Source organism: Eleutherodactylus coqui, chromosome 4 (genome assembly GCF_035609145.1).
Source record: "Eleutherodactylus coqui strain aEleCoq1 chromosome 4, aEleCoq1.hap1, whole genome shotgun sequence".
NCBI classification, from domain to species: domain Eukaryota; kingdom Metazoa; phylum Chordata; class Amphibia; order Anura; family Eleutherodactylidae; genus Eleutherodactylus; species Eleutherodactylus coqui.
In genome coordinates, this window is record NC_089840.1 from 20672137 (window position 1) to 20808796 (window position 136660).

General features: G+C 46.7%; 3 protein-coding genes and 1 long non-coding RNA gene across 5 annotated transcripts; 2 read left to right on the forward strand and 2 right to left on the reverse strand.

The window, feature by feature from the left end:
• The first annotated feature begins 18458 nt into the window (after positions 1-18458).
• HSPA13 (heat shock protein family A (Hsp70) member 13) lies at positions 18459-28196 on the forward strand. The gene is made up of 5 exons (XM_066599122.1): positions 18459-18609; positions 21804-22144; positions 22474-22687; positions 24048-24215; positions 25666-28196. Exons 1-5 carry the CDS (start codon positions 18585-18587, stop codon positions 26304-26306), a joined length of 1389 nt encoding a protein of 462 aa, XP_066455219.1. The 5' UTR covers positions 18459-18584; the 3' UTR covers positions 26307-28196.
• On the reverse strand, positions 28184-82164 carry LOC136625134 (multidrug resistance-associated protein 1-like). 2 transcript variants are annotated; one of them, XM_066599120.1, is made up of 28 exons: positions 82010-82164; positions 80696-80757; positions 77785-77920; positions 76660-76787; positions 73794-73971; positions 71046-71300; positions 70602-70667; positions 68862-68999; positions 64114-64260; positions 63818-63902; positions 63660-63726; positions 61711-61837; positions 60999-61175; positions 58944-59111; positions 57455-57635; positions 55608-55683; positions 54627-54687; positions 52873-53092; positions 51491-51645; positions 48415-48570; positions 47174-47373; positions 43961-44087; positions 41595-41696; positions 41372-41515; positions 39512-39670; positions 36678-36844; positions 34315-34509; positions 28184-32682 (listed from the first exon to the last, which is right to left on the reverse strand). In XM_066599120.1, the coding sequence occupies exons 1-28, from the start codon at positions 82061-82063 to the stop codon at positions 32565-32567; spliced, it is 3849 nt and encodes a 1282-aa protein (XP_066455217.1). In that variant the 5' UTR covers positions 82064-82164; the 3' UTR covers positions 28184-32564. The 2 variants fall into 2 exon arrangements, with proteins under 2 accessions (XP_066455217.1, XP_066455218.1); XM_066599121.1 differs by lacking the exon at positions 80696-80757 and having other exon boundaries at positions 82010-82094.
• An 11548-nt stretch (positions 82165-93712) lies between these two features.
• On the reverse strand, positions 93713-103685 carry RBM11 (RNA binding motif protein 11). The gene is made up of 5 exons (XM_066599123.1): positions 103478-103685; positions 101841-102003; positions 97056-97134; positions 95838-95934; positions 93713-94337 (listed from the first exon to the last, which is right to left on the reverse strand). The coding sequence occupies exons 1-5, from the start codon at positions 103571-103573 to the stop codon at positions 94017-94019; spliced, it is 756 nt and encodes a 251-aa protein (XP_066455220.1). The 5' UTR covers positions 103574-103685; the 3' UTR covers positions 93713-94016.
• A 29591-nt stretch (positions 103686-133276) lies between these two features.
• On the forward strand, positions 133277-135394 carry LOC136625137 (uncharacterized). Its single transcript, XR_010792509.1, has 2 exons — positions 133277-133452; positions 135099-135394. It is a non-coding gene; the product is annotated as an uncharacterized lncRNA (long non-coding RNA).
• The last annotated feature ends 1266 nt before the right edge of the window (positions 135395-136660 follow it).

The following is a 136660-nucleotide window of genomic DNA, read 5'->3' on the forward strand; positions in this document are numbered from 1 at the left end:
TTATTTGTGTGTGCAAAGAAGGGGAATGGGAGCGAACGCACTGAAATCAATGGGTTGTATTCTCTATGTATTACACGCGCAAATCTTGCGCATGCAAATATGCCGTGTGAGGCCGCCCTTACACCAAGCCACCACTGCTCCGATAGTCACTGAAGTGTACGAGCAACAGTCGTTTGTTTGCCTTCCCGCAGCCCGCTTGCTGGTTATTAGCTGTTTGCCATGTATCGCCCACAGGGGGCGCTCTCCATGCTAATTCATTCCAAAGTTGTTCATATTCAATGCTTTATACCAGACAAGTTTTGATCAACCAGCGACTATTTTTAGGGGAGCTGAAGCAAAACAATTAGTGACTTTGAGTGAATTATCACGTGTCACGCAGTTGGTGGCCGCGGAGCGACCAGGATAGGGAATAACGTGACATTCTGGTACAACCCCTTTAAGTTTGTGGGATAATTCCTTTAATTGGCACTTGTCACCTCCCAGCAATACTGTGCTTCTTTACAATACATTTAAAGGCACAGTACTGTTTTATATATAACGGATCCCTCCCCAGTTGTCTACTCTGCTCGCCCCTCGTTCTGACCCAAGTATTAGACAATAGGTGGAGATATGCTGTAAATATTCGGTGCCTTTACTATCATGTATATATATATATGTCTGAATTGCGTATTCTTTTGTTCCTCTATAAGCATAGTATGTACAGTGTGGCGGCGCAGTCCTATACTGCGTGCGATAACTCCCTGTAGTAATAGACAGCGTGCGCCCTTGTAATGAGTTATCATCGAAATGGAAACTTTTTTGCATGTAAATCTAATCTTTGGACGGTTGGCGCCCGACAATCATCCCGTGTGAAAGTACCCTAACTGAGGATCAGCTGGTAATTGGCTGCGGTGGTCCATGATGGGACATCATTGCTGGAGCTGGAAGAAGAGCGCAGCAGCAGACCGGGCACCGCCAGGAGGTGAGCTGTGGGGATCGGGGAGGTGACTATGACTTGGCTAATGTGTTATACAGCGCTGAGATTATTTCCAGGTCATTTGTCTCCCCTGAACCCTCGTGAAGCTTAAATACCCCTGACTTAGGTGTGGCCCCTACTAGACAGAAGCCCGGATACGCTGCCCGTCATGCCCAAATGGTCCGTTAGCTGCTGCCCACAAATGCCCTCCATTCTCTGCACTTCTAGAACAAGAACGACTCTAAATCTAATTTATTGTTTCTACCTTAATAATAAGAATCTTTATTTATATGGCGCCAAAGTATTCAGCAGCATCTTATACCTACAGTAATGTATATATAACCTGCAGACCCTCTATATACCCAGCAACTCTGTACCCACAGTCCCTCTATATACCCAGCAACTCTATACCCACAGACCCTCTATATACCCAGCAACTCTATACCCACAGATCGTCTATATGCCCAGCAACTCTATACCCACAGATCGTCTATATACCCAGCAACTCTGTATCCATAGACCCTCTATATACCCAGCAACTCTGTACCCACAGACCCTCTATATACCCAGCAACTCTATACCAACAGATCGTCTATATACCCAGCAACTCTGTACCCACAGACCCTCTATATACCCAGCAACTCTATACCAACAGATCGTCTATATACCCAGCAACTCTGTACCCATAGACCCTCTATATACCCAGCAACTCTGTACCCATAGACCCTCTATATACCCAGCAACTCTGTACCCACAGACCCTCTATATAGCTAGCAACTCTATACCCACAGACCCTCTATATGCCCAGCAACGCTATACCCACAGACACTCTACATGCCCAGCAACACTATACCCACAGACCCTCTATATACCCAACAACTCTGTACCCACAGATCCTCCATATGCCCAGCAACTCTGTACCCCCAGACCCTCCATATGCCCAGCAACTCTATACCCACAGTCCCTCTATATACCCAGCAACATTGTACCCACAGTCCCTCTATAAACCCAGCAATTCTGTACCCACAGACCCTCTATATACCCGACACCTCTGTACCCACAGACCCTCTATATACCCGACACCTCTGTACCCACAGACCCTCTATATACCCGGCACCTCTGTACCCACAGACCCTCTATATACCCGGCACCTCTGTACCCACAGACCCTCTATTTATCCAGCAACTCTATACCCACAGACACTCAATATACCCCACCTCTCTGTACCCCTTTACATGCCACCACTGTACACCCCCAAATACTCTGCAGCGCTCCCCATATCTTCTATTTAATCTATATACTCTAACACTCTGTACTTTCAGCCTTTACATGATGTATCTTATGATGTTCATCTCCCTGTGACATTCGTGAAGTAGTGTAGATATATATATATATATATGCTGTCCGGTGACCTCCGGTCTCCACTCTATCAGAGCAATCACAGGTTCAGGCGACATTCCCAAATGCTTCTGGAAGTCTCTGTCCTGATCGATATACAATACATACAAATGTCCCCCAATTGCTGAAGGGTTTGTACCATTATCACTTCCACATCAGCGCCTCATATCGTTAAATGGCTTAAATGAAGGTGAATATAGGGTTAACTCACCTGGTGCCCAGGGGAACTCTGGATCCTGAGAGCCCGCTGGCACCTAATATCCACGAATGCTTGTTAAACCACCCTGGGTTCCTGATCCGGATTACCGGAGAGTCGTCTGTGGGATGCAGCCCTCACCTGGGCTGTAGTACAATGTAGCAGGCAGAAAAGGCAAAAATCCCCGCGCTCACGGACTCCGAGGGATGAAAACGGGACTCGATGGTCCGTATTACATTCACTTTATTACAATGCAACGCGTTTCGGCAACATTTACTAGTCGCCCCTTGAAAAGGGCGATCAGTTATGATCTGCATTATGCTGCAGAGCTGCATTCACAATTCTGCTGGTTTCCATTGGAAGCGCTGGACAACCTCCTTGCGTTACAGCTTCCACTTCCCACGTGAATCTGGGGCTCAGATACTGAAGGCATGCTGTGTGATGTGACAATCCCTTCTGATGACAGATGCCGGCGGATGAGACATTCCATAGGTCTTATGTGCGTATCATATACCCCGTAACGACTCCTCCAGGGGGGGGCGCTTCTGTGCAGTGCTAGGAATCTTCTGTGTTCTCTTAGATATGAGATGTGATTAGTTCTATGAACTATTTTTTTTACTTTGTCTGTTTTTACAATTTCGTACGTGTTACGTGTTTTCATATATCGAGTGGATTTTCTATGAATCGTATAGAAAAAATTTGGAAATAAAGGACATTTCGGGTAACTTGTCGATTCATGATTCTAAACAGCTCTTTAAGGTCAACTTTCATTCTTGACCTTATTCACACGGGTGAGTGATTTCACTGAGACTCCACGCATTTTCCATCAGGTTGTGCTGCATTTCTATGTTTTTAACGAGCGAGCGTCATCCGAGTGTAATCAGTTGGAAGGAGGCCAATTAATATAGTTTGAGGAGGTATTCTGGGCTTTTACTATTGATGGCCTATTCTCTGGATGGGTCATCAATACTTGATCAGCGGGCGTCTGCCGCTCGGGATTCCCGCCTATCAGCTGATTCTCCGGCTCGCTGTCAGTGCAGCGGTGCAGGACGCTGTTATCAGTGGTCAGGGCTGGAAGTGTAATAAAGGCTTCACTCTCATTCACTTCTATGGAAATGAAGCCGTCTATTACGCTTCCAGCTCTGACAACGTTTTGACGTGTTTTCTAAAATACACCAAGTTCTCCTTGTTTGCGGCTGTTTGCACCGTTTCCTGCTTGTACGTTTTGATTTTCTGGTGCTCGTCCACATTTTTCTGTTGCTCTGCTATTTGCAATCCACTTTTAGGCAGCGGGCATGTAGCAAGCCTAGCATTCTGCCAGTAGTTCACTGTCCTGTACTTCCTTGCCCAGTTCTAGTTAAACTCACCTGTGTAAATAGGGCCTTACACATGAGCATAAGCGTATTTGTGGAATGCACAATGCTTTATGCGTGTGTAGATTTTACTGTTTTTTTCCGTTCACAAGGCATGTGCATTTTCAAGTGTCAAGAAAAAACACGCTGATGCCCCCAGACATTGAAATGGCTTACTAGTCTAATGAGTTCCAATTATGCAGTGTTTTATGCATCTCCTAGTGTATTTCACACACATTTGCACATCCCCATTGACTTCTATGGGGACTTTTGGTACGCAGGAAAATGGAGCGTGCTGCGTTGTCTTCAAAATATGCGCATGTGAATGAGCCCATTGACATCAATGGGTTCTTTTCTCTGCATATCCAGATTTTGCGTGCGCAAATACACCCATGTGAAGCCGTCTTTAGGCTGTATCACATGGGCAAGATGGGCTTGGAAAAAGAACCCATTCATTCAGATGGATTTATTCACACTAGTGATTTCTCACTTGGCCATCAGACAGCACACGGATGGGGCGCCCACATGCACACGGACAGACAGCACACGGATGGGGCGCCCACATGCACACGGACAGACAGCACACGGATGGGGCGCCCACATGCACACGGACAGACAGCACACGGATGGGGCGCCCACATGCACACGGACAGACAGCACACGGATGGGGCGCCCACATGCTGTCTGATGCAAGTTGCACCCAAGAATCATTAGGGGTGTGAGCTGCGAGCCGGTGCGGCGGCACACGGAGTCCCTACAGCTACCTGACTACATTGATGTAGACTCTCTACCACAGACTATATCTCTGTAAGGCCCTACGGGGATATCAGGGCACATTTATTACTGCCCATATGCCAGAATTCTTGTGCAAGTTGCACCTTTTTTGCCTTTTTTGCCCCAAATCAACTTAAACAAATGAAAAATTAATTTACGCCAAAAGGAACAGATGTTACTCTTTTTTAAAAGTGTCTAAAGAAGAAGGTGGGATGAGAGCGGAGGGAGATTTGTAGGCAGATTTAGGAATTGCAACTCTTTCAAAAATGGTGCAGAAATTTGTTGCAATCTTACTAATTCTCCAGCCGCGGGACGTGAAGAATGTTCTTATTCACTGACAAGAAGCAGAGATCCAAACTATGTAAAATAAAAAAAAGTCTTCCACAAAGCTGTTCAAAGGCTCATACTGCAAGACGGATGTCGTATTATAGAAATAATGAAGATTTTCATAGAAGTTTAGCTGCAAAGGTGTCCTAATGATAGCAGAGGCAACAGGATGTGAGTGATAAACGGCGAGATAGAAAGGCAGAAACACTGAGAATCTGCAGATTAAATCAAGTTACCAAAAGTCATAATTAAAGCGGACGGATATGGTACCCGATATGAAGAGCGCGTTATATGCAATCTTTACCATCACTGATCTAGAGGGACATAAATAATCGGATGTAAATGCGACTGCTGAGGTGACAACAGTGCGAGAGATAGTTGTTCACTTGTGTTGGCTGCCATCTGCTGGTGCACAGAGGAAGTACATGTACTGAAAATAAAACTTCCCATATACAGCATACGTCTCCCGATACGGTTCTAACACGTCCTGTTCCACTCTTTCACATCCATATGCAATAACAGGGCTAATAAAATGTGGTCTGATTGATACTTAAGACAAAGTTCACATCCGTGTTAGCGTCAGCGTTGGAACCTGATTGGACCTCGTTATAGTCAATGCTGTCCGTTCGCTGCGTCCGGCATATGTTGGCACTTCCAGTTTTCTGTTGCTCTGCTCCAGAGCCACACAATGGGGGAAAAAAACGGTAGTGTGAACCCAACCTTAGTCACAATCACACACAGTTGTATCATTATGTCTTTTATTGTGCAGAGAAAAAAGTAAGTGAACCCTTTAATAACCTGCAGACCCCTCCGTTGTCAGCAGCAATCACCTCTGCCAAATGTTTTCTGTAGCTGCAAATAAAATTTGCACAACATTGAGGATTAGAGATGAGCGAACGTACTCGTCCGAGCTTGATACTCGTTCGAGTATTAGCGTGTTCGAGATGCTCGTTACTCGTAACGAGTACCACGTGATGTTCGGGTTACTTTCACTTTCATCTCTGAGACGTTAGCGCGCTTTTCTGGCCAATTGAAAGACAGGGAAGGCATTACAACTTCCCCCTGCGACGTTCAAGCCCTATACCACCCCCCTGCTGTGAGTGGCTGGGGAGATCAGGTGTCACCTGAGTATAAAAATCGGCCCCTCCCGCAGCTCGCCACAGATGCGTTTTGAGATAGCTGAGGGACAGTGGTATCGTGTTGGAGCTGCTGTAGGGAGAGCGTTAGGAGTGATTTTAGGCTTCAAGAACCCCAACAGTCCTTCTTAGGGCCACATCTAACCGTGTGCAGTACTGTTGAGGCTGCTTTTTGCAGTGTTGCACATTTTTTTTTGTATATCGGCCGTGCAGAGCATTGCGTCCTCAGTCTGCAGTAATTTTACATAGTATAGGGCCAGTACTGGTGAGGCAGGGACAGTGAAAGAGATATACTGTCTATATAGGCAGTAGGCTTTTCCAAAAAAATTTGGGAAAAAACATTCCATTTGGGCTGCCTGTGACCATCCTGAGTGTACTGCGTCTCTGCTGGGGGTAGTAGTCCTAATTAATACGCAGCCAGCTAAGTGTTACAGCAGGCTTGCGCAAAATTCTTTCCTGGCTCTGCTGTGCATTCCGTAAGCGAAGTCAGCCTCCAACCACAGGCCAATAAGAGGCACATTTAATTACAGCGTTCTGTTTCTGCACTACTGGTAATACACCATGCTGAGGGGTAGGGGTAGGCCTAGAGGACGTGGACGCGGGCGAGGACGCGGAGGCCCAAGTCAGGGTGTGGGCACAGGCCGAGCTCCTGATCCAGGTGTATCGCAGCCGACTGCTGCGGGATTAGGAGAGAGGCACGTTTCTGGCGTCCCCACATTCATCTCACAATTAATGGGTCCACGCGGTAGACCTTTATTAGAAACTGAGCAGTGTGAGCAGGTCCTGTTGTGGATGGCAGAAAGTGCATCCAGCAATCTATCCATCACCCAGAGTTCTACGCCGTCCACTGCTGCAACTCTGAATCCTCTGGCTGCTGCTCCTCCTTCCTCCCAGCCTCCTCACTCCATTACAATGACACATTCTGAGGAGCAGGCAGACTCCCAGGAACTGTTCTCGGGCCCCTGCCCAGAATGGGCAGCAATGGTTCCGAATCCTCTCCCACCGGAGGAGTTTGTCGTGACCGATGCCCAACCTTTGGAAAGTTCCCGGGGTCCGTGGGATGAGGCTGGGGACTTCCGGCAACTGTCTCAAGAGCTTTCAGTGGGTGAGGATGACGATGAGACACAGTTGTCTATCACTCAGGTAGTAGTAATTGGAGTAAGTCCGAGGGAGGAGCGCACAGAGGATTCGGAGGAAGAGCAGCAGGACGATGAGGTGACTGACCCCACCTGGTTTGCTACGCCTACTGAGGACAGGTCTTCAGAGGGGGAGGCAAGGGCAGCAGCAGGGCAGGTTGGAAGAGGCAGTGCGGTGGCCAGGGGTAGAGGCAGGGCCAGACCGAATAATCCACCAACTGTTTCCCAAAGCGCCCCCTCGCGCCATGCCACCCTGCAGAGGCCGAGGTGCTCAAAGGTCTGGCAGTTTTTCACTGAGAGTGCAGACGACCGACGAACAGTGGTGTGCAACCTTTGTCGCGCCAAGATCAGCCGGGGAGCCACCACCACCAGCATGCGCAGACATATGGTGGCCAAGCACCCCACAAGGTGGGACGAAGGCCGTTCACCGCCTCCGGTTTGCACCGCTGCCTCTCCCCCTGTGCCCTAACCTGCCACTGAGATCCAACCCCCCTCTCAGGACACAGGCACTACCGTCTCCTGGCCTGCACCCACACCCTCACCTCCGCTGTCCTCGGCCCCATCCAGCAATGTCTCTCAGCGCACCGTCCAGCCGTCGCTAGCGCAAGTGTTGGAGCGCAAGCGCAAGTACGCCGCCATGCACCCGCACGCTCAAGCGTTAAACGTGCACATAGCCAAATTGATCAGCCTGGAGATGCTGCCGTATAAGCTTGTGGAAACGGAGGCTTTCAAAGGCATGATGGCGGCGGCGGCCCCGCGCTACTCGGGTCCCAGTCGCCACTACTTTTCCCGATGTGCCGTCCCAGCCCTGCACGACCACGTCTCCCGCAACATTATACGCGCCCTCACCAACGCGGTTACTGCCAAGGTCCACTTAACAACAGACACGTGGACAAGCACAGGCGGGCAGGGCCACTATATCTCCCTGACGGCACATTGGGTGAATTTAGTGGAGGCTGGGACCGAGTCAGAGCCTGGGACCGCTCACGTCCTACCCACCCCCAGAATTGCGTGCCCCAGCTCGGTGCTGGTATCTGCGGCGGTGTATGCTTCCTCCACTAAACCACCCTCCTCCTCCTACGCAACCTCTGTCTCGCAATCAAGATGTGTCAGCAGCAGCACGTCGCCAGCAGTCGGTGTCGCGCGGCGTGGCAGCACAGCGGTGGGCAAGCGTCAGCAGGCCGTGCTGAAACTACTCAGCTTAGGAGAGAAGAGGCACACGGCCCACGAACTGCTGCAGGGTCTGACAGAGCAGACCGACCGCTGGCTTGCGCCGCTTAGCCTCCAACCGGGCATGGTCGTGTGTGACAACAGCCGTAACCTGGTGGCGGCTCTGCAGCTCGGCAGCCTCACGCACGTGCCATGCCTAGCCCACATCTTTAATTTGGTGGTTCAGCGCTTTCTGAAAAGCTACCCACGCTTGTCAGACCTGCTCGGAAAGGTGCGCCGACTCTGCGCACATTTCCGCAAGTCCCACACGGACGCTGCCACCCTGCACCCCCTGCAACATCGGTTTAATCTGCCGGTGCACCGACTGCTGTGCGACATGCCCACACGGTCGAACTCTACGCTCCACATGTTGGCCAGGCTCTATGAGCAGCGTAGAGCTATAGTGGAATACCAACTCCAACATGGGCGGCGCAGTGGGAGTCAGCCTCCTCAATTCTTTACAGAAGAGTGGGCCTGGTTGGCAGACATCTGCCAGGTCCTCGGAAACTTTGAGGAGTCTACCCAGATGGTGAGCGGGGATGCTGCAATCATTAGCGTCACCATTCCTCTGCTATGCCTCTTGAGAAGTTCCCTGCAAAGCATAAAGGCAGACGCTTTGAGCTCGGAAACGGAGGCGGGGGAAGACAGTATGTCGCTGGATAGTCAGAGCACCCTCATGTCTATATCTCAGCGCGTTGAGGAGGAGGAGGAGGAGGTGGAGGAGCATGAGGAGGAGGGGGAAGAGACAGCTTGGCCCACTGCTGAGGGTACCCATGCTGCTTGCCTGTCATCCTTTCAGCGTGTATGGCCTGAGGAGGAGGAGGATCCTGAAAGTGATCTTCCTAGTGAGGATAGCCATGTGTTGCGTACAGGTACCCTGGCACACATGGCTGACTTCATGTTAGGATGCCTTTCTCGTTACCCTCACGTTACACGCATTCTGGCCACTACGGATTACTGGGTGTACACACTGCTCGACCCACGGTATAAGGAGAACCTTTCCACTCTCATACCCGAAGAGGAAAGGGGTTCGAGAGTGATGCTATATCACAGGACCCTGGCGGACAAACTGATGGTAAAATTCCCATCCGACAGCGCTAGTGGCAGAAGGCGCAGTTCCGAGGGCCAGATAGCAGGGGAGGCGCGGAGATCAGGCAGCATGTACAGCACAGGCAGGGGAACACTCTCCAAGGCCTTTGACAGCTTTCTGGCTCCCCAGCAAGACTGTGTCACAGCTCCCCAGTCAAGGCTGAGTTGGCGGGAGCACTGTAAAAGGATGGTGAGGGAGTACGTAGCCGATCGCACGACCGTCCTCCGTGACGCCTCTGCCCCCTACAACTACTGGGTGTTGAAGCTGGACACGTGCCCTGAACTAGCGCTGTATGCCCTGGAGGTGCTTGCTTGTCCTGCGGCTAGCGTCTTGTCGGAGAGGGTGTTTAGTGCGGCTGGGGGAATCATCATGGATAAGCGTACCCACCTGTCAACCGACAGTGCCGACAGGCTAACACTCATCAAGATGAACAAAGCCTGGATTTCCCCAGACTTCTCTTCTCCACCAGCGGACAGCAGCGATACCTAAGCAATACGTAGGCTGCACCCGCGGATGGAAGCATCGTTCTCTATCACCATCCAAAACGGGGACCTTTTCGCTTCATCAATCTGTGTATAATATTCATCCTCCTCCTCCTGCTCCTCCTCCTAAAACATCACATAATCACGCCGAACGGGCAATTTTTCTTAGGCCCACAAGGCTCAGTCATATAATTTTTGTAAACAATTTTTATACGTTTCAATGCTCATTAAAGCGTTGAAACTTTCACCTGAACCAATTTTTATTTAAACTGGGCTGCCTCCAGGCCTAGTTACAAATTAAGCCACATTAACCAAAGCGATTAATGGGTTTCACCTGCCCTCTTGGTTGGGCATGGGCAATTTTTCTGAGGTACATTAGTACTGTTGGTACACCAATTTTTGGGGGCCCTCGCCTACAGTGTAATCAAATGAATTTTTTGCCCACCTGCATTAAAGCTGACGTTACCTCAGCTGTGCTGGGCACTGCAATGGGATATATTTATGTACCGCCGGTGGGTTCCAGGGAGCCACCCATGCTGTGGGTCCACAGGGAGTTGTAACTGCATGTGTCCACTTCTAAAGAACCCCAGTCTGACTGGGGAATGCAATGTGGGCCGAAGCCCACCTGCATTAAGCACGACATTACTACCTCAGCTGTGTTGGGCAATGCAATGGGATATATTTATGTACCGCCGGTGGGTTCCAGGGAGAGACCCATGCCGTGGGTCCACAGGGAGCTGTAACTGCATGTGTCCACTTCTAAAGAACCCCAGTCTGACTGGGGCATGCAGTGTGGGCCGAAGCCCACCTGCATTAAACATGACATTACCTCAGCTGTGCTGGGCACTGCAATGGGATATATTTATGTACCGCCGGTGGGTTCCAGGGAGCCACCCATGCTGTGGCTCCACAGGGACTTCACAATAGGGAGTTGTACCTGCCTGTGTCTATGAATTAAAAACCCCGGTCAGGTTGGGGCATACAGTGTGGGCCGAAGCCCACCTGCATTTAATCTGACGTTAGCTCTGCTGTCCAGGGCACTGCAATGGGATACATTTATGTACAGCCGGTGGGTTCCAGGGAGCCACCCATGCTGTGGGTGCACATGGAATTCCCATTGCGGAGTTGTACCTGCCTGTGACTATTTATAAAAAACCCCGGTCTGACTGGGGCATGCAGACACCTTGACAGAATGAATAGTGGGTGGCACATAGGTTCCCCATTGCTATGCCCACGTGTGCAGCTCCAGATGGAGGTGGCACTGGATTGGATTTCTCATTGCTTCTGTACAGCATTGTGGGCTATCGCCCCGCCCCTTTTAAAGAGGGTCGCTGCCTAGCCGTGCCAACCCTCTGCAGTGTGTGCCTGCGGTTCCTCCTCATGGCAGACGCACTTATAAATAGACATGAGGGTGGTGTGGCATGAGGGCAGCTGAAGGCTGCGCAGGGACACTTTGGTGTGCGCTGTGGACACTGGCTCGTGCGGGGGGGTTGGGCAGCATGTAACCCAGGAGAAGTGGCAGCGGAGTGTCATGCAGGCAGTGATTGTGCTTTGTTGGAGGTAGTGTGGTGCTTAGCTAAGGTATGCATTGCTAATGAGGGCTTTTCAGAAGTAAAAATTGTTGGGGGGGGGGCCCACTCTTGCCGCTTTTGTGGCTTAATAGTGGGACCTGTGAACTTGAGATGCAGCCCAACATGTAGCCCCTCGCCTGCCCTATCCGTTTCTGTGTCGTTCCCATCACTTTCTTGAATTGCCCAGATTTTCACAAATGGAAACCTTAGCGAGCATCGGCGAAATACAAAAATGCTCGGGTCGCCCATTGACTTCAATGGGGTTCGTTATTCGAAACAAACCCTCGAGCATCGCGATAATTTCGTCCCGAGTAACGAGCACCCGAGCATTTTGGTGCTCGCTCATCTCTATTGAGGATGAAGTCCATTCCTCTCTCCGAATATATTTCAGTTCATCAATATTTCTGGGATGCTTTGCATGACCCTCTTCCGGCCATGTCACAGGGTTAAGTTTAGGGCTCTGACTTGGCCATTCCAAAACACAATTTTTTTCCAACCATTCTTTAAGTAATTTTCTTGTGTTTTTTGGGTCATTGTCTCATTGCATCACCCAACATCTCTTCAGCTTGAGGTCATGGATGGCTGCTCTTCCAGCCATAGAATTCATTGTTCCATCAGTGATCACAAAGCATCCAGGTCCTGAGGAAGAAGATGAGCCCCAAACCATGATACACCCTCCACCAGGCTTCACAGATGGCATGAGGTTGTAGTGTGGGTGAGCAGTATTCTTCTTCCTCCAAATATAGCATTGTGCATTTGTGCTAAAAAGTTCCACTTTTGTCTCATCCATCGATAGAACATTTTCTTGAAGCATTGTGGAAAATCCAGGTGGTCTTGAGCATCCTTGGGTTCTTTCTCACCTCTTTCAGGATTGGCCATTGTGCTCCTGGAGTGACATAACAGGACGCTCCTAGAGAGAGTAGAACACTCAAGAATTTTCTCCATCTGTGGATAATTCTTCTAATTGTGGACTGATGTACCTCCAGGTCTTTAGCTTTTGTAGACTTTCTCAGCTTCATGTGTCTCTATAACAAGTTGTTTGCACCAAGGCATGGCGCACCCTGACCAGCCTTCATTGAGAGCAGATTTGTCAGTGACCAGGCTTTGTGTGCCTTTATTTAATGTGCAAGACACCTGTGAAACCCCAACTTCCAATCTCATCTCCTTAACCTCTTGGACACATCAGCCGGTGAGCACAGGGTTTGTATGGAGTGGGCTTGGTAACTGAGCCCACTCCAAGACAAGCAACACCTTGGCACAATGGCTGCAACAGGAGATAACTCTGATCACAGCTATTAACCCTTTAGTTACATTTAACTGCATTTCAATGGCCTGACAGGGGGAGGGGTGCCTTCTGTCTCCCGAACACCCCTGCTGCAATAAGATTGTGAGGTGCCGTTCAGATGTCAGGTCAGCCTGAGGCCTCGTGGAGGGCTGCCATGTATTATTGCTTATTACTATGTGCCTGTGGCTTGTGACAGGGCTTGATAGAAAGCCTACAGAAATACAATTTAGAGCAATACTGCAGAACTGCCTTATATTATATAAGATCAAACGATCGATGGTTCGAGTCTTCCAAGAAAAAATAATAATAAATGAAATTAAGCTTTTTTATTCGTTCCCAATTTCTTAAATAAAAAAAGCAAAACAAAAAACAATACTGGTATAACTGCATCCATAAAGGTCGGAACTATTGAAATAACACATTTTATAAACTGCATGGCGAACGTTGGAATTTCGCTTTTTTTGGTCACTCCCATCTCCAAGATAAAATCTAATAAAAACTGACCAGGAAGTCGTCCGTCCCCCAAGATGGTACCACTAGAAACTATAGGCTCTCCTGCAAAATATGAGCCTCTACACTCCACTGATGGAGAAAAAGAGTTATGGCGGGCAAAGAGAAGAGGCGTGATTGCTTTTTTTTCCGTTTCACCTCATAAAATCACAGAGGTGAGAAAAAATGCTCGAAGACATAACTCACAGAAAAAGAAGCCGGATACGGGATATATACTGCAGGGAAGGATATATACTACAGGGAAGGATATATACTGCAGGGAAGGATATATACTACAGGGAAGGATATATACCGCAGGGAAGGATATATACTACAAGGAAGGATATATACTGCAGGGAAGGATATATACTACAGGGAAGGATATATACTGCAAGGAAGGATATATACTGCAGGGAAGGATATATACTACAGGGAAGGATATATACTGCAAGGAAGGATATATACTGCAGGGAAGGATATATACTACAGGGAAGGATATATACTACAGGAAAGGATATATACTGCAGGGAAGGATATATACTACAGGGAAGGATATATACTGCAAGGAAGGATATATACCGCAGGGAAGGATATATACTACAGGGAAGGATATATACTGCAGGGAAGGATATATACTACAGGGAAGGATATATACTACAGGGAAGGATATATACCGCAGGGAAGGATATATACCACAGGGAAGGATATATACTACAGGGAAGGATATATACTGCAGGGAAGGATATATACTACAGGGAAGGATATATACTACAGGGAAGGATATATACCGCAGGGAAGGATATATACTACAGGGAAGGATATATACTACAGGGAAGGATATATACCGCAGGGAAGGATATATACTACAGGGAAGGATATATACCGCAGGGAAGGGTATATACTGCAGGGAAGGATATATACTACAGGGAAGGATATATACTGCAGGGAAGGATATATACCGCAGGGAAGGATATATACTGCAGGGAAGGATATATACTACAGGGAAGGATATATACTGCAGGGAAGGATATATACTACAGGGAAGAATATATACTGCAGGGAAGGATATATACTGCAGGGAAGAATATATACTACAGGGAAGGATATATACCGCAGGGAAGGATATATACCACAGGGAAGGATATATACCGCATGGAAGGATATATACTGCAGGGAAGGATATATACTACAGGGAAGGATATATACCGCAGGGAAGGATATATACTACAGGGAAGAATATATACTGCAGGGAAGGATATATACTACAGGGAAGGATACATACTGCAGGGAAGGATATATACTGCAGGGAAGGATATATACTGCAGGAAAGGATATATACTGCAGGGAAGGATATATACTGCAGGAAAGGATATATACTGCAGGAAAGGATATATACTACAGGGAAGGATATATACTGCAGGGAAGGATATATACTACAGGGAAGGATATATACTGCAGGGAAGGATATATACCACAGGGAAGGATATATACTCCAGGGAAGGATATATACTGCAGGGAAGGATATATACTGCAGGGAAGGATATATACTACAGGGAAGGATATATACCGCAGGGAAGGATATATACTGCAGGGAAGGATATATACTGCAGGGAAGGATATATACTACAGGGAAGGATATATACTGCAGGGAAGGCTCAAAGTTTTTCAATACATTAAAGAGCACCGCTGAAAAATGGAAATTGTGCTGCAAACAGACGGCTGCAGCAACGGACAACAGAGAAAACAAAACTGACAAAAACGTAAAGTGGCCGCGTCCTCAAGGGGTTAAAGAGATTTTGGGGCAACTTATCTGCTTTTCAAAAATAACTAAGAGGCTTCCTACACAGAAGCGAACGCGATACGGGCCGTGAAACCCGTCCGACATCGCGCTCTCCAGCTCGCTTTTTACACGGGGGATTCGAGGCGTTTTCCTGTCAGAAACGTTTCCCATCACTCCGATAAAGTTGCGATTCTCAGGCAATTGCTTTCAATGGGAACCCTGGCAGCGCACTTGCGGGCGCCTCCCACGTTGTGCAATGAGTTTTCTGGTCCTATTGAAAACAAGGGACGATGCGAGGGAGCGCCCAAAGATAGCAGATGCCACGATTGTGTTCCTGCACTGCGATGCAGGAGACACTCGCCGTGTATGACCCCACTCAGAAGAACGCAGTTCATGTTTGTGCGAGATTTCTGCGTCTCGCAGTGCACAAATCTCGTGCGATTTTCAGGGCCGTGTGAAAGCGGACAAGCAATAGGAAAAAAGAGAAAGAAAGAGAGAGAGTGAGAGAGGGAAATAGAGAGAGAAAAAGAGACAGAAAGAAAGAGAGAAAGACAGAGAAAAAAAGAGAATGAGTGAGAAAGAAAGACAGAAAGAATGTAAGTAAGAGAAAGAGAGTGAAAGAGAGAGAGAGAGCGGGGGGAACAGAGAAAAAAAGAGATAGTAATACAGAAAAAGAGAGAATGAGTGAGAAAGAAAGAGTGAAAGAGAGACAGAGAGGGGGGGGCAGAGAGAGAAAGAGAGACAGAGAAAGAAAGAGATAGTAAGAGAGAGTGAGAGAAAGAGACAGAGTGACAGAGAGAGGAAGAGAGAGAGAAATATAGAAGGACAGAGACAGAGAGAGCAAGAGAGAAAGATAGAGTCAGAGAGAGAGAGGGAGAAAGAAAGAGAGAGACAGAGAGTGAGGGAGGGACAAAGAAAGAGGGAGAAAGACAGAGAGAAAGAGAGACAGAGAGGGAGAAAGAAAGAGAGAATTAGGGCTCATGTCCACGGGGAAAATAAGAATTAAAATCCGCAGCGGATTTTAACTCTTCTCCCGCGCGCGGATCCGCACCCCATAGGGATGCATTGACCACCCGCGGGTAGATAAATACCCGCGGATCGTCAATAAAAGTGATTTTTAAAAAAATGGAGCATGAAAAAATCTGGACCATGCTCCATTTTCATGCGGGTCTCCCGCGGGGACGGCTCCCGCGGGCTTCTATTGAAGCCTATGGAAGCCGTCCGGATCCGCGGGAGACAAAAATCATATTTTACTCACACGCTCCGGTTCTTCTCTTCGCAGCGGCGCCATCTTCTTTCAGTCGCGGCCGGATCATTTTGCTTCGGCCCGGCGCATGCGCGGGGCACGTCACCGACGTCATCATGCACATCCGCCGAGCCGAAGAATGAAGATCCGGCCGCGACGAGAGAAGATGACGCCGCCGCGAAGAGAAGAAACGGAGCGGATGGGAGGTGAGTTTATTCTCATTTATTTGTATTTTCAGCGCTCATGTCCGCGGGGCAGGAGGGACCCGCTGCAGATTCTACATGGAGAATCCGTAGCGGGCCCGATTTTCCCCGTGGACATGAGGCCTTAGAGAGAAAGAGAGGGAAGAACAGAGAGAGAAAGAGAGACAGAGAAAGAAAGAGATAGTAAGAGAGAATGAAAGAGAGGAAGAGCGAGAGAAAGAAAATAGAGAAAGAAACAGAGAGAAAGAGAGACAGAGAGAAAGAAAGAGAGAGAAAGAGAGAGAGAGAAAGAGAGAATAAGAAAGAACGAGAGGGAAAGACAGAGAAAAAGAGAGAAAGACAGATAAAGTAAGAGAAAGAGAGTGAAAAAGAGACAGCGAGAGAGAAAGAGAAACAGAGAAAGGGAGAAATAAAGAGAGAGAGGGAGAATGAAAGAATGAGAGGGAGAAAGAGGGAGAGAAAGAAAGACAGAGAGGCAGAAAGAAAGAGAAAGACAGATAGAAAGAGAGAGAAACAAAGAGACAAAGAGGGAGAGCGTAAGAGAGAATAAGAGGAAAGAGAAAAAGAGAGAAAGAGTGAGAAAGAAAGACAGAGAGAGAGAAAGAGACAAAGTAAGAGAAAGAGAGCAAGAGAGAGAGAGAGTACGAGAGAAAGAGTGCAATAGACAGAGAGAAAGAAAGAGACAGAGAAAGTAAAAGAAAGAGAGAGCGAAAGAGAAAAAGAGAGGAAGGAAGAAAGAAAGAAAGAAAGAAAGAAAGAAAGAAAGAGAGAAAGGTAGAGAGAGACAGAAAAAGAGAGAGAAAGAGAGAGGGGAAGGGAGAGAGAGATAGAAAGAGAGCAAAGGAGAGAAAAAGAGAGAGAGAGAGGGAGAAAGAGACAATGAGAAAGAAAGAAAGAAAGAAAGAAAGAAAGAAAGAAAGAAAGAAAGAAAGAAAGAAAGAAAGAAAGAGAAAGAAAGAAAGAGAGACAGACATGAGCAGCATAGTTGGTCGTACGGAAATCGTTCATTTTCAATACTGATTGTTCCGCCGCTCTCGTTCCCCGATACACAAGTGTGACCGACTGAGCGATTCACCTTCCTGCATAACAACCTGCCCGAGCGGACGTACGGACTCTGTTCCTGCAGACGATGCCCCGCGCCGCCGGCCGCACACTGAGATGGGCTCTATGGTTTTTAATGGCCCTATTTACACATGTGAGGCTGTATTTCTCTGCGGGTCCGCAGTAATTTCTCCAATTGTTTTCTTTGAGTGACAAAAAAACGCCTTTTACACGTGAGGCTAATTTCACACGAACGTATTTGCGTCGAGTATGTTAAAAATTAATTTATGCGTAAAAACGTTCCGTATGGGCAAACATAATTACGCATACGTTCGTCTGAATTAGCCCTGAGTGTGATGCGATTTTTAATTTTTCCAATTAAACTATAGATGCAAAAATCACATGTTCAGCGATGGATTTTTTATAAATTACATAAATTACACACACTAATTTTACAGGTGCGATATGTTGGATCCGTGTGAATGCGCGCTACAACAAAATGGCTGACGCTACCTGCTGCAGACACCAACGGACTATATGTTTACGCAGTATTTTCCCCCTAGCAATAACTCGCCTTGCAGTTCCGTAAGTTTCCATAGTAACAGGACGCCGGCTCTGACGTGAGCGCGCAGGCAGTCTGTGCACGAGAGGGGCGGGGTTTCCCTTGTAACCACGCCCTTCTCTCTAACACGCCGCTCTGCTTATACTGCGCAGTTTGACGGCAGAAGAACTGCGCATGCGCCTGAGAGTGACGTGCACGCGCTTACTGCTAACCGTGGGCGCGCGGTGTGGAGGAGTTCCCGGCATGCAATGCGGCGGCCGGCAGCGGTGTGATTAGTACAGTCATCACTGAGCGGAGGAAGCGGCCGCTCTTGTAAGGAAGTGAGAGCCAGTCTGTCTGCGTACACGGGGCAATGGCCGGAGAAATGACCATTCTGGGTGAGTGAGGAGGTCAAGCGGGAGCCGTTATCAGCTGCCTTATGGAGGAACGTACCACTACATGACGGAGAACGGGGGAGAGCAGCAGCTGACCGCAGCAGCCAATCACATTTCTGCTTTAATTTCCAAAGCGTCTCTGAAGGCTAAGAGCTGGAATCTGATTGGTTGCTATGGGATAACCGCTTGCTGATTGGTGGGATTTTAGTCACATGACTATATTTAAGCCTCTTATGTTGGGAGTGGAGGAATTTTGTCATGTGGAAGCTAAGAGTGTCTCAGACATGGAAGTCCCCCTGTTGGGAGCCGTGGTCTGCAGCCTTCCTATAAGTGTGGAACTACAGCTCCCAGCATGCCATGTGTGTAGTCAGCGGGTTCAGCGCTGCCAGCTTTCCCGGAAAGTTGCCATATGGTAACCGGTGAGACCGGCGGCAGGAGTGCGTGAGGGTCCGCCGCTCCCCTCGTTCCCACGATCACTAGATCCCCCGCTGATCACTGTTTCATGAGACCCCCTTTACGGCTGCCGTCCGTCTCGTGGAAACCCCCCTGTAATGGTGCGTCCGCCGCGACGCTGTCGCATGCGCTTCATGTATGCGGGAAACCTACGTAGAAACGCGTTCATTTTCAGCATATGTTTTACCTTTAAAAAAAATGGCGCGCGGAATACGTTTTCATCGGTTTGTTTTTCGTTGTAAACTTTTTTTTTTTCCCTCAGTTTTTTTGTAGTTCGTCTTTTTTTTTTGTTTGTTTTTGACTAAAAATGTAAAAAAAGAAAAAAAAGTATATATTTCCGTACTTTTTTCAAATTTTTTTTTCTGTGGGCCAGAAAAGCCTCGCGGCTCCTGCAAACCCCCTAAATAAGACGTATGGATGTATGCGCGGCCACACGTGGTCACAGTTGTGCCTTATTTGACTACGTTTAACCCATTAGAGCCCGTGGATCAGGGAAATGCTGAGTTTTCAACAGTTTTTGTTTTTAAAAATATATACATTTCGTGGCTGCCCCCGTGTCGGCGCGGCGCCCGCTTACATGGCGTCCGTTTATATATCCCTTTTTGTGTATGTTTAACGTGTACGATAGAATCCTCGTGTGAATTACAGTCAAGCGTTCACCTGGTTTTACGCACAATCCGCTGACCCGGCGCTACATCGTTAGTGTAAACGAGCTCCCTGCAGGCGGCGCTCCCTAAATCTGAATCTCAATAGCATACATATTTTAAACTGGTGTCCATGTTGGTGTCAGCCTGAATCAGTGGAGCTGCAGTGTAAAGCATGGGGGACGGAGCAGCAAGAAGTGGATTTCTATCTAGCTTAAAGTGAGATATTACAGTAAATAGGGGATTATTCTCCAACTAATGGGATGCAGCTGCTTAGTAGGGGCCCTTTTACATAGGACAGCAGTCGGCACTTTAAGGGGTTGTCCGCTCATAAACTATTCATGGATAGGTCATCACTAGTAGATCGTTGGGGTTCCACCGCCCCGGACCCCTCTGATCACACTGTTGTGATCTGATGCACAGAGTTAATTTCTGCAGGAAGCGAACAACTCCGTTCCCGCTGCAGTGGCGAGGCTTGGTATTGCAGGCCATTCGCTTCAATGCGAACTTTGCCTGTAAGGCCAAGCCCGGCCACTGTGGTGTGAATGGAGCTGTCTGCTTCCTGTGGAAACTGGCTCGGCGCACGCTGGCCCAGCAAACAGCTGATCGGTGGGGGTCCTGGGCGGGCGGCAGACATCTATTGACCTATCCTTAGGACAGGCCATCACTAGTAGATCATCAGTAGTTTTACAACTGGACATCCCCTTTAAGTGCCCAACAGTCGCCCCAGCAGCTATTGCTTCTCTGCTTTCACACCAGAGTAATAATGATTCGGTGAGTGGAGGCGGGGAGCGCCGGAGATCTCTTCCGCCCGCCTCCACTACAGAGTAACCAGGTAGTTCACAGAGGAACGACTGCCTGTTCAACGGCCTGTTGGCTGTATAAACAGATCACAGTTGGTCGCCGGCCGTGTTCACGCTGCGCGATTATTGTTCGGTTTCGCATGATCCAGAGAGAAACTGAACGATAGTCATTCCGTGTAAAAAAAGGCCCAACTACACGTCACACGTACCGAGGAGGACGGGACATGTCAGGCTGTCTGCACAGCGACTCCTACAAGACCGGCTCTGCTGCATTCTGACGGCGTCGCTCTGCTGCACGGAGGCGTTCCTCCAGGACGACTATTCCTCATCAGTTACGTGTAACTGGGGCAGTGATGCCAGCGCCGCCCGATGCCCTCACCAACTGGAACTCCTTGCCGTCATGATGTCGGCATTTTACCTGAAAAAATAGCGCAGCACGATTCGCCGTTCTTGTTTTTCCCGGTAATCTACAAGCAGAACCTCCAACACAGACTGAACGGGGACTTTACTTCTTGGTTCGGTGTCTTCCTGGGACGGTTCTGCGGCGTCTCATATCTGAAGCTCTGGGAACGCCGAGTGGCCCGGGAGATGTTTGTTCTCACGGATTCCACCGCTAAAACCGCGGCAGAAGTCTACGGCTGTCGTTGAGGATTCGCAAACGGATTTCGCCCGGTCAGCAGGAAAAACCTGTGAGCAGAATGTCTGATTTCACTCCTTCATGCGGATCCGCGTCGGAAATTCCACGTGTAGATTTTGTCATCGTCGGGGCTAAGTCCGTGCGCAAATCCATGACAAAATGGTCCTGAATGTCCGCTGCGGTTTTATGCTGGGGCCACAAAGGGGCGGCGGGTCAACGAATCATATATAACTGCCTGCGTGAATACGCAGTCATGCGCAGTACAATTTCGCCGCCACATGCTGGGTCGCGACCGGGTTCACAGCTGTAAAACATTGCGGAAGCCCCGTGGTGCGTTCGGCCTACAACCGTACGAGCCCGGCCTAAAAGTGAGGCACGTTTACCGTTCAGGGTGATAGGAAAGCTGGGTGACAACTGATGTGGCGGCGGAGATGCCAGCCAGCTATACGTAAGACACAAATGAATAATGACTTGATCACCATGACAGAAGAGGGCGCAGTGAGGACTTCCGCGGCCGCTGTCATGTGACTCATCGCCGTGTAATGCGGCCCCCACTCATCGCCGTGCAATGCGGCCCCCATGTACGTTCTATACCGTACGGTAGAGATGCCTCTTCTCTGATGCACCAACGTTCACCTTTCGTCTCTTCCTTCCCAACAGGTTCTGCTATCCTGGCACTCCTCTTGGCGGGTTACCTGGCGCAGCAGTATTTACCTATGCCCACTCCCAAGGTGATTGGCGTAGATCTTGGAACGACGTATTGCTCGGTTGGCGTGTTTCATCCCGGCACGGGAGTTGTGAAGGTCATCGCAGATAGCAGCGGGCATCTGAGTATACCCAGCATCGTGTCCTTCACTGAGAGCGACGTGTACGTGGGGTACGAAGCCCTGGAGCTCGCCGACGCCAATCCAGAGAACACCGTATACGATGCCAAAAGATTTATTGGAAAGACCTTCACCCGCGAGGAGCTGCAGAGAGAAAGTGAGCGCTACCCCTTTAAGGTGAGACGTGTAATCCAGGCAAGAGTGCAGTAACGGCAGGAGATCCCACCTGTACTGCTCCTGAGTTACATCCTGTATTATACTGCAGAGCTGCACTCACTATTCTGCTGGTGGAGTCACTGTGTAGATACATTACCTATCCTGTATTATACTTCAGAGCTGCATGCACTATCTTGCTAGCTACTACCAGAAACATCTGGCAACCTTGTTTACTGAGGCAATGTCTGAGCAGCCATGAGCGGTGTCTGTAGGGTTGTCAGGTCCTGTATTCATACAATGTCCTCTCGGGTCTCCGAGGGATCTGCTGATTTTGGGATCTTCTCTTTCAGGTTCTCTACAAGGACGGCGACGCTTTGTATTCCATCAGAACCAACGAGACCTTCACGGTGACCCCGGAGTACATCAGCGCTCAGCTGCTGCTGCACCTGAAGAAGATGGCGGAGGCGTATCTCGGTCTTCCCGTCTCTAAGGCTGTTATCTCGGTGCCGGCAGAGTTTGATGAAAGGCAACGCAACTACACTGTGAAGGCGGCCAATCTTGCGGGTGTGTGATCAGGCGTGGCGCCGGGGTTAAGTGCTGCCTGTACAAGTGATCAGAGGTTCTCCATAACTTATGGACTGAAGTTTGATCAGAGGGCTTTGGGTGTTGAGACCCCCACTGATTACTGCAATGAAGGGGCTGCATGGCTCACCTGAGCATTGTGCCCCTTAGTTATGGGTCTTGCTGCTCGACTGTTCTTGTAGCTGGAGACGGCCGTATGGATGTCTACAGACCTCTTCTACAGACATCTATGAGCCTGTCGTCAGCTGCCAAGGAGTTATAAACAAAACTGTAGGGGTACAAGCCCTTCATTTCAGTGATCGGTGTGGTCTCGGCACCCTGGACCCCCACTGATCAGAACTTCTCAAATGTTTTACAAAAGTGCAGTAAGACCCCATTTACACTGACAGATGATCGCTCAAACGACAGTTTGAGTGACCGTTTTGAGCGATCATCTTTGCATAGTCTATAGTAGCTAATTAGCTACTAAAGAGCTATGCAGGCGGAGCGGGACACCGCCGCTATTGCTCGGCAAACAATATAGCTGTTTTGCATAAACAGCTGCATCGTTCTCCGCGCTTACAGCTCACGTCCCGCTGTGAACTACCAGCAGGACACGAGCTGAAAGAATCTTATCAGCGCTGCTGACTGTGTTAACAGCCTGCACCGCTGATAAGAGTTCATCTCTCAATTCTAGAAAACTAGAATTGAGCGAGGAACGAATCGTGCACGAAAACTGCGCAATGTCCATGCATTTAGACGCAACGCTTATCAGTACAAAAAGACGGCTTTGAGCGAGAATCGTTGTCTAAATGGGCCACTACGGTGAGTTATGGGCCACTTTGTCTTGTTGAAGCCACCTTCTGGTCCTGGACAAACCAAGTTGACCACCCCAATTCTCTGACTGGTAGTCTAAGACACTACAGACTGCTGTGATTGGCTCACAGATGACTCTGTATTGATGACTGATTGCGATTGACTCGCTCTTCTATACAAGAGCGAGTATACTGCCCCAACAGAGGTCAGAAGGACATTTTTGACCTCTGAGGGGCTTCCATTAGATGGACTGGGGTCTATGGATATCCTTGATGTATACAGCAGATACACCAAATGCTGCAGTGTGAATGCACCGTTAGTTTAGCTAATTAGTTAGATTGACAAACAGGAGGAGCCACGGAGAGGGTGGAGCAAAAAACAGGAAGCTGGGTCCTGATGTTGTGTCAATGCATGAGCTGATCATCTGACCCCCTCGGATACGTCGCACCAACACGTTTTCCCCACTACTGTGACTTTAGTCCATGTTCTTTAATGTAGATGTTTTTCCTGGGATGTGAAGGGCGTCTGATATGTCTCCATATTACAGGGCTGGATATTCTGAGGATCATCAATGAGCCCACAGCGGCAGCGATGGCTTATGGATTACACAAGGCCGACGTCTTCAATGTTCTGGTGGTGGACCTCGGAGGAGGAACGTTGGATGTCTCCCTGCTGAATAAGCAAGGAGGAATGTTCCTGACACGAGCCATGGCGGGTAATAACACGTTGGCGCCATTTAAGATTTATGATCAGTATGACAGATTGCTGCTGGCCACGCCCCCGTCTGTTGGGTCCACCCACGTAAGACAAAAAGTGCAGAAAGTTGGCATAATAAAGCTCCAAAACGTTGCAATAATAGATTCCCTCCGTAGTTCATAAAAATAGTCAAGCAACAAAAATGCAGCAATTCGTTAAAATGTAGCGGATTAATCAAGGCTCGCGCAAAACGGCCGTTGCCTGCTGGCGCCCCCTCACCCTCTGTGCGACTGCGTTCCCAACATGTATTACACATGCTGCTCTTACTGAGCTGCTGATTGCTGCATTTTGACTTTTCTAGACTTTCGGGATGCAGCAATTTTTTCCACAATTTTTTGTTTTCTTCTCTCAATTTTCAAAACATCAAAACTTTTTTTTTTTCTGGTCTTGTTTTTTGAGGGGCGAGTTGTAGTTTTCAGTAGTATTTAATTTTCCACATAATGTACTAAAAAACGTTTACAAATTTGTGGATTGAAATGAAAAAAAAATGCAACTCTGCCGTTTTGGATTGGTTTGTTTTTTGCAGCATTCATGCAGAAATGACAACTTTATTCTGTACTTCAGTATGATTTACCGCGGTATCGAATTTATATATATATTCTATCCCACTAGAGAAAAAAACTGTTTAAAGTATTCTGCCGCCATTTCCTGACATCATAACCCTATTTTTCCATTGCTGTAGCCTTGTGAAATGTATTTTTTTTTTCTGATGGCAGTCACTGTCCTATTTTAATCACCTTTTATGGATGTGGCAGTACCAAATACATTTAATTTTGGGGGGTTTTATGCATTTTTCTTAAATATGGGGAAAAATGGTTTTGTTAAACTTCAATTTTGGAATTCGTAAAAAAAGAAAAAACTTTTTAAATTTAAACTTTTTGTTTGTTTTAGTTCCTGCAGGGGACTTGGATGTGTGATATACAGTGTACTGCAATACTATAGTATTGCATTGTACTGTATTTTGATAGATTTATTTGATATGCCACAGGCACCTCTTAATAGGCAAACATTCACAAGGCCCCCTGGCTGCTATAACATCTAAATGGCATCCTGGGGGGCAGTTGGGGACCTCTAGAGACCAATTGGGTCACTTGAATGTCACAGCTAAGACTGGTGTGAACTCTGGTTGTGGCCAGGTGTCGGCTGTCCTTTATAGTCAACACTCGCCGTCTATGGGGGTGGGCTAAGCCCACTTTATAAAAAGTTCTGCGCACATCCAACATACATGTGCCTCGGCTGTTGCCAGAGGGTTGACCGCAGACCCTAGCATTTTTAGGCGAGAACAAAGGCGTGGCAAATGACATTTTTTTTCACAGTAATGTGGTGTATAACGACCTAATTAGGGCCTCTGGTATAAAGAGGCTAAAGACCGTTTTCCCATTGGTTTACTAATAATTTGCATTTTGCAGGTAACAATAAGCTGGGCGGCCAGGACTTCAACCAGCGGCTCTTACAGTATTTGTATGACAGTATTTATACCACTTACGGGTCACTGCCGCACCTCAAAGAAGAAATCCACCGGCTCAGGCAGTCGGTGGAAGCCGTCAAGCTGAACCTCACCATCTACAATTCTTCCTGGGTCCGAGCGCCGTTGACTTTGTCCAAACAACCACCGGGTAAAGCAGAAGAGCAAAGTCCAAAGGAGCGCCCTCTAGAGGGAGCCGCAATCCACGAGGAGGACCAGCCGGACTCCAGCCGTACGCAGCAGGTCCACTTTGAGGCAGATATTTCCCGGAAGCTCTTTGAGCACCTGAATGAGGACCACTTCCAGAAGATCTTGGTGCCCATTGAGCGGGTATTAAAGGAAGGTCACCTAGAGAAGGACGAAGTGGATGAAATCGTCCTCGTCGGTGGCTCCACCCGGATACCCCGCATCCGCCAAGTGATCAGGGACTATTTTAGCAAAGAACCTAACACGTCTGTAGACCCAGATTTGGCGGTAGTTACGGGGGTGGCGATACAAGCGGGCATTGTGGCCGGATCCTGGCCTCTTCAAGTCAGCGCTATAGAAATACCCAACAGACATTTAAGGAAAACTAACTTTAACTGAAACTGGTTTCTACTTCCAGTACATATTTAACGAGCGTCTTCAGAGTTGCCACTTTATCTTATTGTCAGTCCTGCCCTCAAAAATTATTTATTTTTTTAAAACATGCGTGAGAAAGACGTGGGCGGAGTCTGCCGTCACCTTAATACATGCGGGTGGGGGAATCTTGCTGCTCAAAAAAAAATGGAGGGAACGCTTAAATCCCAGATCTGATCTCCATCGTCTCCAGACTCTTTGCTCAATGTGAACCCGCTATCATCTGTTGATGGCAAGAAGCAATCGAGCTGCACGGTGGTGAGTCCTGAGAACGTGTCCACTACAGGATGTCAGGCCGTCATGCTACCCTCTTGGAGTCAGTGTATGGCAGTAGCCTGCGGAGGTCTTTTTGTAGAGCTCTGTCAGCGCTCCTCCGGTCTTGATGTTGGCATGATGCCCTTCTACGGCCCTCTTCATGTAACTGCCTATATCCTTGTATCTACTCCATGTTCTTCAGACTATGCTGGTTGCAAACCTTGTGACAGCATGAATGGATTTGCCATCCTGGAGGAGCAAGACAACCTGATTGGCTGCAGCTGGCGCCTCATTTACCAGTGGTAACAAGGACACCAGCAAAACGCAGAATCTATCATGAGGAAGAAGGAGAGAGGAACTGTATATGGTCCCTTTTGGGGGGAGGTCTTTCTATTGCCTCTCCAGCACCCCTGTTGTCACTTTCATTTGCACCAAAGCAAGGCTGCTCTTGCACAAGCTCCGTGTAATAGTGCTAATTGTCGCACTTGCAGGTTCAGCCTGGCAATTGTTAGGAAGACCTAAGCACTGGCTCTTGTGCGACAGCAGCCTAAGGATGCCATTACATGAGTGTTCTGCACTGCTTAATGCAGGTGGAGCTACGCTGATTGCAGCCGGTACCTGGTGTTTGATCTGACGAGTACAGATACCAGCTGCAATCAGCGGAGCTCCACCTGTGTTTTGCTGGAGAGTACTGTTAAAGCCCCCTACCTGGACAGATGAATATCCCTGAAGTGTAGGTGATTTAGGGTTATACTGTGAGGCTTAAGGGTTCCCGTCATTTTTTGAGCGGTGTATTACGGTACAGTTTCCGCCATCCGGCGAGCCTTACTTGAATGTAGCTGTAAAGTCTGTCTATAATGTACAGAAGACTTGGCATTCCTTCTTTGTTCTGTTTTGCGCAATATATATAATTATGTGCAGTAAGATTATTTAATGTTTACGTTGGGCGGGGAAGGTACGCGGTCGGACGGAACCTAAAGGGACCTTTTACCCTTTTTCTGTATTCAGTTTGTTCGGTTGTGACTGAAGGCCGTACCCCTCTGTTCACTCATGGCTTCTAGCTTTCCATAGCAGCCATGCCGCTGTATATAAGGAATGTGTGCTGTCTGGGACAGAAAACACTTATTACATACCCTATAACCAGACTGGCCGTAACCTACAATGGTGTTGGTTCGGTGATCGTACCCGTGGCCGGCCCTGGCATTACCCCGTGTGACAATGGGCTCCGGCCTTGTTCATGTGTGATTCTGTCCGATCCTCGTTGGATTTGACACTTATCTGCCGTAGCGATTTGGAGCTGAGCTTCGGCATGCTGCTGCAGAGTTTGCCCCAGTCCATGAGACAGATCCACTTGTGGCCACCGGGTGGAGCACCGCATCGAGAATTGACAGGTCAGTTCTTTTTCCAAACCTGCACTGCATGAACCACAGCAGAGATTTCCATCGCATTGAAAAGAGTTCCAGCGAGGTGCGGCGTCCGCAGTGAACCTCTGCTGTGAGCGGGGGCTTCTGCAGGAGACCCTCCATTATTTGTACATTGAGGGGGGGAAAAAAGTTTACTTTTTAGAAAGTTAATAAACTGAAAAAACATCTAAAAAGTAGATTTTATTGTAAATATTTCATTTTTGCATCTCTTTATTTTTTCAGCAAGTGCCAATAAACGATCCCTGAGACAAATCTGAGCAGGTTATAATGAATACAATCAGTATGTACAGTACTGGAGGAATAGCTTTCCTCTGCCCTCCATCAGGACACTTTAAAAGAGCCCTGCACACTGGCAAGAAAAAAAAAACCAATTTATGAGAGGGAGTGAAAAAGCAGGATGATGAGACCAATGCATTTCAATGGTTAATTCTCATTTGCGATGTTTTCCTGGATGGAAAAAAAACAACATCTCTTTTCGTTTTGCGATATGCCCACTGCCTCCAGTGTGGCCAGCGGCGGTTCCCATTGAAAACAATGAGAGAGAACATCTCGATCCCCTGCCGCTGCTGTGACAGGCTGATGCCAGTGGGCCGCCGCTTACACCCATTGCTTCAGGAATTTTGGAAAACTTACACTTCAAAGTTTGCAGCAGATCGCGTCTCATTAATATCCATATAATTGCTGTTCACCACCCCGTGCTGCTGATTGACAGGTTTCTAAAAATGAGAGATCTGTCAATCAGCGGTGGGGTGAGCAATGAATGAGTAATAGTAAGCTGCATCACACTCTGCTCCAGCTCTCACTACCAACTTTGAAATAGAAGTTTATAACTCCTGAAGCAATGGGTATAAGTGGTAGAGGGCTGGAATCAGCCTGTCCCTATGCTGGGCTGCCCACTGGCAGGGATCCCTCCTCCTGACTATATGCGTATTAGAGTCATTTTACGTGGCGCTCCAGTGCCAAGTCTGTGACCGCTGACATCTTACTTCGGCATCTGCATGCGCTGACCTGTACGCAGTGAAGACCCAGTAGCAGCTGCCAGCAGGCCAGACCAGCGGACTGAGTGAGTGGAACACCTGTAGGGACGCTGCCTGGCCGGAGGCCAATAGAAGGAGGGATCACTTATTACTACTGGAGCCACTAAGATAGGGGACACTTACTGTTGCGGACACTGGGAGACCTATTACTACCGGAGCTGCCATAGGGGACACTTACTGTTGAGGTCACTATTATTACTAGGGCCACCATGGGGGTTACTTACTACTGGGGCTACTATGGAAAATCCTATTACTATTAGGGTCACTATTACTATACAGTCTTACTCTTACAATCATCCCTTTGAAGGCAACCATAAGGCTGATGCGTCCCTCATGGAAAATAAGGGACACCCCTGATCTATGACATAAAATAAGTGCAAGTACCTCCATGTGAGGTGGTGACGTCTCCTTGATAATTTTATGAATCGCCCAGATCTTTAAAAAGCAATTAAAGGGGGTTTCTGGGACTCGCGTACGGATGATCTATTTTCAGGACCGGTAATCCGTATCAGAGCCGTGAGGATCTGCCATCTAGGCCTACTGCCAATGAGCCGTTTCAATAGACCACAAGGCTTAGACAAACACAGCAGCCTCTTCACTGAATGTTGGGCACAGCTCCGTACATTTCATAGTGGCTGGGCCTGGTAATGCAGCTCAGTCCTATTCACTTGAATGGGACTGAGTTGTTGGGCTGTGTGCTTAATGAATGTGATGTCACTGGCCAGAGACGCCACAGGAGGACCAAAGCCTCTTCAGCCACCTAATCAGACCCCACTGCTTGCCGATCCTGAGGAGAGACATTAATATTTTTGTCCCAAAAAACCCTTTACAGTAGAATTGGAAAAAAAACAAAGCATTCAGAATGTCTGTATTATAATAATTGTAATTTCCTGAGTAATAAAAGACACTCCCATATTTGTCCTGGTTTCTAGAAATCGACATGAGAAGGGACTGTCTATGGGAATCTGGGGCGACGAGGTAGCGCTTTGTGTCTCGGCCCAGTCTGATAATAGATGCAGCCTCGGTATTCATTAATGTGGATCAGAACATACGGATGGTGTTGGTCTTCACGATGGTAGCCTCCATTTTCCCACCCTGACAGTTGTAGCCCCATAGGACCCTCAGCGCACACTTGTACATGACTTTGCTTGAGAACAAGAATCTTAACACTGTATTCACATGTAGTGGAAACCATGCAGAGTGTCTGCAGCACTAACCGATGCCAGCCCGGTGGGCGCTCAACAAATCCCATCCATACGGGCCAACTGATGCTGCATGGATTTCAGCTCTTTAAGTGCGGGGATGACATCCATGTGTAATACTTGGATTTTGATGTCCACAAGAGATTCCCCGCTGCAGAACATCCACTACCCCGGTGGACGCAGCCTAAGGGAGTTATCTAACTCTAAAGTATTGATGCCCTGCCCTCAGCACTATTCATCAGCAGTTGACGGGCAGATATTCACAGTCCCCGCCAATCAACTTTTCCCCGTGCCTGTTGTACTGGTGCACAGAGGTGCGGTGTGATGCTCCGGGTAGAGTCATACAAAAGGAGTTAGCACTAACCCTTATCTCCATTTTTGGGGCGCTCTCCTAAATGTGGAGAAATGTTAGAACAGGACTCATCTGGTGCAGACGGCCCAGCAAAAGACAGACCACCACACCGCTAGTCCCTGTGGCAGTGGTCCACTTTACCAACAGGGATTAGGTGGTATCTGTAAGGATAAGGTGAGCGTCAGGGGAAAGGCCAACGCACACCAGGACCTCTGTGCAGGCTGGATCTTCTTTCTTCAGCAGGGCGGAAGGGCCGTGAACAATTTTTTAAAAAACCTCCTGCTTCCCACGGATCCGCAGCACCTCCACAGTGACAGCTGTGGCTGTGCTGCGGCTCCACACAGCTTCCATTAACTTTAATGGAAGCCGTTCGTGGGGGAGATCCCATGCTGCGATTTCTTCTTGCAGATTTCCGCAGCAGATCATCTTTTTTTTTTTTCCCTTGAGGGAGATAGCGTTTTTTTCCCCCTCCAGAAATTGCAGCATGCTCTATTTTTCTGCGGATCTCCTGCACAGACGGCTTCCGCAGACTTCCATTGAAGTCAATGGAAGCCGTCCAGATCCGCAGCACACCCGCAACTGTCACTGAAAAGTGTGCATGGCGCATGCATCAGCCGGCGAACACATGCGCTGAGCTGAAGAAAGAAGATCCGGCCTGCAGGGAGGAGAGCCGTGCTGGATCCGGAGAGGTAAGAAACTTCCCTCTCCATGTCCGCGGGCACGCACGGATTCCACTGCGGCATTCAGCAGCGGAATCTGTGTGTCCAAGTGGAGATGAGGCCTAATTGCTTTTAACCTTCAAATCTGCAGCGGCTCTGCAAATGTATTTAAATGTATTTGTGGATGCACTGAGATGAACGGAGCCCGATCCGTGTGTGATTCGCGGTAAAATGGAGCATGCTGCGGTTTATCATCAGCGTGTGGCTTCTGCCAATCATTTAAAATCAAATCCCCAAGACTTTAATGAAGTTCGGATGGCCAATGCTTCTCTATGGGCGGGTAGAGCTGCAGATCACCTGCGCCGATTCCATAAATAACATCCGCCTGTGGACGTTGGGCCTAAGTGTAGAAGTGGATGGTAATTACCTGAGGGAGGGAGGAGTGAGCAAGCACCGGCGATCCCCCGTATCATACGGATGTCCAGGGAGGTTTGAAGGGCAGGAAGAACTGTAGTTTATGCTAAAAGCCAATATATAGACAATACTGGAAAGTACAACACGTATGGAAGGACAGGAGCGGATTCTCCCCTGCATTCCCTTCCAGTAACTTATTATACTTATCTATACACTTTGGCAATATGTCTCATTCCATCATGTACCATTATTGAAAAAGGTGGCCAATCCCCTCAGGTCCTCCGATACGCGGCGCACTTTCCTGTATTGTTTACACTTTGCCTTTTGGAATAAACTGGAGTTGTTCCTGCCCTGCAAACCTACCTGGACAACTATGTGATACTTCCTGAGTGAACATGGATACCTGAGGGGGCGCGCCGGGGCCTGTGAAGCCCTCCCTCAAGTAATTACCATACACTTCTACACTTGTTTTCTATGTGTGTTCTTTCTGCAGTCCCGTATATGGAAGTGTGTTCCCAATACGGTACGGCTGATCGGCAGGGGCCCAGGCGCCAGACCTCTTACAAGTCACTTATTGCTGCCCTATCCTGAAGAGAAGGCTTCAATAGTTTAGAGCTTGAAAACCCTGTTAATAACTGATTAGCTGTATACTCTCGTTGGAGGACCGCAGACACCAGCTGTTGCATCGTGAGGGCATGGTGCGGTTGGATCATTACTTCCAAGACTTCTTTAAGACTGAATGTTCTATATGTAGATCTACAAGACGGTTGCTCATAAAGTCCTCATTCTGGATTTACGAGTCGACTGGACAGTCTTAGCATTGATTGCGATTCTGGCAAGTGAGCAGTTTGTCGCCCAGTGCCCTGCCGGAGGCCGCACGGGTTACTCTATATGCTGTATTCCGGCCTCTGCCACCATCTTGGAGAAGACTCCTTTCTTTTGTATCAATCTCTGCGGTTCATCAAACTCCACAACTCTGCCGGCATCTAGAACAAGCACCCTGCAGGCGAGAACACAGTCAGCCACATTCACACATTTCTTCGATTTTTGCTCATTAGGATAAAGTCTCTTAATATGATTCATTTTTCAACAGCGCCTCAGCCGGTCTGTGGCCACTATGTGTAAACTTGCCCTAATTACCAGATCTTTACAGCACATTATGACTGTCTATAGGTGAGCAGCATCTACAGTTGCAATCAAAACCGTTATATTAGTTGTGTCGCGCCTTTTAAAGGGGTTCTGTCATCAGGTACACGGGCAGCATGAACCCGGGACAGCTACGCCCATTACCCCAGAGCATGCTTTATTCGGAACTACTGTGGTGTTACAGAATGAACACACTTGGAAGTTTGACTAGAGTTGAGCTCCGAGTCACAGAGACTGCTGTGACAGCCTCTCCCAGCCCCCCCCAGCGTGTAGCGACAGCCTCTCCCCGCCCCCCCCCCAGCGTGTAGCGACAGCCCCTCTCCACCCACCCCCAGCGTGTAGCGACAGCCTCTCCCCCCCCACCCCCAGCGTGTAGCGACAGCCTCTCCCCACCCACCCCCCACCCCCAGCGTGTAGCGACAGCCTCTCCTCACCCCCAGCGTGTAGCGAGAGCCTCTCCCCCCCCCCCACCCCCAGCGTGTAGCGACAGCCTCTCCCCCCCCCCCCCCCAGCGTGTAGCGACAGCCTCTTCCCCCCCCCCCCCCCCAGCGTGTAGCGACAGCCTCCCCCCCCCCAGCGTGTAGCGACAGCCTCCCCCCCCCCAGCGTGTAGCGACAGCCTCCCCCCCCCCAGCGTGTAGCGACAGCCTCCCCCCCCCCCCCCCCAGCGTGTAGCGACAGCCTCTCCCCCCCCCCCCCAGCGTGTAGCGACAGCCTCTCCCCGCCCCCCCAGTGTGTAGCGACAGCCTCTCCCCACCCCCTCCAGCGTGTAGCGACAGCCTCTCCCCACCCCCCCAGCGTGTAGCGACAGCCTCTCCCCACCCCCCCAGCGTGTAGCGACAGCCTCTCCCCACCCCCCCAGCGTGTAGCGACAGCCTCTCCCCACCCCCTCCAGCGTGTAGCGACAGCCTCTCCCCACCCCCTCCAGCGTGTAGCGACAGCCTCTCCCCACCCCCCCAGCGTGTAGCGACAGCCTCTCCCCGCCCCACCCCCCCAGCGTGTAGCGACAGCCTCTCCCCGCCCCACCCCCCCAGCGTGTAGCGAGAGCCTCTCCCCCCCCCCCCACCCCCAGCGTGTAGCGACAGCCTCTCCCCCCCCCCCCCACCCCCAGCGTGTAGCGACAGCCTCTTCCCGCCCCCCAGCGTGTAGCGACAGCCTCTTCCCGCCCCCCAGCGTGTAGCGACAGCCTCTCCCCGCCCCCCCAGCGTGTAGCGACAGCCTCTCCCCGCCCCCAGCATGTAGTGAGGACTCGCTCTCCTTTTATAAATAGGAAGAAAGCTGTCAGTCTTCCTGCTGCGGGTGGTAAGAGACCAGACGCATTAAGGAATCCTGGTGACAGAACCCCTTTAAATTGGTCTTTTAATTTTTTTCTTTTTTTTTTGTAGACGACTCAAAGTTTGTACATTTGCAAATAAACCTAATATGCAATAAGGGGGGTTGAATACTTTTGATTGCAGCTGTAGCTAGCTATAAAGTCGTGTCTGTACCTCTCAGAATCCAGCACTGTATGCAGCCTGTGGGCGATGGTCAGCACGGTGCAGTCACTGAACACCTTGCGGATCGTACTCTGGATGAGGTTGTCCGTCTCCATGTCAATCGAGGCCGTTGCTTCATCCAGAACCAGGATTTTTGTTTTTCGGAGTAAGGCACGAGCAAGACAGAGGAGTTGTCTCTGCCCCACGCTGCGGGAAAGAAAGAAATACCGAGAATTTACATCCAATGGGGCAGGCTTACTAATCCTGTTTTAGTCTAACTTCACACGGGCGAGCGCGATATGGGGCCGAAAATCCTGCCCGCATATCACGCTTCCCACCATGTGCAATTCCAATAGATGCGAGGCGTTTTCATGGCACAACAGCCTTGCATCACTTCAGGGATAAAGCGATCCTCTGGCACGACTGTCACAGCCGAGGCAGGGCATCGCAGAGTTTCTCCCATTGGTTTCAACGCGGCTGGCGATGCTGCCGCAGGCCCCATTGAAGACAATGGGCGCTGTGATGCGAGAGCACACACAAGATAGAACATGCTGCCATTTGTTTCCCGCATAGCATCACGGTGCCATGCAGGAACACATCGCTCAGTGTATGACCCATTTAAAAGAATGGGGTTGTGTGAGATTTATACGTCTCGGAACACACAAATCTTGCGCGATTTTATCACCCTTGTGAGGCCAGCCTAAGAGTTAAGGCCTTTTGAGGTACCTTTAGGCTGCCTGTCCACGGGCGCTTTTGCATTGCGTTCCCTGCTGTGATAATCCGGCCGCGGGGGACACAGTGCACGCTTTCCATAGTGTTGAAATGGAAAGCACAGCCCCCTATCTACGAGCGTAGAATCACAGCGATTTTCCACTCGCGGCCAGCAAATCGCAGCACGCTGCGAATTGACGCGATTCTCTGCGGTGAGCCCATCTGTCAGATAGGCTCACCACGGAGATCCGTCTGCTGGCTCCTGCTCCCGAGCGGCGGCTCCCGCAACGTCCATGGACAGACAGCGTTACAGGGGACAACTGTCAGATGCATTAGCACTAGACAGTCGTCCCAACAGCTACTACTTTCACATAGCAGCGATAGTCGTTCAATGAATGGAGGTGGAGCGCGCTGGAGATCCCTTCCGACCGACCGCCTCTATTCACTGTGAACAGGCAGTCACTCATAGAGGAACGCCTCCTGTTCACACTGAGCGAGAAGTCGTTTACTAGTCGATTCGTTTCAATGAGCTGAAACAAACCAACTAATAGGTGATCTTTCGCTCAGTGCGCGGTTGGTGGCCGAGTACACAGGATTGCTGAAGATCGTTGTTCCAAGCGAGCATTCGGATGAGGATTGCCCTGCGAAGAAGGACCTTTACACGGAGCGATTCAAATTGTATCATCATATAGAGCAATCACGGCCAATGACTGAACGATAAGTGAACAGATTTCATGGCGGTATAAAAATCATCATTTGTCAGACTTCAGAAAAAGTTTTTGGAAGTATCAACACCACAACAGAAATGTGTCGCAAAGCAGTTTTCTGGCACATTTTCAATAGTAAATCTGCCCCATTAAGTATTTACATCCAGTGGGTGCTGGAATATTCTGGACCACACAATAGAACTATAAAGACAAGAACATGAATCACTAGTAGGAAAGGGGTTGTCCTTAAAGGGATTGATTGAGATTAGAAAAGACGAGATTTACTTTTCCCCAGACGCCCCTGCTGGTCGGTCTGGTTTTGCAGCTCGGCCTCATTGAAAGGGTTTTGCACCCTTTTTAATTAAAAAATAAAGTAACCATTACTCCCCCTTCCACTGTTCCTCCATTCCCCTCTTCTCCTGTCCCTACTGAAACTCACTCACATGACCACAGCAGCCAATCATTAGCCACAGCAGTCACATGCTATTCATGCACGCATGACCACCGAGGCCAGCAATTGGCTTCAGTGGTCATGTGAGTGATTTCATAGCTTCCTGTTGCAGTGCAGAGCAGCGCAGACAAACTGGGTCAGTGGAGCTTGACAAGTAATGGCTATTTTAATTTTTTCAACCCATTTCCAACCCCAGAGTAAGTTTTTATTTTCTTTAAAGTCAGAAAAATCCCTTTAAATTGAATGGAGGAGAGCTACAATACCAAGTACGGCCCAAGGACAAGTGGGGCAGTATTGTGGAGATAGACAGTCCACAAGCTGCAGGCTAGCAGAGGCCGCTGCGGCCCACCTCTATGACTCACAGCTCCGTTCCGAGTCAAACTCTAAAGTGCGTTTATTCTGAAATTCCACTGCGTTTCCGCACAGCACATAGACCGAGGCAGCGGGCAGAGCTGTCATGGGTACAATATGAACCCGGCGTCAGATTCCCTAGAAGCCTATGTTACCTCAGGTTCCCCCCTCCTTCTGACACCTCGTGGTTGAGTTTCTTGGGAAGAGACTGCACGAAGTTCTTCAGATGGCACATCTCCAGGGCCTCCCAGTGGTCGGCGTCAGAATGACGCTCTAATGGATCTAGATTCATCCGTATGGTCCCCGAAAATAAAACAGGATCCTAGAAAGAAAGCTCAAGTCACTAATGCTGAACGAAGGATGGAAACTACAGAATGGAAGTCATGTGACTACGCTAAAGCCGGTCGGGGAATTAATGATACCTGGGCAAAAGAAAATAAGTATACGTTTCTATGAAGAACAAGAGGAGGAGAATAAGGGGTTGTCCCGCGAAAGCAAGTGGGGTTATACACTTCTGTATGGCCATATTAATGCACTTTGTAATATACATCGTGCATTAATTATGAGCCATACAGAAGTTATAAAAAGTTTTTCACTTACCTGCTCCGTTGCTAGCGTCCTCGTTCCCATGGAGCCGACTAATTTTCGCCCTCCGATGGCCAAATTAGCCGCGCTTGCGCAGTCCTGGTCTTCTGCTCTCTTCAATGGAGCCGCTCGTGCAGAATGCCGGCTCCGTGTAGCTCCGCCCCGTCACGTGCCGATTGCAGCCAATCAGGAGGCTGGAATCGGCAATGGACCGCACAGAAGAGCTGCGGTCCACGGAGGAAGAGGATTCCGGCGGCCATCTTCACCGGTAAGTATAGAAGTCACCGGAGCGCGGGGATTAAGGTAAGCGCTCCGGTAAGCTTTCTTTAGGTCCCTGCATCGGGGTTGTCTCGCGCCGAACGGGGGGGGGTTGAAAAAAAAAAAACCCGTTTCGGCACAGTAAATTTACAGCACGTAGTCCTGGGCTTTAATCCCAGCCAACAGTAAAAATATAGCGTGGGATTAAAGCACCTGCAATCTAGAAAGAGCAGGTGGGGTCCTTAGCTGTTAGAAGCATTAAAAAACGCTTCTTCCTTCTCTATAGAAATAAGGAAGAGCTTGCATGGCCTTATAAATCTCCCCACTCGCCTTCTAGGTGTCCCCACACCCCTTTTGGGTTCTCACCTTGTGGAGGGAGTATACAATCCTACTCACCCCCTAGGTGTCTTCACACACTTTTTGGGAGCTCTCCTTAAGGAGACATGACACCCGTCCTGACTTCCTTCTCTCTTGCAGGCTACATAGCACTCAATGAGCACTATGCAGTGAAGAGAGAAAGCAGAAGTGTTACTTCTACTATTCGACCCGGCAATCCCGTAACCGCCGGGTGCCCTCTGTCACAGCAGAGCTGCAGGGTCTTAGCAGACCTAGATCAGCGCTGTTAGTGATTACTGGTTTCCCTGTAACTGCAACTCCTATTGATGCGACTCCAATGGATGCCCCAGCTACAGTGAAAGGAAAAGACAATGTAAATGACCCCAAGGAGATCTTATATGACATCATGGGGGACAGATATCTTTAAAAAAAAGTCACTACAATAAAAACAAAGTATAAAAAATAAAATGACCCTCCGCCGATGCCAACCAAAACCGCCACCATATGCGGCCTGTAATCCGATACTATAAAAATTATACACCCAAACATTCAAAACAAAATGAGGAACCCATAATGAACCATACGTCAGGCTATAGGAAAGTATAGTAAAAAACAAAAAACAGCTGATCTAGTAGGGGGACATTCTGGTGTCACACATAAGGTTCTGGTCTAGTATAAGGGCTGCGCTACACAGAGACTTCATGTAGCGTCAGTAACTCATTTTAGCTCTACGAGTACCACCGGGGGTCCACAGGATTGCAAGTAATAGCCCTTTTACATGGGTCCCGCATTCAGCAACAATCTGAATGATTATCGTTTAGAGTAAACGCACGCTACAACTGAACGGCCAATGTGAATTCATTTGCTTCTCGTTCGTTCAGTTTCTGCATACATACTGACCCGTGTAAACAGACAGGTGTTCATCTGTAAACGACTGCCTGTTTATTGTGAGTGGAGGCGGGCGGGCCGGAACAATCCCCAGCCCACCAGTCAGCCTGCATTCACTCTGCGATGATAGTTTCTGTGTAAAAGCGCATGAATGATTATTGCTGGGACGACCTGTGGGGCATCTGCGCCCGACAGTCGGCCCTTGTAAAAGGGCCCTTACTCAATTTAGTTCTCTGAACTTCAGCTTTACCTCAAGTCTCCGTCTTATATACCGTACCGACTATTCAAATGCTCTGTGTGCTCATATACCCTAACTGGACATGTGCAAAGGGTTGTCTTTGTGAGAAAACCCCCTTTATGATCAATCTTAAAGAAGAACTCTAAGGTCCTCTATTGATCAGAGGGCTGATCAGTGCTGTATACCTTGTTGCAGAAAGCTGTAGCAGTCAAGTTAAACTTTGTTACAGCTGTCAAACCACCCATTTATGTTTCTTTAATGGGACGCTGTCCTCACAGAAAAGCACCATAAACTAAGTTGTGTTGCTGTCCCGGGTGGTGACTGCGAACCCGGTGGGTGTACTCCCTCGCTGCCTGATTGCCAAGGAGTCCCTTCGTGAAGTCTGTGCACGGTCTGAAGATTTGACCCCTGTGCATACACTCGCCCATAGACTTGTATAACAGAGCACATGCAGAGTGGTCTGAAAAGAGTCTAATCTCTAGACAGTGCGAGGACTTCACAGAGGGACTCTGCAGGAACTGGGCAGAAGGGGAGAATAAAACACACTCCGGCTCCTTGTCACCTCCCTGAACGGCACCATAACTTAGTTTCCGATGGTACTCCATGGTGACAGTGTCCCTTTAAAAACCAGACACAGCGGGACGAGGCCGATCCGTGTCAGTATAACAGTTAGTGTGAACTCACCTGCGGGATTATATTCAGTTTGCTTCTTAAGTCGTGCAGCCCGATTGTAGAAATATCGATTCCATCAATCACTATCCTTCCTCCGGCTCTCTCCACAATACGGAACAAGCAATTTGTGAGGGTAGATTTACCGGCGCCGGTTCTTCCCACAATGCCGAGCTGAAAGCAGATTACCGGAAACATTAACTGTGATTGCTGGTCTACATGGTGACGTTGCAGTGCATCATCCTGGCACTCCGGTGTCATCGGTCTTATGTAACTGGCCCTGAGCGTGCGGCTGCCAAATAATCGCCACTATTGGAAAGGGTGCCTATATAGAGCATCATACAGAACAACCTGCAGCCCCCCATTCTGTGCGACCCCCAGTCATCAGGCCTAGAGAGAAGAGAGCTGACACAGAACGACAGCTCTGGCCAATTCTTCCTATACCTATCACAGATATCCCTGCAAGATATGAGCGATACATATGAGCGCCCTCTAGTGGCTGCCCATGTGTATCTTCAATGTCAGAGAGAAGAGCAGGGGCACTAAAGCAGAGACAGGCAAGTACTAACGGTGCACTGTGTGGCTAGCACTGTTGTGGGAGCACTGTATGGTTGGTACAATTATGGGGGAACTGTATGGCTGGCATTGCTATGGGGATGTTACGCTAGGACTGTGTGGCTGACTTGTGGCCGTTGTAAGTGGGGCATCTTGACAAAAAAATGTGAAACACTGAGGCCTCCTTCCCACGAACGGATATACGCTGCGTAATTCGCGGCGAAAATCCGCTGCGTTGCCCACTGCTATTAGGTTCTATTGAACCTAATAGCACAATGCTCACGATGCGGAATTCCACCGCGGAATTCCGCACCGTGAAATCTCCCGTCCTCACCCTCGGCATGCTCTATTTGCCGTGGGTGTACGCGCTGACGGCTTCCATTGCAGTCAATGGAAGCCGTCCGTTCACGCTATCTCCCGCTGTAACACAGCGGAAGATAGCGTGAAAACGCTTTCCCGCCTACCGCCGCCGTGTCATATGACGCGGCCGGCGCGTCACGTGACGCGGTGGGCGTGTCACATGACGCGGCTGTGGTGGGCGGGGAAGCGTCTTCACGCCATCTTCCGCTGGTAAGTATGGGGTCTCTGGGGGGCGCCGTGACGGGCTTCGCCGCGGGATATTCCGCGGCGGAGCCCGTCACGCTCGTGTGAAGCTGGCCTGAGGCTATGGAATGAAGCAGGGAGAATGAGGTGGGCAGCAGATGGTTGAGCATATATATCAAAACATAGGATCAACCAATCACAATAGGTTATGTCACAGCTCACCTCCTCCACCTTTACTGCATAGGTCACAGAGCATGCCCACAACATTCTCCCATAGAAGTAAATGGCTCCCCTTCTGTCTACTGTGTCTTTGGCCTGTGAGGCTGCTGTATAGCATATCTGTTATTGCAACTCAGCAAGATGGCCGACCCCGTAGTCGTGTACAGACAATAGAATTAAAAAAAAAAAAATCTACAAATCCAAAAATAAAAACAGTATTAGGGTGCCCACCCACTGGCGTTTTTTTTTCCCTGCGAAATTCGCAGCATTTTTTTTCTCCTGGGGGTCTATGGGACTTGTAATGTTAAAATCGCGATCGCGCAAAATCGCAATTTACCGCGATTCGCGGTAAATTGCGATTTTGCGCGATCGCAATTTTAACATTACAAGTCCCATAGACCCCTGCAGAAAAAAAATGCTGCGAATTTCGCAGGGAAAAAAAAACGCCAGTGGGTGGGCGCCCTTAAATATGAAAAATGTTTCACTGTGTGACTTTGTGTTGTATCCATCAACCATGACAAGGGTAAAGTGAATAAGGATCACTGCGCTATAATTCACCTTCTCTGTTTCATGGAGCTTAAAGGTGACATCCCGCAGAGCCAGGTCGTGGTCCTCCCGATACCGGGCCTGGTAGTTGGTGAACTCTATGACGCCCCTGTCTGGCCACTCAGCCACTGGTCGTCTGGGCAGGATCCAGGGTGCCTGTACGTGTGTAGGTATATAAAGTTACTAAGAGAAGAAACCAAAAACCAGAGTATCATTTGAGGAACAGATGCTATACCTCTTTTTCCATTTCTTCATATTCACAGACCCGTTCTATCGCCACTCCGTTAGTCTCTATCTCACACGCCTTCCGCACCCAAAAATTTAACGTCTGAGTGATCTGGAGAGGAAATGAATAACAATCAGGGTTTGGGTTTATTACAGGGGGCAAGGTTCAGACCCAAAAATAGTGTGCGCCCCTTCACAGTTTCCCTATCCCTTGGTAGGTGAGCTGTGCAAGACGAGAAACAGGTACGCCACTCACATCCTTATAATAATAATAATAATATTTATTTATTTATATTTATATATATATTTATATATATATATATATATATATATATATATATATATATATATATATAATGACATACACACACACAGACACACATATTTGGTGTGTGTGTATATATATATATATATATGTGTGTATGTCATTATATATAATGATATATACATACACACACACACCAAATATGTGTATATAATATCTATCTATCTTAAACTACTAACGACGACTTGTCAGTGAGTATGTGAGTGCTTCTCATGCTCTGCCCCTGGTGACGTCATCGAAGGTCCTACAACATATATAAAACACAGAGCCTGACCAACAGAAGAACAACACAGTTAGGAGTCTTGAAAAGGGAAGGACAAAAATACCAAAATGAGAATACAACTAAGCTGTTATTATCTCAGATACAACTCCTGATGGTCTTGATAGAAGACACCGACCTACTGTCACCTCAGAGATCCGGTGGGCTGAAGGACCTGCGGTGATGTCACTGTTGTGGAAGAAGCTGTTGTGCAGTTTGGCAGAAAGTACTGTATACTGGATAAACTGACAGCAGCTACTACCAGGGCCTGTGATGTCACTGTCATGTGATCACCTGTGTGGGTGGAGTCAGGAATCACATGACCAGGGGCTCATTATTATATCCAGAAGTGTGGTGATGTGTGGAACTCAGGATGAATGTGGATGTAATAGAGCTGTGTGTGTGATTTGTGTGAATCAGGATATAGCAGAGCTGAGCTGTGTGTGTAAAGTGTGGGAATCAGGATGGATGTACTAGAGCTGTGTGTGTGAATCAGGATGTAGCAAAGCTGAGCTGTGTGTGTAATGGGTGGGGTCAGGATGAATGTAGTAGAGCTGTGTCTGATGTGTGGGGATCATAATGGATGTACCATGCAGCATAGCTGCGTGTGAATCAGGATGTAGCAGAGCTGTGTGTGTGATGTGTGGGGTCAGGATAGATGTAGTAGAGCTGTGTGTGTGAATCAGGATGTAGCAGAGCTGTGTGTGTAATGTGTGGGATTCAAGATAGATGCAGTAAAACTGTGTGTGGCATGTAGTACAGCTGTGTGAGTAATAGGTGGGAATCAGGATGGATGTAGTAGAGCTGTGTGTGTCGTGTGGGAATCAGGATGGATGTAGTAGAGCTGTGTGTGTCGTGTGGAAATCAGGATGGATGTAGTAGAGCTGTGTGTGTCGTGTGGAAATCAGGATGGATGTAGTAGAGCTGTGTGTGATGTGTGGGGATCATAATGGATGTACCATGTAGCACAGCTGGATAAGCTGACAGCAGCTACCAGGATGTAATGTGCTGCGTGTATAATGGATGTACTATTTAACACAGCTGTGTGGTGCTTTGCGCCACCAGAAACACCAGTACTATAATTTCCTAATAATTACTAAATATAAATATATACATACACACACACACAAAGATAGACATATATGCTCAATAAGTGACAGCTCCCTTCTACTAGTGACTATTCCAAAGTATAAGGGAGCTGTCAATCACTCGACGAAGGCAGAGGATAAAGAAAACCAAGAACAGAAGCATAGGACCAGTTTGAGCCAAAAAATGAACACCCGTTGGACGGTGTAGGACTTATTTGCATATGGTGTGGGGCGAAAAAAAAATGAGTTTTCTTGGTGTAGCACTGGAAGCAGAAATAAAGGTGTGCCACCACGGTGTCACTGCCTGTCTTAGCACCGATCCGTTGGTGCTCATAGATAAAGGTCATCATCTTTGAGGGGAGTCGGGGAGAAATGTTTCATACGTTCTTACTCTATGTCCAAGCGACGTTGGTGCACAGAGTGAATTTTCTCAGACGGCTCTGTGCGCACGCTCTACCATTCATTTCTACAGGCGAGCATGCTCAGAGTCGTCTGCAGAGAGTCAAGCCGTGTGCGTGCGCCAACTTCACAGGGACATAGTGCAGGAATGGGGAGTCCAGTATGGAACAAAGCTCCCCGGACTCCACATTAACTCATCTTTTAGCCCCATGATTTAATCAATGGGCCTCAAAAATGAGGACGGGGTCCCTTTACTAGGACTACTTCTAACTGACAGACTTCCTTAAGGATGTTCATGTACTTACGTTTAATGCATACGTTATTGATAGTCCCACCGTGCCAGACGTCATCTTGTTACCTGCCTGAACGGCGAACAGTGCAGCAAAGAAAACCACCAAATTTCCCAAAAACTCCAGTCTGACGGCGAGCCACCTGTAGTAATATACAATAAAGAAGCGGTAACCCATGGGGGAAATGACATTACTTAACGTTGGCTGTAATCTGATCACTGTGCACCAACCCCGCTGTTGGGGTTGTCAGTGGCTCCAGCCCAGCCGCATGGTCTATTAGGGGTCTGCGGTGGTCTGAAATCCACCTCCATTCTCTGTCTCACCCCAGCTTCCTGCCTGGTGTGCCTGGCCGCTGAATATACAGATGTAACAGTCGTTAACATGACCGGCGCATCGTGATAACTTCATTTACAGCATTGTAGCCGAGTTATTATAAAGCGTTAAATGTCAAGCTGACATTTGCTACATCTGTAAGTAGAAGAGCAGCACAAGCTTTGTGTATGGAGAGCCAATCCCAATTACACTAAGGAGAAGCCGATTATAAACTACAAGCCACAAGTATCAGGTAACTTCTGCATGTAAAGTGAATGACCCTTTATTAGAGCCCCCCGTCCTTTCATGATTGGCGCTTCCCTGTAAGGAAATTCTCCCCGTGACCCCGGGGTGCAGCATAAAATCATGTGACAAGTTTTCCGTGGATCAGTTTCAGCGTGAATCCACATTAGATGGGAAAATCCCTAAAATAGTCTTTATTGATATACGTTAAAAGCGTTGGGCTTAGAAAAATCCACAATTAGTGAAGACAAGACGTACACAAACAGACAAGACACGGGGCTCTTCCTTAGCACAGCATTACGAAAAGGTGGTTCAAGTGATGATTGCAGATGTACGTTAGATCAGAAACAGATTTTTTTCTGTAAGAACCTCCCAGAAAGAATAAATAAAAATAGGAGATTGGAGGGTCTCCAGGATCTTAATTCGAACCTAGGAAATGTATGGGATATTGACTGTCGCGGGTCAGTACTGATATAATATATTACAGTCTAATACTTATTCCCCCTCTAGGGTAATTAACTGGATAGCCTGCCTCCACTCCTATGAAACGAATTAGCCTATGTAGGCAAACAGGCTATGCCCTAACATTTATTGATGTCCATGTAGGATTGATGTCCATGTAGTAGAATAGACAGCGGTCCCATAAATAGAGATCTACTGGTAAAGATAAATAGAGAGTATCATTTCCAAACGAGATCATTGTGGTTCAAGCATTCCAGTTGGACCTACAACTTTTCAAGAACCAGGTGGTCAGAGGTTTCAGAAATGACCAGGAGGGGGTCTGGTGTATTGACACCCACTCCTAGATATTAGGGTGGAGATCGGATATATGTCTCCCCACCTAAATAGAGCCGCAAGTGACTAAATGATAATGGACATAGGTTTTAGCATCCAAATAGTTGCTTTCCAAGTCTCATATCTTGAGACCGGGTAGATGTTTAAGAGTGCAGTGGAGGGTAATGCTCAATTCTGATATATATGTATTTAGAGCATATTCCGTAGCTTGCACACACTCACATCTATGGCTCTCTCCAAGTCAGTATGGAGACGGTTAATCTTAGACTAGACCTGCATGGCCTGTTACCAGACACCAGAACAGGGTCTAACCTGTTTGATATTAGGTCTAGCCAAGACCTAGGTCAATTAATATGACCAGATTAGAGCACAGTCTGAGCTAAGCAACTAAGTATAGCTAGAAAGTGATATAGCCTCCAGCCCTGATGGTGGGTGCCACAATCCTACATGGACATCAATAAATGTTAGGGCATAACCTGTTTGATATTACGTCTAGCTAAGACCTAGGTCAATTAATATGACCAGATTAGTGCACACTCTGAGCTAAGCAACCACGCTGAGAAGGGGACAATACCCCAATAGGCCAAGTATAGATAGAAAGTGATATAGCCTCCAGCCCTGATGGTGGGTGCCACAATCCTACATGGACATCAATAAATGTTAGGGCATAACCTGTTTGCCTACATAGGCTAATTCGTTTCATAGGAGTGGAGGCAGGCTATCCAGTTAATTACCCTAGAGGGGGAAGAAGTATTAGACTGTAATATATTATATCAGTACTGACCCGCGACAGTCAATATCCCATACATTTCCTAGGTTCGAATTTAGATACTGGAGACCCTCCAATCTCCTATTTTTATTTATTCTTTGTGGGAGGTTCTGATCTAACGTACATCCGCAATCATCATTTGAACCACCTTTTCGTAATGCTGTGCTAAGGAAGAGCCCCGTGTCTTGTCTTCACTAATTGCGGATTTTTCTAAGCCCAACGCTTTTAACGTCTATCAATAAAGATTATTTTAGGGTTCTTCTGTGACTAGGGCTTTATAAAGTAGTTCCCTCTGCCCCTGTGATTTTCACATTAGATGGGAAAATCCAGCGATCTGAGCAACTGCCAACGAGGCCCGGTCATCGGTGCTAGGCTAGCCGGCTGGGATGTCACTGCCAACCACGTGGGGTTTTCTCATGTAACGGTGTGGAGAGTATACAGAAAATGGTGCAATGGAGGACAAATATCCAGTTAAAAGGGATTCTGTGGACTTAAATAACTCGTAACTAAAAGGGGTCAGAAGAGGATGTCAGGAATCATTCCGATAACCAGGACTGCACAGTTAAGTAAACTACAGCCAAATACAACATTGGAGCTCCAACTAACGTGTCCAAATGCACAACTTGCCGTTCCTCATCACGGATGGACTATAACAGCACACGACCCGGTCCAGCACCATTGTGTCTAAGAGAAACAGAAAGTTGAGACTCCAAGGGGCAAAAAAATGCGCAAAAATTGGATCACTGAGCAGCGGAAAAACATCACCTGTTCAGATGAATCCAGATTACACTGCGCTGATGGGAGGTCAGAATTTGGCACAAGCAGCATGAATCGATGACCCCTTCCTGTCAGATGGTCAGAACATGTCAGCACCTCCAACTACAAGAAGCTTCCTGCCCACATGGGCTGCACTTCTGAATGTCAAGGGGGGTCCAACGCTCTACTAGATGGGGGTCTCTAATAAAGTGGGCATTCAGTGTATTCTGGGGCCCCAGTAACTGGTGAGACTAGAGACCTACTTTACATATACCGACAATGACGATCACAGTGCAGAAATCTACCCTAATAGTCACTAATTCCAGCCGCAGAGATCTCATGCCGCCCGTTACCTGTTAGAGATGACGTTATTATAGTAGCACACTAAGTTCTCGTTTATCACATCCTTGTTCTGGCCGATGAACCTCTCCTGATGTCGGAAGGCTCTGATAGTGGACGCTCCCTGCAGGGTCTCACTGAAGTGGGAGATGACCGGAGAACGCGAGGCCCCATCCAGTCTGCGGATCTGACGTGAGCTGGCAATGTAATATCTCTGTAGGAAGGGGACAATCGTGTCACATATCTACTGAACAATCCGGGGGGATGAAATATCTAACCGCTCAGGAAACGTCCACTGACTTGCATAACTAATTAATTTAATTTTCATTAAAAGGCAGAGTGTCATCAGAATAGGACCCCATGTATAATTAAAGTTTTCAAATTAATACAAAGTTTAAGAAATGTTGGCCGTTTTCTTTCTTTCAATTTTCAATGTCATGATCTAGATATAAAAAAAAAAATATCTTGAAATCCTGCAGTTCTCACTCTAACCACTAAGCCTAGTAATAGTCTGACATTTCCTGTTCTGTAGAGGAAACTTCTCAGTAGTCATCTTATCATTACATGTAAGATTACATGGAGAGGTGACACCTATATAAAAGATTTACAGAGGATCCAATAGATGATGTCACAGCTCACCTCCTCCCCCTCCCTGCACAGGTTATAGAGCATTCCCACAACACTCTCCCAAAGAAGTCAATGGTCTTTTTCTGTCCATTTTGTCTATGACCTCTACATTCTGCTGTAAAGCATATCTCTAAAAACTGTTAACTGTAGCTCAGGCAAGATGGCTGCCCCCGTAGTCCCCATAGCCACATGCAGATAATAGAATGAAAAAAAAATTACAATTAGAAGAATTCTCCTACAATGACAATAGTCACAGGCAGAGCTGAGTCTACTAAAACCCAGCAGCTTTGCCATGATGATGGCACCCAGTGATCAGATGATCAGCAGGTCCAATAAGAAAAACAGCACTGCCGCTTCCTCTACCTAGTGAATTCTATGTAGGCAAGCAAACATAAGGCAGAATTGGTTATAAGCCACTTCTGCCTTCTCCTCGGGGTCCCCGGCTGCCTCTAACTCAACCTGTTAGATTGTAGGAGCTTTAATCCTGTGCCATATTTTTACTTTTGGCTGGGATTAAAGCCCAGGACCAAGTGTCGTATATACACACAGCGCCTGGTCCTAAACAGGTTGAAGTCTCAGATGGGAATACCCCTATAGAGCACAAGTAGGACAGTATGCTACCACTTACCTGGATCACAAGGTATAAAAACCCGATGGGAACAATAGCTAGTGAGAACAGCGGTGTAGCAAACACAATAACCAGAACGGTCCCCAGCACGTCCAGCATGCAGTTTAACCAGGTGCGCAAATAGTAATGGAAGCGCTCGTCTATTACATAGATGTCCTGTAATAAACCGCAATACAGACGATTATAGATACTTATACAAAGAAGATTATGATATAGAAATTCTAAATGGAGTTACCAAACCATCTTTTGCGCGAGTCGGTCATTGGGGCATGAACATTTGTTTGCCGTATCATTGGCTTGTCTGAATAGGCAACCATTCAACCAGCAAGCGAATGTTCCTTGGCGGATACAGGCAAAAAAAAAAACTGTTGCGCATAAGTCCGCCTGCACACGAACGGGTCAAATTCCGCTAACTGATTTCCTGCGATTCATTGTGGAAACGTATCGCGATTGTGGATGCAATCGTTTTTCTGCGCCGTCTATGCACAGCGTATCGTTCGCGCGGAAGAAAGAGCGCAAGCAGGTGATTACATCAGAAAGTTGCCAGCCCCCTGGATAAACAGCTTCTATACAAAAGGTTAATGCCCCGACGACATTCTCTTGTGCTTTGTGGCGGTGAGAGCTTAGAACCGCCTGCAGAACGGCATACTGCTCCCTTGGCTTGGGAGACCAATGAAGCTGCCCACATCCAATCCTCCGGCTACTGCAATGGACAATGGTGTGTTCTTCTCCTAATCTGTCCTGGACTGTCTTTTCATTGCGAATGCACTGTGATTCGATCGATCCCATAGAGATCAACGGAGCCCGTCTGCGCACAAATAGGGCATGCTGTGTTTTCTTTCAAGCGGGGGAGGGGGGGGGGGGGGAAACGCAGCATGTCCTATTTTTGCACAGATTCTGCACGTCTGCTTGAGGGCTCGGTCACACGGGCGTTTTTTTCGATATTGTCATTCAATAGCTGAGAGCTGCCCCTGATTGGTCCCTGCACTCAGCCAATCAGAGGCAGCACTCACTCACCCAATTCATGAATTCATGAATGGGTGAGTGAGAGCTGCCTCTGATTGGTGAGGGCTGTGACCAATCAGAGGCAGCCCATTCAGCAGGCGGGGATTTAAAATCCCCGCCTGCTTAATACTACACAGAGCAGTTCAGGAGAACTGCCGGCCGGACGCGGCTGAACTCCAGCTGCAGGGAAAAGGCGAGTATATTTTTTTTTTATTTTTACACATTTTTGGATGGTTTTCAGGGAAGGGCTTATATTTTTAAGCCCTTCCCGAAAAATTCATCCCGCGCTCGCCGACAGCCCATTGCTTTCAATGGAGCGGCTGTATTGCTGGCTCCATTGAATTCAATGGGCGAACATCGTTCTTCTCTGCCACAGCTGTTACAGCTGTGGCAGAGGAGAATGATCTTTAAGTATATGTTCTCAATGGGGCTGCTGCCGCCGGCCCCATTGAGCGCATATATAGAACACAGCGTTGCGCAGAACGCAGATAGGCGCGTTCTGTGAATCGTTGTGTCCTATAATTTATCGGACATCCGCATAAAAAGTGGACATGTGACCGATCCCATTGGGGATGCATTTGGTCTATAGATCTGCAGATCGCAAGCGAGTCTGCAGATCGGACCAAAAAACGGTCGTGTGACCGAGGCCTGAATCTGCGGAACTTAATGACTTCCAATGGGCAAAATATTACAACAGATCGTCCGCGCGGTGCTGATCGCAGATTCCGCAATTCCAATCCGTTGAGAGTGTCAATTGACATACTAGCGGGGGCGCTGATAAGTCTTTGGCTTTGTAATCTTTATTTGTTTTCACATCAATGAAGATTCTATCATTTAAAAGCTCAACCTGTGTCATTCTTTGTGAGCAAATTTGGCCGGACCCCGAGTGCCATGCTAAATTTACACAGTTTTGAAGACAACATGGGAGTCTGCAAAGGAGGCAGAACAGTGATGAAGTTTCTGTTTCTGAAAGCAATGTCGGCCAAAGACCTTCCCGGTGACACGGTGCAGACATTAGGTGACAAGTGCCCTTCGTACTCCACAGTCAAAAATTGGGTTGCCACGATCATGAAGGTTGTTCATGGGAGATCTCCAGTGCTGAAAGTCCCAGAAACCATACCCAACATCCATGATGAGATTCTGGAAAACTGGAGAATTCCTGCGGCGACGATAGCCGAGGCTCTGGACATATTTAATATTCAGAGAGTTGGGTCCATAATTCATGATCATCTTGACATGAAGAAGCTGCCTGACAGGTGGGTCCCAAAAGGTTTGTCCACAGATCAAAAGTGTGCCCAAGTGCCAGCCACCCGGGGAATTCTGAAGCGTGTTCAGCAGGATGCTGATGCTTTCTTGTCTCAGCTGGTGATGATGAATGAGACGTGGAATCTTATCTACCATACTGAGTCAAAACGGTGGTCAAAAACTGGAGATACTATGGTGCTCTGCATCTAACGTAGTACAGAGTACAGAAGTCATCATGTAAGGTGATGGCATCTGTCTTTTGGGATATGGATGGGATACGGCTTGAGGACTACCTTCCAAAGGGGTCTGCACTCACGGATGTGTATTACACAACACGTCTGGATAAACTGAATGAAGTCAAAAAGGTGAGGAAAGTTGTCCCTAGGTTGCATAACAATGCCTCGTCGCACACAGCGGTCGTCACCCGGAGCATACTAGCTGACTTGGGCTTCGAGGTGCTGGGTCATTCCTCTTATTCTCCTGATCTGGCACCCTCGGACTATCATCTGTGTTCTAATTTCAAGAACCAAATTTGCCTCCATCTCTGATGCACCTGCAGCGGCTGACGCCTGTTTGTACCCAACCAAAGGAACTCTATCTGGATAGGTTGAAGGAGTTGCAACACCATAGTCCTGAATACACGGATATCCGAAGGGACTGTATAGAATCAGTGCCGAACTTCATTGTTCTAGGTCAATATTTTTGTAGTCAAAGACAAGGACTTATCAGCACCCCCTCGAATATGTTGATCGGCCCATCTAAAAGGGTCCTAATGATCCTGGCAAGTGACAGCAAGCGCAAATCTGATAATTATCCAACGCCTTACCTTAGTAAACCGATTCAGCACTTGGCCCATTGGAGTCGTTTCAAAAAACTGTAGAGGGAGGTGCAGTATATTATCCAGCATCTGATTGTGTAGCAAGCGGGAGGAACAGATGGTGCCTCGTGTGACCACATAGGCCCCATAGCAGACAAAAAGACCTAAAAGAGTAGAGGAGACACCGTATATGTATCATTCATACAGACTGAGCGTTACGTTACTGCTCCTTTCTATGGGCATTGTCATGAGCGAGGAAAGGTCCCGCTTCTTCTTGTGCCATGTGAGCGTAGGCTCTCTTATAGGCCGTGTGATGCTTCCTGGGAAAAAGATATGCAAACAGGAGATGGGAAAAGGTCTCCAATAGATGGCGCTGTGGAGGTATTTTTCCATCTGCCATTCACACATGGACATGTCCAAGACTGTATAGTTTACCTGTGCTTTATACAATATACTCAGCCTATTTGGGATGTGAATGACCAGCAGCTGTCCAGCCTCCTGCCCACTTTCTCCATCCCCTCCTCTGACCTCGCACCACCATTTTCCTTCCTCCCCCCATGTGACCTATCCTGATCTGTCCTTTCCATGATTCTTAGATTCTTTTTAGTAGCAGCTATTCTAATATTGCATTCCATGTTTTTAGGATGTATCTAGAGACGGTCCCAGAGATTCCCATGATGTCACAATGTTATTTTGTGTTCTACTTGCTTTAACATTGTGTTTTTATGTGATCTTGGCCCTAAAGGAAGTTCTACAAGAATACGATAGCCACTTTGTTAGCGACCCCCACCTAGTAGCGTGTTGGACCTCCTTTAGTCTTCAGAATGGCAGCAATTCATCATGGCGCCCATTCAAAGATATGAAAGAACCCAAGATGTGCCAAGAAAACCTCCCCCACACCATTACTCCACCTCCACCAGTCTAACAGGAAGGGGTCATCTAGTAGAGCGTTGGCCCTCTCTTGACATTCAGTAGTGCAGCCCATGTGGGCAGGAAGCTTCTTGAAGTTGGAGGTGCTGACAGGAAGGGGTCACCGATTCATGCTGCTTGTGCCAAATTCTGACCATCCATCAGCACGGGGCAACAGAAATCTGGATTTTCCCAGCTAATGTGGATTCACAGTAAAACTGATCTACGGAAAACTTGTCACGTGGTTTTATGCTGCACTCCGGGGTCACGGGGAGAATATCTATACAGGGAAGCGCCAATGGTAAAAGGGCAGAGATCTCTAATAAAGTGCTGTTCACTGTATATGGATATAGGTTGCTTTTGAGTCCATAAAGCTATTAAGTCACTAGAGTATTCTAAATACTAGTTACTTCCACATCTTATAATTATTAGTAGACATCTTGAGCTTTATAAAACTACAATATATCCCATAACTCCATTACCTTGCACAAGTCCCAGCACTCCGTACACTCCGAGTCTATTGTCCCTCAGTTGCGTCCACTCTGTCTGGTCTTTCACGTCTTTGGCCTCGGTTGCCCATTGACTAAGCCACACATTCTGCCCTATGGCCAGCGCATTCTGTCCAACATATGCTATGATGGTAAAGCAGACCGCAGACCATCCGAAAGCCTGCAGGTACTTCTTCACCACCGACATCCTCATCTAGAAACCAGAAAACACTCAGATGCTGGATATCTTAACCCGTTATTATTATGAAGAAACAAACGACGACTAGGATTGGAGTTTCTCCAGATTATCTCTCATTATAAGGATGGAACAATTAACCATGGGAAAAACTTAGAGAATGAATGGATGAGGGTTTGTCGATCACCGCCAGACACCTCTGTAACTACACTGCTATTCGGATCACTGGCGCTTGCTTAAAGAGGTTTTCTGGGCTTCTACTATTGATGAGCTGTCCTCAGGATAAATCATCAATCGTTGATTGGTGAGGTCCGATGTTACCGATCTGCTGATCTTTCGGCCCGTTGTCAGTGCAGTGAGGCCGGACGTAGTCATTGGTGGTCAGAGCCGGAAGTGTAATAGATAGATTCACTCCTACTGAAATCAATGAGAGGAATGCCTTTAATTACACTTCTGGCTCCGAGCACAATGAGGAGCTGAAAGTACCGATAAGGTTAAAAGAAGTTAAAAAAAAAAAAAAAAAAAAGTCATAGTATTAAAAAGGTTAAAAAAAAGTTTATCCATCTTAAAAAATCTAAACAGAAAAACATTAAACATATTGGGTACTGCCACGTCCGTAAAAAGCCGAACGGTTAAAATATCACATTATTTATACTGGACATTTAATGGTGTAAAAAATAAATAAATAAATAAAAAATTATTATATATTATATATTATATATATATATATATATATATATATATATATATATATATATATATATATATATATATATATATATATATATATATATATATATATATATATATAAAATAAATAATTTTTTGTTTATTTATTTATTTTTTACACCATTAAATGTCCAGTATAAATAATGTGATATTTTAATCGTTATATATATATATATATATATATATACACATACACACACACACACACCTGTATATATATATATATATATATATATATATAGCGCAATACAAGAGTTACCTTTTCTAGCCAATCCGCCTCTCCAAAAAAAAAAAAAAAAAAAAAAAATTCAACAAAAATTGAAGAAGTTGGTTGCACCTTCAATATCACCTATATAAACTGTAAGACGGTTTGCAGAAAACAAGCTCCATGTACAGAAAATTTTAAAAAGTTATGGTTCTCAGAATACGACAACAGGAAAAAATAAAAAGGTGGGTATTTTAAGTAGTAAAACATAAAAATTCTACATAAAGTCGTTAACATCATAATGCCGTAAAAACTAAAACCAAAGAACGGCACAATTGCATTTTTTTTTTTTAAATTTCACCTCACTGAAAACTTTTTGAAAGCTTTGCGGTACATTATAAGGCAACATTAAAAAATACAACTTGCGGGAAAAAAAAACCAAAAAAAAAAAAACATACAGCCATGTCAATGAAAAAATAAAGTTGTAGCTATTGGAAGGCTAAAAAATGAGAATGGAACAATGAAAAATGTCTCAGGAGTGAAGGAGTTAAACGATTTCAGTACAAGTTTCCTAATTTTGTTCAGCAGTGATTCTATAAATCTACACGCTGGACTTACGTTTCCGGTGGCGATTTTCTCTTTATTAATCCTCGGAGCGCTGAACACGTCAAACGGTTTCCTGGAAAAGATACAAACGAGGGAAACTGAGAGGCAACAACAACAACAACAACAACAACCACCGACAGCAGGATACAAGATCATTCATCTGCACTACATATGTCCAGATTTTTAGATTTAGAATGATAAAAGAATCATTAGGTAAGGTAATCAGGAAATAAGCTCCTCCCTGTGGGGGGGGGGGTGTTAACATTATTTTCCTACTATTGTAAAAAATCAGTATGGAGGGGGGGGGGGGGATCTTGCCACAGCCAGTTGTCTAAAGGTGCATTTAGACACAAAGATGATCGCTCAGAGGATGGCTTTTGAGCGATCATTTTGCATAAACTATGGTACTACTTGGTACTAGTGCCTATTAGTACCAATTAGTAGCCTGTGAGCAGCTGGGAGCTGTATTCAGGGAACAGAACACCCGCTGTTCTCTGAATAAATTCCCTTTGTTCTGCCATGGGGCTGAGACAATGTAATCAGCTGTTAGCAGCGCTCCCCGGGCAGAACAGAGCGTGCGGTCCGTCTTACAAGCTGTTCTGCTGAACGATTGATTTCATGCCGAACTGAAGTCCATCGTTTGTCAGAACAGTGAAAGATGGGCACATTTACATGCAACGATTATCACTCAAAAGACGGCTTTTGGGCGACAATCTTTGTGTCTCAATGGGCCTTTACAGTCAGCACAGGACAATGAGGAGGAGATGTGACTGATCCGGGGAACTGCTTTTTATGTATTTTTCAGTTTTCATTGAAATTTGAGCTGAAATATGATCAAACTAAATAAGATTTAGAAAGGACGGACTGCGATACACATCAGCGTGTAAATGGACACTTGGGTATATTCTACATTATTATCTCATTCTTCCTCCTGTAGGAACTTCTGCTTATAGGTAGAATTGAGAGAGAATCCCCGTGTACAGGCCGCTATACCTTTCCTTTTGAACCCCGGCATCTTCAGGACGTTTCTTCAGGCTTCTTACATTTCCTGCATCTTTCAATGTATTTGCTAAAAAATAAAGTGTAGATTAACAACACAGCGGGTCCGGATAGTCTGCAGACGCTTTCACTTCTCTTACATTTTTCTATGTTGTGGCTTTGATCAAAAAGTACCCCATAATGACAAAGTTACAACAGAATGTTAGAATCTTTGTAAGTTTAAAAAAAATTAAAACTAACATTTTGCATCGACGTAAGTATTCACACCCTGAGCGATTAGAGGTGGCTGTCAGCCCAGGTAAACATGGCTGCCGGGAGGGTAGTCGCTACCTGTTCCGTTTCAGAACGGAACGACTAGTGAGCGACTTCTCGCTCAGTATAAACAGGCAGTCGTTCATCTGTGAAGAGATCCCGCCGCTCGCTCCGCCTCCATTCACGGATCGCTGTGAAAGCGCAGGAGCGATAGTTGTTGGGACGGTTTGTTCTGTCTATAACCACCCAAAGCTGTCAGTTCAGCCTCACTGATGGATCTCCTACTGAGACTGAACTGCAGTCTCTATATACAGTGATATGTAGAAGCTGCAGAAGACAAATAGTGCAACACTTATAATTAAACACTATTGCAAAAATGATTGTCAGCCCAAAATGTATACACTTCTTAAAAGAAAAAAAAAAAATGCTCCCCAAAAAGGTGTGTGCGGCCTTCAAAATAGGCCATCAATATCAGATTGGTAATGGTGGGGGTGGGGGGCTCTCGACACCCCCGTGATCAGCTAACTGAAGGGGCCACATTAATCCAGCAAGTGTAGAAGAGTGATATTCCTGGTTCCCTTTCTGTATTTAATTGCTGTTTTATTATTATATGGGTGTATATTTCTTTAATAGGTCATGTGACTACAGATGATTCGGTGAGAGCGGATGTAGCGAGAGGTCAGCACCATCTTCGAGAGAAGTTAATAAAGTAGACAGACCTGTTTCAGACAACTCGAGACTCCAGTGTAGAAGGCAGCAAGAAAAGGTTAATCATCACTGCCATTGGCTAGAAGTTCTAACCAGAGTCAAAAAAGGGGATAGAGAAAGGAGTCACCCTGCATCGTCCGAACCTCCATGAGCCAACTGCACGGTTTGCAGCCCGCCGGGAGTGAACAACTGTGTTTTAGACAAACTTGAACTGTCATATGATTGCAGTTTCCTTATTAAACTACCGTGGAAGTGAACATTATTCAGCCTTAGGGAGGCCTAGCCCTGTGCCGACAAGATAACCAGGACTGGGGCTCTCCTTGCAGTCCTCCTAAAGCAGCGACGTGGCTCCTAGAGCCATTTATTCAGAGTTCCACACAACCCAGCGAGATGGTGGCGACAGGTAACACTTCAACTGAGGTTCCACTTGGCTGAGTCCTCCTCTTAACAGGGGCTTCCCTTCCATCCTAGGTCCTGTTAAACCAGCAAACCATAGATCCCCCCCATAACCGTGCCAGCTACAGAAGCCATTCACACCAGCATCTGCCACAGATGCCCCACAGATTTGGTTTTGCGGGCTGCTCTATAGTAAACTCTAACCTCGGCTGTGGGAAACCCATCAATGTGATCAATTATTTGGCCTCTCGAGGTATAAAATACTGTTCTACATTATCTGGCAGTACAATCTGTGAGCCTCCCCTGGGTTGTGTCTAAACCGACTGTGATACCATTGTAGTACTAATCCAGAGTCCTCCGTGATATGAGGGTTTGGACTCGGAGGACATAACGAAACAGGAAGTTGACCTGATGAGGGATTCTGCAGGCGGAAAGTCAAAAAAATTGGAAAAAAAAAATAAAAAAAATCAGACATAAAAACGTACAGCTCTTTCCCTCAAAACGTTCTGTCTTTGCTCCAGACGCCAGGATCATCTCAGCAAAGTCTTGTCGCTCAGAGACCAGCTCCCTGTAAGTCCCAGTCTGACCTATTCGCCCATCTTCCATTATGACAATGAGGTCCACCAGCGGCAGGACGGCGAGGCTGTGCGTCACCAGGATTCTGGTCTGCAGAGAAAAAGCCAAAAGGCAATCAACTCATAGAAACACATGAAAATCTCCAAATTAATCATTTCATCATTTCAAGACCTCTTTAGTAGTCAGTGAATGAACATTCATATCCAATGGCTGCGATCTGCACAAGCCTAGTCTTGATCAAATCTGAGCGGCGATGACCAATGCAGCCAGTTTAGAAATACCTCGAAGAATCCTTTATGCAAGCATATGCAATTTTAAAATGCAATGTTTTCAATGCGTGTGTGCGTGCGGTTTGGTGCAAACTTTATGTGTATGCGCATTTTTTCCGTTCGTGTTACATCTCTGTCCAGTGCGTTCTTCAAGCACATATGAAAAAAGAAGAAAAAAACAAAAAACACAAAAACGTTCAAGTGATGCAAGCGATAAAAAACAGGCTGCACAAAAAAACAGCAGTGAATGAGCGTGCGAATGTAGATTTGCTGTGTTTTTTTTTTTTTTTTTTACACAACCATAGATTTTAATGAGCGATTTTGGTCGGTGAATATGAACCAAAATAGGATATTCTGCATTTTTTATGTGCGACATTCATCCGTGTGAAAACAGATTCTACATTACAGCGTCACTTATACTTAAAGGGGTTGTCCCGCGAAAGCAAGTGGGTCTATACACTTCTGTATGGCCATATTAATGTACATTGTGCATTAATTATGAGCCATACAGAAGTTATTCACTTACCTGCTCCGTTGCTGGCGTCCTCGTCTCCATGGTGCCGTCTAATTTCAGCGTCTAATCGCCTGATTAGACGCGCTTGCGCAGTCCGGTCTTCTCCCTGGTGAATGGGGCCGCTCGTGCCGGAGAGCTGCTCCTTGTAGCTCCGCCCCGTCACATGTGCCGATTCCAGCCAATCAGGAGGCTGGAATCAGCAATGGAGCGCACAGAGCCCACGGTGCACCATGGGAGAAGACCTGCGGTCCACCGTGGGTGAAGATCCCGGCGGCCATCTTACTAAAGTAAGTAAGAAGTCGCGGGAGCGCGGGGATTCGGGTAAGTACTGGACGGTTTGTTTTTTTTACCCCTGCATCGGGTTTGTCTCGCGCCGAACGGGGGGGGCTATTGAAAAAAAAAAAAAACCGTTTCGGCGCGGGACAACCCCTTTAAGGCCAAATCACTCTGAAAGTGGGGGACCGTGTATACCTGTATATGATATCCACTCTAGTGTTCAGTATACTCATATGTGATAATGTACTGTAGTCCGCAGTATACAGCCAGGGACCGTATACCTGCACCTCCTATATGTACAAGATACAATGGCGCCTCCATGAATCACATAAAGCATACCTTATTTTTCAGCAGCCCGCTATGTCCAATGACTTTCTCAAATAAATGCTTCCCCACATGTACATCGACAGCAGATAAGGGGTCGTCCAGCAGGTAGAGGTCGGCGTCACTGTATACGGCCCGCGCCAGGCTGACCCGCTGCTTCTGACCTCCGCTGAGGTTTACTCCCTGCGTAGGAAGAGATGGACACACGGTATCATGGCCGGCACAGGGACTGCGGGCGTTCTTTAAATCCCTGTGTCCTGCACAGCGCCCCCTCAGGTCTGATTCAGCTATTTATATGAAACTGACAGGCTCTCTATCCCAGCGGCTAGGAAGAGGGGATCACGCTGCTGCAAAATGTGGTAGATTCACCAATCTGCGTAAGCCAGTTTCCTGGGCTGCTGCCTTATTTACGAGGCCCTCATGTTCAGGGGTGCAACTAGATTCCAATGGGCTGCAGGGTGAATTTTGGATCAGTCACCCCCATTGTGCCACCATACATTAAAGGGGCTGTCAGAGTTGGAGGACCTCGGAGAAACCACTCCCCCATGTAGTAACATACAGTGATATATGCCCCTCTTCCAGTGTGTCCCACGCCAGTGCTCGGTCCTCCGCTGCTCTGTTTATTTACAGGCTGCGGTTCTGCACGGTTTACGGGACGTCACAGGCATGGCGCCAATAACAGAGATCAGCAATGGAGCACTGAGCTCTGCTATTGGCGGAGTATATGCTGGCTAGTTATTTTTACTGCATGTGGAAAGGTTTTAGTTAAAACCTAGAACTTAGACAACCCCTTTATTAGAACACCCATTGTGCCACAAAGGTAATAGTGCCCCCAATGTGCCCCATAAACTAATAGTACCTCCAGTGTTCATTCACACATCAATAGTGCCTCTATTGTGCCCCCATACAGTATTAGTGCCCCATATAGTAATATTACCTGCACACAATAATATTGCACCCATATACACACAGTGTCCGCATATACACAGTGCCCCTTTATACCCCTTCAAACAGACAGTGTCCCTCACATACAGATAGTGCCTTTTTGTGCCCCCGTATACAGATAGTGTCTCCTTTATGCCCTCACAAGCGTCTCTAACAGCTGTTACCATAACGAGCAATCAGTAAGTCCGTCTCCTCTTCAGCGCAGGTGGCACGATGCCGTGATGTCATTGTGCCTCCCAAGTCGGCCAGAAGCTTGACAGCACCAGAGTTCATGCCAATGCAAGTTTCGGAGCAGGGAGCCAACGGCTCTGGGCACCCCTTTAGTTTTCAATGAGATCCGCAACCTGAGGATGCGGACCCAGCTGAAAAGTGACGCTCATCCAGGAAACCAGGTGGGCCCCTTTCTCCTCTGGACTTGGACGCACCCCCAGAAAAGTTTCTGGACTCCCCAGTAGGGGTTGGAGGTTGTTTAAGTCAGTTTAGAGGCCACATTGCTGTGATCTGTGGATCAGTTTATCCTAGTGTTGCATGCTGATAATAAATTCGTCACCCCTTTAAATACAGATGTAGCAGCACCAGGCTTGAATGGCGCAGAGCGCTACCTAGTCATTGTAAAGCCACTGCTGCACAAATAGCGTGCCGAATACTTGGCAATTGTTATATCTGTACGTCTACAGATATGCAGTCACCAAATACTGAGATTGAGAGAAAATTGGTCTGAAAACTCACAAATCACAAAGCACGCCTTCTTTTGTCTGCACTTTGAAAAAGTGGAGAGAGAAGCAAAATACAGAAAAAAATGTGAAAAGATTTGCAATTTATTGACAACAAAAGGGGAAGGGATTTACTTGTATAGCGCCAGCTTATTCTCCAATGATGGGAGACTGAGTCCACTTTGAGCCGGCTACCTGAACCAATTGGGGTATTGAACCCACAACCTTCATGTCATGAGTGAGAGCCTAGGACTGCATATTACTGCCTAACACTCTGCGCCACACGAGGCCCCAGAAAACTACCGCAATTCTGGAGGTACAGTGAACCTTCCAGCACATTACCAGACGCCTGTACAAGATCTACCAAGACGTCATGTCGTCCAGCAGCATTAGAAGAGGATGCGCCACTCACCCTCTCGCCAATCTCTGTTTGGTCTCCATGTGGTAAGAGCTCCAGGTCCGGCCGCAGAGCACAGGCTTCTAGAACTTTCTCATAAAATACATTATGCAGGGGTCGACCAAAGAGAATGTTCTCCTTAAATAAGGCATTCTGAAGCCACGCCTGCTGCGCCACGTAAGCCACCGAACCCTAAAAAAAAAAAAAAAAAAAAGGTCAATCACTTAGATTGGCACATTATATAGGCCGCCTGCACACGGGCGGAAATCCCGCGGCGGTATGTCCTATGCAGACAGCCGCGGTTTGGCCGCGCGAAATCTCGCGCGGCAAACAAACCGCGGCATGTCCTATTTTTGTGCGGGGCACGCACTCACCCGGCCGCCGGCTCCGGTCTGCGCATGCGCCGCAGCCGGCACATGAAAGAGCCGGGGTCACCAGGCGCGGGTGAGTACGCGCTCGTCCCTGCAGGCTCTCGGGTCAGGTCCCGCGGCGAGAATTCTCACTGCCGGATCCGACCCGCTCGTCTGCAGGCGGCCTAAGTGTACGTTTACATCAGTAACATGGCCGTCAGCATTGTAGAAGACCTCCAAGAAGAAAGTATACCAATACTGGATCACTAGGTGCCACATGTAGCCCACCGTTTGTTCTGTGTGGGCCCCAATCACGAGGCCGGCACTATTGTAGGGATGGCTCTGGATGCACAAACAGAGACATATTGGAGACTTACCTTTCTCTGAACGGTTCCCTCCAGTTTATTCATCTCCCCCAGGATTGCAGAGAGTAAGGAGGATTTTCCAGATCCAACTTGGCCAACAACAGCGACCAGCGAGCCTTCAGGAATCTTAATGTTAATGCTAAAGAAGTAAGATTGACTTATTAGCTGCAGAATGAAAAGTTCTGGAATTTTCCAGTAGACTTTATTTGGTATCAATGTCTGACTGGTTTTAGGATCTCTGCCTGCTGTCAATTAATAGGAACCTTCATAGTTTACCTTCAGGTGATTCTACTTTGTCCTGGTCATGTGATGACGGAGGTCCATGGCTCGTTACAGTATATATACACAAGGGGCCCTGTTCACAGAGTACTTTCTGGATTCTATGCCAAAACCTGTGTTAGATTTTGTGTCATTTTAGCCTTTAATTGAAAGCTATGAAAATCTGCACCGCACTTCATAAGGTGGGAATTCTGGACACATATTTTGAAATCCTCGTCATGGACAAAAAGAAATTAACTACTTAACGTATGTTACATGGTAGTAATAATATACTATTATATATTATTACTCTTTTCATATGTTTATCACATCAGCCTATGCAAACACGTATATACTGGTATATCTTCCCTCTTAGAAATGACAGCAGTTAAATGGTTAACTTGTGCAATATTATACGCTGGTATATACAAGCAAGATGCTTGCACATACTCCTACACACCATTCCCAGGCCTAAACTCTGCTCTCTTCCAGGTTTTTCTCACAAGAAAGACCTGGGACGCCCACTGCTCATAAGGGGGGCTGCTCATACCCTCTGCCTTCGCCCTCTTTAGGCCAAGCAGTGATATTAATAAGTCTATTCTAGTTTAGTTTCTTAGAGATCACGTGTTTAGTAGTAACACACACCTTAAGGCGTTAACATATGTTAAACCATTAGCACCTAGAGCCAATCAAGAGTTCTTATGACTTTGGAGGGGGGCATGTATTTCTGTTGCTGCGTCATTTGGGGTATATTTGTACAGTGATGTTATTAATAAATCAGAAGCGTACTATTGACAAACATTGTGTCAGACTCACTGACCCTGCATGCATGCACTTCTCAATAATTAATTTGGAGCAGTACAGAGAAGTCAAGGTATCCATTTGATTCCCATAACACGTAGTTTCCAGGAAAACCTACATCTGGTGGGCACAAGTAGATTTGCCCCAAAGACTGGGGCTAAATCCTCATGTGGATTTGCATCGAAGTCTGTTGCAGAACTCCAGGGCCCAGCCTTAGATATGTGCAGCACATTAAAGCGACCCTCCTGTTTCAGGACAAGATTCAGAGGGGGCTGTGTTACCTGCAGCTCTTCTCTGCTGTCTGTCTGATCTGTCGGTTTTGGGACTTCTTTTCAGCCATCCAGGATGGCTTATGCAATCTTCAGACTACCTAATCCTAATAGTGCACTGGTAGAGCTAGACTACCAATGTACTATCTCTGCTATCTGATTGGCTAGTGATGTTCACGTGAAAATCACTGGCCAATCAGAGAGCAGCGCAAGTTGGCATTAGCTGCATAGAAAATTAGATAGATAAGACGGATGGCAGAGAAGAGCAAGATACCTAACTGACAATTATACCATGTGTGAATGAGGCCATAAGCCAGGGTCACATGGTACAATTATGGGGCAGGTTCCAACAGATTCCACAACAAAATGCACACCATTATGGGATAACATTGAATGCTATGAACATGTGCACCGTGGATTTTTCCATGAGTGGCAACTATAGGAGAAATGTATGATTCCTGCAGCTCTCCCTGCCTAAATCAGCAGGCTGCCAGGTTTCCCAAGAGCGGGTTCTGGGGTTTCGGCTGATTCCTTGGCACAACCCCATCAATGGGAAAACAAATTGCTGTCCAAGGGTGCCCATCCTCTTTAGGCTAGCGATTACCCTACAGTACACAAAGCCATTTCTCTTACTCTTTTAAAATGGACGGTCCATTTGTTTCCCACTGGAAGGATGCGGCGAGGAATCCAACGGCGTGATCTGTAGTCATAAGAGAGTAGAAGGACATATAAGAGATGTGGTGTGGTGGCCAAGTAACCGTAAACACCCGTTATACAGAAGGTCCACTTACTTTCTTTATAGTTGGTTTCGATATTTTCAGGGTCGAGTTCTTCACCGCAAAGAAAACGTTGGAGTCGATTTAGAGAAACTCTAGTCTAGAAAAGGAACCAGACGAGTGATTGATCCCCGATTTACGCGGAGCGCCATCTTTCCACTTTTGTAGTTCTGCTCTATTATAGGAGCAGAACAATGGTGGTGCCACATCACTCCTACTCTAGACACCAACAGTCAGTTGGGTTCCATTAAGTCTTATACAGTCTCTTTAAGGCAAACAGATTTCTATAAGTGCCCCACAGAGATAATCACCTGAACTACGGAGGAGATCACGGTGGGCAAATCGAACAACGGAAGCCGCAGGATGTTAAATAACGATATCGTAGTGAAGACCTTGGAGGCCGTCAGGATATTCGCTTCATCCATCCAAAAATATACTCCAAATGTAGCAATGGAAACCTGAAAGAGAGAAGTCAGAGATCAGACACCGGATGTGAGAGTAATACACACAAGGGGTTATTTAACCCATTCATGACCAGTACGTTTTCGGATTTCTGATCTTTCAACCCCGTTTTCAAGAACCGGAACATTTTTATTTTTTTTGGTTGATGTAACCAAATGAGGGTACGATTGTTGTGGGACAAGTATATGGTAGCATTTACTGCATATATACACATTATATTATAAAAAAAATGTAAAAAAAATTAAAGTGGGGTGAGATGGCAAAAAAAACAAAACACAATTGCACCTTTTTTGGGTTTTGTTTTTACAGCGTTTGTTGTGTAGTAAAAAAATGACGTCTTGACTTTAATCTGCGGGTCAGTACGATTATGGCGATACCAAACTTCTATAGTTTTTTTGGTTTACGGTTACGGTTAAAAAACTAAATTTTTTTGCAAAAAAAAAAAAAAAACAAAACATTTTGTGAGACTCATAACTTGCAATTTAATAGTTCATACTATTATGGACGCAGCAATACCAACAGCGGACATATTAATGATGCCTTACACTATTTTATGTCCGGCGCGGCTGAGAGTTGTGATGCATGGGGAGACTTTTTTCTTTGCCACTTCTAGGGATGCCTCCTGGACTGATAAACATGAACGGCATTTATATAAGAGTAATAAGTACCAGTAACCCACCAATAAAATGTCTAGAGTATTTAACCGCTTGAAATGAGATTTGATAGATGGATGGGAGGTTCCTGGGTAGTGTTTCTTAAGGCTCATTTACACGCAAAGGCAATCTTTCAAAGGATTGAAAGAATGACAGTTTCAGTGATCATTTTGCATAAAGTGCTAATGGGCACTAATGTCGATTTGCACTTTATCAGCTTGATTTGCATCTAAATACGCCTTCAGGAGCTGCTTGCAGAACACAACAGGTGGTCTGAGTTCTGCAAATCAGCTCCTTTGTTCTTGCACAGGGCTGTCAGCTGAATACAATCTAATCAGCACTCCTGTGCAGAACACAGCATGCGGTCCCTGCCATCTCTCCAGCTGAATGATGGATTTTAGGCTCATCCTTTAGCTGAAGAGTAAACAATGGTAGCATTTACACACAATGATTATCGCTCATATGACATACTTTTTGACCATTATCAATATGCCTAGTAGATTAGAGCCCTGGAGTTTGATGTGGGGTGTGTGTGTGTTGTTTTTTTTTTAATTCTCTCACATCCTCCTCCACAGCTATCATGCAATGCAACCAGTATCTTAAATTATATGAAAAGGTGTGGGACATAATAATGAATATTATTTACTGTGGCTCAAGAGGTTAATATCATTGCGCGGAAAGCACAAGTAATGGAGGATAAAACAAAAAGCTGTGCTGTTTTTTCATCTAATCAGCAATTCACTCAGAAACTCACTTAACAAGAGATACTATACACTTCCTTCACCATTTCTTAGGGGCACATTCCTTTCATTCTATGTACTCGAGTTTTTCACATAGAGTAAGTGTACCGATTCATAAAAATATCTCTTTCAGATGCGAGTCTTCCTTTACAAATTCAATGGGGAGATTTGTCTTAAATATATTATTGCTCAGAAGAATAATTTTTTAGTAGCAATATATATCCCCCCCCCCACCCCACCCCCCTCCATATTCCAGCAAATGTATTAAGGTGGTGATGGAACTTATGGCTCTTGCTGTTCCCACATTGATGGTGGGTGATTTTAATACTTGCTTGGATCCCTGTTTGGACAGATTTAATAAAGGCCCTACAGGGTCTTCTCCTTCACCAACTACTTTTGCATGTTTATTAATGAAACTAGGTTTATGTGATCTGTGGAGGCCGAGAAACCCAGAAGTTCAACATCACTCTTGCCATTCTAGTTCGAACAACACCCTTTTGAGAATAGATCTCCCCCGATAGGCACTCCATCTATGCTTTCTCGTGTTCGTAGAGTGGAATATTTGGCGCAAACTGTGTCTGATCATTCTCCCTTTCGTTTGTTGTTGACAACCTATAGTAAGGGACCTGGTTATAGTAGAATTTGGAAGTTAAATCCCTTCTGGTTAAATTTGCCTGATGGCAATGCTAAAACAGAAGAGGCTTCATTGACATTCCTTCAGTATAATATTGGCTCTTCTTTAGGTCTGTAGTGTGGGATGCTATGGAAGCATTCATACAGAGAAGATTACTTTACATAAGTCTAAGGCCAGGCTCACACAGGCATATTCCAATTGCGGAATCTGCGATCGACGTCCGCGGCAAAACGCAGGCATTGAAAAAGCACGAACTTTCACTTTTTTGTTCACACTCGGGGATACTAATTGTCCATTCCACTAGCAGAAGAAAAATCGCAGCATGCTCTATTCTGCTGCCGACTCCGTGCGGATGGCCTCCACTGAAGTCTATGGAGGCGTCCGACCCGCAGCACCTACGCAATTAACAAAAAAAAAACAAAAAACTGTACTGCGCATGACCAATGGTGAGCCACTGCGGTCATTTGCATTACAGAAAATTCAGGTACGCAGATTTGCCGGCCGGGCAGACAGATGGAATCCGCTGTGGGCCTCTTGCATACAGAATCCGGTCCGCCAGTGTGAGCCCGGCCTAAATGATCGTATTTCTGGACGGAGTGTTAGAGAGGGGGGAACAAGGCAGCAGTGTCCCCTCTTCTCTTTGCCTTGGCAATCAAGCCCCTGGCTGGTTTGATAAGGCAATCACCTGTTATAGTTGGACTGCAGTATGGAGAAATCGATGAATGTATCTCACTGCATACAGATGATCTGCGGTTGTATACGGGGAATGTGAGCATTGCGGTATGTATACATCCTGCAGCGATCTCTCTTCATATAGAACGGGTGTCACTTGTTTATCAAAGCTGACACCTGTGGGCAATAGCTGCAATCAGCCGTGTGGCTGATCGGCGCTATTAACCCTTTAAATGCTGCTGCCAATTCTGTCATTTTAGAATAGGTACATTCTGGGTTTCCTTTATAACTTTGAACAATTTAGAGAGCTTTATGATGTTCTCCATAGCTACTTTTTCCAGATCCTTCAATTCTGGCTTGTGTTTACTGCTCAGGCCCAGTCAGTATCTGTGCTTACGGTCCAACACTCTTTGGTGAAGTTTCTTCTGGAACTACGAAGGGTGTAAAATCTTCTATAGTCAGATGCTTTCTTACAATTTACAGCAATTCCCAATAAAAGGTAAAACAAAAATGGGGAAAAAACTTGGGCCGGATCAGTGAAGATTAATGGGCCGTAATGTTGTGTATATTTCAATGTAATTATGTTTTAATGTACTCTGAGGGGGGGTAATGATATCATTGCTGTATATTATGCTCATGTATATATTAATACATAAAAATGGTGGCACTGTACTAAAATTATAACTTCAATAACGATTGGATTAAAAAAAATATTTAAAACAATTAAAAAAAAAATGTTGAAAGTTCAAAAAAGAACCCATTTTTGAATTTTTCCTATAAAACATGTAAACAATGAGAAAAATCTCAACATATTTGGAACGGTCAAGTTCATAAAAATCCAAACTATGAAAATTTCGCACCATTTATCTAGCATGGTGAAAACTATAAAAAAAAAAAAACTAGACTCCCCGAAAAATTGATCAAAAAGTAATCAAAAAGATATATGTAACCCAAAATGGTACTAATAAAAACTACAACTTGTCACATAAAAAACAAGCCCTCACACAGAACCATCGGAGAAAAAAAAAATTTTTTTTTAAAGTTTTAGGTTCTCAGAATATGGCAACAGAAGGATTTTTTTTGTTTAAAAACGTAATAAAAACATTAAAAAAACTATATACATTTGGTATCACCATAATCCTAAACTGTCCTACAGAAGAAAGTTCATGTTATTTTTACTGCACCGAGAACAACGTAAAAGTTAAACCCTTAAAAAAAAATTGTGCTTTTTTTTTTTTTTTTTTCATTTCCCCCCACCTAAATATTTTGAAGTTTTTCAGTACATTAAATGGTAGCAATAAAAATTACAACTTGTCCCACAAAAAAACAAGACCACGTACGAATACATCAACGGAAACATAAAAAAACCTGTTTTCTAGCTCTTGGAAGGAGTTAGCAGAAAAAAGAAAAAAAAGAAAAGAAAAATCTCTGGTCTTAAAGGAGTTTTGAAGAGACTCTCAGCTCCCAAGAGCCTCATAAATGAAATATATAAGCTCATAGGATCTGCGGCACGAAGTCCCATGATGTCAATTAAATGCTTACCTTCCTAGCTCTTCCCTTGAGGTCTGTGTGTGGGCAGACATCGAGGGAACAGCGAAGAAGGCAAGTGTTACACAAGGACATCCTCGGACTCGGTGCCCCAGCTCATACGAGCCGATAGATTGTTTATGAGCCTCATAGATGCTGACAGAGTTTCTCTAATAGACTTCAATACATGGCAGCTATTAGAGCTTCAGTAGGCCTGGGGCTGCCATGTGCACCCATTGGTACACATGTAATGTGATTTATGTACTGGTGTAACCTGCACTGAACAGATCGGTGGACAAACAGTATGAGGGAATACATTATAAGCAAAACATCCAGAAGCTTTCAGTGAACGGATGATTCAAGCAACTTACCAGGAACGGAATGCAAGTTAATGTCAGCATTGAGAAGGTGGTTAAATACCCCGATGATTTTAGCACTTCCATTTCACACTCCCGAATATCAACCACTTTCCTCTGATAAGACGGTTCCCAAGCGTAAAGCTTCAAGATCTGCAAGAAATCAACAAGACATCAGAAGAAATAGTGTGTCAGGGTTTGAACCCACGACCTCTTGCATTGCAGCCGTCAGCTCTCTCTCTGCTAGGCTATTCAGGACTTGGACAGTTCCCTTGCTGAAAACCTAGCCTTGTTCTATATTTCCCAGTTACCTAGTTCCTGCCTCCTTATCCCAACCTGCCCCTGTTCCTGACTTCACTTCCTATATAAGCCTAGCCCTGCCACTCCTTCAGTGCGTGATTATTGAGCTCCCAGCCTGTAATCAAGCTCCACTGCCGCCTGCTCCTCTGCTACTACAACAGTGACCACCCGCTAACGACCCAGCTTTCACTTGACTGTGCTTCCTGCCTCATCCTCTGTGCTGCAACTGTGACCACCTGCTAACGACCCGGCTTCCTCCCGACTACTCTCCAGTCCGTCTCGGTTACTACACCTGGGCTCCAATCCAGTGCGGGTAAGACCTTACATAGTGGATCTGAGGTCAAGGATCTTAAGATGATTGTCGTAGTCCAAGGGATACGTTATAACGTATCTTCTACCTAATCACCCTGCCAGAACCAGCAGTAATCTATTATACAAATATTAGAGAACGGATATAGATCCTTGACCCCGCGTTCTATACCCTTTGTTACCCCTTCCCAGTACTCTGCATGTTTGAATACAACGTTATAATAAAAATAAGACAATTTACAGAACTTCAAGACAGCAATAATTGGGCCCTGTGCGGGGAATTCGGAATGTTGTACACCAAAAGTTTGTGTAAATTTTCAATAACAATCATTGGAACTAAAAGTGGTAAGATGATATTTCACATGTGCACAAGGCAGACCACCTATATACACTGAATGGTCAATTTATTAGAGACATCAGCCTCTTCACAATTGGGGATTCCCTGTATGGAAATGATCCCGTGATCCCGGAGTGCGGCATAAAACCACGTGACAAGTTTTCCGTGGATCAGTTTCTATGAATCCACATTAGATGGGAAAATCAAGCGATCTGAACGACTTCCAAAGAGACCCAGTCATCGGTGCTAGACTAGCCGGGGCCACTGCCAACTGCGGGGGGGTTTTCTTGTGTAACAGTGTGGAGAGTATACAGAGAATGGTGTGATTGAGGAAAAGAATCCAGTGAAAAGGGATCCTTTGGACGGAAACAACTTGACACCAATAGGGGTCAGAGGAGGATGTCAGCAGTTGCTCTGATGAACAGGCACTGCAATTCCTTAGCACGGATGGGCTAAAACAGCAGACGACCAGTTCCAGCACCATTGCGCCTAAGAGAAACAGAAAGATGAGACTCTAGGATGCAAAAAAGCGCAAAAATTGGATCACTGAGAGCGGAAAAACATCCCCTGGTCAGATGGATCCAGGTTTCTGTTGCACCGTGCTGATGGGAGGTCAGAATTTGGCACAAGCAGCATGAATCAATGACCCCTTCCTGTCAGGCTGGTGGAGGTGGAGTAATGGTATGGGGAAGTTTTAGGTTTTTTTTTTAAACACACGCCCTGAGACCTCTGATACCTTTGGATGGATGCCACGACAAACGTCTGTGGTTGCAAAGGAGGTTAAGTGTTGGAGTCCTGCTATTCCATACCTTTATTCCATGTAAGATCTCATTCAGTAATTTGATGCGCTGATCTTTACTCTTCAAATGGCTTTTCTGTGGAAAGAAGACTATATTACATGGGTGCATCGGTCTTAGACAGACAGGAAAACCAAATGTGCCTTACCTTTATGTTATAGGTACCGTACAGTATGTGTGTTACGTACAACATAATGATGTCACATGGTGTTACGTAGCCCGATTGCTGTAAGAAGTGTGGTGCGATATGCAGTCCCAATTTTTGTAGTACTGTCCCATGAACCATATAAAAAAAAAAATGTCAGTGTCATCCAAGGATCTGTTTTCTGATGCGAATGGCAATGTTGGGGCAGAAAAAAAAGGCAACAAAAAACATGAAGCCAAGTCCTCAGTGTGCCTGCTCCATATCTAGACATCAAGCATCATGTGCCGCTTACGAAGGTGTTCATACATTACCTTTAACTGCTTAACTCTGGCAGCAATATACGCGTTTAAAGGTATAACCAAGATGAGTACAGCCACTCCAGCCAGGACCGACGCTCCGAGCTCCTGCCACAGGAAGACGATAGCCATGAGGATCTGGAAGGGAGCCGACCACAGCAGGGTGAGGTTCACCGCCAGGTCCATGAGCTGCTGTGCATCCGACGACATTAAGTTCACCAGCTCTCCTGTTGTAAAGCTCCTCTGAGTAGAGTTGGCCAAATTTAAGGACTAGGAGAAAACATCACATAGTAAAGGGAAGGAATAAGTAAAGTATAAGAAGTAATTCATTCTGCAGAACACTGATAAAGGTAACAACGTTCAACTCGGCAAATTATTTTCTATAAATGTTCCAATTCATCTGCAATGAAAAGTGAGACAACTTTGCAGATAGTTGTGATTGCAGATCTATGCATCTCCATGGTTACAGACTACAAACACATTTTGTGTAGTCGTATCCAATATCCATACTGTACTCTCCTGCATCAGACGGCTACTTCTTGCTCACCTATTTTAGGGAATGTATGATAGTAAGACACAGAGGGCAGGTAGAAGGAAGTAGGACCAGACTACACAGGGTTTGTTTGTAGTCTGTTACCACGGAGATGTAGGAATTTTGCAAACTTGCTTCACTTCCCATTTCAGATGTGTTGGGTGCAATGTAAAAATGGTTGTAAAGGTGAATGCCCTTTTAAAACGGAGACAACTGTACGTTCATAGCTTAAAAGGAACCTGTAATTTCCCCACAGCACCATAAAATAAGCTATGGTGCGGTTATGGAAGGTGACAGGGAACCGGGTGATGTATTTTTGTATACTCACCCACTCTCGCAATCCAACGGAGCCCGCTGCTGAGTTCTGCACGCTGTATGAGTCATTTCAGATTCCCGTGCTCACGCTCTCTCATAGACTTTTAGGGGAGCGTGCGCACACAGGAACCAGAGAGGGTATAAAAAAAAACTAGGAAAAAAAAAAAAAAAAACACAACATCAACCGCCTCCCTGTCACTTCCCCTAACAGCATCATAACTTATATGGTTCTGCAGGGATGTGACAGGCTCCCTTTAGAGGCATTGACTAGCGGAATTGGATTATGGTTCCTTTCATTTTACATGGTTTACACCACGCAGGGTGAATAACGTGGTCATTTTATAGATCAGGTTTTTTTTTCCTAATTTTTTTCTTTCTAAATTAAATGTATCAGTAAAAAGGAAAAAGTTTTTTGTTATTGAACAAAAAAACATTTATTTAAAATTTTACAAGACAATTTGCTGAATAGTTTCTTTTTTTCAGTCCCGCGGAGGAACTTAAAGAGGCCGCTACTATAATACATTACAATATTTCCTGCCTTTCGCAGGGCCTAATAGTCTGGCAGATCCAGAAGCCATTGTTAGTTCTCCGGCTGCTATAGCAAGCAATCGGCATGCTGTGATTGCATCATGAGGGGCAAGACTGCTAAGGGTGAAAAACAGCTCTCTTCCTCTTCCTCCAGCGTCACCATTCACCACGGCATATGAGGGGTTGAACCAGCATTTTACCAGATGAAATAGCACTGCATGCTGCCCCATTTCATCCGTGATATTCTGCCACATCTGCGCCAGAGGCTCCAAATGGCACGTCCATTGAAGACGCGAATGTGGCCTTGTAAATACTGAGGTCATGGGACAATTTATTTCTGGGCTTCAGGAAGCGGGGGTTATTGACACTTCTATATCGACGCCCCCTGGTTGTCACCCTGTTTTCCCATAAATCTGTGTTACTGGAAATAGCTCAGAACAACCCGACAGCATAGGAGGACTCAGAAGGGGACATCATCACAGCTGAGATACCTACCGATCCCAAGATTGCAGCCCCAAAGTGTCCCAATGTCTGGCAGCGGAGGCCACGCACATGCGCCCCTGCTGTAATCACTTCACATGGACTGCTAGAGATAGCCAAGTGACGTATGAGTATTTTTGATTAGTGGGGTCCGGGTGCTGAGACCTCCACTGATTGCTGAAATGAAGGAGCAGAAGTGCTCAAAAGGGTGCAGATAAACACTTGTAAGAAACCTTGAAGAGGATCTGATGTTCAAGTGAAATAAACTGTAGTCAGAGATTCCTTGTGAATTGCTTAAAGCCAAACATTAATGATTAATCTGGGCTGCGGGTTATATCAGGTGTGAGTCAGAGCTGCTCGGGTGTGCCACACTGAATAGCTGCCGGGCATCTGATGGATGTGGCGGGCTGAGTGTTGATAATCGGTCCAATTTTTTGTGGAACTTTCATGAGATTTTCATGAAAGTTAGTGGTTTGGTTGTTTTTTTAAGTACCCATTGATCTGAATGTGCAACTTTTTGGAGAAAATTGTACAAAAATAGGTCATGCTGCAATTTTTTTTCGTTTACTCAAACTGCCCATGTGAATCTTCCCATTCAAGTCAATGTGTTCTATTTCTGTGCGATTTAAGTCCAATTTTTGTGGTTCGAAAAAAAGAAAAAAGAAAAACGCACGGATAAAGGAAAAAAATTAGAAAATGAAATCCCCCGTGTGAATACAGGAGGTGAATAATGCCCTTTTTACTTTACAGCATTCCAGCCAGCAATGTTTAGATAAATCGGAAAACCCCTTTAAGTGCCTGACCCCTTCAATAATGTCAGCTGCACGCTCGTTAATTGGTACCATCGTATTCCGCAGGAAGAGAGAACACAAGGCCGATGATTAATATCCAGCGATTCTCTCACTCACCTTTTTGTAGATGATTCCATTGATGCCGGTCTTTATCTTCACGGCGGTCAACATATTCAGACGTTGGTAAAGCTGGAGGATAAGCGTCTGCAGGATGGTGACGACAAAAAGAGCGAGTGCGAACAGGTATCCGGCGCTGCCGCCTGGCGAGCCGTCCTCGCTGTAAGCAATCATTTTCCTGTGAAGACATAAACCTTCAGTAAGGGTCCTTTTACATCTACAGACGTCTCTGCAATGACGAATGCTGAGCAACAAGATTGGCGCTTGCCTACCAGACCCCCAGGCGGGTTGATTCAGACTCCATTAAGGGATGAACAATCATTAATAGGATTGTCCATTCCGCAGAAAGCTTCGTTATTGCTGGCAGCACCCCCCCCCCCACATTCACCTGGGGAGATGTGCTGCCGGTAATTTTTGGGGTCGCATACAAGACGCGATCACCCAAAGAACAAGCATCAGATAATCAGAGAACTGAACGCTCATGCCCAATAATTATCGCACGGCCTGTGTGCAGCAGCTGACCAACTAATCAAGCAGTGAAGCTAAAAGAAGACCGATGACAAACTCCGGGCCCTTTTACATGAAACAAAAAAAATCTTTGGACCGCGCAAATGTGAACGATAAATAATAATCGTTGAGTGTAAATACGGCCAAGGAGCCCAACACAGCAGATAATCTGAACAAGCAGAGCTGCAGTATAAAGTAGAGAGGACATCAGAGCAGCAGTCGGAGCCATTGATTACCAAAAATGTATTTTAAATGATCAGAGCATTACTCTAATGGATCAGAGGTAAATACCAGGTGAACATGTATACTGTATTAGAGACCCCATATAGAAGGGCGTTGGACCTCATTTGGCCTCCAGAACTGCAGCAATTTATCATGCCATCCATCCAGAGGTATCCAAGGACCCAGGGTGCGCCAAGAAAACCCTCCCCACACCATTACTGCACCAGCCTGACAGGAAGGGGTCAGCGATTCATGCGGCTTGCACCAAATTCTGACTCCCATCAGCACGGGCAACAGAAATCTGGATCCATCTGACCAGGTGATGTTTCTCCACTACTTAGTGATACACGTTTTTCGCTCTTTTGCCACAATGGAGCTGGTCGTCTGCTGTTACAGCCCTTCTGTGCTAAGGAACAGCGAGTTATGCATCAGCGTTGTATTTGGCTGTAGTTTCCATAACTGTGCAGTTCTTGTTCCTCAGACCAATTCTTGATATCCTCCTCTGACCCCTTTTGTCGATTAGTTGTTTCTGTCCATGGGATGCCCTTCCACTAGATGTTTTTACTCAATCACACCATTCTCTGTATACTCTCCACACCATTACATGAGAACCTCCCCCCCACGGTTGGCAGGGAGACCCCGGCTAGTCTAGCACTGATGACCGGCCTCGTTGGAAGTTGCTAAGATCGCTGGATTTTCCCATCAAATGTGGATTCACACTGTAACTGATCCATGGAAAACTTGTCATGTGATTTTATGCTGCACTCCGGGGTCACGGGGAGAATGGAGGGACGCTCCAATCCTGAAATATCTAATAAAGTGGCAATTCAGTGTATATGTAACATAGTAACATAGTTCGTTAGGCCGAATGAAGACAATGTCCATCTAGTCCAGCCTGTCTATCCTACTGTGTTGTTGATCCAGAGGAAGGCAAAAAACCCCAAGGCCAGAAGCCAAATAGCCCTTTTGGGGGAAAAATTCCTTCCCGACTCCCTAATGGCAATCAGACTGTTCCCTGGATCAACCCCTAATAGTTCCTACCTGCCTGTAAACCCGGATTAACAATTAACCTAAGATTTATAACCTATAATATCCTTCCTCACCAGAAAGACATCAAGTCCCCTTTTAAACTCCTCTGTGGATTTTGCCATCACCACGTCCTCAGGCAGAGAGTTCCACAGTCTAACTGCTCTTACAGTAAAGAACCCTTTTCTATGTTGGTGATGAAACCTGCTTTCTTCTAGATGTAGCGGATGCCCTCTTGTTACCGTTGCAGTCCTGGGTGTAAACAGATCCTGGGAGAGATCCTTGTATTGTCCCCTAATATATTTATACATGGTTATTTGGTCGCCTCTTAACCTTCTTTTTTCTAGAGTAAATAGTCCCAATTTGGATAGCCTCTCTGGGTATTCCAGTCCCGTCATTCCATGTATTAGTTTAGTTGCTCTTCTTTGAACCCCTTCAAGCACTGTGACATCTTTCCTGAGCACCGGTGACCAGAACTGTGCGCAGTATTCCATGTGAGGCCTGACAAGTGGGAGGATAATGTTCTCGTCCTTCGCCCCTGTAACTCTTTTAATGCACCCCAAGACTTTATTTGCTTTTGCAGCAGCTGACTGGCATTGGTTATTCCAGTTTAGTCTACAGTCCACTAATACCCCCAGGTCTTTTTCCATCTCCCTTTTCCCTAGCGGTATCCCATTTAGTGTATATTGGTGACATCCGTTTCTCCTGCCCATGTGCAGAACCTTACATTTATCCACATTGAACTTCATTTGCCATTTTTCTGCCCAAGCCCCCAGCTTGTCCAGGTCCGTTTGTAGCCGCACATTGTCCTCCGTTGTATTAATTATATTGTATAGTTTTGGGTCATCTGCAAATATTGATATTTTGCTGTGCAGCCCTTCTATCAGGTCATTGATAAATATATTGAACAGAATGGGGCCTAATACTGAACCCTGTGGCCCCCCGCTAGTGACTGTGGCCCAATCAGAGTATGAACCATGATATCTGCAATCAGTGTCTTCTGTCACCCCAGCGGCCGCTGGCTCTTTCATCAGAAGGGCCACAACACAGCTGACAAGAGTAGGAGATGATACACAACGGGTTAATGCGCTCGAATAAGCATCTCACTCACTTCAATATCTGAGGGCTCGTAAATGCCAGGACGTCGGCCGCTACTTTCATGAGGGCCACCTTAATGAGCGAGGACTTGAACGTGTTCCACAGAGCCCGCACCAAAGATGCCTTCCTAGACCTGGGATCCTGGGAGAAGAGACAGAGAAAAGCAACTTGTAAGAGGCTCCTGACCACGTGAGAGACTCGAAATAAAACATGGGGACGTAAATTCATGTTCTACACCGGATCTGAACAAAACCTCTAGCGAGCATCTACCCCTAAAGTCATAGAGGGCAGAGCTCCAATTTTCAGACACGGAGCTTCAACTCCCTTCTGCGCTCCGTTCACAACACAGTGGAGAACGTTCACGACTGATGGAAGGCTGCAAGGTATAATCATACCCTACAGTGGGTAGGGACACATCGTAACCCCCCGCCACCCTCACTAGTATGAACCCCACAGATGCACATTGCAGCATCGGGATCGGAGAGCCTCTGAGGGACTCCAGCTGCTTTATATGTCAAGCCCGGCGCTTGGTCATTAGTGGGTTAAATTACATCAGTTGAGCCGCCATCTTTTTCTTTTCACACATGTGTAAAAGTAATGAAATTTGCATTAAAAACACAAACAATAAATTAAAACTGATGCAAAACCCTTAGGCCTCCTGCCCACGGCCGGCCTGGATTCAGACTGCAGCGGAATCAGACCCGGTGACCGCCAGAGACCCCATACTCACCAGTCCGGATCTGCCACGAGTGTCTTGGCCGGGAAGCCCGCACACATGCGCAGTGCAAGGCATGATGCGGCGCTGGGCTATGACGCGGATTCCTGCGATATTTCCACAGTGCTCACAGCGGGAATGCCGCGGATCGGACGGTTTCCATTGACTGCAATGGAAGCCGTCTGTGCGATTTTCCGCATCAAATAGAACAAGCTGCGATTCTCCCCCGCGAACGGAAAATCAGTTTTGTTTCCGCCCGTGGGCAGGGGAGAATCTTTTAACAGCATGTCTATGGACGGACATTGCTGTGGATTTGTGGTGGGCGTCCGTCCGTGGGCACTGGGCCATATACACTCACAGTGAGTCAGTTTTTCTCTGACCGGTCACCTGACCCTTGCGCTCGCTGTCTGAAGGTCGCCTTACTTTACTGCCTTGCTTGAAACTTTCCCTTCTCCAGTTTTCTTCAAATGCGGGGATAACATTGTAAGACGAGTCGTCTTCATTCAGCTCCACCAGATCTTCTCTCACTAGAGGCTTCTTATAGCCGAGCTTTATGATCCTGCAGAGGAGAACATAATAGCGGTAAGAGGTGCGCCAATTGTGCTCCCGGTCTCCATCATTAGCAAATAGTCCTTGCTGAACCAGTCTGTCCGGTAATACAACCTGACTACTTCAGCTTACAGAAAATATTAGGAAACTGCATAAACAGCAATTCCTTCATATACTGCAAACTAGTAATTATTAGGAGATTATAGTAACAGTGTTTCTGATGGTGCAATAAGCCACACAGCTGTGCGACATGGTACATCACACACTCAGCTCTACTACATCCATCCTGACCCCATACATCACACACAGCTCCGCTACATTCTGACCCCACACCTCACACACACAGCACATGACACACACAGCTCTGATACATCCTAATTCACACACGCACAGCTCTACTATATGGTACATCCATTATGATCCCCACACATAGGTCTACTACATGCATCATGACCCCACAGATGACAAAAACAGCTTTATTACATCCTGATTCTCACACACACACACACAGCTCTGCTACATCCTGATTCACACACACAGCTCTGCTGCATAGTACATCCATTATGATCCCCATACATAGCTCTACTACATGCATCCTGCCCTGCACATGACAAACACAGCTCTGCTACATCCTGATTCTCTCTCACACACAGCTCTTGTACATGGTACATCCATTATGATCCTCACACATCACGCACAGCTCTGCTACATCCTGATCCCCACACATCACACACACAGTTCTATTACATCCATCCTGACCCCACACATCACACACAGCTCTGCTACATCCTGACCCCACACATCACACACACAGCACATGACACACACAGCTCTGATACATCCTGAGTTACACACATCACACACACAGTTCTAATATATGGTACATCCATTATGATCCCTACACATCACACACACAGCTCTACTACATCACACACACAGCACATGGCAAACACAACTCTAATACATCCTGATTCACACACACAGAGCTCTACTACATGGTACATCCATTATGATCCCCTATGGGATGGAGGGAAGTAGCTGGGCGCAGCACTCAGCTATCTCCATAGACAGTGAATGAAGCGGTGGTCACACATGTGCACCGCCATACCACTAAGGGGGACTTGGGGCATGCTGATCTTGTGCCGTCTCGCCCCAGCGGACGGACCTCCAGGGATCACATACTTATTACCTACAGTGTGGATAGGCCATGAATGTTTAAACTTTCTTCGATTGTCTGTTTTCGCAGGAGAAGCTAAAATCTTTGAAGGGGCCGTTTCAAGTAATATAATTTATTGAATGACAATTATTCCTTTTTGGAAGGAAGAATGAAAAAGAACGAATGAATGAATGAATGAATGAATGGTCAGTGATTGACACAGATGGGTCAGGTCTGCAGAGCATGGGTTGGTTTTATAAAGAAACTCCTGGTATTGACTCATCGGGGGAGTGGAGGGTCCTGAATGAGGGGCCCCACTAGGATGTCCATGCGGACAGGGATTGCTTCATGAGATGCTGTATGTAATAATTAGAACACCAATTATAGAACGATTACATTCACATGCTGAATGACCCCTTTATTAGAGACCCCAGACCTCTCATGATTGGCGCTTCCCTGTATGGTAATTCCCTCCGTGACCCCGGGGTGCAGCATAAAATCAGGTGACACGTTTTCCGTGGATCAGTTTCAGTGTGAATCCACATTAGATGGAAAATCCAACGATCTGAGTGATTCCAACGAGGCCGGTCATCGGTGCTAGATTAGCCAGGGCCAGGATGTCACTGCCAACCGCGTGGGGTCTCCTCATGTAACATTGCGGAGAGTATACAGACAATGAAGCTACTGAAGAAAAACATCCAGCGAAAGGTGATCTTGTGGACAGAAACAACCCGTTGCCAAAAGGGGTCGGAGGAGGATGTCAGGAATCGTCCTGCTGACCTGAGAATGCACAGTTATAGAAGCTGCAGCTGAATACAACGCTGGTGCTCCAACCCGTTTCTGAACGCACACCCTGCCGCTCCTTAGCGCGGATGGACTATAACAGCAGACAACCATCCCGCCCCCCCGTGTCTAAGAGCTCGTTCACACGGGTGTATTTGCGCTTCATATTACGATTTCAATTGGTTCGTTCAAATGAGCGCATTTTTTTTTCACACGATGTTCAACTGCGTGAAAAAATACCCGGCGTGTCCTATTTAGGTGCAAACGACACGCCGCGGGATTCCGTTGGCGTCGCCTGCGTATTTGTACGGGAAACACACGGGCGCTTCTATGTATTTTATTACGTGTGCAAATACGAAGCGTATCTGCACATACTAAAGCCTGCAGCGGCAAACGTGAGCGGCGCATCTACGCAAACGGAATATGCTTATGGCGGTGTGAGCGGTCCCTAAAAGACACAGAAAGGCGAGACTCCAGCGGGTGAAAGAGCGCAAAAGTAGTATCACTGAGCAGCGGAAACACAACCCCATGCCAGATGGATCCAGATCTCTGTTGCCCCGTGCTGATGGTACTCAGAATTTGGCACAAGCAGCATGAGTCGCTGACCCCTTCCTGTCAGCTGGTCAGATCATGTCAGCACCTCCGTCTAATTTGCAGCAACTGCAAGAAGCTTCCTGTCCACAGGGGCCGATATTCCCGCAGAATGATGTCATCAGTGGAATCTATGTCAGGATGATCTGCTGCGGTGCTGAAGGCCGGAGGAGTGCAACGCGCCACCAGATGGGGGTCTCTAATAAAGGGGCCGTTCAGTATAACATCCAGGTGTTAACACAGTATATCATATACCTGCTGTACCAGGAATAGGTGGCCCTGCTGCAGACGGACGCCCCGCGCTCCGGACCCTCAGCCTGGGAATACAGATGAACAGACATGTAATGCGAGGCGCTCCAACAGGTACGACATCATACAGGCGGCCCGCACTCTTGTAGAGCCGTCCAAAGGAATCTGTCTCTGTTGCCCCTAGCAACCAATCACAGCGCAGCTTTCATTTCTTGTACAGCTGAGATAACATGAGAGCTGCGCTGTGATTGGTTGCCACGGGCTCCTATTTCTCACACAAACGTATTTGAATTGTGGATTCCCTGAACGGCGTCCGCGGTAAAACGTGCGCATTGAAAGGTGGATATTTTTGAATTTTCCTTCGTACTCGTGGGTGCAGATTGTGCTCTATTGTACCGCGGAATCCGCACGGACGACCTCCACTGATGTCCGTGAGGGCCGTCCAACCCGCATTCTGTACGGGCTGCGGTGTCATCGCTAAGCAACGGCGCAGGAAATACTAACAAACTGAAACCCCCGGCACTGAGCGTGACGCCGGCGAGGCTCCGCGGACACCAGGGGGCGGACAGGTCAGTGCGGGGCGGACGGGTCAGTGCGGGGCGGACGGGTCAGTGCGGGGCGCAGGGTCAGTGCGGGGCGCAGGGTCATCGGTTGGGCTCACAGTCAGAATCGGCTGCAGGCCTCCACATGTGAGCCCGGCCCGCTGGTGTGACCCGGGCTGGGGTCACGTTTACACGTAAATCCGCAGCATTCCCGCAAGGTCACAGTCCGCACCACGGGCGGCCTCTAGTGAGCGCAGCGCTGCTCGCCACATCACCTGACCGGCTGCGCTCAGCAGAGACTGCGACAAAAGCGTGAAGACTTCGCAGGAATCCATGTCCGCCGCGGAGGGGCGGTGCTGACTCTGATTTGGGGCGAGCATGCTGCAGAGTTCGCCACAGAGATCGTGCAAGCAGCCCCGCCGGGCGCAGGAGTGACTTTTTCGTGTGGGTTTTGCGCGACGCACAAAACTCTATTTGGATGTGATTTTTCTCTCGCCACATAAAAAAAAAAACGCGCCAGCGCCCCGCGGTCACCGGGTGAGGCAGCGATGCGACTTTCCCACAGACTGAAGCCGCGCTCACAGCGAACATCCCGTTTTTTTACAAGCGCGGTGCCGGTCCGCGTTTTCCCAACCGTTACCGCGCTCACACGTGTGAATGCGCCTTCTGGGGCGGTGAGCCCCCCACAGCAGCAGACATGGCCGTGGTCACCCAACTCTCCCAACACCTGTGGGGGAGGAGGAGCTGCTGGGATCCCTCCTGACACACTGCACCGTACCTGCTCAGACAGCCGCTCGTAGGCGGCGCCGCTCCCGTGCTGCGTCCTCAGCATTCTTCAAGGATCTGCTGGATCTCCTCCGCAGGGTCCCGGTGACTTCCTGATCCCATCACAGCCCATGATCACGCGGCGCCTATACTCTGTGTTTACTCTGCGCCCCCTGCCGGTCACTAAACGTCTCTCCTCTAATCACACACTGATCCGCGCTGTACAATAACACACCAGCAGCCAATCAGAGGATGACAGCCAGCCAATAGGAACCCGCAGTACTGCCAGACACTCACACCCAGCGAATTACAGAACAGCACTGTGACAGACAGCCAATCAGAGATTGGGTTGTGAAAATCTTATCCAATTACAAGCTGAGGCAGACAAGGGGCGGTCCTTCAGTGTCATTCATAGATTACACAAAGAAGGGCGCTCGTGCAGGTGACGGGTGACGTCATATCTCTATGGCAACCCAAAAACAGACAGCCGGCTATGCTGAGAGAGCTGTGAGGAGAGTAATAGCAGGCGACATGTGACCTCCGCTTATACAGGGCAGACCGTGAAAAAGTGTTCCAGCACCACTCTGTTATGAGAGCTGTCTAAAAGAAAATCGTTGTTGTCCATAGCAACCAATCACAGCGCAGCTTTCATGTTACCTCAGCAGTATAATATATAACAACCAATCACAGCGCTGCTTTCATTTTACATCAGCAGTATAGAAGCCAATTACAGCACAGCTTTCATTTTACCTCAGCAGTATAGCAACCAATCACAGCGCAGCTTTCATTTTACCTCAGCATTATAGCAACCAATCACAGCGCAGCTTTCATTTTACCTCAGCATTATAGCAACCAATCACAGCGCAGCTTTCATTTTACCTCAGCAGTATAGCAACCAATCACAGCGCAGCTTTCATTTTACCTCAGCAGTATAGCAACCAATCACAGCGCAGCTTTCATTTTACCTCAGCAGTATAGCAACCAATCACAGCGCAGCTTTCATTTTACCTAAGCAGTATAAGAGATGAAAGCTGTAATGTGACTGGTTGCTATGGGCAACCAAGTGAGATTTTCTCTCAGGGTTTGTTTACACGTAACGGAAATGCTCCGGAATGAGCGGAGCGCCATATCTGCTGAGATTAGCTGCGGATACCGAGCAGATTTTGACTCCGCTTTGCATACGGAAATGCTGCAGAATTTCCAAAGATACGGCGCTCCCCTGAAGTCTTTGTGCTGCCGGCGCTCCGCGGCACCCAGCGGCCTATAGTGAGCGCCGCTTCCGCATCACCAGAGCGGCAGCGCTATGCTTACTGCAGGCCACCGTGTGCGAGGAGGCGCTAGCAGCGCGAAGACTTTAGAGCTGCGGGGACACCGCTGATTTCAAGTCCAAATCTCCGCCAATGTTTTGGTTTGGATGCAGAATTTTCCACAGTGCAGAATAATTCCCCGAACCCGCGTTCACACCCACGGTTTAATTTACATTTTGCATTTCCATAAGAAGAGCTGCAAATAAAAAAAAAAAAAAAAGTTCCTTTTTACGTCCCGTTGATTTCAAGGAGATTTGCGCTGCTTCTGTTAGGCTTAGTTCAATTTCATTCCGTTTGATTTCTGTGGAAATAATTGCGCAGCCGTCCGCACTACTACTACCGTTCATTAAAAAAAAAAAGAACGGAAATCAAGCGGATACATTTTTTTTCTAACATTATAGCCAATGGGTGACGGATGCGAATGGGAAAGCGTCCGCTTGGTTCCGTCTTTGATATTTGTTTCACAGATCCGTTTTTTAGCAGAAGGTTATAAAGGCAAAAGAATAAAAAAAATGGCTCTCTTGTAACGGAATGTAAACGAAGCAAACAGCTGATGGAAAGTGTCCACTTTTTTAACGGATCCGTCTGCTGAACCCGTTACAAAAAATGGAAACGTTGTTTCGGTTTGCATCCTGTTTTGCTATCAGCTCCATTAAAAAAAACACCAAAAAAACGGATTTGATCAAAACTTGGAAGGCGCTGATGCAAACAGTCATGTAGCAAGGGCTACACGGCACCTTCCTGCACGGCTGCGGCACCAGCGAGGCGCAGGTATGTGACATCACGTGGTCCATGACACCTCAGTGAGGGACACTGTGATGACAAGTCTGCCCGCTCTGTACGTCACGCAGGGCAGGGAATGAACGCACCTATTCAGGCCGGATGCACACGGATGTATTTGCGCACGACAAATTTACACGTGCAATACGCAAAGAATAGAGCCCATTGATTTCAATGGGTTCCTTTACTTGCGAGTATTGGGCATGCACATTTTGATTGCGCCAAAAAGCAGCTATTTTCATGCGCATCTGCCCAAGGAAAGAGCACGTATTGAGCTAATTACACTAATTGGCCATTTCAAGGGCTGGGCACACCGGTGCGGGTTTTTTTACGTGCACAATTTGCGCAAGCAGTTAAAAACTCATTTGTATGCACAAATGTGCAATGGGCATTCCACAAAGTCGCTGTGCGAATGCGCACGTCAATATGCATACGCTCATGTGAATCCGGCGTCTAGGTTTATCCTCAGTAGACGTATTCTGCCTTCTACATGTGAACCACTAGTAGCTGCCGGGAAGTGAAAGGGTTAATCATGTGCTACCTCGTATATCAGGTATATAAATAATATTAAGAAGGGGTTATCCAGGTTATAAAAATTGATGACATATTGATCCCACATCCAGTGGTGGTACGGGCAGGGCACACAATGTATATATATATATACGTCCTGGGCAGGAAAGGGTTACCACGAAATGGTGCATATTTAGGTCATACGGATGCATCATCTGCGGCCGTGAATGACAACCCGGCCTCCCAATGCAACAGTGGGGATCGGTGTTCTCAACGATCCCCGCTGTTAACCCCTTACAAGCCACGATCAGTGTTGATTGCGGCATGTAAGAGGTCAACAGAAGGAGGGCGCATGATTTCGTGGTGGAGGTTCGATGGGTAGCCATGACAACCAGATGCCAGTCAATGGCATCCAGGTCTGCCATTTCTTGTCATATTATATACAAATTTAGAGAAGATCTAATATATACACCAAATTCAAGTCCCTAGAATGGAGGTGGCAAACTGATTTTCACAGAGGATCACTGCAGCAATAGCCTACCCACACACGATATTGGTGGAATGTAAAGTGATGTCACGGGAGAACGGAGCCGGTGGCAGGGGACAAGAGGTGAGTAGCCGCTGATTTCTAATTTTAAAGGCATGGGGGACCCGGTGACGGGTTTCCTTAACTCGGACAACTATAGAGCTCTATTCACCATAATGGTATTTCTCTCCCCTTTTACCTTTTTAGCACCGAGTTTCCTACCTTGGAGTGTGCTGGGTAAGACTGTCAGAGCTGAGCCACCACCTGCAAGTTGCAGAACAGAGCAGTGAGGAGGTGCGCCGGAGCTCAGAATCCAAGATGGCACCTGCTCTCTTCTGGCATCGGGGGAAGTGGAGAGACGGTCCTTCTGTGTCCAAAACTCATCATGGGCAAATAACATGTGGCAGGCTGGATTTGGCCCTCAGGCCTTAAGTTTGAGAAATGTGCCCTACAATGAGTTTTCGTTTTGCAGCAAAACCCGTCCTGCAGTTCCATCTTAGGGTGACTACCCACTACAGATTTTTTTTTCACTGCGAAATTCGCAGCGTTTTTTTTTTCTGCAGGGGTCTATGGGTTATGGGACTTGTAAAGTTAAAATCACAATTTCGCGGTAAATTGCGATTTTACGCGATCTTAACATTACAAGTCCCATAGACCCCTGTAGAAAAAAAAAAACCGCAGTGAATTTCGCAGTGAAAAAGCCCCCTGTGATGGATCTCAGTGCTGTAAAGTTGGCTGCTTACTTCAAAAAGAAAATTGATGACATCCGTGAGGAAATAACTTCCCAATCCCAGACTAGTCCTGACCCCAGTCTTGTCAGCACTGCATCTAGATCCTGCTCACTGCCTGTACTCAGACCAACAACAGAGGAAGAAGTCTCCAAATTGCTCTTCTCTGCTCGCCTCTACCCCCTTCAATCCATCCTGAATGCGGCAGCCAGGCTCATCTTCCTGTCCAGCCGCTACTCGGACGCCTCTGCCCTGTGCCAGTCACTGCACTGGCTGCCCGTTAAATACATAATTCAATTTAAACTCACTACCTTCATCCATAAAGCCCTCCACAGCGCAGCGCCCACCCTATATTGCCCCCCTCATCTCAATCCATCACCAAGCCCGGGCTCTCCGCTCTGCTAAGGAAATTAGACTACGCGCCCCTCTAATTCGAACTTCTCTCTCCCGCCTCTAAGACTTCTCCAGAGCAGCACCGGTCCTCTGGAACGCACTACCAAAGGCTACCCGGGCAATCCAGGACTCTAAAAACGCACCTCTTTAGGGAGGCATACCGCATTCCCTAAACAAACCCCTCTGTACTCCGCGTGATAACATGCTCCCTGACCTATTGACTGCAATCCCTGCTAGCCACCATCAACTGCTCCCTGCAGTCATACCGATTCTGCCGTCACACGGTCAAATGTTTGACCATTGTCTATGTGTATATCACCCCTCACTCTCCACCTCGCCATACCGGGCACATCTCCAGCCCTTTACCTTCTGTATCACCCCTTTACTTGTAGTATGTAAGCTCTCACCCCTATTGTTTCCATCAACTGATTACTATGTAACCGTGGTTCTGTAATTTTGGATTTTTTTTTTTGTCTTTCTGTATTCCCCCTGTCTATGTAAGCGCTGCGGAATATGTTGGCGCTATACAAATAAAGATTACTATTATATACACATGATGAGAGTTGTGGTGATTAGATGAACGGTCTTGCCACCTGTGGTCCTAAAAGTGGTTCCCCCTTGGCCTATAAGAGACTCTTGGAGGCTCCTTGTGTGCAGTGACCTCTTCTTCCGCTTGTGTAGAGCTTGTTGACCACTAGACACCTCTACGACATAGAGAATAAATTTCACCCCGTTACCAGAGTCTGAGAGGGGGCGCATTATTGGGATGTGAGAAGCTGGATGGTCGTATCGATGAATTGCCGCCCACCGGCCGTTCTGTCCAGACTGTTAGGGGGTGTTGGGACCAGTGGATGTGTGAGGGCACACAAGGTGACCGGGCTCAGGATTCCCCTACAGACCACCAGTAGAGAGGACCATCTGACCAGACTGTTAGGGGGTGTTGGGACCAGTGGATGTGTGAGAACACAAGGTGCCAGGCTCAGGACCCCCGACAGACCACCATCTGCTGTTTTTTAGAGGCTCAGCTTCACAGGTGGAGTTGATTGTGCTGGGGCGTCAATCAGCCAAGGGACCCCCTTGTGTTTGCTGGTTCTCCTCTGAGCAGTCATGTGTGGGCCAGTTGGCAGTAGTGCACGGTTCTGGTATATCCTGCTATAAGCAGTGTTATTCTCCTGCATTTCTGCGCAGTTTCTGTTCTGTGTGAACTGTGTCATACTTCTGTATGTCTGTTCTGCTATGTCTTGCTGTGAACAGTGTCATTCTCCTGCGTGTCGGATGTATCTAGGAGGAACTGATTGCTGCCGTCAGGCGGCATGCCTGCAGGTCAGTGCATGTAGCCTCCTGGCCATCTAAGCCAGGTATTGTGGGCAAAGCATGTTGTGTTTTACTATGCGGCTTAATGTGGCATAGTTCAGCTTTCGTGCGGTTTTTGATGTATAGATAGCTTTAGGGTATAGACCAGCCGCCGTGTGGCTGGGCAGCTTTTAAGTATGGCCCGGCCGCTGGTTGGAGTAGCAGCTGCACGGCCGTTTCTGTGTAGCCAGGCGTGTTCTGCGTGCGGTCACATGGCTTGGTTGCTTCCGCCATGAGTATGTAGTTATTGGCTGCAACGCGTTCTATTGTGTTTGCACAATTCGTGTTCTCCGCCCCCCTCACCAATGGCTATGTGCCCTATCCCAAGGCGCCATGGCTTCACCTCCTCCTGCAGGTTGATGGAGTAGTTTTATTCTCCAATCTACTCCTACTCAGGAGAACAAACGCAGTCAACGTGATTCTGGTCCCACTGAGACCTGTAGTTCCTCCCATATGGGGAAGAGTACCCACGGAACAAGATTTACACCCAGCTACAGGTTATCTCGTGTGGCGAACAACTGTGTTCGAGTTAATTGACCTGTGGTACCTTCTATGCACGCTCCAGACCAGGTTGAGCCTACCCTATCGGTAGCTCCCCTATTGCCCCTCCTGCAGTTCCCTGCAGCCAGCCGTATCGCAGTGTCGGAGTCCTGGAGGATACGCGACAGGGGCCGGCCAGAGCCACATACTAAGTGTGCTCTCGCCACACAACAAGATTTGCATCCAACAGAGAATACAGGTGATCCTCAGCTGTTGCCCCTCCTGCAGTTCCCTGCAGGGATTCTTAGCACAGTGTCTGTATCCAGGATGACACGTGGTCAGGGGCCGGCCAGAGCCACATACTATGTGCGCTCTTGCTACAGTACAAGATTTCATCCAGCCGGAGAATATCTTGCCTTTATGAACGACTGTGTTCAAATGAATTGCCAGCATGGCTCCGGCCTTGCTGAGATCTGTGGTACCCTTCATGTGGAATGAGGACTCACACAGAGAGTCCCCGGACTCATCGCTCCCCAGGTCTGCTTCACACCGGGTGGAGCCTTGCCTGTTGGTAGCTCTCCGGTTGCCCCTCCTGCAGTTCCCTGCAGACAGCTTTGGGCAGTATCCGTGTGCACAATGACACGTGGACAGGAGCGGCCAGACCCACGTATTATGTGCACTCTCGCTACAGGCATCCAGCCGTAGAAGATCTCGACTTGCAAACTAATTGCAGCATGTCTCCGGCCATGCTGACCCCTGTGGTACCCTTCATGTGGAAGGAGTACTCGCACAGGGAGCTGCCGGACTCATCGCCCCTCAGGTCTGTGACAGACCGGGTTGAGCCTTGTCTAGTGGCTAGCTCACTGAGGGGTGCCACCTGCGGTTCTCGACAGGCAGCCTTAGCGCAGTGTCCGTGTCTATGATTGCAGGCAAGAAGCGCATGCCATGTGTGCTCTCAATGCAGTACAAGATTGCATCCAGCCATGTTCAGACTGGTTATCAGCAGTACTCCGGGCTTGCTGACATCGGTAGTTTCTTCCTTAGGGAAGGAGTACTGGGCACAAGAAGTCCACTTACATATTGCTTTTTTTCTACACTCCGGAATTGGGAAGCCGTACCTGATGGCTAGATTCGCTATGGTGGCCGTCTGCACTGTCCTTGCAGACAGCTTTAGCACTTTCCTCACTTACACGAGTAGACGCGGGCTGGGGCCGCCCAGAGCCGCATACTATGTACACTCACGCCGCTATGTGGGATGGACATCCAGTCAGGATAGTGGTAGGCTGGAGGGTGCCTCCAACAGGGTGTTTGGGGGGGTGGTAGATCCATCTACTAGCTCCCCTCTAGTCAGCTCTGACATGCCAATCCACTATGGGTCCGGTCCTTCTCCTGGCGGCCTCGGAACCAAACCAGCATCCGTGGCTTTCTCGGATACAGGGGCGGCAGGCTCAATCAGCCGTGTCAATGCGGACGTGGGTCACTCATGTCGACCTGGCCTCGCATTCTCCCCTATTAGGCATGCCAGGGCTGCTGCCGTTAGGAGTACTCTGTAGTCAAAGCAGTCAGCAACTTCACTTCTACAGCATTTCTCCATGTAGCCTTCCTACGCAGGTAAGAGCACCGTCGGGGAGACAAAGCATTAATCAGACGGAGTTAGTAGCGCGCTGCAATCTTCCTGCAGGATTGCTAGCAGGAGACCGTGGGATGGTATACACGAATACTGTTTTCATATCTTAGGGCTCGCCCTCCCGACTCCGGAGGACTTAATGAAAAGACCAGCAAGGCTCACATGCGGCAACTAGTTCTCCTGCCAAGGGGCCCCAGCGCTTTAGTTTTATCCCGTTTCTGATGGTGATGTCACGTTAAGCTCGCCCGGTCTACTCGTGTCTCTACTAAGCGGATGCGCTATTGGGCGGAGGTTCTTCGGTCACCGTGGCTCTCCGTTGTTGCTCCTGACAACACTGGTGGAGCCTTGGTGTTCTGTAGTGGTTTCCTCGCACTGGCGCCACTTCGCAGCAGTGCAGGGTCATTGTGCCAGAAACACCATATGTTCAGGGTGTGTTACGGAACATATTTCAAGAATGGGTGCCTCGTTGGAAGCTCCCCTTTTTTCTCAGTGGTGGGCTGGTTCTCGGACCTCTTTTTTGCTCTGAGCATGTGGGATGCCTAGGCACCTATTTGTGGATAAAGAGCTGATTTTGCTTCTTTTCATGCGGCTGCTTATATATATTCCCACCCCTTGGATACTCTTCTTGAACGTCTCAAGGTCGAAGCTATGCCCCCCAATGACAAGGGCGAGAAAGACATTTTAGGCAAGTTCCTTCCAAAATCTAGTTTTTTTGGACCCGGTCATCAAAACGATGTTTGAGGCTAGGAAGCGTCCTCGTCGAGGGTGTATCATCGCGTGTGGAGAGGGTTCGTCCTTTGGTGCCAGGATGGGCTGGAGATGGGGCTTAGCCTCAGTTCCCTCCAGGGACAGATTTTTGCCTTGTCTGTTCTTTTTCAGTGCCTCTTGGCATCCAGGTTGGCTTTGCGCACTTTTCTGCTGGGAGTCACTCACACCACATCCCCGTTTCGCTCCCTTTACAGGCTCATCTATTCAAACCACTGGCAAGGGTACAAAGGCGGTTATTATTCTGGAACGTAGCCTTCCTGGCGGCGGTTACTTCCCTCTGAAGGGTCTCCGAGGTCACCAGGATGAGGTTGTGTATGGTTCCTTGTTTCCTCTCCAAGGTGGTGTCGTCTTTCCATATCAATGAGGACATTGTGCTGCCGTCGCTCTGTCTGGTGGCAGTCCACCCACGGGGACAGTCTCTGCACGATTTAGACCTACTGCGAGCTCTGAAGATCTATTTGGAACAGACTTCATCAGTCCAACGCTCTGATTCTCTATTCGTGATACCAGAGTGTCCAGGTCGTGGTCTCGCGGCCTCCAAAAGTAGTCATCTGACACTGAATCTGCTCAGTGCTGGTTGAGGCCTATCGGGCTACGGGTAAGACACCACCGTTTCAGGTGACAACACACTCTGCGGTGGGGGCCTCCTGGGCTGTCGGCAATGGTGTCTCCGCCTTGCAAGGGTGTAGGGGGGCTCCTGGTTGTGCCTACACATTTTCTCTAAGCTCTACCGAATTCACACTTTTTGCGTCAGCTGATGCTTCGGTAGGCGGAAAGCTACAGACTGCTGTAAACTGACCGCGTACGTTGAGGATTTTCCTTTTTTCCCTCTCTCCGGACTGCTTTGGAACCAATGCCAGTCAGCAGCTACAAAAGCAAATAAAGTCTTGGGGTGCATTAAAAGAGTTATAGGGGCGAGGGACGAGAACATTATTCTACGGCTCTATAAGGCACTTGTCCGGCCTCACATGGAATACTGCGCACAGTTCTGGTCACCAGTGCTCAGGAAAGATCTAGCAGTGCTTGAGGAGGTTCGAAGAAGGGCAATTAAATTAATAAATGGAATGAAGGGACTGGAATACCCAGAGAGGCACCAAAATTGGGATTATTTACCCTGGAAAAAAAGACGGCTAAGAGGTGATCAAATGACTGTATAAATACATGAGGGGACAATACAAGGATCTCTCCCGTCATCTATTTATACCCAGGACTGCAATGGTAATAAGAGGGCATCCTCTACATCTAGAAGAAAGCAGGTTTCATCACCAACAGAGAAGGGGGTTCTTTCCTGTAAGAGCAGTGAGACTGTGAAACTGTATTAGAAAGGTTTTTGCTCACCGACTGCCTAGGTGTCTCCTCCTTTGGAAAGATTATACTTGGGCTTGGGATCTCTTTCAGACTGCTTCAACCGCTCCTTCCAGTTGCGGCACACAGGTAAATAGATGCAGAAAAATGCTGCTTCACAGAGATAGTGTCCACAAGCCTTTATTGAATGAAGTGCTACATAAAAACAGTCAGACGTCTACACAGGACACGTTTCCAGTCCGTAAGGAGTCTTGATCACGACTCCTTACAGAGTGGAAACGTGTCCTGTGTAGACGTCTGACTGTTTTTATGTAGCACTTCATTCAATAAAGGCTTGTGAACACTATCTCTGTGAAGCAGCATTTTTCTGCATCTATTAGACTGTGGGACTCTCTGCCTGAGGACGTGGTGATGGCAGGATCCATAGAGGAGTTTAAGAGGGGACTAGAGCGAAAGGATATTAAAGGATATAGACATAAGGTGACCAGCGGTGTTGTTGTTCCGGGTCTTACAGTCAGGTAGGAACTATTAGAGGTTGATCCAGGGATTATTCTGACTGCCATCATGGAGTCAGGAAGGAGTTTTTCCCGTGAAAGGGCTAATTGGCTTCTGCCCTTCGGGGGGGGGTTGGGGGGGGGGGGTTGCCTTCCTTTGGCTCAACAGGGGGGTTGAAACAGGCTGAACTAGATGGACATAGTATGTTAGGCTGAATAAAGACAATGTCCCACGGTCTTTGCTGTGTCCCCCAATGACACGAGCGAGAAAAAAGTTTTTTGGTTTTTTTTTTACACACCATAAAATCTCTCTCGTCATTGGGAGACACAGCACCCACCCTTTCTTCCTTTCTATAGGACACGGTTTTGTGTCCTGGCCAGGACCCTAGTCCTGTAAGTTGCACATGGTGCTGTGTTTCGTCACAGTTAGAACGTGTGTGTCATATCGCTATCTATTGTTTTTTCCGTTCTCGCGTGACTGCTGCTACTGCTGGCATGACAAACTAATTAGCCTGGTGTCTGCAGGGAGGGATATAGCCAGGGGTGGAGCTAACACTTTTTATGCTTAGTGTCGCCTCCCAGTGGCATTAGCTATATCCCACGGTCTTTGCTGTCCCCCCCAATGACGAGACGAGAAAGACTAAGGCGAGTAAAAAATCCTCTTTTCACGTTCAATCAAACCCATGATGCATCAGCACAGCATAAGCTGTGTTTATACCACTTTTGCCCCCAGGAGGGCAGTTTAATCAATCTCCTTCTACATTCAGCTAACGCTGGGCTCACACAACCATATGCGCAAAAGCCTGGGCGAGTCACGCTGTGCAGCCAACCTATCACTGCATATGACAGTGGTATTGTACTGCGCATAACAGCGTATCACACACGCTCTCGTGCGCAGTCTTCCTGGACTTTTTCCTCGTGTACATACACCGCCCATATACAATGTAACTGGGTATGGCGGTGTTGATTACGCACCCATAGAGAACAATGGTCTCTCTCGTTCGCAATATGTGGCAAAATAGAACATGCTGCGTACACGCAAATGTGAGCAAAACAGCGTAAGGCAATGTATTTGATTGTGTGCGAGTTACCGCGTACATAGTGTGTGTAATACGCGCTAATCTTATGCTCATGTGAGTCAGGAGGATGAGCTGTGATCTCCTCTATTATACCTGTGTGATCATCATCAGTAACTTAAGAGTCTCTGGGTCCTTCTGCAAACAGTCTCTGTGGTAGGGATCACGTTACACACAGACTGAGCAACTGACTAGAAACTGAACACATGACCCCAAGTAGATCTGAGCTGGGCAGAGTTGAGATCACATGACCATCTGATGAGAAAGAGGCCAGGAGTTCAGACAAAAATGACCAAACCAAAGGAACACTAATTCCCTTATAAATACTGGGTGAATAGCTACATGTTAAATGAGTAAATATTAATGGCATTTTAATAGTTAGACTTTTATTGTCTTAGCAATATTTCAGGTTACAGCATTACGCAGGGACTTGTAAACAGACGCCTTCACCGCGCCGCCCATGACCGTCATACACCGATATGGTAACCAGTCATTGTTTTGCTGCCAATTTAAAGTGCAAAAAAAATGTGATTGCCATCAGAAAACTACGAAAAGTTGGCAGCACATTAAATAAGGTTTCTCAACGTAAAGCAATGCCAGAGCCCGAGTCTTGGGGTCCGTTCCGAGCCACATCTACGCCGTACACCTAGTAGTGTACCGAGTGGGTGCCGATTCACAGCTTTCTCCGCTTGGACTTTTTGCGTTTTTTTACTTTATGGCCAGACTTGGATTTTTGAGCCTCCAGGTTATTATCGCTATCTGTGCCGCTGCTCTCGGCTTCTCGCCGGCGCTTACTGGCCTTTGACTTAGATTTATGGTCACATGAAATCTTTGATTTCAGTCTCTGAGAACTTGGGCCGGCGCTACAGTTTTCTGTGCATTCATCATACGGAGGAAAGGTTTCTTTGCTCCATGAAGGCATGGTCCTGCAGGGCGGAGGTTCCTGAGCGGCCACAGCAAGTGGAGGGTGCTGGAACGCCAAGAACTGGTTCATCTGAACAGGAGACAGAAAAAAAAAAAGTGTTTTTGCTATATTCACATATGAAATCCACATCACAAGTTATTGTGCACGCAAGTTTTAAAAAAAGCCCCAAATTATTGGGGTTTTTTATGCAGTTTTTTTTTCGGCATGATAATAAAGGGGTCGTACCAAAATCTAAAGCTATCCCCATGATAGATGATAACTTTATGATCAGGGACGAGAATGGGCGTCCCGGCAATCCCCATAGGAGTGGAGCAGGGGACGCACATGCACACCGCTGCTCTACTCAAGAACAGTGCTGGAAATTGCCAAGTACGAGCGCTCAGCAGTCTCAGCTACAGTCATCTGAATGAATGGAGTGATGATGTGCATTTTCTACTCCATTCATGTGATCACTATCTGGACCCCCGTTCTTTGGATTGGTTGGGTCCTGATAGTCACCGGAGGGGGCCATTAATATTTTATATTTTTTTAAATAGGAAAATGTTTTGTAATTCTATCTCTTTTGCCCCGTAGGGGACTTGAACTTGCGATTGTTTAATCGATTATACAGTATACTGAAATAATATATAATTGAATTACACAGAATTTTGACAGGTGTACTATTAAGACATGCCATAGGCACATCTTAATAGACAAACATTTATGGCAGCCGAATGATTGTAGAATTTAGAGCGGCATTTAAATCATTAAAAGCTGTGATCAGAGTCATCTCCGATTCCGGCTGTTGTGGGCGAGTGCGGCTGTCAAAAGCTTGCAAAAAAAAAGGCCTGTGGGATCTGGATGCATGAAATGGTAAAAATACACAGTGTGCAATATTATGGTTTTTAGGGTGCAGGCCTAGTTTAGAGAGGGACTCTACCCCTGTGTTGAGCTAGTGGCCACACGGCCAGGATTTCTTTTTTCCTGAATTGTGACAATGAAGAGTTCACCCTGAAGACAATAAAGACTGGTACAACCGGTTGTAAACAAGGATCTGGAATTTCGAAGTATCTTCCAGGTATGTGTCACACATTTTGCTGAGGAATGTGGTGATCCCAGCAAGTTTGTAACCCTCAGGTTTTCACAGTATAAATAAAAGTAGTCAAAATTTTGAATTTCTAGATTGGTTTTCTGCATTGTGACAGCAACAATAACAGGCCTCATTTATCAAAGCTGTCTAAAAGAAAACCTGTCTGTCACCCATAGCAATTAGTCAATGACAGGGCAACTTTTTCATTTTACCACAACGGTTTCAGAAATGAAAGCCGAGCTCTGATTGGTTGCTACGGATAACAGTTGTTCTTTTAGACATTCTTGATGAACATAGAGGAGTATCCTGACTGCCTTTTGAGGTCAGGAATATTAGGGATCAAATCCCACACGTATCATCAGCAAGTTCTAGCTTCCTCTCAGGTCAGTATCTGATCATGTGATCAGCAGGATCTCCCCCTTCTCAATGACAGCCTGCTCCCTGCTTTCTATTTTATAGCAGAATTCTTTTCCCCATTATAACTGATCATCATCACTTACCATGCCGTTAAAATAGTAATACGCCTCTGAGAAATGGTTACTGCCCATGGAGGGCATCGGGAAGCCGGGTGGGAACGGTTCCCCCATTACAGGCACTCTGGAGAAAGAAAAAAATGTTGTTCTGTGACATTATTTTGTCCCGATCACACCAAAGGGCTCATTCACATCAGCGTTCTGCTTTCCATTCTTAGAGGGTTAGCTTTTCTTTTAATGAGACAGATAGCAAAACAGACTTTTTTCCATTAAAAGAAACGGAACACACACGCAACCGAAGTGAACTGAGCAAAACTGATGCTCAGAAAATCCCACCAAATATCATGGGAAGTAAAACTGAACCATTTTTTTCCCCATTTTGCTGCTAACGGAATAGCAGAACAGAAGAACAAGAGCGCTGATGTGGATGAGGCCTTCTCTATACAGAATAGAGATGCACAACATGAAGCCCGTGATGCCATTCTCCTATACTCTATCATGCTGGCAAGGTTGTGGGGGCATTGTGTGACTGGCACTATTATAGAAGGCACCGTGTGGCTGCATGAGTCCTATTTAAAGGGGGATTTTGAGACTTCGTTCACTTTTTCTATTGACCAACAGGTCATCAAGATATGATAGTTGGAGATCCGCCGCTCAGATCCCCACCGATCAGCTGATTCCTGATGCCACTCTGACCATAGTGCAGCGGCCCGGGTTGGTATTACAATGAATTCAAAAGGGCTGTGCTGCAATAACGACCCCGGCAGCAGCACAACGGTCAGCTCTTTCTGCTGACCATAACGACAGCAGCACTGCCACAACGATCATCTGTCGAGTCTCTGAATACCCCTTTAAAACAACCTAAAAAAGCATTTATTTTAATGGGGCTGACGAAAATAGCCGAACACAAGCTCTTGGCTATCTCCGACAGTCTCACATAAGATGAATGGAGTGGCACTCCGCGTGTGTGACCACCACCTAGTTCAATCTCAATCTTACTGTGAGGGGTGCAGTGAACCCAGTGAGATGAAGGGGACACGGGACCCCTATTCTTAGGTGTGAGACTTGCACTGATAAGACTTATCAACTATCCTATAGATAAGTGATACCAGTCAATCTTGGTACAATCCCTTTCGCTGTCATTTATCTCTATGGGTACAGATAGAATCTACAATGAAAATCATAATTCGGGATGGAAGAAAGTCTAAAAATAAACTTACCACCCAATTCTAACCAAGATCTTACCCATAATCTGCTTGGTTTGGCACAAAACCATTCTCCGGTCCTTGGAAGACATTACTTGGGTCACCAGAATAGGAACTTCCTGGATTTAAAAAAACAAAAAAAAAACAAAACACAAAAACACATCAGTAGGACAGAACAGCAGCAGTGAGGCCCAATGTCCATGGGCAGGATCCGCAAATCAGGCCGCCCATAGGGATACACGGGCGTCTGCAAATGAAATAAAGCATGCGGATTTGATTTGTGGATCTTTTGGTCCGGGGGAAAAAAAAAAAAAAACGCAGCATGCTCCATCTCAGTGCAGTTCCCGCACTGATGTCGACATAGATTTGACCCCAAACTTCCCGTCTACGTGTCCAGATCCCTCCAACTCAGTTAGTGGATGCCCTAGAAATTCTGTGGACCGAATTTCAGTTCCTGAACCTCTTCTCTCCCTATCCTTTCATACCTTAACATTTTAAGAAGGTCAAGCTGGACAGTCTGCCGGTGATTCTCATTGGGCCAGACTGGCCTTGTCACATATGCTACATGAACTCATCAACCTGCTCATCAACTCACTGTGGCCCCTCCGTTTTCAAGTCCAAGTCCCTTTCGAGAAGATCTTCTTTTACAGGGATCTTTTTTCCACCCGAGTTTGTCCCTGCCCCATTTAACAGCCTGGCGGTTGAAGCTGCGGTCCTGGGAGCCAGCGGTTTTGACGAGCCAGTCATTCAAACTACGATGAAGGCTAGGGAATTCTCCTCTTTCCGAGTTTATCAACTCGGAATAACGCGACTATTTTTTTATGCTCTTTTCGCAACCTCGCCTTCTGTCTTCACTACAAGAAGGCTTGGATATGGGACTGAGCCTTAGTTCCCCAAAGGGTCAGGTATCGGTGTCAGCCGTCCCTCTTGGGACCTTAATCGGGGTCACTGTTTTTGAGCTGTTGAGCAACATCCCAGCTCGTCTTTTGTTCTGCAAGGTAGCCTTTTTAGTAGTGATCACTTCTACCCGTAGGGTTTCTGAGCTAGCAGCCTGGTCGGTCAAGCCTCTGTTCACGGTCTTCCATCAAGACAAGGTGGTCCTATGTCCCGTGCCTTCCTTCTTACTTAGGGTGATGTCAGCCTTCTACATCAATGAGGACATCATTTCGCTTCTTTCTGCTATGCACCTGAGGGAATTCGCTCTCCGTAGATTGGACTTGGTTTGAGCCTTGAAGATTTACGTCTTCCAAACGTCTTCTTTCAGACACTCGTACATTCTGTTATTCCAGATTGCCCAAGACATGGCCTAGCGACTTTCAAATCCTTTATCTTGCATTGGATTAGGTCAGCAGCAGTGAAGGCCTATAGCGCGCCAAAGGCAGCGTGCCTCTTGGGCGGTACATAATGGTGCCTCTGCTCTTCAAGAGTGTAAGGCCGCTACATGGGCTTAGCTGCACACCTTTTCTAAATTCTGTCAGTCAATGTGTCTTGCAGACGGCTGTAAGCTGACCATATATATGTATTTCAATTTGCTTTTTACACCCCTGAGGAAAGCTCAATGCAACAGATGAGAAAATCAGATTTTTGTAGTTACTGTAAAATCTCTTTCCCGTCTTGTTCATTGGGGGACACAGCACCAAACCAAAGCATTGTCAAACGTCGTTCAGCTCTATACCATGTTCTCACCTTTGCCAGAGCATTCCCCCATGGCGCTGCACATGGTTCGGAGCTTCGTTGCACTATTTAAGATTTACATATTTTTTTCAAAGTTGTTTAACTTGTTTTTATCCTACTTGCTGCTCCTACTGCTTGCATTCAAACTGGCTAGCTTGGTGCCTGCAGGGGGATATAGCCAGCAGGAGCAGCTAACACTTTCTGCTTAGTATCCGCCTCCTGGTGGTAGTAGCTATACACATGGTCCTAGGCTGAGAATGATTTTACGGTAGGTATAAAATTCAGATTTTTCTTGCTAAACTTACACTGAAGAGCAACTACAGCAGGTCTGGAAAGTCTTCAGACCCTTAAACATTTTGTTATGTTGTGGCCTTCTGCAAAATTAAAACAAAAAACAAGTTTTTCCCATCATTCTGCACTCATTTCTAACTTCCTGTTTTCACTTTGTCATTATGGGGTATTGAGTGCAGAATGATGGGGGAAAACTTGACATTTTCGTCTTTAATTTGCACTAGGCCATATTATTAGAAAATGTAAAAAAAATGAAGGGGTCTGCTAACCTTCCAGATCCACTATAGACACAAATGGTGACAAGACCAAATTCATGTTGCCATTTGCAAATTCTAGGACAATTTTGGATCACTTCTGGGGTTGTATGAAGCAGCTATATGGTTGTGTGCATGAGTCCCAATAACTTCTTCTAGTGTCCAACAGAGAGGGCATAAATAAACTTTACCTCCACAGCAGTGAGGAGAGAGGTCTTCTACAGAAAAAACACTGATTGGCTAAAGATTAAGCAACCTGACCCTCTAGTTCATTGTTTCACATGCACTAGCACTGGAGGGGGGAGAAGACGTGCGCTTCCTGTAGACAGACAGAAGATTACCCCCTTTCCCCATTTCTCACCCACTATGTAATCCAAACGAAGCTCAAGGAGGACAAACATCTCCTATTAATAGACACTAATTTACTTCTTTGACTTTGTTAACTTTTTACTTCAGTAACCCTTTGATGCCTGGATCTAAAGACATTTCGGAAGACAAACTCCTTAGTCTGCAGTTTGTCAGTGTTTCAGCCTTGATACTTTGAGTCTCTTGTTAAGTTTCCTCCAGGAACATTGCCTCCTTAGCATTTCCTTTTATCCAGACTCTTTCAGAAGCATAAAAGGCTTGTTGTATGGTGCGTGCCTGCTGACTGGGCCGGCTATCGCTTTGCAGAATGCTTGAAAGTGGGAAGTTTTAATGAAAAAAAAGTGTATAGAGCTGATTAGTTTCTTCAATCCCACAACTCAACGCTTCATGTTCTGTATACAGGTTATATGCAAGGATATAAGGGAGTATATCTAAAGACTCCCCCGCTAATCTATAACAGCAGCATGAGACGTGAATAAAACAAAGTAACGAGAGGTGGAAAGGAAAAAGAACTAGGAGCCATAAGGGCGGGCATATAGGAAGAGACATGGGGAATAAAACAAAGTAACTAGAGGTGCAAGGAAAAAGAACTAGGAGCCATAAGGGCGGGGGTGTGGGCACATAGGAAGGGACATGGGGAGGAAGGCGAGGCAGGCCGGCATAAAATGGGACCCTTCCATACATTCCCCTTCGCTGGCAAGGACAGTGAGGGAGCCAAGATGGCTCATGTATCCAGCTCAAAGGGTAGGGGGCTTTAATTTGTAACCCTTTGTAATAAAATACGGATTTTTTTTTTTGGGGGGGGGGGCAGTTTCTTTTATGACCTTCCAAGATGACCCTTACAAATTGTGGTATATAACATGTGGCTTGTCACTACATTGCCCATTTCACATACGATTTCCCACAAGGCACGGCAGCGGAGGTCACGCAGGATAGGTGTCCGTAGGATAGGTAATCAGTAGTTAATCACCGGGGACCCACAACTCACGATCCCCCGTTGCTCAACCCACTGTCAGTGCAGCGGGGCCGGACATTGTCATGGGGTCCGGAGCGGAAGTGCCATAGTCGGCTTTACTTCCACTGAAAGCAACGGGCACTGAAGCTTCCTATTAGTCTTCCTCATCTGATCCTGGAAGTGCCAGAAGTGTAATATAGCTATAGCACTTTTGCTCCTGACCAAGATGACAACGTCCGACCCTGCTGCACTGACAGTGGGCCGGGCGATCAGCTGATTGCCAGGAATCACCAAGCGGTGGGTCCCTAGCTGAGGACAGGTCATCAATAGTTTTTACCTGCAAGACCCCTTTACGTTGGTAACCAAGGTGGTGATGAGTCAATAAGGCCAATGGTGGAAGCCAGCGGGAAGTAAGCTTGGTGGCCTGGATGACTGCAGAGAAGCAGGGCCGCACAGAGGTACAGGCAGAGTCTCGGTTGCCCAAGGGCAAGCTGGCGTTACAACCTGCACCTGGCAGTGCAGTCAGGCAGCAGGCGGGGGGCCGGGCAGCAGCCACAAGGTTTCTTCCAATATGGGTATTGTGTGGTGTATATTCTTCCATTAAAGTGAGGGTGGAGCATGAACACATAAGGACAATGTATGTAGCTGGGGTTCCCCCTTAGTCCCCATATTAAAGGGGTGTTCCCAAGATTGACTTTTATTGTCTATTCACAAGTCAGGTGATACAAGTGTGATGCATGGGTGTGTGTGTGTGTGTGTGGGGGGGGGGTCTTACCACTGAGATCCCTACCATTCTTGTGAATCGAGGTATCATGTTCCCCTCTTCTCGGTACTAGCAGCTAGTTAACAGCATTAGAGAGACGCTTTACAGCAGCCCCATAGGCCATAGACAGAATAGACAGGAGGGACCGCATTGATGTCTATGGGAGAGTGTTGTGGGCATTCTCTGCGACCTGTGCAAGGAGGGGGAGGAGGCGAGTTGTGACATCACCTACTGTTAATGTTGGATCCGGTGATAGGTATATGTAGGCGTTACCCTTCAGTGTTGATAATAAGATGACTGCTGAAACGTTCTCTACAGAACAGGAAAGGTCAGACTGCTACTAGGCCTAGTGGTCAGTGTGAGAACTGCAGGATTTTAGGATTTTTTATTTATTTTAGAATTAGGATTGTGACATTGAAAATTTAAAAAACACCAAAAATTATTTTGAAAATTATGAATAAACATAAAAACTTGATTTATACAAGAGGTCGTTATCTGAAGACAGTGTCCCTGTGAACCTACCAAAGCGATACTGGAGCTTAATGGGCCTCCCGAATAGGCGGATGCCGTTCAGCAGGGATATGGCGTAAGGCACGGATTCAGGGTGTTTGAAGCAGACAAAACCAAACGACTTCAAGTTTCCTTCTTTATCTTTTGCGATGGTGACCTTGGTCAGCGGTCCGGCCTGGAGACGAGACAGACAGCGGTGATGTGCGGCAGCCACCTTGTTATTTACTAGAGCGAGATCAGCAGCTGCTCGGAGGGTCCCCGGGGGGCAATTACCAGACCGCCAGGACCAAGCTGTTACTATATAAACCCCGTAGGCTGCACCGGAGGATTCTCTTCTAATAAGCCTGCAGAGCTCAACTCCTGCCAGATCCTTCTCAGCAGATGGGCTTTAACCCCTTAGTGATGCCACCTATTCTGGACCGAAGATTTTGGGGGGAATTTTCATCTCCACTTTTCAAAAACCATAACTTTATTTTTCCATCATGGCCATACGAGAGTTTGTGTTTTGCCCGCTTTGCTGTAGTTTTTATTGGTACCATTTATTGGGGCGACATAGAATATATGACTTTAGTTTTTTTTGGAGGGCAAGGTAACCACCCCCTCCCCCTTGATTCTGCCTTTTTTTTAAAAATTTTATAGCGTTAATGATGCAACGTGAGGGCTTATTCCGACGTGTGTATATCAGTCGGGTTTTCATGAGAGTGGGCAGGAGCTCAGTGCACTGCTCCCATTCTGGCCCCCCCTGCATAGAGAAACGGCGGGGCGTGAAAACCCGCCCAATATACGCACGTTGGAATAAGCACTAAATTTTTTGCAGGGAGGTACGATTACCATGCCAACTTTATTTTTTTAAGGTTTTTCCACTTTTGCACACTTAAAGCCCTTTTTGGATTTTTTTTCTCACATCACTGCATTCCACCCCCCCTCCCCCCCAATAACTTTTTTTATTTCCCCATCCAGCTCTGTGAGGTTTTGTTTTTTTGCATGATGAGCTATAGTTTGTATTGGTATAATTTTGGGGTATATATGGCTTTTTTGATCACTTTCATTGCATTTTTGGGAGGCGAAATAAGCAAAAAAAAAAAAAAAACAACAGCATTTTACCTTTTTTTTCCTTTTTCTGTTTTTCTTCTTCTAATAGCATTTAGCGTGCAGAATAAAACGAGAGGCCAATTAGGCTGAGTGTTTCTAGGGGCAGGACGGAGTGTCACGAGCGATATTCCGCCGCGGGGGGAGCACTAATGTCGCTGCGATTTTCTGTGATGAACCTATCTTAATGACAGGTTTATCGATGAGCATCACCGCAAATCGCGGCACGCCCAGATTTTTAGACTTGAGCGCTTTCCATAGTTATCCTAAAGTGTGTCATGCGTGCGATTTATTACGCTATGACAAATCGCCTGGTGCCCTTTAAAATTATTTTTTTAAAGGGCCAGCACTTAATATTTTAGCGAATGCGAATTTCCAATGCTCTTCACATCGCAGCGACTCTGACTGCAGCAAGTTACGTTTTTGAAGCGCCAAAACTATTGGAACATTTTATCCGCAGGCGGCGATAACTTATCGCTCAGCGCTGGGAATTAAAAGGATTGTGATTAAGTTTTACCAACATGTTAATATAAATGATTACTAATCCCCTCCCCCCGTACCTGCAGGAAGAGCTCGTACAGGATCTCCTCCTTCACATTGCAGTCCAGGTTCCCCACGAAGATCGTCCTGTCCGCCTCCTCCTGCCTCTTGAACATGATGCCGGCAGCTCTGCTCTCCGCATCTCTTACTGACAGCCGGGGGATCCCGTCACTAGAGCTCCGGTGACGTCACGGCTCCGCTTCACAGCTGCGGCGGCCATTTTGAAGAAGACCAAACTGAACCTGCTGCGGGGTTTATTATAGGCGCGGTCCGTTTCTTTCTATATGATGTCTCTGCAGAGCAGGAGGAGCGGCTCCGGGAATGCGGACATGTAAGTGAAGTGTGGGGCAGCTCTAGTGGATACTCAGGTTGTTGCCATGGCAACCAATCAGGCTGCAGCTTTCATTTTCCAAAGGGTTTCTGAAAAATGAGAGCTGAGTTCTGATTGGTTGCCATGGGCAACAGGTCTATTTTCACCTTTGTACAGTAGTTATCAGCATTAGGTTATTTTTTTTCTGTCTTGTAATGTTTTGGGCTGTGAGGCGACGTTCTCAGAATTTAGCATAAGGGGCAATAAAGCATACGGCGTACAGCGGGGGCGTCCAATTTTCTGGCATCTCTCGGCCACATTGGAGGAAGGAGAGTTGTCTTGGGCCATTCAAAAATAGTCGCAAAAGCTGATGATAAGCAAAAAAAAAATAGCTGTACATAATTTTTGTGATTATTGGCCAAAAAAGACCTCCAAGATAATCCTAATTATGCAGCGGCCCGTTCGGAAAGTTTTTTAAAATCGTCCAGCAGGTCCCGAGCGTGCGATCACGAATATGGAGGATCTGCAGATCTAAGTTATTACGTCATTGACACAATCCCAACCATACTCCATGCTACCTCTGCTGTTCTCCACACAAGCCCCGCCGTTCTCCACACAAACCCCGCGGTTCTCCACACAAGCCCCGCCGTTTTCCTCGCTACCCCCGCTGCCCTCTCCCCACCCAACCCACGCCGTTTTCCTCGCTACCCCCGCTGCCCTCTCCCCACCCAACCCACGCCGTTTTCCTCGCTACCCCCGCTGCCCTCTCCCCACCCCACCCCCGCCGTTCTCCTCGATACCCCCGCTGTCCTCTCCCCACCCCCGCCGTTCTCCTCGATACCCCCGCTGTCCTCTCCCCACCCCCGCCGTTCTCCACACAAGCCCCGCCGTTCTCCACACAAGCCCCGCCGTTCTCCACACAAGCCCCGCCGTTCTCTACACAAGCCCCGCCGTTCTCTACACAAGCCCCGCCGTTTTTCTCGCTACCCCCGCCGTTTTCCTCGCTACCCCCGCTGCCCTCTCCCCACCCCCGCCGTTCTCCTCGCTACCCCCGCTGCCCTCTCCCCACCCCCGCCGTTCTCCTCGCTACCCCCGCTGCCCTCTCCCCACCCCCGCCGTTCTCCTCGCTACCCCCGCTGCCCTCTCCCCACCCCCGCCGTTTTCCTCGCTACCCCCGCTGCCCTCTCCCCACCCCCGCCGTTTTCCTCGCTACCCCCGCTGCCCTCTCCCCACCCCCGCCGTTTTCCTCGCTACCCCCGCTGCCCTCTCCCCACCCCCGCCGTTCTCCTCGCTACCCCCGCTGCCCTCTCCCCACCCCCGCCGTTCTCCTCGCTACCCCCGCTGCCCTCTCCCCACCCCCGCCGTTCTCCTCGATACCCCCGCTGTCCTCTCCCCACCCCCGCCGTTCTCCTCGATACCCCCGCTGTCCTCTCCCCACCCCCGCCGTTCTCCTCGATACCCCCGCTGTCCTCTCCCCACCCCCGCCGTTCTCCTCGATACCCCCGCTGTCCTCTCCCCACCCCTGCCGTTTTCCTCGATACTCCCGCTGTCCTCTCCCCACCCCTGCTGTTCTCCTCGATACCCCCGCTGTCCTCTCCCCACCCCTGCTGTTCTCCTCGCTAATCCCGTCATCCTTCACAAAACCCTAACCATCCTCCTCACTACTCCTTCCGTCCTCCACACAACTCCCGCTGTTCTCCTTGCTACCCCCACCATCCTTCACACAACCCCCGCCATCATTTTTCTATTTTGCAGCATCGCACATGTAGATAAGCGCACTGAAAACAATGGGGTCTATTTCAGTGCGTCTCTCAACGCAAGAAACGAATGTACTGCGCATTTCTGACAGCTCGCTATGTGGACCATCCGCAGTACAGAAAAAGAAGATGAAGAGCAGGTACGCACAAATGACGGCTGGGCACAGGGTTGGGTTCTGCTGCGGGCTCCCGCATGCAAAATCTGACCCGGTCACGTGGAGCTGGCCATACTGCATACGGCCCCCTGTCCACAGCGTGATTTCGCCGGCAGCAAATCACCCCGCGTCTACAAGCGGAGAATCATTGTGATTCTCCACTCGCAGCCAGCAATTCGCAGCATGCTGCGAATTGCACCGATCCTCCGCGGTCAGCCTGTCAGATCGGCTGACCTGCGGAGAACCGTCTGCCGCCTCCTGCTCCTGGATGGCGGCTGAAATTCGCCACGGGACTTCGCAACGCCCGTGGACAGGGGGCCTACCTCTGTACACACTTTTAGTGCCCATAGGCTCCTGTCGTAGAATTCCTTTGCGGAATCACGGCTTACTCAATTTGGAATGTTTACACCTTTCCATATTAATTCTGAATTGATAATGCGCATAAGAAGTTTTCACACTGACACAAGGTTCAGCATGCATAGCTTCCTCAATTCTAACTTTAATGATCGGCGTGTAGCCTGTTTTAAGAGTTTAACATATCCGCCCATCTGGGCAGGTCAAAGATTATATAGATACAACGTATTGTTTAATTATTGGATAAGCATCTTGCAATTCTTCCATCCTCCGGTCATCTGTGATTGGCCATCAGGTGGTGGATGAAATGAGTGGGTTGTCTTGGAGCCACGTGTGGTTCCTTCGATATGATTGGATGTTACATCATGAACTATAAATTGCACAAACCTCCCATGTTATTTGCATACGTTTCCAGTAAAATTGCTTGGGTAATTTCTGCGGTAGCTGCGGTTGTCCATGTCTGAGTTAACTGTCCTCCAAAATTGCAAAACAGATGGAAAATGTAACGTGTTTATACTATATATTATCTTGTCAGCGTTTTGAGTACAGAAGTTTCATGTCAGCAGAGTTATAAAACAGATACTTTCATATGAGCGGAAATATCTATTGCACAACTGTATGAACATTATATTTGTAGCAAGACAGAAAGCAAATATGTATACAGAATGTTAAATTGACAACTGTCTACTGCCAAGGCCCACCGATCCAAAATATAGAAATACTGGACTTCCACCACAGACCCCCCTTGAAACTATCTGTTTCACTAAACTCGCCCTGCTCCGTCCCACCCCAATCCCCCACCACTGACCCTAGACTCGCATTGTGTTGTAGACGACTGGGCCTATTACTGCCATGGGGGTATAGGATGGTTCGACATCATCACATTCTGGATCCATGATGACGACGGTTGCGCTGACAGTGGGCTTTTTGTTGGACGTCGTAGTGGGACAGGTGGACCAGGCAGTCATCAGGGTCGGAATACACTGTATGCAACAACAAACAGAAATTAGGATGAGCATAAAGGTGACACATATAATCAGGTTAGGAGAGGTGCGACTTTCACTATTTCAGGTAAACTCTGCATAACTTGTATAGAACCCCGCCTTCTTGACGTTACCTCGATTCATCAACAAAAATGCAAAATCAGGACTATCTAATAACTGATCAACATGACTGAACCCCTGTCTCATTAGTAAGTGCATGATCATATATATTAGTCTGGAAGGAAAGAGCTACAAGCTGATTATTCCCACTTCCCTTTTCCAGAGGAGGCAAGGTAACAGGACCAGGGGCGTTGTAACACCGGCATGTTGCGTGGACATAAGCAGAGTGCACTGCAGATAAAATAAAGCAAAATCTTAGCGAAAACCTATCACAGTGTTCTAAATACACAATGTTTCAAAACTTATTTTATATATATTTTTCCCTTCTCCTGTTAGGTACCTAACTGAGGAAAACAGACTAAGGTTAGCTCTTTTTAGTTAGTGCTTCTTAATGGCAACTGCGTCTTTACCTGCGGGTCACGTTTCGTCTGGAATGTAGGTACAAGTCTCCCCTATCATCTTACAGACACTCCCTTTTTTGGCTAAAATCGTACCTAGTGCCATTCTATTTTGAAAAGTCATAGTCGAGGTAGGTCCTATTGGTCGACTAGTCCCTATAAGGCGTCTCCAGTATAATTTATAAACCGCTGTTAATTATAATAAACATAATTAATTCAGTCAACATTTATTTACCCTAATGATCGGAAAAATGGACTCGAATCTAGTTTTAACTTGGTCTCTAATTTTTAAAACTTGTCAGGTACCCCCCTTGGCTATCCTATGATGTCAATGTATACGTGTAGATTAAACCTACCACCAGGGGTCTGTCTTCTCACTCTAGCATAATGTTACAATACTAGTAGCGTGCACAGGTACGCACGGCGTGGGACTCCCTAGTCTTCACCCACACCAATGTCCCTCCTGGAGATAGTCCTAATGGTGAACACGTCCAGGTCGCCTCACCCTTGCTTCAGGGTTTTCCCACTGCCCGTAAGTCCCTACTCCTAGGAGGGGGGGAATCCCTACCTCACCTCAGAGGGAGGCCATGGATTCCCTGGGCTCATTTCCGGGCATCCATACCCTCTATCTGTACAAGTTAACACCCCACAGGGTGTGCCCTCGCCGGAACCTAAGGTTTTCTGCACTATCCCTTGGCAAATGGGAATTCCACTGACAATCCATCTTAGGAGATCGGGGCAGGCACAGTACTAGTACATTTCTCCTTTTCTTTGGTAGCGTATGTGGTTGGCATTATTGGAACTGGCTCTTCATCTTTTTTAAACAAGGGAAATATTGGTGAGTTCCCCAAAAATCTCCCTCTACCCTGCCTAATTGCCTGGCAGGTGTAGTTTCCAGGGTAGTCAGTAATACTCTCTCCGGTGCAAAACACTTAAGTAGTTATAGAGTATTCCTTCTTCCATTTCTCACGGACAGTGTAATTAGCGGAAATGTTCGTGAAGAGACTAATAAACCACTCTTCAGCATCTACAGGGAGATTTAGGGGGACCATCCCCGAGTGTAGTCGGGCACTACCGCACACGCAACAGTTAGACTTGTTGCTCCTGTTAGCATTGTACCTCATCAACTCCAACCAGAGATTCTGGTCAGAGTAGCCAGTCGCTACTGTCAAGGTGTCCTCAAAAGGTAGGGTCGGCTATGATCATCATGTTCGTCAAGGTCTTTATCTTACGGCGGAGGGGGTTAATTATGGGCATGGGACTAAGTGAAGGCTTCCATTCGGCTGCATCTACCATACCCCTTATTTTAAACTTCCCTAAGGGATCTGTCCTCCCGTACCGGTATGTCCCCAGACTGTAAGTCCCCCCGTCCCCCGGGCTTGGATCTCCCATGGTTAATGAAAAAAACGCATTAAAACCAAGCAACATTCTAAGTTCAAGACACGGGACCACAGTACAATAGTCGAAGGAATATGCGGCTACTTGAGCATTGAACGAGTTATACTAGAAGGTAACCATACCCCCATATTCTTCCGACTAAGGATTCCAGTTGCCACCCTCCTCTCTCACTAGCCCTATCCAGAGTAATGTCCTTGGCACAACTAAGACTGGTCTCCCGGATCTGAAGCTTTCTTACAGTATGAAGCATGGATGGATCCATGTAAGTCTTTCGGCTAGTTTCACAGCTGTGGCAGTAGTCAGAAGCACCTGGTAGGGGCCATCAAATCGGGGCTCAGGAGGGTGCTTCCTGGGGAACTTCTTGATGCGCACCCAATCCCCAGGCTGCAAGATATGTGTCCCAGTGTCTGCCTCTGAGTCTGGAAGAGAACACCTGTGTACCTTCGTTTACCTCATTCACTTCCGGTAACCTGTATCTGCAGATTACCTCATTCATGAGCTTCTGTGTGGTTATCTGCTCATTTACCTTAGTATCCGGGTGGGCCTCCAACCTGAAAAAGACTCGAGCAACAACAAGCACATATTCATACTCCCCAACAGGTGTGAGCTGAATGTGGTCAAATTGGCAATCCCTGAAATGGGTAGAGTGGTCAAGGCAAGTGTTATATGGCCACCTTACTTCTGTCCGGACTCGCATATGGCAAAGATCATGCTAACTGGACAAATGATGCAGCAGCTACAGAGAACCCAGGTGTCACCCATTCTTGTTCAGTGTCGCCGTCATCGCTGCTTTTGATTCTGTGTACCAGTTGGGCCATCATGGGGAACAGGGACCTCTGTAGGCAAGTTCTGTTGATTGTTCGCCATACGCCGTCCTGTTCTGTCGCTCCCGTATTTTAGTCCATCTGCTTTCTTTCCTCGTTGACTTGTAACTGTAAAGTCCTTGACATATCAAAGTCCAAAGTCTTATCAAAGTCCAAAGTCTTATCAAAGTCCAAAGGTTTTATCAAAGTCCAAAGGTTTTATCAAAGTCCAAAGGTTTTATCAAAGTCCAAAGTCTTATCACTGACTCATGCTGTCAGTATCTATTCTTCTTTCTTCCACGGCTTGAGGGCCGCTGCCTTTGCTGTGTTGTCGGCGAGGGTGTCATCTCTCGCTTCTCCGTTGTAGAAATCGGTGTGGATTCTCCATTGCCAGGTAGTAGTAGTAGGGTTTCCATGAGACTCTGCACCGCTGCACCATTCTTAATTGGCTGTCCTACTGAGATAACAAGCTGTCTGGCCTTCCATATTGGGCCATAATCATGAGCTATGCCAAATGCATTCCAGGAGTCAGTGTAAAAAGTTGCCGACTTACCTTCTACCACTCCACACGCCTCAGTGAGGGCCTCCGGTTCCGCTTCTTGCCCTGAGACATGCGGAGGCAGAGCTTCTGCGTTTAGGACATCTTGTTGTGTGACCTCTGCATATCTGGTTCGGAATCATCAATCCTCACCCTGATACCATCTACAAAGAAAACTCAAAATATGCATCATTAACAGTGTGTACATCACTACAATAATGCTATTTAAAAAATAGCTGATCTGCCATACTCAAATCACCTATGCCTCCCCTCCCCCCCAGGAATACCTGATTAAAAGAAGAGTAGCCGGATTCAAGGTATTACAACATTGGGAAGCTCAGAGCAATATTGGGGGAGGCATGGAAAGAGCACATTGTAGCCGGATCTAATAGGCCAGAGATAAGTGCTCGGGTTGCACTTGCATGAGTATGTTCTGGGTGTCATTTGGGGTGTGGACCACTAGGGGGTAGTCCAATACCAACTTAGAAGATTTGTCAACCATTGCCTGTACTGCTGCCACCGCAAAAGCAGATGAGGGAGCTCCTCAAGTCACTGGATCCACCCTCATGGCTGTGGTTGTCCTCCGTGCTTTTGTATCAATACTGTCATATGGCCGGCAGTATGAAACAAGGTCCAGAAAGGTGCGGAATTTGGCAACGGGTGTATGTACAGGTATGGCCTGCAGAACTTGGTTAGTCTTTGGAGGCCTCCAGGCCTTACAGCCTTCTGCAAGAGAAATTAACAGTGAAATTGTGGCCGGTTGGCAGTTTTTCCAAAGCATCAGCACACAGCACCTAACATGTGTGGCTGACCCTTCACCCTTTTTTTTTTTTTTTTTAAACTAGGGGGATACTGTTTGACCCAGGGGTGTGTATCTGGGTCTCGTATATATTATCATGGTCGATACATTCAATTTCCCTGTCTTGTAGGTGTCCCATAATTTGTCAGGAACCGTGGAAAGCTGAGTTTGGGACAGGAGAAAAAACAAAACTTTTTCCTCTGGCTATCTATGATTCTTTCCCCCTCCTTGGATAAGAGACATGTTCTTGCATCATCAAGCTCCACCCCTCTGAGTGTGGCTAATCACTTACTTCCTTATTCTCTCATTCAATGTTTGGCAGTCCTTGGGTACACATCACAACCCAATAAAGATAAAGTCTTATGCACCACACAATTTACATTTTACAAATTACGGGTCAATCTGCCCCGTTCCTCCTGTGGATACCTGGCCTTATCGTTACCTGCTTGTTTCCTATTCCTTGGCTTCTCTACCGTCTCTCTTACTCCCTGTAGTTTATTTATTTATTTTATATTGTCTGTGAATATACGTTACTTGTGCTGGGACTACAGGGCAAGTAACTTCCTCTTTTTAAGTCTCTCGCTCATGTGACAGCCCAGCGACAGGATTATTAGGGAGAACGGCTAATTTTTACTTTTACAACAGTTTTTGTCCCAGACTTCCGGCGACTGGGCAGATGCAGTCTTAGATGCCGGGCATCTCCATCTGATTGGTAATGTACTGCAATTCTCTCTATTCACTAAACTGTCTTTGGCGTGTGTTAATACAGACGCCATTGCAGCCCACCTTCACTTCCTCTTTCTGACACTTAGGGAAATTCTAACGTCTAATGCATAAATTACATATATTATGTTGTAACTTTACTGTCAAAGCGGTGACCACCTAACATTGTATGTGGTTACAATTGAATTGGGGACTGCTAACATGTACGCTGTTGGGGACTTGGCAAACATAGATGTACTTTCTTGTGGGCATGGTGGGCTACGCAGTCTGTATTCTTAAGAGCCCCCTCAGGATGTGAGTGGCATATAACTTTTTACATTTATGACGGGCATATGACAAAGATTAGATTACATAACAAGACATACTAGTAGTTTTAACATCCAATATTAGTTAAATAACTAACAAATGTTACAGCACAAGAATTGCTCCGCTTCTATTAAGAGTTCCACTTCCTCTTTTTAAATGAAGTTAGCAGCTTTTTTTTTTTCTCTCTAAACAATTACGGGCACAGTTGAGCAGGACTGATACTACTTCTATATGACCGACAAACAAACTATTCCTATATAACAACTCAGCAGGATTAGCTCTACACAACAAACAAGCACACTAACTTTATATAACGGACAGGTAGGACACACAGAAAGATTGCTTGATTAATCAATGATAACTTGACTCTCCACCCCTTCCACACTTTTCTGGAGGGTGTAAGAATTAACCTCGGTACAATGTTCGCTGCCTTTCAATTTCAATCATGGCTGCCAGATTCATGATTATAAAAGTCTCCCCAGACGCCGGACATAATATGCCCCGCCCTAGAGTCTCTAGCATTTCTGTCGCTACACAGTTTATCAATCTACCCTCAGACGGAGGGATCTACTTGTGGACATTTAAACAATAAACAAATATTTGTGGACCACCATCCTCAAACAGTGGACCGTAACCACAGCGGTGGGCGGGGTAGGAATTATTCTGACTACAGATCTCCCATCTGAGGGTACTTTTCGTCAATAACAATCCTTTTTGGCAATTTGGGCAAGACATGGGTGGTATCCTCATACAATTAGACAGACAATTAGACAGAGCACCAGTACGGCTGGTTTGGTCTAAACTGCCCCTCGGGATACTGTCTGGCAGCCCCTCTGTCCTAGATCTTTTACCAGACTTTACCGGAGCAGCGGTGCCTGTCCAGACGTTTGACCGTTTCCTGACTCTAAGGTTTTAGACACCAAACCTGACCCGAGCAGGACCACCTAGTCAAACTACCCCGTCAGGTCCCCCTGACTCTAAGGTTTTAGACTCCAAACCTGACCCGAGCAGGGGGCCCCTGCGGGGACTTCCTCTCCCTCAAAGCAATTCACTGACCTTGCCAACCGACCAGTACTCTCAAAACGACAGGCATGTAAACATTCCTTTATATCTTATGACAGGTTCTTATCATGTGATCGAGACTTAAAGAAGTACCTGTCGTCGTGCGTCTCCAAATCTATCGGCCTGGCACGGCACATAGGCAAGCCCGGAGTTAGCCACACAGGTATAGATAATTCATTTATCTTACCGTGTATTTGGTGGGCCCGCTAAGTCCAAGGTTGTCCATGTCCGTGCCTTGTGTCCGATTTCTTCGGAGCCTATCGATCACAGTCCCCGTACGGGCCACCACTGTCGTAGCATTCCTTTGCGGAATCACGGCTTACTCAATTTGGAATGTTTACACCCTTCCATATTAATTCTGAATTGATAATGCGCATAAGAAGTTTTCACACTGACACGAGGTTCAGCATGCATAGCTTCCTCAATTCTAACTTTAATCATCGGCGTGTAGCCTATTTTAAGAGTTTAACAAATCCGCCCATCTGGGCAGGTCAAAGATTACATAGATACAACGTATTGTTTAATTATTGGATAAGCATCTTGCAATTCTTCCATCCTCCGGTCATCTGTGATTGGCCATCAGGTGGTGGATGAAATGAGTGGGTTGTCTTGGAGCCACGTGGGGTTCCTTCGATATGATTGGATGTTACATCATGAACTATAAATTGCACAAACCTCCCATGTTATTTGCATACGTTTCCAGTAAAATTGCTTGGGTAATTTCTGCGGTAGCTGCGGTTGTCCATGTCTGAGTTAAAGGAGATGTCCCGAGGCAGCAAGTGGGGTTATACACTTCTGTATGGCCATAATAATGCACTTTGTAATATACATTGTGCATTAATTATGAGCCATACAGAAGTTATAAAACGTTTTTTACTTACCTGCTCCGTTGCTGGCGTCCTCGTCTCCATGGTGCCGACTAATTTTCGCCCTCCGATGGCCAAATTAGCCGCGCTTGCGCAGTCCGGGTCTTCTCCTCTTCTCTATGGGGCTCCGTGTAGCTCCGTGTAGCTCCGCCCCGTCACGTGCCGATTCCAGCCAATCAGGAGGCTGGAATCGGCAATGGACCGCAGAGAAGCCCTGCGGTCCATGAAGACAGAGGATCCCGGCGGCCATCTTCAGCAGGTGAGTATGAAGACGCCGGACCGCCGGGATTCAGGTAAGCGCTGTGCGGGTGGTTTTTTTAACCCCTGCATCGGGGTTGTCTCGCGCCGAACGGGGGGGGGGTTTAAAAAAAGAAAAACCCGTTTCGGCGCGGGACATCTCCTTTAACTGTCCTCCAAAATTGCAAAACAGATGGAAAATGTAACGTGTTTATACTATATATTATCTTGTCAGCGTTTTGAGTACAGAAGTTTCATGTCAGCAGAGTTATAAAACAGATACTTTCATATGTAGGAAGTACTTATTGCACAACTGTAAGAACATTATATTTGTAGCAAGACAGAAAGCAAATATGTATACAGAATGTTAAATTGACAACTGTCTACTGCCAAGGCCCACCGATCCAAAATATAGAAATACTGGACTTCCACCACACTCCCATGGTATAACAACCAGTATATATGCAGTATATGTTTTTTTTGCGGGATGGCTCTGCTTTGAAAAACGTAACCAAGTTTGCTTTTCTAAACGTTCAAAAATAAGGCCGCCTGCACACGGCAGAGCCAAATGCCGCTTGCGGAATCCGACTCTGGCAGCAGCGGCGTCCGCGCGTATCTGTCATCCAGCTGCCTTTTCTGTGCTGTGTATGGACCCAGTGGCCCGCTGTCGCGCATGCACAGTACTGGCCTTCTTTTCTAAAAACTCATTCCCCGCGCTGTCGCTAGACGATGGCATGGAATCCACGACCTTTCCGCTATGTCATTGTGGATGGGCTGTGGTTTGGAATGGCTTCCATTGATTTCAATGGAAGCCGTTCGCGTGGAATCTGTATTAAAATGGAGCATGCTGCGATTTTTTTTTCTCCGCGGCTGGAAATCATAGTTGAAGTAACGGGTGGTATTTACTGTGGATTCGCAGTGCGGACGCGAACCGCGGATTCCACAGCAAATATCCGCCAGGAGCAGAAGATCTAAAGGAGCGCTGCCGTATACCGGCTAACGGACACCAAAAGGACATCATGGGAGGAGGGACACACTGTGGATATGTTTGTGGATATACTGAGCGTAGGGTATAAACACAATGTAGACATAGATGTCTCAGAAGACATTGCTGATGTTCCCCAAGTTCTGTCCTTACAAGAATAGCCCCCTCTTTGGTAGTCAGAGGGGTTGCACTCTGGTTACACCAGGTCCGGCTTGTATGCTCAGCGTTACAGACCTGATGGAGCCTGAAGACTGTCTGCAATCTGTTCTTTACCTATTTTAATAGCCCTCCTTCTTGCCATCTTCTGCTTCGTTTAGTAGAAGCGCCGTGCCTCCGAGGGGGTCATTCTCAGGGGTCTGGGTGTTGTCGTTGTCACTTCGGAGTCTCGCACTAGTATTCTCACAGCAATTACACAAGTCATTGGATACATTTTGCTGCGCAACGAAAAATAACATGTTTAGAGTTTTTTTTTCCAATTCCCGCACTTCCATAGACAGCAGCAAAAAGCGATACGGCCGCATTCACATCTGGGCTGGAGGCTTACAGATATGGTACAAAATCCTGGACTAAGTAGTGCAGCGTGTGCCGCCCCCAGCTCTGCCGGGATTTTCATTGTTTGATTCCATGATCCGAATTGCTCCTCTGAAAATATCACATTTAGGTTCTGAAAAAGACAGATCCATCAAATAATGTCAGAAAGTGAATTAAAGGGCCACTCCAGTGATGATTTTTAATTCATGATGTAGCTATCCCACCAATACATATGTGTTATCTTGATTAGTTATTTCTCTCTATCTGAATCTCCCAGCCTCTTTTTCCTCAGATGGTCATGTGATCTCAACTTTGACCCACTCAGATTTACTTGGGTTTATGCTGTCTGCAACTAGTCAGTTTCATAGTCTGTGTGATGCTTTTACCTGAATAGGAACTACCTAGAGAAGGACACAGACACTCTTGTCACAGTTACTGATGAGGATCACACAGCTCCTGTCACACAGGTATAGTAGAGGAGATCGCAGCTCATCCTCCTAACTGTATATTTTTGGTTTATAGCTAATTTAAGTGACTATAGAAGCTAATGATAATTAATCTGTCCTCCCAGCAGACACAGATGGTACAGCCTCTAGGTAATGCTGTGCTGACTCATCATATGATATATGTGAAAGTAAAAAAACTCAGCATCACAATGCCATCGGGTAAGCATCAGATAGGAGGCTGCACTACAAAAAGATTTCCAGAGTGTGACAGGCAATCAAGTGAGGGGGGCAGGGGGGGATTTCGCCAGAGTGGCCCTTTAACCCCTTCAGTGACGGGTTTCTTACCACCCCGTCAGACCTACCAGGGCAGGTTTTTTAAATGGGCCAATCATTTAATTTCAACTAATTTTCCAGTTGCGTTCCAAGAGCCGTAACATTTTTATTTTTCCACTGACACAGCCATATGAGGGCTTGTTTTTTGCGGGACAAGTTGTATTTTTTAATGGCATAAGTTTTGGGTATATATATATATATATATTGTATTGCATAACTATAGCATTACGTCATACTGCAGGAGCGATCAAAGCATCGCTTGTTTTGGTCCCCAAGGGTGGGCTTAGAAAAAGGTAAGAATAAGATCAATAAAGTTTTATTAATTGTAAAAAAAAAAAAAGTTTAAATCACTCCCTTTTGCCATATCTATAATAAAAAAATCTAAATCATGAAATGAAAATACATATTTGGTATTGCCGCGTCCGTAAAAGTCCGATCTATTAAAAGTAGCGCATTATGTACCACACAGGGTGATCGTAGTCAGAAAAAAAAATAAAGAACGCCAGAAATGCACTTTTTTAGTCACCCTGTGTCCCAGAAAAAAAAATGCAACAAAAAGTGTTCAAAAAGACATATGTATTCCGAATTGTTACTAACATAAACTGCAGGACATCCCGCAAAAAGTGAGCCCTCGCCAACCACGTCGACGAAAAAATAAAAAAGTTATTGCGTGCAAAAGATGGCGGCAGAAAATAATTTTTAAAAATTATGAAAAAATACAAGTACTACAGCAAAAAGAGAAAAAAAAACTCTACAAGTTTGGTATCGCAGTAATCGTACCAACTCACAGAATAAAGTTATCATGTCATTTTTGTTGCAGTTTGTGGGGCGAAGAAACCAGACACACCGAAAGATGGCTGAATGTCTTTTTTTTTTTTCATTTTACTCCACTTAGAATCTTTTAAAAGTTTTTCAGTACATTATATGGTACTTTAGATAGCACCACTGAAAAATACAACTCGTCCTGCAAAAAACAAGCCCTCATACAGCGACGTCGATGGATAAATAAAGGAGTTACGATTTTTTCAAAGGGGGGAGGAAAAAACGAAAATGGGGAAAAAAAGGGTCTGCTTCATTAAGGAGTTAAACAATGTACTAACTTCCTTCTCTGGGTCATTACGAATGCAGGGATACCACATGTGTAATTTTGTTTTCAATTTTTTTTTTTTCAAAATAAAAAAGGAGAAAGGTGGGGTTTTTGGTGTTTTTTACATTTTTTTTAATTTTTTTTTACTTTTAAACTTTTTTTATAATTTTTTTTTACTATTTTTAAAATTTTTGTCCCTTTAGGGGACTTGCATAAAACTTTTTTTTTCATTCTTTTAATACTCTGCTATGCTGAGGCATAGCAGGGTATTAGACAGGCTCAGACTGAGTCTAAGCGTCATAGCCTAATTTAGCTGACAGACCAGGAGGCTATATTCAAGCCCCCGGGGTGCCCCAGAGACCCATCGGGACCCCCTGATCACATTGCAGGGGGTCCGATAGTGACAGAGGGAGCTTCCTCTGTCAGCTCTTTATATGCTTTACATGCTGCAGTCGCGCAGACCACGTCATGTAAAGGGTTAAACAGCGGTGATCGTTGGCAGACCCGAAGGCTATTGTCAAGCCTCCGGAGACCCATCAGAACCCCCTGATCACATTGCGGGGGGGGGGGTCCGATGCTGACAACCCTTTACATGCTGCGGTTGCACAGACCGCAGCATGTAAAGGGTTAAGAAGCGGAGATCAGAGATTTTCTCAGTTCTCCACTGTAAGAGCTGGTGCCTTGCTATCATCTGACAGCCGAGCACCAGCTCTCCCTAATACGGGGACCTTTGGCCGGCTTCTGACAAGCCAATAGATCCCACTAATTTATCATGTCTGTCAGGTTTTTTTTGGCAGTACAGACTATAGATACCGTAAAAATGAGAACTGTGTAATGCTTTACTTTCCCTTCTGATAGCGCTGCAGGGAAAGTGAATTCTTTCTGCCAGATTACCTTACAGAGAACGTGTGATTTCTGTTGCACCGTGCTGATGGGAAGCCAGAATTTGGTACAAGCAGTGTGAATTGATGACCCCTTCCTGTCAGCTGGTCAGAACCTCCATCTAATTTGCGGCAACCACTATTACTACAGGGGCCGATATATGGGACACTATTACTACTGGTGCCACTGTGGAGGTCACAGTGATGACCCAGAGCAAGGATAATATACACAGTGATGTCACGGCACCAGGATAATGTACACAGTGATATCACAGTACAAGGATAATGCACAAAGTGATGTCACAGTACAAGGATAATGCACAAAGTGATGTCACAGAGCAAGGATAATATACACATTGATGTCACAGTACAGGGACAATATACACAGTGATGTCACAGCATCGAGATAATGTACACAGTGATGTCACGGCACCAGGATAATGTATACAGTGATGTAACAGCGCATGAATAATGCAAACAGTGATGTTACAGTACAGGGATAATGTACACAGTGATATCACAGTAGAGGGATAACGTACAGAGTGATGTCACCGTACAGTGATAATGTACACCGTGATCTCACAGTACAGGGATAATATACACAGTGATGTCACAGTACAGGGATAATGCACATAGTGAGGTCACAGTATAGGGATAATGCACACAGTGATGTCATAGTCCAGGGATAATGTAAGCAGCGATGTCACAGTACAAGGATAATGTAAGCAGTGATGTCACAACTGGGATAATATACAAAGTGATGTTACAGTACAGGGATAATGTACACAGTGGTGTCACACTACAGAGATAATACATACAGTGATGTCACACTACAGAGATAATACATACAGTGATGTCACAGTACAGGGATAATGTACAAAGTGATGTCACCATACTAAACGATCGCTATGTACATGAAACGACATGCCAGAAAGCGAGCAATGACTTTTATGCATACATTAAAAAAACGACAAAGGAAAAGTGAACGAATTTTCATTTGTTGTTCAGTCATCTACCGTGTTCACATTGAATTATTGTTGTATGAAGTCACATGACCCAACGATGTTCGCTGCAGCGGGCCCTGAGTCATTGATCACATGTAAAGGGTTCGGATACGTTCACACGTTGTGGATTTTGACGCACATCCACAGATTTCACCCTTTCAGTTGAAGGGGGTGAAGTGTGTTGCTATTCCGTGTCAAATCCGCCCCAACTTCACTAGGTGTGAACATCCCCTGAGGCTGGATTCACACGGGTGATTTTCCCGCAGGAGTTCTGTCTGATTGTGATATGGACTGAATCTGCTCGTGTAAATAACACATAGATTTCAATCTGTTTATTCATATTATCGATTTTTCTCTTGCGGCGATGTTCTGTTTTTTTGGGCGATTCCTCACATGAACAGGGCGGCTTCACACGGGCGTATGCGCAATTGTACACACTTCAGTGCAACATAGAGTATCTGCGCTATGAATGAGGTAGATTTGTGTGCATATCGGCGCATTTTAAGGTAATTTTTGCGCATGCAGGGCAGGTTCATTTGCGAGCGGCAGATAAACACGCCCCTATTTAAATGGCTATTTAGCCTAATGAGGTCCAGATGTGTTTCATGGAATTGCGCAGCGGATTGCCCATTTGCACACGAATTGAGTGCATATTTGGGCACCTCCTGTAGACTTCTTTGGGGACTTCTAGTGCGCAAATGCTCACAAAAGCAGAGCGTGCTACATTTCTTTCCGTGCGCACTAATGTACACGCAGAAAAAAGTCGAGAACGAACCCACTGAAATCAATGGTGTCAATTCTCTGCGTATTACGCACGCAAATACGTGAAGGCGCCCTTAGAGTGCGGTTGTGTGTTCCATCTGCTGATTGCATGTGCACAGTAACATTGCCCATGTGATCGCCATGATGCCGCCATGGCATACTGTACTCATCGTTAGTATTCGGTTAAAGGCGAAGAGATGATTTGTAGTTTTTATTGCTATTCATTAATTAACTAACATTTGTATAAGGGGCGTCTCAAAAGTGGGGAAACTCCCATATAGAACGAAAATGGTTAGGCAGATGGTGAACCAATTTTGCAAACAAGCTGCAGGGGAATGGAGAGACCTGTTAGGCCATGTCACTAAAGTGACAGCCAGTTTGAATGCCGCCATCTTGGATTCCGCTCTAATTTTTCCAGTAGGAAGATAGGTGTGTGATATATCAAACGGGCAGAGAATTTCACCAGAAAAACAAGAAATTAATGGAAGAGTGGGTACAGTGGTCCAAAAAGAGTCTTTAGTCCATCCTTGGACTTCGCCAGCGGACAGTGTGGGAACTGGGGAGCCCCTGAGTATTAAAAATGCATCCCCCGACTCCCAATCACCTCCCACTACCATCCTAGAATAATGTACTCTTTTGTTCTCTCCCTAGAGATTTTCTGGATTCTCCCTTGCACCCATGATTTCGATCGATCTGATCTGGAACGGTAACCTGTACAGCCCCTCCACAAAAACTGAATATTACTCATCAGTCACACAGAGAGGCGCAGGCAGGGGGGTTTCTTTTTATTGCAAGTGAGTGACCTGGAATTTGCTATGAGATTTCACAATACTGTGGCACATTCCTAAGAAGTGTCATTCAGCCAATAGAAAAAATGACAACTATGGTGCGAAAACTAGAAGTCAGCTTACGTCCTGTGACTGCCATCTTGTGGTCATGTTAGATAATGCAACAACAGAAACACATGCTTCAGTACTCATATACATTTTACATCTGAATATGATTACACAACTGTTGTATATATTAACTGCATAAAAATGCAAAGTTCTTATGGCACTTTTTGATCAAAACATGTGGGCTAATCTGCCACGTCCAGGCGAAAGCTTATTGGATGGGTTCCTAACTCTATAGACACCTCTCTTTGAGCCAAAAACCTCCAAATGAATGGGAAAGCAGACTACCTGACTATATACGCTCACCAAAGTGAGGGCAGCCACTCCTCCAACAGTGCAAATGTAACAAAAGGCAAAGTCAGCATTTCCTACAAAGAAACTTCATGATCAAAAATAGGAAAATCTCTGCGGTCATAGGGATTCCAGTGGAAGGAAAGATGACTTACATGAAAAGGAAGGGGTTAATAACCAGCAAAAACCTCTTTCTAAAGGTCCAAATGGGAACAATGCCCAAAAGCTCCAGAAAAAGTGTAATCACAAGAGTAACATTAATCCTTTAATGAATACAGTGAATATACTGTTTCAGCGCACATAGGTGCATGATCATTTTGCATTTAGCCCATTTTTCTATTGAATGCGGGGTTTCCTCTTGCCGCTCTCTGAGGTCGAGATTGCCCTGTAGGACATTACATTACAGAGCCTGCCGGGACTTCGGGCGCTAGCGGGTCAGCCCTCTACCATGGCTTTCCCCGCTTGAGCCAGGTAAGTCCTTCATCATTTTACTTTCCATCCATCTGAAGCCCCTGTCCTATCTATATACTAAACAAAGAAGCTTCAGTGAGTATATAGCCAGGTATCCTGCTTTCATATTTATTTGGAGGCTTTTAGCCCAAATAGAGGTGTCTATAGAGTTAGAAACCAATCCAATAAGGTTTACCTCAATGTGGGGGATGGGCCCACATGTTTTGATCAAAATATGTGCTAAGAACTTCGTATTTTTATGTGGTTAGTGTAAACAACAGTTGTGCAATTTTATTCTAATAATAAAGGAGTTATCCGGGGACATACGTCTGTTCAAAAACCTCTTCAGTCTGCGGTTGTAAAATAACAGAGCTCTTACTCACCCTTCCAAGGTTTCCCACCTCTGCCAGCTCTCCGGTTCCCAGGTGAACTTCACTTACCTTATCACTGGCTCTCTTTACCCCGATAAATAGCTGCGGCACTCACGTGAGCCAGCGTTGGGTCGTCATCACTCGCCTCCAGTAAGTGAAGTTAACCCGGGACCGTAGATACAGCAGCGGCGGGGGGAGCATGGAAGGGTGAGTAAGACCTCTGTCATTTTACTACGTCAGACTGAAGAGGTTTATGAACACAACTACATCCCCGAATAGCTCCGTTATACATGTATCAGTGCCGAGGGTCATGTTTCGGTTACTGTGTTTGCTGCAGCCATGACTTACGTGCACCTTCATATTTTATTTATTTGTTGCATGTTAGATAATGCAGGCATTGATACAGAATATATTATCTCCAGCCCGGTCATGTTATGTACTGGCCATATTTATCCAGATTGATATAAAGCCAGAAGTAAAAGAGCAAGTAATAACCAGTTTCATGGACATAACTAAAGAAAACCCACAGATCCGCAGTGAAATGGAGCAGGTTACGTTTTTTTTCCAGACCGAAAGGTCCGCAAATCAAATCCGCACGCTTTATTTCACTTGCGGATGCCCATGTATCCCTATGGGTTGCTTGATTTGCAGATCTTCCACAAATCAGATCCGCCCGTGGACATTGGGCCTAAGGCAGCAGAGGACACACATGCACACCTCCACTCCATTCAATTCTCTGGGACAGCCAAAGATAGCTGAGTCGGCTGTCTCCAGCGGTCCCACTGAAGTGAATGGAGCGAAGGTATGCACATGTGTGTCCTCTGCTGCCCTTCTATTTGGAACTCTTTAGGCTGTGTTGCAGGCATCAGAAGTCATGAGCCAACCCTTTTAACCCCTTCACTCCTAAACCATTTTTAGTTATTTTTCATTCTTGTGTTTTCATCTTCTCCATTCAAGAGCTCTAAGTTTTTTATTTGTCCATCGACATAGCCGAATGCGAGCTTGTATTTCTTTGCAGGACAAGTTGTATTTTGTAATGAAACTGAATGTACTGAAAACGTTTTTTAAGCATTTCCGAGTCAGGTTAAATGGAAAAACTGCAATTGCGCCATAGCTGTTTTGGTGCTTTTTTACGGCGTTTATGATACAGTAAAAATGTCTTAATGTCTTATTTCTATTCTGTGTGTGCAATTAGGGTGACTACCCACTACAGTTTTTTTTCTGCAGGGGTCTATGGGACTTGTAATGTTAAAATTGCGATCACGCAAAATCGCAATTTACCGCGAAATCGCGATTTTAACATTACAAGTCCCATAGACCCCTGCAGAAAAAAAAATGCTGCGAATTTCGCAGTGAAAAAAAAAAAACTGTAGTGGGTGGTCACCCTTAGGCCTCCTTCCCACGAGCGTGACGGGCTCCGCCGCGTAATATTACGCTGTGAAGCCCGTCACGGCGCCCCCCAGAGCCCCTATACTTACCTGCGGGAGATAGCGTGAAATCGCTTCCCCGCCCACCGCCGCCGCGTCACCGCCCACCGCCGCCGCGTCACCGAGCGTGTCACGTGACGCGGCCGGCCGTGTCACGTGACGCGGCCGGCCGCGTCATATGACGCGCGGCGGTGGGCGGGAAAGCGTTTTTTCACGCTATCTCCCGCTGGTTACAGCGGGAGATAGCGTGAACAGACGGCTTCCATTGACTGCAATGGAAGCCGTCAGTGCGTACAGCCCGTCCTCACCCGCAGAAAATAGAGCATGCTGCGGGTGAGGACGGGAGAAATCGCGGTGCGTAATTCCGCGGTGGAATTACGCATCGTGAGCATTGTGCTATTAGGTTCAATAGAACCTAATAGCTGCGGGCAACGCAGCGGATTTTCGCCGCGAATTACGCGGCGGAAATCCGTTCGTGGGTAGTCACCCTTACAGTGGTACCAAATTTATATATTGCTTTTTGTTTTATTACTTTAAAAAAAATTTACAAAACTTTTTTTGTTAAACAATTGATTTTTGTCACCGTGTTTTAAGCCCTGTAACTTTTTTATATTCCCTTTAATGGGCCGTATGAGAGATTATTTTAGGCGAGGTGAGCTGTAATTTCTATTGGTATTATTATAGGGTGCATGCAACTTTTTGATCACTTTTTAATAATTTTTTTATAGTGGTGGAGTGGCCAAAAAAGGCAGTTGTATACACGGTAAAGATACAAAATTGCACCTGCAGCACCACACAGACACCCACTCCCGGCTGCATATTAGCCTATTACTCCCCACTTCTACATGAGTCAACCTAAACAACCAATTACCGTGAACCAGCCAAACCAAATAACCAATCACCAGGAATCAGCCAACCCAAATAACCAATCACCGAGAAGGAGTACATCCAAACAGCCAATCAGGTTGCGAATGGTGTGCATCTGAAGAGTAATATAAATATATGCCTCTGGGCTAGGCAGAAAGAGGTATGCAGAGCCAAGTCAGGGATCCAAAACCAAGTCCTCGCAGTTAATCCAGAGGAAAAAAAAAAGAATACTTAGCAGCAATACTTACCGTACTGCCAAGTATTTTTTTTCTTTAAAAAGGCAGTTCTGACATTGTGCAATTGTGTTTTGTTTTTTTTAATTTAAAGAATAAGGCCTTAGTCACACGGGCGTTTTTTTACGCGATTTGCGCATCGCATGACGGATGCGCATGCGCAAATCGCGTGACCGGCGCCGAAAAATCGGCCCAAAAATCGCCCGAAAATCTGCTCCTAGCCGCGTTTCATTAGAAACGGGCCGGAGCTGTCCAGCGCATTGCATTCAATGGAGACGGCAATACAGCGGCTCCATTGAATGCAAGCGCTGCGGGCGAGTGTGGGATGAATTGTCGGGAAGGGGTTAAATATATAACCCCTTTCCTGCAATGCATCCTGAAAAGTGAAAAAATAAAAAAAATGTATGTACTTACCTGCTCCCGGCAGCTGGAGATCCCGGCGGCCGGCCTGCAGTGGGTGTGACTCAGGCTTGCCCCTGATTGGCTCAGCGCTGAGCCAATCAGAAGCAAGTCTCAGTCACACCCATTCATGAATTCATGAATGGGTGTGACTGAGATCAGCCTCTGATTGGCTCAGGCTGAGCCAATCAGGGGCAAGCCTGAGTCACACCCCCTTCACACCCACTGCAGGCCGGCCGCCGGGATCTCCAGCTGCCGGGAGCAGGTAAGTACATACATTTTTTTTATTTTTTCACTTTTCAGGATGCATTGCAGGAAAGGGGTTATATATTTAACCCCTTCCCGACAATTAACCCCGCGCACGCCGGCAGCCCATTGCTTTCAATGGGCAAACATCGTTCTTCTCTGCCACAGCTGTTCCAGCTGTGGCAGAGAAGAATGATTTATCTTCTATATGTTCTCATTGGGGTTGGCGCTGCTGCCGCCGGCCCCATTGAGCGCTTATACAGAAGAGAACAGGAATCGCAGATCGCAGATAGGTGCGATCTGCGATTTCTGTTCTCTAATTTATCGGACGAGCGCATAAAAAGCGCTCATGTGTCCGATACCATTGCAAAGCAATGGTTTTAAAAAATCGCCGGACGCATGCGCATGCGCAAATCGCGGCAATAAACGCCCGTCTGACTAAGGCCTAAAAGGGAAATTGGTCCTTAATGGGTCCGCCACTCAGGATAGCCGCCGATCAGCTGACCCCCGGGCCCACTGTCAGTGTAGACAGTGCTGGGAGCAGATGTTGTCAACATTGTAGCGGTCTGGGTTGGTACTACAGGCACAACTCTCAATAAATTATGGACACAGCTATCTACTTTCGACACTAATAACAGAGGGCCTAGCGATTAGCTGATCGACAGAGATCCTGAGAGGTGGACATCACAGAACAACTATTTGATGGGGGTCTCACCACTAAGAGTCCCGCTAATTTCTAGAACAGGAGTCCCATGTCCTGTTCTACCTGTGACTGTTGGGGTTCCTTTATTTCGTCGTTTCAATGGGGCTAAAGGAACTATCTAAGCGGTTGCCGCTCAGCTATCTCCCATTGAAAGTGAATGGAATGCTGATGCACTTGTGCGCCCAGCCTCCTCTTAGTCTCCTCCTCATTGCAGGTGGTGTGGTAACCCTTCAGTGAGGAGGACGGGGAACACGGGGCCTCCGATCTGGAGATCATTGGGGGGTCTCAGCTGTGAGACCCCCACCATCAGCAAGTTATCCTCTATGCTGTGGGTAGGAGATAACTTGTAATTTCGGTACAAGGCCTTTAATGATCTATCTTTAGATAGGTCATCAGTATGTATTTGGTGTTAGTGAGACTCCAAACAGCCCCACCACTCATCTTTTTGGAGAAGCTCTGCCACTTAGGCGAGTGCGGTGGCCTCTTCATTCTATAGTGGGCACAGAGCCCGTGTAAGTGGCATTACGGCTCAGTCCCATTTACTTGATTGGCATTGAGCTGCAGATAGGCCAAATGACTGATAAACGTAATATCGTAGGCCAAAAGGGGAGCAGCAGCCCTAATCCAAGCACTGCAGACCCTTCACTAGGGTACCAGAAGCCGGACCCCCAATAATCTATATATCACCGCTTTAAGCCAACAAATCCACTGTAAAGAAAGTGGCCAGCCTTACAGATGACTTTCTGGGTCACGTGTGCTACAATAGGTTTTCTTCATAGAAATATACATGCAGGATGCTGGGACCACTAGCCATCATAAAGTCCCTTCTTTCAAAGGTAAACTTAACCCAAAGCCTAACATTTCTGGCATGGCTACAGTTAGGGTGCCTTTCCACTGGCGTTTTTTTTAACGCGATTGTCAATGGGACTTTGTAATGTTAAAAACGCATCGCACAAAAATTTCAGGTTTGTGCTTTGCAATTTTTGTGCGATGTGTTTTTAACATTAGAAAGTCCCATTGACAATCGCGTTAAAAAAAGCAGCGATATTGCGGTGTTAAAAAAACGCTAGTGAAAAGGCACCCTTGAAGAGTAGCTAAACTTCACACATTTTTTAAAAATGTCATACTGTTGTGTCTCTTAGCGAGCCGTCGGCCAGCACTCTTAGGAGAGCCAAAAAGAGCTGATCAGCTACAGTGCTTATGCCCCTTAATTTTAGCACCCGGAATCCCACTGATCACAACTTCTAACATGTCACTATGAGGTGTCAAAAGTTTTATGAAAGTTGATTTACCCTCTTATACAATATAATTAATGCAACAGAGGACAATGTGCGGCTACAAACGGACCGAGATAAGCTGGGGGCTTGGCAGAAAAATGGCAAATGAAGTTCAATGTTGATAAATGTAAGGTTCTGCACATGGGCAGGAGAAACGGATGTCACCAATATACACTAAATGGGGTACTGCTAGGGAAAAGTGAGATGGAAAAAGACCTGACGGTACTAGTGGACTATAGACTAAACTGGAGTAACCAATGCCAGTCAGCTGCTGCAAAAGCTAATAAAGTCTTGGGGTGCATTAAAAGAGGTATAGGGGTAAGGACTAGGCGGAAAGCTACAGACTGCTGTAAACTGACCGCGTACGTTGAGGATTTTCCTTTTTTCCCTCTCTCCGGACTGCTTTGGAACCAATGCCAGTCAGCAGCTACAAAAGCAAATAAAGTCTTGGGGTGCATTAAAAGAGTTATAGGGGCGAAGGACGAGAACATTATTCTACGGCTCTATAGGGCACTTGTCAGGCCTCACATGGAATACTGCGCACAGTTCTGGTCACCGGTGCTCAGGAATGATGTTACAGTGCTTGAAGGGGTTCAAAGAAGGGCAACTAAACTAATACATGGAATGAAGGGACTGGAATACCCAGAGAGGCACCAAAATTGGGATTATTTACTCTAGAAAAAAAGACGGCTAAAGGGCGACCAAATAACTATGTATAAATACATGAGGGGACGATACAAGGATCTCTCCCAGGATCTGTTTATAGCCAGGACTGCGAAGGTAACGAGAGGGCATCTGCTACGTCTAGAGGAAAGCAGGTTTCATCACCAATATAGAAAGGGGTTCTTTACTGTAAGAGCAGTTAGACTGTGGCACTCTCTGCCTGAGGATGTGGTGATGGCAAAATCCATAGAGTAGTTTAAAAGGAGACTTGATGTCTTTCTGGAGAGGAAGGATATTACAGGATATAAACCTTAGGTTAATTGTTAATCCGGGTATACAGGCAGGTAGGAACTATTAGGGGTTGATCCAGGGAACAGTCTGATTGCCATTAGGGAGTCGGGAAGGACTTTGTTCCCCAAAAGGGCTATTTGGCTTCTGCTCTTGGGGTTTTTTGCCTTCCTCTGGATCAACAACACAGGAGGATAGACAGGCTGGACTAGATGGACATTGTCTTCATTTGGCCTTACGAACTATGTTACTATGTTACTCTAACTCACCAGAGTGCAATCGTTGTTTGGTGGAGTCCTCAGACTAAAGAACTGTGTGGTGTTGCGGTGCATCTGGGTAGCCTGGAGGGGGCTGTAGAGAGGCATTCAGGTGCTAGAGTTGAGAGAGAGAGAGCACCTGTGGGTGTCTCAGAAAGTAGCATAATAGTATGGGTTCCTGCCATGCTCAGGGGGGGGGGGGGGGGGGGGAAGTTGGCTGTCAGCCAGAGTGAGAGGCTGCAGCATCAGTCACTTGGAGCCTGAGGTCCGTGTGGACCAGTCTAGGCCAGTCACAAAGGTCTGACAGAGGAGGATGCCCTTTAGACGCTCCGGGTGGAAGATAGTGACGGAGACCCTGTGGGTTGTGAAGAGCGAGTCATGTTCGGTCTACTGTATATCTAATATAAATAAACCTACAGGCTTTTTCCTGCACCACTCTTTGACCCCTTTGCGAGACCTCTAGTGGCTGATTTTGGTGTCAGCAATATGTAAAGAGGGATCCTGCAGCACTGTTCTCAATACCCAAACATGGGGAAGGATACTCTGCACAGCCGATCAGCAAAGGTGGACCAACCTTTATATACTACCAACTTCAAAGTCAAAAGAGATCCGCAGCAGGCAAAGAGATGATATAAAAATAGTATTCCTTTTATTCCAAATCCATAAAAATAGAAGGTACAGGCAGCGACGTTTCAACCATTGCTGGTCTTTACAAGCTTGATAAAGACCAGCAATGGTTGAAACATCGCTGCCTGTACCTTCTATTTTTATGGATTTGGAATGAAAGGAATACTATTTTTATATCATCTCTTTGCCTGCTGCGGATCTCTTTTGTCTTTGATTTTGGTGTCAGTGGATTTGTACCATTCTTACCACGCAGACACACACACACTCAGCACTGCTGCACGCAGGCGCGGCGCTGCTGCACGCAGGCGCACGCGCAGTGCTGCTACACGCAGGCGCACGCGCAGTGCTGCTACACGCAGGCGCACGCGCAGTGCTGCTACACGCAGGCGCACACATCGTGCTGCTACACGCAGGCGCACACATCGTGCTGCTACACGCAGGCACACACATCGTGCTGCTACACGCAGGCACACACATCTTCAGCACTACTACACGCAGGCACACACATCTTCAGCACTACTACACGCAGGCACACACATCTTCAGCACTACTACACGCAGGTACACACATCTTCAGCACTACTACACGCAGGTACACACACAGCACTGCAACACGTAGGTAAACATTTTATGTTTGCATAGCGAACATCGGGTCAATCTAGTGAAATAAATGCTGGCAGGTGCTCCATATCTCTGGAGTCTTTATCCACGTGGTGCCCATTCCTGCTGAAAGGCAAATATGGTGATCCTAATAGAGAGTACCCCCAGGATGCCACAAACTGGTTTAGTTGTCTCAGCAACATTGTAGGATGACTTGTTCAAGTGTTAATGTATCTTGTCACCACCTGAAGTAGTGGTGGGGACAAGATTGGCAGGGCAGTTTCCTTCCCCCCCCCCCCCCCCCCCCCCCTTCCTTCCTTCCTCACATACCTGACTGGCTGCAGAGCTGCCTTCCCTGCAGGTCCTGGCAGGTCACTAAGGTTCTCCGAGAGGGGGCGGTAGCAGGAGGTGCAGAGGATCCAGAGGCAGCAGCGGCAAGTCTGGGAGTGGTGGCAGCCGTGGTGGCGCCGCCAGCAGGAGATCCAGAGGCAGTGGCGGCAGGGGACGAGAGCAGCAATCCTGGGAGTGGTGCCGGCGGCAGGAGAGGCGCAGTGGTGTTTCATGCCACAAGTGCAGTGGCAGAGCTGGGAGCCGCGGCAGGAGACACTGAGCAGTGAGGGAGTGGAGGCACTGCCTCACTGCTGGTGGATACCGCCAAGATCCCACTCCGAGCAGAGGTGACAGCTACCGGTTGGGCATGGGAGATGGAAAGGGGGCCGGCTGCTTCGGGGAAACTAATAGCAGCAGCGTGTGTATAGACTTTTACCTGCGCTGGAGGGTTAAGGTTTGTTTTCCTGTTAGGCTTAGATTTTTCACCGTATATACTTCCATGTTACAGCTGGCAAAAGTTACGCAGGCAGAAGTCTATATACACGCTGTTGCTAGGACCTTACAGAAGTCAGCCTATCAGGAGATAGGGGTGTGACAGGGGCGTTCCTTCATGCAAGCCCTGTCAAATCCCGAGCTTCGGGTGGTGAAAAAGTACAATAGTACCAAACTTGTTCTCTGCTTTTTATGGAATCAGCCATATACATCAAATGACAACTTTATTGGAGTCCCGGACCCCATGGTTGGAATTTTGATGTATGGAATTAGACCCATGATCTGCAGCATAAAATCACTTGCCAAGTTTTCATAATTTACATAAAACGGTATATTAAGCAGACCGATCCGCTATAAACTTTATTTACATGATAGAAAAACCTTTCAGTCTTACCAAAACGGAATAATTAAATAAATACCGTACATAACAGCATTTCTAATACTAATAATATGTATCCACAGTAAGAATTGTAGATTGCAGTATACAGTTCTGTCCCTGGTGGACGTCATCAGGACCTCAAGAGTAAAGGTTACAGTATTAACTATCTGTGTAATAATTAACTTTAGTGACACTGTGTTTAATCGTTAACAAGCTGCAAGTTACATATAGTGCAAGGCAGAATATTGTTATACTGTATGTACCATATAGCCCTTTTATGAGATCCCCATCTAGTAGCGTTGTATCTCCTTTGGCCTTCAGAACTGCAACAATTCATCATGCTGTAGATTCCACTGGGTGATGACATTGTTCTACAGGAATATCGGCCCCTGCGGACAGGAAGCTTCTTCTGACCGCCATACGTTTTTATCTTTCCCTCAACATAGTTGTGTGAGGGCTCATTTTTTGCAGGACGTCCTGTAGTTTTTATTGCTACCGTCTTTGATCACTTTATTCCATTTCTCTTGGCGATGGGGTGACGTTCACCATGTGGGACAAATAATGCGTTACTTTGATAGATCAGACTTGTACAGACCCAGTGAAACCAAATATGTTTTTGTTTTTTTAGTTTGACTTTTTTATTATAAATATGGGAGAAAAGTTAATTTTTTTAAAAACTTTTATTACCTTTTATTTATTTTTAATAATTAATAAAACTTTTTTGTGCAGTCCCTCTGTGACATTATCGGCCCGCTGCATGGTCATCGTCACGCGATAGTACAATGCAGTTCAGACGTACTGCAATATATTATCATAGCGATCATACGTGGGTCCAAGTACCTTACAGGGACATACATTTTTTTTTTTTTTTTTTAAACATCTTTTGCCCAGTTGCCTTCCTTTTAAAAAACATACAATAATGACCTGTACAATAAATTGAACACAGTATTTGTCCTGCACAATAAAACCAGTTTTAAAAAATGCTTATTTTGTGAATTTCACCTCCCAAAAAAACGCAATAAAAACGGTCAAAAAGCTGTAATTACCCCCAAAAATGTACCTACAAAAACTACAATAAAGGCTCCTCATACAGTTCAGTCAATGGAAAAAAAAAATAAAAATAGCCATTAGGGGATGGTATACTTTAATGGATAAGCCCCCTCCTGCCTTTGTGAAGGCTCATTCTGCAAGAGCCGTGGCAGCATCTTGGGCAGAATGTTGAGTCAAAGTACTTTATTTAAGCATTAGAAATTAAATATAGTCTCAAACCAAGACTTGAGTTTTGGCCAGAAGGTTCTGTCGGCAGAAGTCGCACCCTAATATATATTGTTTCCTATGTTATTCCTCCTGGTAGTGCTGTCATTGAAGTGCTGAGGAAAACCAGTAACCGGATTCCCCATTAGCTCCACGACAATGAGTTATTTTTACCTACAGGGATGAGCAGTTCTTTGAGTTTTTTGATGTCCAGATGGGTTGTTGTAAAGTTCCTCTTTAGGTTTCAAAGTACTAAGGCCTCATGTCCACGGGGAAAATATGATTTAGGATCCGCAGCGGATTACCTGCACGCGGATCCGCACCCCATAGGGATGCATTGACCACCCGCGGGTAGATAAATACCCGCGGATCGTCAATAAAAGTGATTTTAAAAAAAATGGAGCATGAAAAAATCTGGACCATGCTCCATTTTCATGCGGGTCTCCCGCGGGGACGGCTCCCGCGGGCTTCTATTGAAGCCTATGGAAGCCGTCCGGATCCGCGGGAGACCTAAAATAGGAATTTAAAAGCATTTACTCACCCGCAGCGGGCCGGGAAGGTCTTCTCTTCCTCACGGCCGCATCTCCCTTGCTTCGGCTCGGCGGATGTGCCCGGCACGTCGGCGACGTGCCGGCGACGTGACGAATTCATCCGCCGGCCGAAGAAAGAAGATCCGGCCGCGACGCAGAGAAGAAACGGAGCGGATGGGAGGTGAGTTTATCCTCATTTATTCTTATTTTCAGCGCTCATGTCCGCGGGGCAGGAGGGACCCGCTACGGATTCTACATGTAGAATCCGTAGCGGATCTGATTTTCCCCGTGGACATGAGGCCTAAGAGCATTACTGTAGAAGAGGCATGGAGGGGGTTAATTTAAAGAACTTTCATGTTGTTTGCTTTTCCCAGAGGAGGCGGGGACATCCTCCTGGTAGTGCGGTCATGGAGGTTATTGGAAAATCCGGTAAGAGTAGTCATCATCTTTTCAAGCAGTTGAGTTCCTCTGAAAAGAGGAGTCTTGCACTGGTTCCAGCCACCCAGAATGGGGATGAGACCAAACCTCACGAGCCCCCTTTCTCCATGGGCCCCATAGCAGCCACATGTTCTGCCTCTATGGTAAGTACGCCCTTGGGTCCCTCTCCATGTCATCAGCATGACCCGATCAGGGTGTATGAACAGGGGCTGTCGAGTTTGGTCAGCCACTCCATAACTAATATTATTTTATCCTGCCAACACCACTCTAATAATATTTGCAGTACAGGACAGTGAATACCGTAATACCTTGGCACCAACAATGGCAAATATTTACTAACACTGCGGTAGAAATCCCAGCAGCATTTCTCAGGGCTGTTATTGTATTTGTGAACAATGTACACTATTTTTATGACTTCCTGCAGATAATTAAACTCTGAATGTTGTAAATTAAATCATTAAACTGTATAAATAAAACAATCTACAGGCTACGGTAGGTTCTGTGCCAGGGAGGCAGCGACGGCTGCCAGGTAGTTGGCATTGTATTGTGTTTCCATGACAGATTCGCGGCTCTGAAGGTGTATAAACATAATGCAGCGATTATATGCAAAAACGTACTGCCTTCTGCGGTATCAGTTGTGTCCTAACTGGTATATATGTATGTAATCAGAGTGCCATACGTGTATAATTATACCTATATTATGTAAGTACCGTATGTAATAGGAATACATACTGCATCTAGGAGGCCGGATGATCTAACTTCTGTATGTCTCCTCTAAAACAGAGGGAGAACTTTATTAAGACCAGCATTTAAAACGTCGGTCCTAGTAGGATCTCCTTTGGGCCCAATACATGAAGTGACGCACGTCTCCTCACTCCTCATATATTAGGCGCATCTCAGCTCCTCCGTGTATTTATACTGAAATGTACACCAGGTCTGACCTGGCGCAAATTTTAGGTATACTTTATGACAGTTTCTGCCATAAATTATACATATATGTGTTATTCCGAAGTGGCCATGCCCCCTCCCGAAAAGGCCTACCAACATTTTCTTTACAAAAGGGGTGAGTGGTGTAAAAAAAAACCCCAAAAAGTTGCATATTTGTGTACAAATCCCCACTTTGTAACTTTTTTTTTACACCAGAAACTATCGCAAAAGCTTTTAGGAATGTCCCCCATAATTAAAGGTTGCTAGGTTGGTTATTGAGAATGATTAACCGGCTACATGTGACGCCAGTTGCTCTCCACGGCTATACCGCCATATTTATATGGATGTACTTTTAGAGAGGTATTCCAGGACTTTTACAATTTATGGCCTATCCTCAGAATAGGTCAACAACAGCTAATTGACAGGGATCTGCCACTTGGGATCCCCGCCCATTGGCTAATACTTTAGCCTGCTGTGAGTGCAACGGGCTGGAGGTCCACACAGGTTGTCAGGACCAGAAGGCAGTGAAGCTATTACACCTCCAGTCCTAACCACTGATTGCAACATCTGGTCCCACTGCACTGACAGCGGGCCAGAGGATCAGGGGCGTTCCTGAGCAGCAGATCCCCACCCATTAAGTATTAATGACGGATCCTGAGGATGGGTCATCAATTGTAAAAGTCCAGAAATACCCCTTTAACCCTAGTCTATCTTAGACCTCTTACTCTCCCTTTGGACACCCACCAGCTTATAGGGACTGTATAGGAATTGCACTTTAAACATATAAACCTTTACAGCCGCTTACAGTAGTGATTTCAAGCCTGCGATGGTAGCCAAATGTTTCTACATGTGTTCTATGCAGGCGGTTACAGCAGAGGGAGAGATGATCTCTCAAGGCCTGAAAGAAGCAGCTGTCATCAAGCCTGGCTCTCCGGCTGCCCTCCAGCTCCGTCAGCTCCAGACGCTGCAGAGAAGAGCTCTGCTATTGTATTCCCCATCCCTGTGGAGTTCTGTTCACGGTTCTCTCGCAACTAGAGAAGAGCGATGACGAGTCCCAGCAGGGTCCGGCCGCGGCCCGCAGAGCACTTGTCTAGTCTTTCTTGTAATCCCTTAGTCATATCATGGCATGAACTGAAGAAATGTAATGTGCGATGCAGACTCCAGCAGTTCATATTCTTCTTCCTAGAATCTCTAGTTAAATCACTACAGCCTCATCCATGGGAGTACATAGACCTCATGGGCCCCACAGCCAAACATTTATATATGTATATATAAAACACGGTAGGCTCAGATACAATGCCTCATCTCTAGTATACCTCTATATAATGCAGTCACCAATAATAGATCACTGCACAGTGATAGTGATTACAGTTCAGTTACCTCCAGTGATAGTGATTACATTGCAGTTACCTCCAAGGATCACAGATGGCGTCTTCTCTGATTGTGTCCTTACAAAGTAATAGTGTATCCTCTGTTGCCCCACATTTTAATGTATCCTCATTGGCCCCAATTAGTAGTAATGCCCGCCCGTGTGGCCCCACTTAGATATTCAGACCCCTCTGTGGTCCCTGCAGTACATGTCGCAGACCCAGAAGTGGGACAATCTTCTGTACTCACTTGCCAGGTGCTGCATGCTCTGCATAGAGTATAACCCACCTTCTCTCAGTACAGTGTACCAGAGACCGGGGTGGAGTTGGGTTATGCTCTATATATGTTGGAGTTTAGGTTAGGACCTGGCGAGTGGGATGCAGCCATATGGTCCCGGCCCCCTGTCGTACAGTCACATACCAACATGATCAGAAAGTGCTTATGGGCTAGCATGGCAAAAAAGTGTAATAAAGTTTATTTAACAGCTAAAATAATTAAAAAAAAAGTATTAAAAGGTTCAACCACAATCTTTTTTCCCATAAAAAACTAAACAATAAAAAAAAAAAAAAAAAAAACACATTTGGTATTGTCAGGTATGTATAAGCCCATATTATTAAAGTATCACAATATCCTGCGTGGTGGAGGCCTTTAACCCCTTAAGGACACGGCCTATTTTGGGCTTAAGGACGCAACGATTTTTTGGCGGATTTTCATCTCCATTTTTCAAAAGCCATAACTTTATTTTTCCGTCAATGCGGCCGGATAAGGGCTTGTTTTTTGTGTGGCGAACTGTAGTTTTTATCGGGGCCACTTTTGGATACATTGACTATATCATAAAACTTTTATTTTTTTATGATAACAGGGAGAGAAAACGAATCAATTCTGCCATCGATTTTTTTTTACAGCGTTAATCATGCAGCATACATGACACTAAATTTTTCTGCGGGCCGGTACGGTTACAACGATACCAAAATCCTTATTTTTTTAGATTTTGATACTTTTTTTGCATAAAACCCGTTTTTTTGGGATACCTTTTTTTTTTCTCTATCGCTGCAT

What these genes read in the sequence shown, in the direction of transcription:
- RBM11 (XM_066599123.1), bottom strand. Translation starts at nt 103,573, where the DNA reads ATGTTCAAGAGGCAGGAGGAGGCGGACAGGACGATCTTCGTGGGGAAC. An exon ending in CCAAACCAAGCAGATTATGG is followed by an intron (nt 95,935 to 97,055) that starts GTAAGATCTTGG and finishes TTCTTTCTCCAG; the next exon opens with AGTGCCTGTAATGGGGGAAC. An exon ending in ATTACTATTTTAACGGCATG is followed by an intron (nt 94,338 to 95,837) that starts GTAAGTGATGAT and finishes TCTCCTGTTCAG; the next exon opens with ATGAACCAGTTCTTGGCGTT.
- LOC136625134 (XM_066599120.1), bottom strand. Translation starts at nt 82,063, where the DNA reads ATGCTGAGGACGCAGCACGGGAGCGGCGCCGCCTACGAGCGGCTGTCT. An exon ending in TAACTTGCATTCCGTTCCTG is followed by an intron (nt 64,261 to 68,861) that starts GTAAGTTGCTTG and finishes TCTCTCTTTCAG; the next exon opens with GTTTCCATTGCTACATTTGG. An exon ending in AGTGCTGGGACTTGTGCAAG is followed by an intron (nt 51,646 to 52,872) that starts GTAATGGAGTTA and finishes CTACTCTTTTAG; the next exon opens with GTCTTTTTGTCTGCTATGGG.
- HSPA13 (XM_066599122.1), top strand. Translation starts at nt 18,585, where the DNA reads ATGGCCGGAGAAATGACCATTCTGG. An exon ending in GAAGGCGGCCAATCTTGCGG is followed by an intron (nt 22,688 to 24,047) that starts GTGTGTGATCAG and finishes TCCATATTACAG; the next exon opens with GGCTGGATATTCTGAGGATC. An exon ending in CCTGACACGAGCCATGGCGG is followed by an intron (nt 24,216 to 25,665) that starts GTAATAACACGT and finishes TGCATTTTGCAG; the next exon opens with GTAACAATAAGCTGGGCGGC.